The sequence below is a fragment of the Panicum virgatum genome, chromosome 1N (assembly GCF_016808335.1).
Source record: "Panicum virgatum strain AP13 chromosome 1N, P.virgatum_v5, whole genome shotgun sequence".
Taxonomy (NCBI): Eukaryota; Viridiplantae; Streptophyta; class Magnoliopsida; order Poales; family Poaceae; genus Panicum; species Panicum virgatum.
In genome coordinates this window covers 29,336,277-29,467,544 of record NC_053145.1, presented here as the reverse complement: position 1 = coordinate 29,467,544, position 131,268 = coordinate 29,336,277, and the positions used below count along the sequence as shown (strand labels likewise).

The following is a 131,268-nucleotide window of genomic DNA, read 5'->3' as shown; positions in this document are numbered from 1 at the left end:
CAGTTCTAAGATCAGTTTTAGTGGAAGTTTTATGGGACAATTACCCGGTAACTGTACCATATGGGTTTTATGATGATAAAAATCTCATCATATCTCATGAAATTTCATTTTTCTCTTTTTGTCATGTCAGCAAATTGATTATATTTAATGATATGAAATTCTCCATAAAATTCTTATTAAGACTAGACTAAAGAGTAATATTTATATGTTACGTACGTCGATTACCATCTATAGGATAAGAAAATAAACAATTAAGTTTTGAAAACTGACGAACAACACTTTTTTATCACGTTAACTTGTCTAGTGATCAAAATAAACACTTTTTTATCACCGTTAATTTCTATCGGAGTGCATGGAAGGATCACCGAGGCAGGGGATTAGCATTCCCGGGCACATCACACAGTCGACTGGCACCACCAATGCTGGCGCGGGTGCTGCTCGTGCACCTCCTCCTCTTTCTCCCCGCTGCGTCCACACAGTCGACCGGCACCACCATTGCAGGAGCAGGAGGGTGCTGCACGAGCCGTTATTCGCTCTGGAGAGCATGGCCGCGCCATTCTTGCCGGTCGCCGCAGCTCAGGACGATGCTACCTCTGCCGAGCCAGTTCCGGCAGACACAGATGAAATTGATGGAGGTGAAGAACACGGAAAAGAAGGGCAGTGAATACGGAGCATCAACTTTGGGATAGTTTAGTTCCCAAAAAAATTTGGGGGAAACTTTTTGGACAACATTTGACCACTAATTAGAAGTATTAAACATAGATAAATTATAAAATTAATTACATGAATGGACGGAAAATCACGAGACAAATCTATTAAGACTAATTAATATATTATTAGAGATTGGTTACTGTAGCACGACATTGTCCAATCATGGTCCAATAAGACTTAAAAGATTTGTCTCGCAATTTCACCCGGGGTTGTGGAATGAATTTTGTCAGTTATTCATATTTAATACTCCTAATTAGTGGTCAAACATTGTCAGTTGCTGTAGCACCCAAAAAATTTTGGAAACTAAACGGGCTCTTTTTATCAAGAAAAGAACGCTTACAGCTGAAGGAATCGGAACAAGCTAGCACGCGACTTGAGCACACACCGCATCAGTAGCCAAAGCACACGGCAGTCAGGCAAGCGCAACACGTCACACACAAGGCACGCGGCAGCAAGCGAAGCACACAACGTGTCAGACACACGGTCCCTCACCCATGGTGTCCAGCCGTCAACAACAAAAATCATCATTTGCAAGCCACCGGCAGATCAAAATCGTACGAACATCATATTTTCGGGCGACGTGGCCGGGGTGCGCGGGCGCCTCCCCCGCCCCGAATGTTATCGTAGACTATATTTTGCGCGCATAATCTCTGAATTTGGGAGGCTAAAAGAACATTTACTGGCAGCTGTAAATTTCTTCTTCAACATGCATGACCAGCACTTCAATCTGCTGAAATGCTCACATTTGCTGCTGCCCAAAAAAGAAGATGCACAACAGGTGGGAAACTACATGCCCATAAGTTTGTCGCATAGTGCTGCGAAACTCAATTCTAAGATGTTAGCAACAAGACTTTCCGCTGAACTGGATACTCTGATTTCAAGAGCACAGAGTGCCTTCATTAAGAGGAGCATACAGTACATGATTATTTTTTATACACACAGAACCTCAGCAGGATCCAACAAAAGTATAGGGGAAATCGCGAGGGAAAAAACCCAATCACGCATGGCAAGGGCAGGGATTTGCAGATGACGTGGCCGGGCTGCCCGGCGCCTCAGCCTGCCACGAATGTTGCGCGCGTAGTGGTTCCTGTTTTATACACAACTATCAGAACATGCATTTAGATAGCATTGAGCGAGCAACATAGAGGAGGATGACAAAGGTACCTCTTGAGTCTTCAGTGATTCTGTAGAACCTGTGAGAACAAAAGGAAGGACATACTCAAATTACTAATGCAGATAATGAACACTGACATACATATATATAAACATGTAATTCTCATTGAAGATGGTATGCGTAGAGGTGCAGGAAACTGTTTGATCTGTGCAGAGCAGGAAACATATAGGTACATTTAGACTTTTAACTCTGTGTGTGCTGGGACAGGGTCCAACAAGAGAATACCTTTAGATATTATTTCTTCTTGTATGGCTAATTAATAGATCAACTTTGATTGGAAAAACGCAAATCGTACATGCAAACAAATTGTGGATAGCTAGATGGAAGTAAGAAAGTAGATAGTTCTGGACTTTTAGTAGCAAAACAATTATTCTTTCTACAGTCAGGCTATTCAGATACCAGTCACTTAGGTTCACACAATCAGCATTCAACAAAGAAACATGAACTCAATAGTAGCAAAGAAACAGCCATTGCAAAAGATACTTTAGGCATCTTTCTATCAGGTGAAGAACAACCTGCAAGAAGGATATCAAGGTTAGCAGAATATATAGTAGTTGATGTAAATTTTGCAGATATCTGCATTGTCCAATATCTGGGCTTGTTTTAATATTCAGCAAACTGTCAATGCATCTATTGGAGAAGTAAGCCCGTGTAGTGCTAACTACCATGAAAAAGAGCAGCATGTAGGACGATTAATCATATTTCTTTCTCGATTCCATGATTTGTGAGGCAATACCAACGTAATACAGAGCATTGAACTCTGCATATTGGACTGGAGAGTTTTTTTAAAAATGTATCCATGATTCTGAATCTAGGTGATCAAACTGCAACTTACTTAGATGTGTTCAAATATCTATGTATGATGTTTTCAATGTGAATAGGAAGCATAACACCAAGAAATCAAGATTAACTGACCATGCACCATTGATGATTGATCGCCCCTGCGATAGTAGGTAAGCTGAAAACAGAAACTCAATGTATTCTGATTTCAGGAAGGTCCTCAATGGTGTCTTCAGCAACTCAGCATCGTGCGCAGCCAGATGCTACAACAGGAAGGCCAAGGGTGCTTGTAGATTGCTCTTCACGGGCAGCAACTGTTGCAGCTGATGAACGTGCACCCTGTCATGCAGTTTATCCCCAGACGGGAAATCCCTTTACATCAATTATTAAATATATCAATGCAAGTATACATATCCTTTCCGGTCTCATTGCAAGAAATCAAATTAAATTAGCCAAATACTTATTTACCTTAAGACTTCGATGTTGTTCCCCAACTCTAAATCATCAGCACCAATGTCGAGCAGGGAGTCCAGCTGATCCTTTCTGGACTCATTGATTGAAATCAAATCAAATTAGCCAAGGATAATTAATTGAATCTCAATAAGCAATGGACCGGTGAACCTGCCGGAATTCTTCTCAGGGAAACCGGCCACTAGGCCCAGGCCCCCACAGTACGCATTTGAATCAGCTTTCTTACCATCAAATTAAGCACTTCACTCATCGAATCGAACCACTCTCCATCAAAACGGACTACAGACTCACAGAATTGAACCGTACATCAACCAAATTTCCCATTATGAGGGAGATGGTAATTTCTCATTTTCAGGGAGCTGGGAGCCAGGGATCTATGAATGAATCCATCAAATGTGGCAACGGCGAAGTCACGAGGAGAAGGGAGAAAGATGTGACGGAGCGATGGGGCGAGGGTTGACGGCGAAGTCACAAGGAGAAGGGAGCAAGATGTGACGGAGCGGATGGGGCGAGGGCTTCCCATCGGCAGCACGCAGCGGCAGCGGCGGGGATGGTGGGACCGGATCACCGGACCGCGGCGGCTCGGATGGAGGGCCGGCCCGCGGTGGTGCGGCTGGCCGGGTTGCTAATGCGTGGAAGACCGGAACGGCCGGCGGCAGCGCTAGGCGGCAGCGGTGGGGCGGGACGGAGGGCCGCCGGCGGCGCGGAGGGAGGGCTGGGCTGCGGCGGTGTGACTGGCGGGGCATCTCCACGGCGGCGTCGTGACGCGGGGGAAGCGAGGAGGCTCGGAACGTTGGGCCACGCGCAGGCCTGGCCACACGGCATTCGGAAGGCGGCGCACGCGTCGGCGAGGGAAGCGAGCGGCCGCTGCAAAGAGGGACGCAGCGGCGGCGGCATAGCAGCGGCAAGGCATGGCACGGCACGCTGGGGACACGTCGGCGAAGAAGCCAGGCAGGCAGCTGCGTGGGCGGCGGGACGGCTTCAGCCGAGCGGCGGAAATCACAGTAGCCGCAGACCGCACGACGGACATCGTACGGCCCATCGATTTTGGGCCGACGTGGCCGGGCTGGCCCCGCGCCTCCCCCGGGCGGTTTGTTACCGTTGAAACGCAATTTTTTTTCGAAAGAATTTTGCTAATTTGAATTACTAAATGAAGTTTATTTATAAATTTTTTTTACAGATGGGTTGTAAATCGCGAAACGAATCTAATGATGCTAATTAATCCATAATTAGCGGATGATTACTGTAGTATCACTGTTGCAAATTATATATTAAGTAGGCTCATTAGATTCGTCTCGCGATTTACAGCTCATCCATTCAAAATGTTTTGTAAATAGACTTCATTTAATGCTCCATACATGTGTCGAAACATTCGATGTGATATTTTTTTTGTGTTTACGAAATTTATTGGGTGGGAACTAAAGGTCTTGGATACCGCCGGACGCCGGTCATGGCTTGGTAGTTGGTACTCATCTTCTTTGAAATGTTCTACCGCCAATTTGTTTTTTTCCTGTTGCTTGTATCCTTTCTTATCTGTCAATATCAGCAATTCTTTTATTTGTCGAGAAAAGTTTCTCTGACTTTTATTTCAAATACTAGTTAAACATAAATACTTTTATAAACTGATTTATCGGTACAGTGTGGCCATACGAGCCGGGCCTTTTCTCGCTACCTTTCTACACTTCTTTAAAAAATCTCAAATGTGATAAAATTTGTAGTGCTGAGTAAAGATTACTAGGTCACATGAAAATGGTTTAGTTTTCGGGTGCCTTTGGTAGCGCTCCAAACCAGTTCCAATCTTGCTCATATGTACTCCCGCTTTCGGTCGCTCTAACCCCCAAAAAATCCCGTTTGGTGAGATCCACATGCTCCAACTCAAGACGACAACAACGGAGCGGCATCGGCAGCATGTGCAGTGCTGCAAACCGACCTTTTGTGCGATAAATCGACCTCCTATAGCTATGAATCGATCTCCTAGGCCGCCAATCAACCACATATGGCTGTTAATCGAGCTTCGACGCCGCAAATCGAGCACGAGAAGAGGAGGGTTGCGGCGGGGATGAGCTCCTGTGGCCATAAATGGAGCAGGACAAGCGGAGGGCAGACCGGCAGCGTGGGGATAGGCTCCGACGGGCGCAAATGAAGAAGGACGAGTGGAAGGCAGACCTGCGGCATAAGGCCTCCTCCAACAAGGGGAGATGTCACCGGCTCAAATACTATTTTATTCGATGAACAGTGTGAATTTGTCGCCTATCTCATGTGCATTCCTCTCTCACATGCATGCTTCACGAAACTCTCCCCGCTAGTTCCTCACCCCTTCTCTCCATCCTCTATCCTCCACGTCCGCCAGCGAGTCGTCGCTCCTTTGGAGGAGGCCTAAGAATGAGCAGAGGCTGGACCTACAGCACGAGAATAAGGACCAGCAGCTGCAAATCGACCCACAGAACTTTGATGGCCAAGTTCCAACGGCGGACAAGCGGGAACGACTGTACGAGAGACAAGCAAGATGAGCGGGGATGAGCCGTGAGCAACAAAAGCGGAAGGGAATTGAGGGGAGCAAGTTTTCTCTGCTCCCCATTTTCCATGGAAGCGGGTGAAGCACTCGAGCTTGATTCCCAGAAGAATCGGGCGGCGAATTGGGTGTATGGTAGCGTTGGGCTGATTCTGGTGCCGAGCGGAGTGGCGGGAGCGCTACCAAACCACTACTACAAAAAAATTTAATTGTGACTTTTAAAAAGGCCCTCGGCGGTGGGCATGATTATGAACCGGCTCGGCTAATGCCCTGCGATTTACCGGGCAGTCATTTTTCATTAACCAAGGAGGTTGCACAAAATCGTCTCGCAAAATTAATTAATAAAGGCGGGCACCTTACAATATCCGCCTCGGTTAATATCTATTAACCAAGGCCGTTTTTCTAACGTAAGCGTCTTGGTTAATACATTAACAGAGGCAGACACACTATAAGGCCACACCTCGGAGCACAGACAGCCCATCTCGACCTGATATGTCGCTCGAAGTATATAAACAGGAGTTAGGGTGAGTATATAAGCAGGAGTTAGGGTTTCCCTCCCTCTCATAGCTGCACCTCTCTCTCTTTCCCTCATTCCTCCCTCTCCAAAGTAGTAGCAGCTCCTCGTGGCACGGCCCTCTCCTCTCCCGGCAGCATGTCTCCCTCCTCCCTCCCCTTCATCCGCGGCAGCGCGGGGAGTAGCAACGAAGGCGGCTCATGTGGGCTGCGGGGGCACGACACACGCGGTCTAGAGGCGAGCGGCCTCTCTCCCTCCGGCTGCGTGGCCCTCTCCTCTCTCGGCAGCGAGGCTCTCTCCCCTCCCTCCCCTCATCCGCAGCAGCGCGGGGAGCAACACCGGATCTGGCGCACAGGGGCTGGATCCGGCCTCCCCCGACGGCGCTCCAACTCCTCCACAGGCTCAGATCCAACGTGGGAAGTCGGATCGGTGAGCGGCGGCTGTGGCGGCGGCTGTGGATGGGCACGACGGGCCCGAGGATGGGCTTGTGTTGGCGGTCGATATCGATGATTTTCGCCGCCAACGCTCCGCCTGATTTCATGAAATATGGGCCATAACCATTATATCTAATGAGTTCCACAAGTTTTGGTGCATATTTGATCTCAGGAACAACATCTCCAAAATTGACCCAAAACGGACACTGTTTGGACCGGAAGGCCCGAATCCGGCCGACCGGCATACTTTTCTGTGGAATCTTGGCATTAGATTTTACCAATATCATCTAGAGGGAGAAATCAAGCCATTCCAGTGGGGTGAACCTCAAAATGTACAAGTTAGACCCGGCAGGCATGAACCCATATCCAAAATGAAGGCATCCTGGGCCATGATCAGAGCACAAATGTCCACCCCATCAAGGATGGATCTATGACCAGAGAGGATCATGTCAGTGTAACGGAGGGTCGAAAGGCTTCCAGAGCCAGGCCGCCCGGCCCAATAAATGTTGGTTGAGCAAACCGCCTTTTGCACCGATCTCCAAAGAGCATCAGGAGCATCCACTCGAAGGCGGTGGCCGAATGGCCGAGATCCTAGGATAGGTCAAAGAGCTTCCATCAGGAGCTTTCATTTCACGAGAATGGCTGAGATCCTAGGATAGGTCCACTGTATCACTTCAATACCAGGCATGCACCATGAAACCGTGAAATGGAAGCTTTTTCCATTCTCGTTGACTGGTCATGCCAAAGAATGGTATCACATGACTGTAGGAAGCGTAGTGGGTGATTGGAATATTTTGAAAGACAAGTTTTGTCTCCGCTACTTCCACGAAAAGAAGATTGTTTCCCTTCGTGTAGAAGTTCTAACTTTCGAGCAACGGGAGGAAGAATCTCTAGGAGCAGCATGGGCTCGTTATACCGAGCTGATCTCTTCAGGACCAGATTTGAGGATACCCGAGGCTATGCAATTACAGCACTTTTCCTATGGCCTTAGAACAAATACCGCGACCTATTTAGACAAGGCCTCCGAAGGGTCCTTCTTGCACAAAACCGTAAGTTAAGCCAAAGCCATCCTTAATAGGATCCTTCAAAATACCGAGTATACCGGAATATATGAAGACCCACCTGAAGAATCTTGAGAGCCCACTCGAAGAGCAGAACCTTCTACCCAATCTCCAACACCCTGCCCACAAAAGATTGCCGAGCCAAAACCTTCCACCTCATATCTTGAGCCCTTCAGCGAAAATCATCGACCTTTCTTCTTATCCATGTTTGACGACGATGAATCAACAATGTACGGTGATGTCTCATCATTACCAAAGGAAGAAAGTGATGCTGATGGAGAATCTAAGGTAGTAACTCCAGACCCTAAGTGAGAATCCTTGCCCAAAACTGATCAAGTAAAGGAGGATTCATCATTCCCTAACATGGAGTTTCAATTCTCGGAGGACGATTGTGAAATCTCTGATGAGGAGTTCGAAGCTTCTATCTCTCCAAGCTCCTCCGATCCCCAAGAATCATATCAATGCCTTGATCCATTTGGTGACTCCGAGGAAAAATCTTTTCTTCTTGACCCGAAGCAATCAAAGGATTTCCATATCAAAGGCATTGACTTTGAAACGCCTCATGAGTATTATAAGCTAGAGCATGATGTCGAAAATGTCTGCTCTATGGATACTCTTGAGGCAGTGGACTCTATGTCGGATTCGGAAGTCAATGATGAGCATGGAAGTTTCATCTTTGAAGGACCACAAGATACATACTCCTTTGATGAGACTCCATCTCCTCTCGCTATTAGCACACACACCGAGTCCAACCATCCCATGCCCCTGCATCAGAAAAATTTCGAAAGGGTGGTTGTGGATGAATTTGTCTATCATAAATATTACAAATCTCGTTGTGGTTTGTTGTGCACATTTTGCAGCTAGATATCATGAATTTAATCCGGATATTGGTGATGGAGGGAGCCACAACACCAAGCTAGTTGCAACATCATGAAGAGGCTCCCAAGGTCGAGCTTTTGACCATAAACAAGCACTGCCGGGAGGTAACCCATATTTTTTTTCCAGTCTTCTATTTTTTTCTCTTCTTTCTTTTTTTAAAAAAAATCTTTACTTTCCAATAAAATAAACTTGAATTGAGCTTCAAGACTTAATTCTAGGACTCCCTCCCTTCGGGTATTCTTGTCATGTATGTGGTTGGTGCACACTTGTGTGCCAACCACACCCCTGTTCTCACATTCTGCGAAGTACCTAGGGAATTACAGCACACATAACGAATGGAGAGCACCAGAAAAAATTGAGAGCAATTTGCCGCAGGAAAAGCCGGGAGGCCAAACCTAGGCCGACCGGCATACCAATTCTGCAGTCTCCAGCAACACCCAGCAGATTTGTGATACATGTAGCACAACAGACACAACGCAACAGGTCGTTTGCAAAATGGTGGAGGATCAGGCCGCCCGGCCCCACTATCAGAGAAACGCCGAGATCTTTCTCGTGCTGCAGGTTTGCAATCCCTATGGCTCACTTCTCTAAAAAATCAGTTCAAATTATGTTTGGTTTAATACAAACTAAAATTTTGAACATGAACTTAGAGAAAGATGAAATCATTTCATGAAAATCAACATGTGCCTAAGTCTTATTTCTAATGCAAGTATTTACATGCCTTTAGAACTTAACTTTGTTAGGATCATCAGATCTTTTGTTTATTGACCCTTATGATACTTTGATCCAAAGTCATGCTTGCTCTAATTTAAGGACTTGGAGGAATTTATTTTAAAATAAAATCATGGCAACTCACATGCTCAAAACATCACCAATGCTACATGCATATATGAGAAGTAGCTCTTATGATTCCACATAGCTATCTTGTACATTTTGAGCTAGTTCAAACATGTTGCCTCTCAAGTTATGCTATGCACACTCTTTACTTTGATCATACACGTACACGACATCAATCACAGTCAGTCAGTCATGAAGATCTTGCAAAAGCTCGTCATCCCCCTGAAAAGAAAAAGAAAACAAGAAAGTGAGTCATCATGCTCATGAATCCTTGTTCGAGTAAAAAAAAGAAAGGGGAAAGATGATTAGAGCAAAAGTATAAATGATGGACAAGTGTCATTGTTTACACATACACATGATCAAAGTATTTGAATTGCATGGCTACTTAGAGACACATTATTTGAACCTGCAAAATAAATGGAAAAGATGAGCACGTACCTTTGTTACCATATACACAAGAGAGAGGCTTCGCCTTAAGAGAATCGTACGCCATGAGTGCCCGAGTGAATTGAGCATTCAAGAGTTTGGCTTTGTTTTTAAAATCTAAAAACCCTCCAAGCTCCAAGAAGAAAGGCCTGCATTGATTCTTGGTGACAAATTCTGAGGATCAATAAAGGAAAGTGACGATGTTAGGAGCTCCTAGGATCTCGGCCATTCTCGTGAAATGGAAGCTCCTGATATAAAAATAACAAATTTCTAACAAATATCTGGACAATTTTCTGGCTTGAAATTGTTATTTTTATATCTCACAAACGAAGTCATTTGGACAAGATATTTTACAAGGTTGTGTATCATCATATCATCTACATGTGTGATTTTTTGGTGAATTTAGATAATTTTTTTGCCATGATTTACATGAGTTTTCACGAAGGTTGTGGTTTCCACTAGATATGTGTGATAATGATGATGTAGCATCTTTTGCGATGAAGTGGTTGTAAGGTATGTTTTGTTGCCCTAGCCTACTGGTCCGGCCTTATTGATATTTGATGATGTTGTTGCTCTTAGGATCTGTTTATTTGAGCTTCTACGCCTTCGGGTATCTGAATTTTTGACATCCAATAACGAGTAGTTCGAAAGCCCTAAAATCTCAAACTAACAGGATAGTCTCATTAGGCCGGTGTCAGTGTACTATTTCATTGCAATATTTCTAAGGCTGGAGATTTTGGTAACTGTGTCTGCTGGGTGTCATGGGATGAAACTTCTCACTTTCATTGATGAAATCATTCTATTCTCTTTTCTCAATATAATCTCGTCAAATTAGCAATTTTGCTGATGTAGCATGGAATTTAATACTCATGAAATTTTTCATTGAGACCGATAATAGCCAACTAGGTACTCAACTTCAGGTGTTGCTCTTTGTGGACTAAAAAATTGTGGCCTTATTTGGTTTATGTCATTCTAGTAAATAGTAACACTTTGACTGCTAATTACACTATCAAACAAAATCAGTTTACAAAACTAACTTTAGAACCCCCGCGCTAGGAACCCTGAAGATTCTGATGAGGTCTTTGACGCGTGATTTGAGAATGCTTACTGTAGCACCACTGTAGCTAATCGTCGATTAATTACCGTCATTAGATTCATCGTAAAAAGTTACACCCATTCCTAAAATTTTTTTGCAAATAGACTTTATTTAGTCCTTCATGCGGAGGCTAGAAGAGCCATTCTAGGATCCCTATAATGGGAACCAAACGAGGCCTGTGATGGCTTAGGCCCTGTTTGGTTCCCATAAGTCACCTGACTTATAAGTCAGGTGACTTAAAATCAGTGACTTATAAGTCATCTCTGTTTGGTTGTAAGTGACATATAAGTCATTCTCTTTTACCCGTCGCCCTCCCCCTCCCCCTTCTCTCTCCTCCCTTCTCCTCTCTCTGCGCCGCCGCGACCTCGGCGGGCGAGCTCCGCGCCACCGCAGCCCATGGGCGGGCGAGCTCCACGCCACCGCGGCCTGGGCTGGGGAGCTCCGCGCCATCTGGCCATGGCGCCCCTCCTCCCTATCCCTCACCGGCGCGGCGGCGAGGTCGATGACGGCGAACGCGCTCCGGTCCTCCACGGAGGCACACCACGAGCCCCGCCGCCCGCGCGCACCGCACGGCGGCGTGGTGCTCCTTGAGTGACGTCGGGGTAACAACGGCGGCGGCGGAGGGGCGGCGGAGGCCCGGTGGTCGGCGCGCGTGGCGGAGGTGTTTGGTGGCGAGGTGGCCCTCGGCGCTCCCCCGGCTCCGCCGTGCCCCACCTCCCTCCCTCGACCTCCGCCGGCGAGGTTCGGGTGCCAGGCGGCGCCTTGGCTCCTCCGCTACACGGATCCGAACTCGCGCGGCGCGCGGCAGCCAGATCCGGCGTGAGGAGCGGCCGGCGGCGCACCGAGCGGCAGCCAGTTCGGGAGGGCCAAGTGGCGGCGAGCACGTGTCGCGGCGGCAGGCCAGCAGGGCGACAGCGGGCACCCGTCGCGGCGGCCGGCAAGCAGGGCGGCGGCGTGTCACGGGCGCGGGGTGCGGGGCGGTGGGGATAGGGTTGGGCATGGACCCTATGCAGAAAAGGTGTGGGCCTCACGCGGAAAGAGGTGAGTTATAAGTTTTAAGTTGGGGTGGAGTTGCTTAAAACTTATAAGTTGGGGTTGTTTGGCAAAATAAGTCACTTTTTGTATTTTTTGACTTATAAGTCAGGTGACTTATGGAAACCAAACAGGGTCTTAACCCCCACCTTATTGACCTTTCTATCAGTGCTAGCGCTGTAGCGGTGATGGGAGAAGAACAGGGTGGTCGGAGCCTAACTCTGATAACGTCAATATAATCTTGGGATAAAAAATACATGAACAGAATCTTTTTGTTCATCTGACCCCTGCAGGTAACTTGTGTGTTTTAGGGTTTGAATCAAGAAAATCACCCCTCCTAAAAAGGAAAATAGAACGAAGCCAGGTCCATTACAAGTTCTGCTCCGACGAGCCCACGGACCAGGTGAAAGAAAGACCAAATTCGAGTAGCGGCGTGTGACGGCCGGCGGTCTGTCCATCTCCACGGCCCATCGGCCCAGGAACAGCAGGCAGTGCCGCAGTGGAGGAGCCGTTGTGCGGACGCGCGGTGCGGTCGCGGCCCTCACGCTACGGCACGTCATCGTGCGATGTCACGTGTCAGGAGTCAGGCGTCGGCTGCAACAGCGGCCTCCCTGCCGAAATGTGAGGCACTGCTGCCACGTGACTGCAGGATATCCTCGAGCGCCTGCCCGCGTGCACGCTCTGCCGTGCCGTCTCAACCTTGCGTGCCGCGCAGCGCAGCGAAGCGAAGCGATGCGATAATCATACCGCGAGCACTGAATTAGCGTGCCGAGTCGTCGCAGAACAGGCCGCCCTCCACCTGCACGGGCGCGTCCCGCACGTATGGAAGGAGAGAAAAGACTCACAGCTGTCAAGAATTGATAAAACGAACCCTACGAGCTATCTACACAAAATTGATAACTCGTAAAATTGATTATGTGACTAAATTTTGACTGCATCATTATATTTATTATGATGAGATTTTCAAAATAAAATTATCCATGATTGAATATTTCTTTAGTTCCAACAATTTGATGGTAAAGTGCAAACAATTTTATTCTATATGGAACAAACGTTACACAATTAGAATAGAAATTATTCTGAAATAAATAAAATATTCAGAAAAACAATACTCTAAAAGAAATAGAAAATATTTTAAGAGCAAAACAAAATGTCCTAAGAATGAGACAAAATGCTCACAGGAAGAAATTATTCTGTAACAAATATTTCAGCACAAATATTATTGACATAATAGAACTAGATTTAGTTTTGAAAGTTTTATTCTAGGGAATAGTGGTTCGATTCAAAAGAAGAAATTACTATTCTAGAAAACTAGGAACATCCTAGTGGGTCGTGCGGAGTAGGTATAGATGGCCAACCGGGCCGCCTGGACACGGCACGGCCCGAGCACGGCCGGCACTGGACGGGGAGACATGGCGGCGCCGCCGTGCCGTGCCGGCATCCCGGCCCGGGCACGGCCCTACAAGGGCGCCGACGTGCCCGGGCTGTGCCCCTGGGCACGCCAGCACAGCAGGCCAGAGTGGCGGCAGCCACGACGAGGCACGGTGGGGAAGACCGGCGCAGCCGCGTAGGCGACGGGTGGGGTGACGGGGGACACTGCCGCCGAGGTCGACGACTGCCGCGCACGCCGGCGGCGCCCCGGCCCTCGTGGCGGCCGCTGTGGCCAAGGCGAGGAGGCCGAGCAGAGCAGCAGCGCGAGGCTGCGGAGGGGGCGACGGCGGCGTCCGGGGGCGCGGCGGTGGACCAGCGGCGGAGGCGGTGGCCGGGGGAGCGGTGCGCGCGCGAGGGAGTCATGGAGAGGAGGGAGTGTAGAGAGAGGAAGGAGTGAGTGAGTTAGGGTTTCAGATGGGCTTTTGGCCTTTTGGGCTGTTAAACGGGCCACCTTCGTGTCGGCCCATTAACCGGGCCGTGCCCGTGCTAGTGCCGCGGGCCGGTTCCGCGGCCCAGGCACGGCCCGGGTTCAGGCACGGGCACGGCACTAGCCCGCATGGCCACGAGCCGGGCCGTGCTCGGGCTATGCTTTCTCAGGTCGTGCTAGTGGTGGCCCAGCAAGTCTGGCCCATCTGGCCAACTGTAGGAGTAGGACTGCTTGCTTGTGCGCGTGACGCATAGAATTTCTAGGCCTTCTCGGCCTCTTGGGTGCGTCTCCCCTGCAAAGCTTGCGCAAGAACACTTTTTTTTGAACGAACCACACAAGATAGTGCGCGTTTCATATAGCAGAAAAGTACAAGGCTACGGCCCTGAAAAGTCGTAGCCAGAAAAAAAGGAAAAGAAAATAGAAAACAAAAACTCTCCCGGTTGGATTGGGACGTCAACTCGGAAACTCAACAACTCAACTCGCCCCGTTGAATTAGGACATCAACATGGGAGACTCAACCGCTCAATGCGGAGGAACACGCGACACAGATAGAAGGAGACCAAGCCGTCGCGACCAACCACCTATCTACACATGTAGTTGCCTCTCCACACCCGGCGGTGGACACCTCCTCGCTCTCGTTGCCACGTCGAAGACACCGCCCGCACGTGGGGGCCTCGCCACTTCCGCCTCAGTACTCCGTGTCTCGGATTCGTATATAAAATCGCCATCAGGATGATGCAACGTGTTGCCCTGTTTCTAAAATCTCCATCAAACAGCTGCGCCGCGCCAAGGTTGCCCCACTCGCACGAGCAGCCTTCGTCGCCAAGCCAACAAGCCAGGTTGTTGCTTGCGCCATCTTCCGACGATGGACCGCACCGGAGTAGACACAGCGTAACTGGACCGCCCGCCACAATCCGCTGCAAGTCAAGTCGTCCCACCTTGTCGTTGCCGCAAGCGCCGCCCTCCGATGTTGTCCCACGCCGCACTGACAGCTGCAAAGCAGTGCCAACCGCTGCAGTCCGCTGCAAGCAGCCAACCCGACAAACATGAGGTAACCCCCGGTTGCCAGCACGACGTTGGTCGCCGCCGCATGAGCTCGACAACCCCCTTTAAGCTCGCCACTTGCACCAAGCCGCCCCGCCACACCAGTGGCAGTCCTTCCGCTGCCTGGTCGAGAAGTGTCTCCACCAACAATGCCTTCAACAAGGTAGCGACGCCAAAGACACCCGCAACAAGGAGAACGACGTCCTCAGACGCTGTTGTCATCACCACCAGCAGGAAGCCGGCAAGGCTTTCGCCCGAAGAATCCCGTCCTACTACACGTCCACGACCCGGCAAAGCAAGAAGTCCCCCACGGCCGGCGGCGCAGCCGTGCCACCACACGCCATGGTGAACTCGCACCTTCTCGCGCCGCACCATCCACAGTCGCGGTGCCGCTCATCGCTGCCAATCCACCTCACACCACCCCCACGGCCAGCACCACCCCACGGCCACTGCGCGCGGCCTCTCGCGTCGCCATGAAGTCCGGTGCCACCATCGGCCGCGGACCAAAACACATCCCCGCGACGAGGACCGCCCCACCTGCCGCCTCCACGACCACGGGCCGGACCCGTCGGGCCCGCCGTCGGCCGAAGCAGCGCGCACTAGCACCGGCGGGCTCCCCGCCGCCGGCCGCAGGGGAAGTCGTGCTACAAGCCGCCGAAAAGGAAGAACGCCGCCAATACCCATCGTAGGCCTTGGCACGCCGCCCAGAGCGAGGGCTCGGAGCATGAGATGCCGCCACGGCGCACTGCCCCAGCGCGAGGCTGCACGACGGCGACAACCGCAACGCCGACCAGCCACCACCCACGCCGCCGCGAAGCCGACAGACGCCTCCGCAAGAACGCGCACACGCTCGACCTGAACGGAGGCAAGCGCCTCCGGCGGCCGCTCCCATGCCGTAGAACTTGGTGCGCAGGACGGGGCTCTCCCCGGGCGGCGCAACGCCGGCGTCGGCATCGGTCCGCCCAGCTGCCACACGCCTCCGCGCGGCGCGTTCTTCCCGCTTGCGCAAGAACACGAGAGCACGGCCGCGCCCCCTGCTCTACTCAAGCACACCAAGAGCGTTGTGTCCTGAACCAGGTCACATTGCGCCTCTAAACACATTCGGATAAAACATTGACTCTAATTCTGTATTTAGATTTGAGACCTTTTGTCCTAAAAATAAAGGAAGAGTTTCAGGAATTGGGAGTTTGGAGACACTGTCAAAAAATCGAACGGCAGAACTTCTTGGTCTAGGCGAGTACAGGCAACAGAGGATAATAAATTGTTCCAACTTCTTTCCTTGTTCATCCAATTGTTAATTTTCTTTCCAAGTTCGTCCATCTATTGGGTGGTACAATAAACACCACTTTCAGAACTATCACAAGATCACGCATGCAGGAGGCAACACCAGATCTTAAATGAACCACGAAGATGGAAAACCAGAAGGTTTCATTCGTCTCGCAATATTCTATCCAATTTTAGAACTACCTAGATGGCATTTCACATTAACTCATCATATGTAGATCCCGATTCTGAACAACGCGCCTCTCATTCAGCAGCGACGCTGTGAACTTAGCTTTGAGCAAAGGACTCTGAATGCTCCAAGCAAACCACAAGCAATTGAGAAATAATCAGAGTCAGCAATTGCGGATGATAAATCACATGATTACTGATTTTACTAATGTCCATGCTTCATGACATGAGCGCTTCGGACCATGGTTATTTCACAATGAGAACGGCATTACAATTCGCATTTCAACTAAGGTTTCATTCATCACGCAATATTCAATCTATCCAAGTCATCTAACATGTATCATGAACCTCTCAACCCCTGTACGACTACCTGATCCTGATTCCCAGATCCCAACAACACACCTCACTGCAAACTTTAGCATCAAGGAAAGGATTCTGGAGATCCAAGCAAACCACAAGCAATTGAGGTATAATCATAATCAGCAAATGGCAAATGGTAAACCACACGCTGACTGATTTTACTGCTAAACACACTTCAGGATATGAGCACTTCACCATTCGAACTTGAGTGTTCCAAGAAAATCATGATAAAATTTAGATCACACATGCAATTCACAGTCATCAATGACGAGCGGATAAAAAATGAAAAGGCTAGAAGCACTAGACATGCAGAGATCACACATGCAACAATAGGACAGAGAACAGAGTAAACAGATGCAAAACAGTGCAGAACTGAACTTGGTAATTTCCCAAAGCAAAACATCACCACCACCAGAAGTTCCATCAAGGTTTCATTCACCATGAACAAGCGCCGAGTGCTGTACATTTCGTCATGCGACATGAACATCGCTCAATCCGACCACCAAAAAACCCATCTCTCATCTAACTACGAAACTGCAAGCTGAGAATCCTACTAGTTACCAGAAGTACGAGAAACTCAGAAGAAGAAAACGAACGGGCTCACGCATTACTACCCTTCGCCGTAGCCCTGAGCAGCCGGGATCATTGTGGAGGTCATCGTTGCGGAGGCGCAGTCGCCGACTCGCCGAAGGGTCCCCCGACGTCGCAGCTGCCGTTCATCTGGATGGCGGAGGCGAGGGCCACCGAGGCGGCGAGGTTGGCGAGGTGGAGGCGAGGGAACGGGACGTAGATGCCGTGCACGGCGACGCGCGAGTTGATCACCGCGTCAGGTTCCTTCACGGGCATGTAGTTGATCCGGACCTCGTCGGTGTCGGAGCCGGCGCCGCGGGTGATGACGAGCTTCTGGTCCTCGCCGGCCAGGGTGGGGAGGATGGCGCCGGGGTGGAGACGCAGGAGCTCGGCATGGGTGAGGCGGTGCCCGGGGACGATGTGGAAGCGCACCGCAGAGACGTAGCCGTGACCTCCGCCGGTGAAGATGGCCTGGTCGTCGAGCGCGAACACCGTCAGGTTCGCCAGCTTCTCCAGCTCAGCAAACTTGACGCGCATGGCCAGCGCCACGAAGCCGAAGCCGCTGTCGCGCAGGCGGGATATGGCGTCGCGGATCATGGTGCGCACGATGGAGGCAGCGATTGCGGCGGAGGCGGCAGCCGATCTGGCGCTGAGGTGATGCTGGCGGCGGCTGTGGTGGTGCACATCATGGACCTGATGGTGGTGGCGCGCGCCCTCGATGCAGGAGGCGTGGGTGAGCGGCGGGAGGATGCCGTGGAGGCCGTGCACGACGTAGCGGCCGTCGTCGTAGAGCTCGGGGTGCGAGATCTCGACGCCGTCGACGTATAGGCTGGCGTGGTGGACGGAGAAGGGCCCGTGCTCTGCGGCGACGTCGAGGCAGAAGCCGACTGAGGCCGACGGGAGCTTCACGGTGGGCGTGGCGGTGAGCTCGGCGTAGGGGAAGTAGCCCAGGGCCATGTGGTCGAGGAGGAGGTGGCGGCGCGAGCACCCGGCGCAGGCGGCCTGGAGGATGACGTCGGGGGCCGCGAAGACGGTGATCGCGCCGGGCCAGGTTGCGACGGACGGCGAGTCGGCGAGGAGCGTGGCCGCCGACGCCATCTCGTTGTACCCCAGCGACGCGAGCACCTTGGCGAGCTGCTGCAGGTCGAGGTCGTCGCCCGAGGACACCATCCCCGCCGCCGCGGAGTGGGCGGGAGGCGGTGGGCTCGCCGCCTCGCGGTACGGGCTGGGGAGCGGAAGGGTCGTCGTCGTGGTGGCCGTGGGCTCGTCGACGGGTGGAGGAGCGGAGGCGGCCTCAGGCGCGCACCACCTCGCGTCCTCCGCTTGCGGCGCGAGTGGGGGCAGATCCGCAGCGGCGACGAAGGAAGGAGGCGGCGAGGGCGGCTGGGGCAGGTCGATCGGCGCCGGTTCCGCGTCCGCCGCGGCCGCGCCCATCGCCGCCATGGCCTCCTCGCCGGAGGGCGCCAGGGCGGCCGCGGGGGTGAAGAAGGGGTCGAGGACGCGCAGCGACTGGCGGTTCTCCTCCGACTCGATGCGGTTCTGGTGCATGGACGGCGCGGTGTCGAAGCGGGCGGTGGCCGTCATCGTGGACGGGGAGCGGTGGTGGTGGGCATGGCCGTGGCCGTGGTGGTGGAGGAGGTGGGCGTGGGTCGCCGGCGCGCCGTGGGGGTTGTGGGAGGCGGCGGCTGCGGTGGAGAGGAGCAGAGAGGCGAGGAGGAGGACGGGGAGGGGGAGGAGGAGGTGGAGGTGGAACGCCGGAGCAGCCATGGCTCCAGGCGAGGCGTGGAGGAGCGGGCGGGTGGGTGGCAAAGGCTGCTGCGGAAACGGAGTGGGTGGTGGGGTGGTTATATGGCCGAAGCGCCGCTCCTGACGGTGCCGTGCCCGTACGTCCAAACGGGCCGAAATGCCTCCGGGGGTTCTTGGCCAGCAAGTAGATCGCTCAATAATGTGACGGGAATTTTTCAAAAAGAAAAATAATGTGACGGAAATACCCTCTGGTGCTCTTGTGTCTTCCGTTTTGGCGGGAGAATTGGCAGATTTTTTTGGTGATGCACTGTCCTTGCGCTTATCCCTGCTCCAGCTGGTGTACTTGGCTTTTGAGTCGGTTACAGCCATGTCTGTGTTGTGGAGCGTGCACTTGTTCTTCGTGGACCTAGCGCTGTAGAGAGTACAACGTAGAGTCGTGGTGTGGACACATCACACGGCTGTATGGCTGTTTGTTCCACCGAGCAATTAGCCACACAGCTTCATCAGAATATGATTCCAGATATTCTTTATTTTGAATGGACATATGCTTGAAAGTTTGGGTTTACCTTTTGAATTGCGGTCTCATTTTCTATGGTATTTCTGTTGTTGAAAGAAAAGCGTTATCAAAAACATATTTGGAATTGGCTGCTTTTGAGATCTTTTTTATTTGTTTTTATTTGGAAATATAAAGTGAGCCACACAAATAGATGTCAACAGTAAAAGAAGCACAAACCCACTTGTAAATCCGATGTAAATCCCTTCCATTCTAAGTATTGTGGAGTAATCCCTTGTAAATCCCATTCAGTTTTTTTCTTCTCTCTCACAATTTCTTCAAATCCATGGCATCCATAGCCCTTGCTCCTTCCTCAGGGGCCAGCCCCGGCCGACCAGCGGCCTTTAGGCTAGCCAGGGGACCGGGCGTGACCATAGCTAGTCAGGAGGTCGCGGACCAAAGGCCATGCCCCCCGGCGCGACCGGTTGGGGGCCTGGCTATTGCGGCTAGGGCAGTGGCGTAGGCAAAAAAAAGATTATTGCTCCCAAAGCCCCTCTTTCTTAGAGCTGAGTTAGGCAATCAACTGAACAAAGTAGAACAACTCTTTATATTTCGGAGTTGGTGGAGTGGAACCTAAAAATTTAAAGTTGGTGGAGTGGAGCTATTTTTTTTGAGTTCGAATGCTCCCAAACACGCCCTAAACGGGTTCAAAGGATGGGTCGGGGAGGTGTGATGGGCAGTGTGGCTCGGCAGCGGCGGCACAACGCGTGGCTACTGCTGCTGTCAGAGCTTGTGGAGGGAGGAAGAAGAAGATATGAAAGGATTGAGAAGTAAGGCTCCGTTTAGTTTTTAAAAAAATTCATATAGTACCCGTCACATTGAATCTTCGGACACATGCATGAAATATTAAATACAGTTAAAAAAATAATTAATTACACAGTCTAACTGATTAGCACGAGATGAATCTTTTAAGCTTATTTAGTCTATAATTAGATATTATTTGTCAAATAATAACGAAATATGCTACAGTATTAAAATCCAAACTTTTTCACCCACTAAACACAATCTAAGAAGAAAGAAAGGAGAAGATGACTACTGATGTTTTGGTCACTGCTAACAGGTAGCAATGAATGCGTGCTGTGCAGGGGCCCCACACCTCAACATAATAGTACAACCATCCTTAAAAATGTATTTACAACTTTACCTAAATCTGTGTGGAATTGTAAACTGCAAATTACATGTTTTGTCATTTGGCTCCTATTGTTCAAATGAGATTCAGAATGTCAGCAAAACAAAAGCAAGATATAAGTCAGTTAAGAAGGGCGTATATCTATACAATAATGATCGAAATTTTTTTGAAATATTTTTTCACTTATATCGGACCAGCCGTACCCCTCATGCAAAAACCACACATTAGGATCGATTTTTTTTGGAAAATGTTAGATAATATTTCTGGCTATAACGTAATATTTTTTTCATCGAACACAGTCATACCCGTCTGCCCCTCTTGACTACAGCGACCCTACCATGTGATTTCCTATGCTGATTGGAGCGGCGCGGAAGAACGCGAGCGAGACGGAGCTCGGCCCCGCGGAATCCAATGTAGGCGAGCTCACAACGACGCCACCTGGAGGGAAGAGGAAGGCGGACAACACCGATGAAGTGAAATGAACGCTTGCAATTGCCAATGTCAGTAGTGAGTGTTATCGTTTAGTTACCAAAATTATGAACTAAATAATCGAGTCGGATGAGTATTATGATGGTAACACTTTTCTCACATCTTATAATAATCCACATTTTCTCTTTTAACATATCAGCAGCGCTCATTATACTTCCGGAACACTTCTATTAAAATTGACTTTTAGTGAAAATTAACCTTAGCGGAATGAAGATGATCAGCTATTATGACATGATAGAAGCCTTGTGTCAAACTGTCAATGTTTATGAATCGCGTGCTCATAAATGCTCCAAGATCTGTCAGAGCTTAAGTGCCATTTCATACGTGTGGATACTAGTACATCATGTTTTCTTTCGACATGAAAAAAGAATTATCTATGAGCGTATTTGGAGAACTAGCTCTTGACTATTTTGGTTAGAGCTATTTAGCTTAAGTAAATAATTTTTCAATGAAATAGTCCTTCACATATTTGGATTTAAGAACTATTTGACCTTTAAATCACATTTTCCCAATCACTAGAGCCTGATTACCTCTCTTGCTGTGGTAGACCCTACTCGAAATAGCCTAAATAATCACTCCGTGGGTGTAATAGTTTTTTGGTAGGCTATTTGCAAATAATCAAGAACTAACCCCTATGTTTAAGAATTTCAAGTTATTTTAGGCTAAAAGGGTGGACTAGAAATAATTCTTAAATCCAAACGTAACGAATATTCAGTTTCGGGATTTTTATTTTCTTTTTTTCTTTCGAAATCAATTCGCTCGATTATCCTTGCTCCCGCTGCAGAGCCCGTACTCCCTCGACTCCACCTCCACCCCACTCCACTGCCACCATGCTGCTGCTCCACTGCTCCCCGCGCCTCCATCTCCACTGCCTCTACCCAACTCGCCGCCGCCCCCTCGCCTCTCCCTTCCCTCTTCCCGACCGTCGCCTCCGCCGCTCCACCGCCATCCACGCCGAGCCTGAAGCGCCGCCGCCGCCGCCTTCCTCCGCGGCGGAGCCAGAGCCGCCAGACGCCGGCGCCGTCGACGTCGAAGGCGAGGGCCCCGTAGAGCTCCGAGCCCCGACGCTCTTCTCCACCGACGACAATCCCACCCCGCTCCAGACCGCCACCAGCCTCCTCCTCACCGGCGCCATCTCCATCTTCCTCTTCCGCTCCCTCCGCCGCCGCGCCCGGCGCGCCAAGGAGCTGGTAATGCCTACACCGATTCCCTCATCCGGTCATCCCTCTCTGTCCTGCCTCACGCGCTCTCCAACAGAGAGCTGATGCGTTTCTTTGGCGTGGTTGATTCGTTGCCGCAGAGGGTGCGGTCGAGCGGGGTGAAGAAGAAGCCCAACAATCTCACCGAGGAGGCCCTGGAGGGGCTCAGGATGATAAGCGCCTCGCCAATCGAGACCGAGAAGCCGCCGTCGCCCATACAGGCTCTGCTCGGCGGGATAGCTGCAGGGGTCATCGCGCTCATCCTCTACAAGTTCAGCACCACCATAGAGGCCGCGCTCAACCGCCAGACCATCTCCGACAGCTTCTCGGTCAGCTCTTCACAATCTTTTTCTTGTCACTTCTTTGTTCGTTGAGTGCTTACAATGCCATAAATATTGGTGATTTTGATAACATTGGATTATGCTGTGCTTGTATAGTATGTTTTGTTAGAATTGAAAATTAAGTAGGGACGGCAGCAAAAATTTCGTGAGACAGACAATTTAATTAATTGTGATTTGTGAGAAAGGATGAGCACACTTTATTTTTTTTGTACCTGACTTTGGATGTTTGGGTGCTAATATTTTGAACATGCTCAATCACAATTCACAATAGCTCCTACTATATGTTTCCGTTACCATTCCTGCACACCAGTTATAAAATTTGACTGCTTGGTGCCACTGAAGCTGCGAAGAGCTGTGTCATGTCATGTTATGGCGTGTCAAATGACAAGCAACAATCTTGCAATTATACCATAGCCCAATATTGGGTGCTTCAATTTATCTGTCTGACTGAAAATCGGAGCTGATTCCACATGCCCGTAAAATTAAATAAGATGTTAAGCATCTGTTTGAAATGAGTTTGATAACTATGGGCCTTCCTTGATGAACATATATACATATCTAGGAACGGAATATTATGGAATCCCAATACTAGGCCTTCGTTTTGATGAGGTGCCCATTTACACCTGCTTGGCCTAAATTGGCCACATGTCAAGGTCTCCACTGTCAAGAAAGATGTTGGCTACGATACTTGTCATTTAACAGATATCCTAAATATTTTCTCAACAATAGAGAGAAGAAATTTTGCTAAATAATGGTGGTAAGTTAATCACATGAAAAATGACTGCATATATCCTAATGGAATAGTGGTTTATCTTTCTCCCTACTGATTAGGAGAAGAGCTGGCAAAGTTCAGCACTGCACCAGAACTCAGATGTTTAAAGCAAGAAAGCGAACGGAGGAAAGAAGGGATTTGATCTTTTTGGCCTGCATGTCTCCATATCCTTCTAGTGACACTGCAATTACTCTCTAGTAATTGTCAACAAAACATAATTAATCAGTAACCAAACTGAATATTCAGTCTTGCTTTGTACACCCCTTGGACTGATTCAAAAGAAGGTTAAAAAAATGATGGTTGGATTAGCTGCTCAATGTCAAGTTACATGTCACGTGATTTGGATTAGCTGCTCAATGTCAAGTTACATGTCACGTGATTTTAACTTAATAAAACACAGATATGCACATGTTTGAGCCAAGTCTTTGCATGCCATGAGTTTCTTGCTTTGATGTTTGACAAGAATGTTGACCTTACAAATTGCTATTCACCACATGCCTAGGAAATGTGGTAGAAAACCGTGCATGCTTTGCAGTTTTCCATATTGGATAAAATCAGCTCATCTCATGGGCCAAAAATACAACAGAATGCTATACCCAAATTTGAAGAAAGTTTTAGATCTTTTTGTGAAAATATGGGATCTAAGTTGAGGATTCAAAATTGATGGTTCTTTCTGCAAAGTGTATGTTGTCTTTTCTGTTGGTGAAAATGTATGGCTTGTTTCGCGCATAGAACAATCAGTTTTTTACTTTTTTTTTCCCTAGTTGCTGTCCAATAGGGGAAGTGTTGTTTCTAGTTTTATGGTTTGATGTGTTCGGCATCCACTGCTAAAACAATAAAAATCAATGAAACCTGGTGCTTGGAAAACTGTCTCATTGTAGGGTTGGGCACTGGTGAGGGCATTGTGATTGCCTGAACTGTGCTGCCGTTGACACCCAAATTTGGCACGATGAAGGTTTTCTGGGCAATCTGGACAGACCGGTCAGACCTCTCCTATAAACCGGTCAGACCGGTCTAGATAAGTTTGTCAAATTGCAAATTAGACTGCACCATTGCGTATATCTCGTCGAGATGACCGAAATCCATATATAGAACGTCCAATTTGGAGTCCGGATGAGGGAGTTATGCCTCCCGGAAGACCTGCACCCTGGTCTGACCGGTCAGACCGGTCCAGAGACTGGTCAGACCGGTCCGAAACGCCCAATCCGAGTTAGGAGTTGTATTTTGACACGGGATTTGATAGGGTTCCGACTCCTAACGGGTACAGACCTCCCCACCCTATATATATGAAGGGCCACGGCCGATTGAGGGTAATCCCAATCGATTCACACATTTATCTCTTTTTATCTCCAAACCCTAGTTTTTCCAACCCCATCTGTTGTTCTTCTCTCGTCTCTACGGCGTTCGGATGTTCTGAGTAGCCTGCTGACCTCAGAGCAACCCTAGATCCACGAGCTCCGATGGGGTCCCTCCCGAGCTCGAGGTCCTAGGTTTTTCGCTGTCTCCCTGGAACACCGGTCTGACCGGTCCGCATATCCGGTCTGACTGGTCTGTGCAGAGAGGCTGCTGGTGTTGATCGTTTTGACGATCTTGCTGCGCGTTCTAGCGCGTTCGAGTGTGTGACTAGATTTTGCGTCAACACACTTTTTGGCGACTCCACTGGGGAAGATTAATCTGGTTATTCAAAACCGATCTAATCTACTCCCTAGAAAAGATGGGCGTCATCACCGACCTCGACGAAGGCAACATCTCCACATCTATCGAGGAACTCAGCGAGGAGGAGCACCAAGATTACTTGGTGGTCAGGAAGCACTTCAAAGCGCAATTCTTGAAGGGATTCAAGAAAAATCAGCAAGGCCAGGTCACGAGGGTTCAAGACTTCGTGATGCCCTCCTTCACACTCAAGAATAAGCAAGTCGAGGTAATAAGCGATCTAATCACTTCATCTTCCGACTTGTTTAGCCAATTATCATCTATTATGGATCAGAAGATTGCCGATATATATAAGCCCATGAATGATTTAAAGGATCAATTAGACATCATGAAAAAAAGGCAAACCTTTAGATGATAATTGTGCTTTTTAAATCGTTAGTTCATCGGCTACGCCAGCATCTGCCCAAGAAGCATCGTATGCCATGCTGATCAACTACTACAAAGGGCAAACACTACCACCGCGAGCGTCACAGCCAAACATGGTTGGACCGGTCCAACAGATCGGTCAGACCGGCGCATCAGTGGTCAGCCCAGTAGCATCTACACCGAACACGTCTACTCCTTGCTCGGCAACCCTTAGCCAGACCAATGAGATGACAAATTGTGTGCAGTCTTCTCCTTCACAAGAATCTGGTTCTCCACATGAACCGATTTTTGTTAATGTACATGGAAATTCTGCGGGGCATGCACCGATAAGTTTGGTTCAGACGATGGCGCAAGATGATCCCATTACACATCGTCTTAATTTCACAGCACGAGTGTATACAAGTGGTGGATGCGAAACCGATCTTGCTAGGATAAAAGAGGATCCGGCTAGTGCGATAAAAACTAAATTCGGTGTGGATATAGGTAATTCTATATTATACCAAAAGCCATATCTTGCTGAATTCGATTTAGTTTCTTTTCCTGCTGGTTGGTGTGTTCCTGATTTTGTGAAATTTAGTGGTGATGATAATAGAGCACCTTGGGAGCACATTGACCAATATATCTTACAATTGGGAGAAGCTGGTTTCCATGAGGCTTTGCGCATTCGCTTATTTTCATTATCTTTGACGGGAACCGTTTTTTCTTGGTTTTCTTCATTGGCCCCGAATTCTATTCAATCTTGGAATCAGTTGGAACATAAGTTTCATGATCGTTTTTATAATGGGCACAATGAAACTAAATTGTCGGATTTGGCATTAGTTAGGCAAGACCAAGATGAGCCTGCTTCGGATTACTTCCGAAGGTTTAAAGATATAAAAAAACGATGTTTCAATTTAACAATTTCTGAAAAGGAATTGGCTGATTTGGCTTTTGATGGTTCGCGTTCTTATTTGAAAAAAGAACTCGAAGCCTTTGAGTACCACACTATTAATTATTTGCACATGAAAGTCTTGGGTTTAGAATTTAGACTCCAGAACGCAAAAGATGCCTGTAATACTCATCGGTCCATACATGTTGATTGTAAATCTGATTCGGACGATGAGAAAAAGGAAGTTGTTGAATTCATATGGCCATCAGAAGCTAAGCCATGTTTTTGTTCATCGCTTAAGCCGATTCCAAAGAATCGGCAAGAACAAACTCGTTTTACTTTTGATGTTTCTAAGTTTGATCGCATATTTGATGAATTACTTAGAAGCGGAAACATCAAGCTGTCTCATGCCATATCGTCGCTTGAGGAGCTAAAGCGGCATGCATATTACAAGTGGCATAATACTTTTTCTCATGCAACTAATGATTGCAATATCCTTCGTCGGAAAATCCAATCGGCCGTTAATGAAGGACAATTAGCAATGCATGAGGTAAAAGATGACAAGACGTCATTCTCTGTCCATACGATTGATTTGAATGATGTCAAGATACTCATTCGGCCGGAACAAGCCGAAGGAGCAAAAGGAAAAAAATGTTATCATTGGTGAGCCAAGGCCGAAAAATGTCAATGACAAGATTCAGGCTAGGAAAGTGACGATGGCGAAGACTCCTGATGGAAAAGAGTCAATGAAGATCACTGTCAAACCTTCAAGACCTTGAGGGCAAGAGAGTTCCTCACGAGACGTGAGTCGGCTTGCTGCCCAGGCACGACCGGTCAGACCGGTCGCTTCAACCGGTCAGACCGGTCAGACAAAAGGCCGGCCTAGAACTTTCATGCCTTAGCGCTCGGAAGGAAGTACTCAGAAGGTTAATATGTCAAATATGCAGGGGAGTTTTACAAAGCAGAAGCTCACCTTTGCTCAACTACTGAACAAGTACACAAAGGCCGTTCCAAAAGATCGGCCACTAAAAAAGGAATCAAGTTCACCTCTGCGTCAAGGCAAGCGTTCTTCTCCTAGGGGAGAATCTAGTAAGCATAGGTGTGATAGCACTACAGTGTTCCCTCTTCAGAAGGTGTATGCTACTACGTCATGGGCGTCACCGGCATCGTGTTTTTCTTGTCCTATATGGGGGCATGAAGGAATTTGGATGTATTGTTATCCGATGCTATACCCACCATATCACCACAGGGAGGAGGATCACAGAAGACCTGCGTTCGGCAAGGTTTCACGACCAGTGTGTCGTGGGCTTTTTAGGGTACCCACAGCCGGGTGGCGGAACGCACCCGCCTAATCCCATAAGGGGAACACTCGGGGAAGTGCTAAGCGATTAGGCCTATCTAGCTAGGGGGAAGAACACAAGAACACACGAGGATCTTAGAGTGGTTCGGGCCACCGGAGCGTAATACCCTACGTCCACTTGAGAGTAGTATTGCTCTAGTGTCGGTGGATGAGTCTATCCTCTGCCTTCCAGTCCTCTTTTTGGACCTGAGAGCTTCTCTAACGGGCGCTCCCCTTTTATAGAGCAAGGAGGACGCGTACATAGGTGTTGGATCCCGACAGGTGGGCCCAACAAGGATGTATACTATACTAAATAGACACTAATGGTGCTACAGTGATGGAGCATCTTTTGCCGGATATGCTTCATCGTCTTGTAGACTTCCTCACCGAGGGAGGTCTTCTCCTGTTCCATCGGCGAGGCGCCCGTTGAGGCAGTGTAGGTTGCGGCGTAGACTGTTGGGTCTACCGCATAGGCGTTATGATACTCCGTCGCCGAGTTGTCGTGTCTAACTGGCGTAGCAGGCTAACGCGCGTGGCGTAGCAGGCTAACGCGCGTGGCGTAGCAGGCTAACGCGCGTGGCGTGAGTGGTGCCAGCGGCTGTACTGTGCACCTTGGTAACACGCGACTAACAGCACAGCCTGACAAAAAGTCTCCTCGGGCTCTGCTGTGGCAGAGCGCACTTAACGCCTCCCGCATTGAATGCGGTAGGTGGGCAAGTCTTTCTGAGGGAGCTTGGTGGCCACACGTGTATCTGCGCCTGCGGTCACGTGGCGGCTTCGGACCCCCCAGGCGGGGTGTCTGTTCCCTCCCGGAGTGGGGTCTGGATAGTATATGGGGGTCCGGGACCCCGTGGGGGGTCCGGGGCCCCCGGCCGTTTTGGCCCTGAGCGCTTTCTTCTCCAGGACACGTGGTGACACCGGACCTGTCCCGAGCGGGAAGCGGGTCCGGGGCTATTGGTCCGGTGAGATGGAGCCGGACCCCAGAGATCCGGCTGCTCAGCTCCTTAGGGCGTAGTTACGAATAACTATACGAGTCTTGACATAGCAAGAGGGGGTACCCCAGTCCTGAGGTACCGACACAGTGCATGACCGATTGGGACCTCACCGATCAGGTTAGAGGCGGCAGCCTGCACCGGTCAGACCGGTCTCATCAGAGGCCAGGCAAAGCTCATTCTCCAACACAGGTTTACCGTGTCAATGAGAAGAAAGAAGAGGTACAACCCACTATTGATCCAGAGAAAGCTAAAGCCGATGATGTTGTGCAAATCGGCAATATCTAAGTGGTTGTCAATGATGCGGGTACAAGACCGATGGTTTTTGATAAATCGGTCAATCCTTCTATTCAAAAGCCGATCATGGATAATGATCATGAGGCTAGCAGCAGTAGCTCGACATCAAAGTACTTTCAACCAAGATGGTGTCCTCCAGGGTTGACTCATACTCAAAGAAGGAAGTTGCAGCGTCTACGTGCTCAGGAGAAGGAGGAGGAGTTAAAGAGGCCGAGGGACAAACAATTCAACCATTGCAGACCTATGGTCCCTCAGGGCAAAGTATTGAGGGTCAAAGCAGTTGACCAGCCAGCACGACCGGTCGAACCGCCTCAGGCGACCGGTCTGACCGGTACAAGCGACCGGTCTGACCGGCCAGAGCAACCGGTCAGACCGGTTGAGGTTTTAGCAGAGCAGAAAGTCGAATTGGCAACGCCCGTTTCGGCTCCTTGCGATGGAAAAACACCGCTAGCATTCTCGGTACAAGGCAATGAGGAGCTAGTGGAACATGAGACTACACCAAAAGCACAACGATATGGAGTTCAACGGCATTTAAGTGCTCGGGGGGGGCAAAATATTGGCAAATGATAATTTACCTCATGAAGTTTTTATACAACAGATCAGTTTGCAAGGGGCTCTCAAGACTTTGATTATGTATTTGAGGTCTTGAGTTAGTTGAAAATTGCAACATCAGCAGATAAAAGCCGAATTAGAAAATTTTCAATTCAAGCTAGAAAATTGACAAACTGTTTGTAATGAGGCATATTGATGCTCTTACTTCTATTCTTCGGTTAAAGAACAAAACCGAATTTACTTAGGGGACAGAACAACAAGAGGTCTTTGAAAAGATCAATGTTTATTTGTCTTCAACACCTGTGCTCAAGGCGTCTAGGAGAGGGGTCCCTTTCAGGCTTTATGTGGCTGCTGAAGATAAGGTCATAGAGGCTATTTTGACTCAAGAACCGAAGACAAGGAGTATGTCATCACTTATATAAGCCGACGATTTATTGATGCGGAGACAAGGTATACTTTTACTGAGAAGTTATGTTTGTCTCCTATTATGCTTGTACCAAATTGAGGCATTATCTACTATCTAGTATTTGCATGGTAGTGTGTCAAACCGATGTGCTCGAGCATATATTGAGTATGATTTGGCTTGTGAATCCTTGAAATCTATGAGAGGTCAAATTGTAGTGGATTTCATTATTGAGCATCGGATTAATGATGAGCATGATTTGGAAGTTGGCTATATTACTTGCACACCATGGAAGTTATATTTTGATATATCAGTTTATGATAATGGTTAAAGAATCGGTGCTGCTCTTATTTTTCTGAATGGTGCTATTTTTGAGTTCTCAAACCGATCAAAAGAGGATTGCACAAATAATCAAGTTGAGTATGAAGCGCTTTTATTTGGCTTGAAATTTCTGCAATCTATGGGCGTGAAACATGTTGAAAGTCTTTGGTGATTCACTTCTGGTGGTGCAGCAAGTATTCAAGGTACGCTAATGATACAATGAATATTTAAATGCATATTTTGACAAGTGCCTCGATATTATTTCTTTCTTTGATGAATTTGTTATAAGATATATACCAAGTGAAGAGAATGGATAGGTTATTGCTCTGGCTAAGCAAGCATCTGGCTAAGCAATTATGACGAAATATTTTCATATTCAAAAGCCGATGCAAGCAAAAGCCGAGTTGCAGGTTCTGAACGAACCGGTCCGATCGGTCGATTCAACCGGTTTGACCGTCCAGACCGGTCTGACCGGTCATGAGACCGATCTGACCGCCCAGACTACTGGAGACACCAATTCGGCTATGAAAGGTGATTCATCACTAAAGCTGAAGATCAGGACTGGAGGGTTCCTGTAATCTCCTATCTAAAGATCTTGGTCGCGGTGCAGAAAGGGATATTCGGCGGATAACACTAAAAAATGTTTTAGTCGACGCTAAGCTCTATCGTTGAATAGCCGAATATTTATTTCTTAAATGTTCGAGCTCAGACCAGGCCAAAGTTGTCATGAGGAATGTTCATAAAGACATTTGTGGTACACATCAATCGGCTCCCAAGATGAAGTAGTTGTTTAAAAGAGCCGATTTGTACTAGCTTGCCATGATGTCTGATTCTTTCAAACAGTGTAAGGGGTGTGAAGAATGTCAGCGGGTTGCTCGCTGTGTTGATACATCCTATTATCAAATCATGGCCGTTCCGAGGTTGAGGATTGGATTTCATTGTTTAAATTAATCCTCCATCTTCAAAGAGACATTGCTTCGTGTTAGTTGCTACATATTATTTTACTAGATGGACCGAAGTAGTTCTTTTGAAGGACATGATTCACAGCCGAGGTTGTATATACTCAGACTTGTCTCACTTACACAAGATGACATGGCCGATATGTGATATCGTCCTTGAGAGCAATACGTTATTGGTGCATAGGTGCTTTTTGTTGTTTAAGTGTATTTTTGGGCATGGAGAAATGTTTCTTGGTACGCAAGCTTTACCAAAAAACAGGGGGGTATATGTTGACACCCAAATTTGGCACGATGAAGGTTTTCTGGGCAATCTGGACAGACCGGTCAGACCTCCTATAAACCGGTCAGACCGGTCTAGACAAGTTTGTCAAATTGCAAATTGGACTGCACCATTGCGTAGATCTCGTCGAGACGACCGAAATCCATATATAAAACGTCTAATTTGGAGTCCGAATGAGGGAGTTATGCCTCCCGGAAGACCTGCACCCCGGTCTGACCGGTCCAGAGCGGCCAGACCGGTCCAGAGACCGGTCAGACCGGTCAGAAACGCCCAATCCGAGTTAGGAGTTGTATTTTGACACGGGATTTGATAGGGTTCCGACTCCTAACGGGTACAGACCTCCCCACCCTATATATACGAAGGGCCACGGCCGATTGAGGGTAATCCCAATCGATTCACACATTTATCCCTTACTTTTTATCTCCAAATCCTAGCTTTTCCAACCCCATCTGTTGTTTTTCGCTCGTCTCTACGGCGTTCGAGGATGTTCTAAGTAGCCTGCTGACCTCAGAGCAACCCTAGATCCACGAGCTCCGACGGGGTCCATCTCGAGCTCGAGGTCCTAGGTTTTTCGCCGTCTCCCTGGAGCACCGGTCTGACCGGTTCGCATATCTGGTCTGACCGGTCTGCGCAGAGAGGCTGCTGGTGTTGATCGTTTGGACGGTTTTGCTGCGCGTTCTAGCGCGTTCGAGTGTGTGACCAGATTTTGCGTCAACAGCTGCCCTGTTAATATGTTATATATTATTACCGGATGACTGAAGTATTATGTATTCAGATGCCATCTATCTAGCATTAGGGCCTGTTTGACAGAGCTCCCAGAGTGATTCCAGGGGCAGCTCTGCCACAGCAGTTTGAGTTTTTCTGTGGGAGTGACTCCCTAAAATGAACTAAAACACCAGGTGCCAAAAAAATTAGCATCTCGATATTTATTTCCTTCATAGAGTTTATCAAAGTGGTTACTTTCAGCCATAGACTCACTTCCAACTGAGAATCACTTCAGCCTTCCAGGTGAAGCTCTACAAAACAAACCCTTAAACACACGTTTCAGTTACTTCTCTTGATGTGTTATATGTTAGTAGGTGGTCTCTGAAGCTAAATATTGTATGTGGCTATCATCTAACATTAGACATGTATCAGTTTAATTGAGGTTTTTGTCTTCTAAAACGAGTACTGCCCTTTCTTTCTTACAATCATGTACATTGTACAGGGTACAGTACAGTGTATTTTGTTTGTATGCTATTGTTTTCAGTATGCTTATAGCATAACTCAGGTGTAGGGTTTGTTATAGCTTGCACATTATCTAATAGAATCCAATTTTTCTTTTTTCAGGTTCGTCAGATAACAATCACAATAAGGTGCAAATCCATCTGTTTTGTTATTTGTTCTCAGTTGGCTTTCCACTTCTTACCTAAAAATGCTGTTACTTTTTCAGAACAATTATCACTGGGCTGTGCTACCTAGCAACTTCTGTCTTTGGAATCAATGCAGTGGGGTTAATTTTGTATTCCCTCCAACTCACTTTTCAATCTATCATGGACGATGACTCAAGCAGCTCCTCCACAGGGAAGATTAGCGAACAATCAAATACAATGGTATCATCCGATAGCTCCACAAGTAATAGGGAATCAGCCAGTAGTGACTTGCAGCAGATATCTGACAAGAGTAAGAACTCATCAGAGTAGCAGAGTTGCCATGCAATACAGTAGCAACACCTGAGGGTACATATAATTGGATAATCAATGTAAGCATTTCTATTTCTCATCTCGGGTTTTCTCTAAATTTTTTTTTTCTCATCTTGGGCTGAAACTATAATTGCAATCTCAACAAAATGATCACAATTGCTAGTAATAAGATATTAACATGAAACTATAACATTTTATCTGAAATTGCAAAGTAGTATCCGGTACACTCTTTGCAAGATTTCTGTTTTCCACTGGCCTTCATTATTGCTGGGGTTAGAATTTGTTGATTTTACGAACTGTCGCTAACAAGTCAATATTTATCACATTTCCTTGTTGCTAGAATCTGCCATTAAACAAAATATGTCAAAACTTACGGTGCTGTCATCAAACATAATCTCCTGTGATCCTTTAAAAAAAAATCTGTCATTAAACTTATGGTGTCTTGCAAATATTCAGAGGTGGATAACAGGAGCTGTCAAGCAAAAGCTGGTGTTGTGAAGTGCTCCATTCTGGTGTGCCCCACAAGGGTTCTAGAGCTATGAGGCAACTGGGCTTAGTTTCTAGTATTTTCGTGTTAGTAAGGAGCTAGCAGCAGCAACAACAACAACAAAGCCTTTTGTCCCAAGCGAGTTGGGGTAGGCTAGAGATGAAACCCAAAAGACACAAAGGTCATGGTTGAGGCACGTTGATAGCTAGTCTCCAAGCGCTTCTATCCAAAGCTAGCTCTTCAGAGATATCCCAATCTTTAAGGTCTCTCTTAACCGACTCGTCCCAAGTCAGCTTAGGTCTACCTCTACACCTCTTTACCTTATCAACACGCTTTAGCACCCCACTACGCACCGGCGCTTCCGGAGGCCTCCGTTGGATATATCCAAACCATCTCAACCGATGTTGGATAAGTTTCTCCTCAATTGGTGCCACCCCTACCCTTTCCCAAGTAAGGAGCTAGCAGCTAGAGTTTTAAAAAAACTTCATCCATCTGCGGTTGCTCTTTGCATCACATGGTGCCTCAATTAAAAAAACTTCAAATAGAGTAGTCATTTGTTTAACATTTGTAAATCTTCTTCAGTATATTTGCACATGTATTCTCACTATGAACACATACACTAGTGATCTTTGGATTTTCAAGCAATTCAGTAGAACAGTAAAGGTTTGAATGTGTATGTTCCCTCTTCCAATGGCCAAATCCTAGAAAAAATATTAACTATTCAAGAAAACAATTCTATTCTTTTTGTCACATGTGAGATGAGGATGGTTGTGTTGAACTGCATACTGAAGACAAGGGATTGTTCTAATAATTGCGTAACATGATAGAAAGTTGACTAGCTCGGTTGAGTGTGGGCAAATTTCGGGGCCTATTTCCTTCTCTGTTCATCTGATTCCTCCTACTCTGGTCTAGTTTTGTTTTGTTTTTTTAATTGCGTATAATTATCAGATAGCATCGCATGCCCAAATTTTATCTTTGATGCATATACTGTATAGCCTACACGATTCGTGTGCAGCCATTAGAGCGACTCCTTGAATTTTGGAACTCCAGGAACAACAGAAACAAAATGGATTTCCAGGATACACCATCAATCAGGCATGGGCCAGCACATGTATCATCTTGGAGACGTTATTCAGCAAACAACGCATGGTCCATACTTGTAAGCAATTTCTGGTGTTCAACTAGTCTTTTTTTTTGACAATGCAAGAAATGGACAGATAGCATTTCAGCACCTAGAGTTTGGCAAAAAACAGATGTCCTACTTGGTTGCAACACGACTAGCAGGTTATGCTGAAACCTGTAGCGGACTCCTAAAAAGACCTTGCCAAAATGCTACAAAATGAAGAAACCATTGTTGATCGCCGGCTCGTGTGGAGCGGCGGGCTGCGGTGCGCAGAACAACGTCGATGTGGATCACTGGGCGCCACGGCGGCGCTTGCCTGCCCCGGCACCCTTGCCACCTTCAGCCTTGATCACCTGCGTCCCTAGCTGCCGCTCGTACGCCAATGCCTGCCGTGCCTCGGCGAGTTCCCTCGCCTTTGCCTTGCCCAGCTCCTCCTCCAGCTTACTGATCTTGCCCTTGGCCTGCGCGAGAGCCCTCTCCTTCGCCTGAAGCTCTGAACGAAGAGCCTCTCCGCTAGGTCCACCACCACCAGCAACAGACGGCGCCGAGGCCACCGCTTTCTTCTTCTTGGCCGGGGGCGATGGCTGGACACGGGAAGCCTCCGTCCCTGCATGGTGCGCGTATAAAACAATCAACCATTTCAAGATTTGTAATGCAAAATTTCTGTTCCCGGAATGTGCCTGTACATGGACGGGGTACATACCAGAGCACGCTGGCACGCGGCTTATCTTGGCGGCTACGAGGTTGCTCTCGGACAGGTACGTCTTGAGGTCGACGACGCCGTGGCCCTGCGCCAGGCGGCGCGCCACGGCCGCCTCCCCCTCGGTGAGCACCGGGTCGGTGGTGGCCTCCTTGGACGGTTCGCCCCAGCGCACGGGGCAGCGCCACGGCGCGCCGGGCAGCGGCGACACCAGCAGGAACTCCTCCTTCCACGTCTTGGTGGAGTTGGGGAGCCCCGTAAAGAGCGCGGGCACGCTCTCCCTGCCGCGGAAGGAGTACCAGCCCTTGGCCTTGGGCAGCGGCGTCAGGGCGAAGAAGTGGCGGAAGACGGGCAGCGACGGCGCCCCCGCGCCGCGGAAGTGGCAGACCACGGCGAATGCGACGAGGACGCGCCAGCCGTTGGGCGCCAGCTGCGATGGCGCGATGCCGTAGTGCGCGAGGGCGCCGGCGACGAACGGGTGCAGCGGCAGGCGCATCCCCGCCGCGAACGCCTGCGCGTACACGCAGATCGGCACCGCCGACGCGGCCGACCCGCCGCGGCCCCTGGGCGGCGGCGGCGGGTCGCAGGCGGCCTGGGAGGCGCCCGCGGGGATCAGGCCGAACCCCTCGGGGACGCCGTACCTGGCGCGGAGGCCGGCGAGGGACTCCTGCGTGCGCAACGTGGAGCGGAACTGCTCCACCGCGGGCCAGGAGAGCACGGTCCCATCGTCTCCGTCGTGGACGCGGCGACCTCCTGCTCCTCCTCCCGCCGGAGCCCGGGGCTGCTTCGCAGGCCTCGCCGGCTTGACGTCCTCGTCCACCGCGCCGGGAAAACCGTAGGCCGCCTGGTCGCGGCGCCAGTGCTCCACCACGGCCGGCTTGACGTCGCCGCCGTCGTCGTCGAAGTAGGGGTCGTGGCGGCCGTAGGCGGAGGACGCGGACGAGGTGGAGTAGTACTGGTGCCACGACGACATGGCGGCGATGAGTTCCTCCTGCTCCTGCGGAAGAGAGGAGACTTGGGAGATCGGGAGTGGAGGCGAGGCGAGAGATTGGTGGGGAGGTTAACGTTGGTGCGGGGCGGTTTTCGTTTTGGGAAATTGGGACACGGGCTCCTTCCGGTGGAAGATTGGTGCCTTCGGAAACCCATCGGCCGTACGGATTGGCTTCCAGGGGAAGGCTGACGGCCTGACGCCTTTTGACGTACATATCCCTCTTTTGCCCCCAGAGGAATTTGCGGCTCAAAGATAAGATATATTCTTGTTTGAAATTTGAATTTTGGAATTGCGTAGTATAAGATCATCGACCAATTAAACAGGAAATGTATTGTGTTTCCATCTCAAGAGAGGTTGGGTTACGCACTGGAGAAATTTTTGTATAAAAATGACTTGTTGGGGATCGCCCCCTCGCGAAGGTGGGATCACCCGAAGGTGTGACGAAGGTCCACCAAACTGACGAAGCATCGGAGAGCTCGCCTAGACCCGGCGCCGAAGATGATGCCTTGACCTTTGGGTTGCCTCGGGCACCGCGAAGGTCCACCGAAGATTAGCGAAAATGACGAAGGTCGCCACTGAAGGACGCCCGGCACTACGGAGTCCGAAGGTTCCGGCGATCGCTCGGAGTCATGCGCAAAGATCATGACGGGAACCTTCGGGCATGGACTACAACTCAAAAGTGGCAAATCATGAAGGCAACTCCATACGAAGCCTGTCCAAGGCTGCCACCGAAGGTACTCGAAGGGCAAGAAGCACGTGATCCGAGTAGGAGTATTCAAGTCGGACTGTCCAACCTAGGGAAATTACCAAATACCCCTATTGTAATCTCTAAACCTTCGTGGGGACTAGAGGGGCATTTTTGGAATGATGTAATAAGGTTGGGGGTATAAATACCCCCCTACCCAACGTTGTACGGATGGGATGATATATTGCATGACCGTTAATGCAATGACTATTGCGTTATATCCCTCCGCCTGTTCTTACCTTCGCCTGTAATTTGTTTCCTCTGTTGGGGATCGAACCTAAGACCCCAACAGAGGCGCCCACCGTGTTCTTAGCTCGAAAATCACCTTACGATGGCTCCACAAAGAAAGAAAACCACCAACCTGGGCGCTCATGACGCCGAAGGTTCAAACCTTCACGAGGTCCCCGTAGGACAATCTCCTCCAATCGAATCAACTCCAGCACAGCTGGCTAAGAAAGAAAAGCGCACTCAAGCCGAACGTGCTATCCAGGCCAAAAAGGCTGCAGCAGCAGCAACAACTACAACCGAAGATGAAACATTAAACAACTTCACCCAACCTGAAGATGACCAGCTCGAGCAAAACATGCACAACGAGCTCAACCTTCAGCTTCGCGCCCTAGAAATGAAAAAAGCTCACCTGGCCAACCAACTAGCGTCCAGAAAGAGGGCAGCCGAGCAAGCTCAGAGGCTGGCCGAAGCAAAACGCAAAGTTGCAGAAATGCAAGCAAAAATCTAGAAAATGAAGGAAGAAGTTGGACAACCACAGGAGCCCTCGAACACCCACACAGTTGCTGGACATTCCAGACAACACAAAGGTCAAGACCTTCGCCAGACAACCCACATATATCAAGATCAACACTTCCAACCAAGCCCTCCACTCGACTCAACATCACCGCTGTCAATCGCCTTGCAGCGAACATCCTGGCCATATGGCTATAAGCCAGTCCAACTTCCAAAATACGACGGGTCAGTTGACCCTGCTCAATTCATAATGACTTATGAAGCTACAATCGCTTCAGCTGGCGGAGATGATCCAAGCATGGCAAAGTCCTTCGTCATGGCATGCGAAGGTCCAGTTGCAAATTGGTATTCTTACATTCAGCCTCTCTCGATACAAAGTTGGGTACAACTCAAGGAAAAACTCAAGCAAGACTTCCAAGTATTCAAAAGATTGTCCATCAACACCTTGCAACAATTCAGCTGCATACAGATGGACAGAGAGCCATTGCCCGAGTACCTTCGGAGATTTGTGCAGAAAAAAGCACAAACTCCAAACTTCTCTGAGAAAGATGCAATAGCCAAATTCATCGAAGGTCTCCTCCCAAGCCAGCTGGCATCACACCTTGACAGAGAGCCACCAAGAAGTCTATCAGAGTTGTATGCGGAGGTGGAAAAATACGCCAAGTCCGAAGCAGACCACAAGCGAAGGGTCGAGCAAAGAAAGTTAATGAGGCAACAGCTGAGCTGGCAGCAAAACAACCAAACAAACACCAGTCAACAAAACCAGTACATACTCCCTGTTGATTCTTCGCAAAATACGGATCAAACAGAAGAATTTGATCCCTACATAGTCCCACCACCCACACAAACTCCGAAGGAGCAAAACAACAACAACCCAAAAGAACATCATCAAAGAGGCAGGTCCAACAGGGCCGAGGAAGAGGAAGAGGCCGAGGCTGCGGACCTTCGCAGGGCCCGCAGAAATTATTCTGTCACTTTCATGGGGAAGATGCTGGTCACAGAACAAATCAGTGTCCCGAAAAGAAAAGGACACTTGAAAGAATGGAAGCTGAAAAAATGCCAAACTCGTGGCACACACCAGCTGGCCTGCCCAGCAAACTCTACAATTCCAACCTCCGCAATCAACTTTTAACCCTCCCTTCCAAACTGCGCCAACCTTCGGCTATAATCCATATCCCATAAACTGGCAACCCCCGCAGCAAAACCAACAAAGGCTGCCCCCCGCCCACAGCTCAAGCAACTCAAGAAGAGCTGCCCCCACCTCCGCCAGGCCCTCCACTCAAGCAAGAAAATCAAGCAAACCAAAATGCCCAGCCTACAGCACTACCAACCTTCGGAAGGATAATGCCAATATCCGGAGGATCTTCACTGGAATTCGAAAACAAAAAGCAAAGAAGAAACTACTTCCGACAAGTTCATTCAATCATGGTGGATGGACCCATCCAGAAAACGCAATGGTCTCACATGCCCATAGTGTTTTCTGAAGAAGATGTAAACCTGCTCAGCTTTCCCCACACTGATGCATTAGTCATCGAAGCTAATATACAAGGCTGGACCATCGGAAAAATTCTGGTTGACACCGGAAGCTCCGCGGATATCATTTTCTCAAGCACCTTCGACCGAATGAACATTGATCGTAACCTTCTGCAACCAGCGGATATCCCGCTCATTGGTTTCGGGGGCAAACGTGTGAATGCACTCGGAAAGATAACCCTCCCGGTATCCTTCGGGGATCTATCAAACCCAAGGACCGAGTCCATTACCTTCGATGTCGTCGAAATGAACTACCCATACAACGCAATCTTCGGCCGTGGCATCATCAACAAATTTGAGGCAATCGTCCATCAGCTTTATCTGTGTATGAAAATGCCTGCAATCAAAGGGGTAATCACAGTCCGAGGCAACCAACAACTGGCCAGAGACATTGAGCGGGGTGTCGCTCCCGGACAAAGAAACGTCCACTTGGTTGAAGCTGACAAAAAACCCCCGACGTTCAAAGAGCCAAAAAGGGACAAAGAAGAAACATTCCAACAAGAATGCAAAGTAAAAAAAGTACCACTTGACAAGCTTGTGCCAGATCGGCAAGTAACAATCAGCGCGGCCCTTGAGCCAGAAGAAGAATGCGAACTCCTGGAGTTCCTAAACAAAAACAAAGATGTCTTTGCATGGTCAGCAAACGACCTTCGCGGCGTCAGTCGAGACATCATAGAACACAAACTAGACATCGATCCAAAGATAAAGCCCAAAAAGCAAAAGCTACGCAAGATGTCTGACGACAAAGTCGCAACAGTGAAGGCAGAAGTCCAAAGGCTTCTTGATGCGAAGGTTATAAGAGAAGTAAAATATCCCACCTGGCTGGCAAACACTGTGCCAGTAAAGAAGAAAAACGGCAAATGGAGAATGTGTATAGACTTCACTGATTTAAACAAAGCTTGTCCAAAAGACGATTTCCCCTTACCAAGGATAGACAAAGTTGTTGACGATGCATCAAACAGCCAGCTAATGTCACTCTTAGATTGTTTCTCTGGGTATCATCAAATATGGATGAACAGAGAAGACGAAGAAAAAACTAGTTTCACAACCCCCTTCGGAACTTATTGTTTCGTCAGAATGCCCGAAGGTTTAAAAAATGCTGGACAATCATTCTCACGAATGTCCTCCAAAGTTCTGGGCCATCAACTTAGAAAAAATGTTCTGACCTATGTCGACGACATAGTGGTCACTAGTACAGAAAGAAAAAAACACGTGGCAGACTTGGCAGAAACCTTCGCAAGCCTTCGGAGGGCAAACTTAAGTTTGAATCCTGAAAAATGCGTCTTTGGAATAGACAAAGGCAAAGTCCTTGGGTGCCTTGTTTCAACAAAAGGCATAGAGGCAAATCCTGACAAAGTCAAAGCAGTCCAGAGCATGGAAGAACCACAATCAGTGAGAGACGTGCAGAAGCTGACTGGCAGAATCGCAGCATTAAACAGATTTATCCCTCGATCAGCAGACCGAAGCTCTCCATTCTTCAAAACTCTCCGAAGCTCCAGCAAGTTTGAGTGGGGGGAAGAACAGAAGAAAACATTTAGAGAATTAAAAAATTACTTAGAAAATTTGACCAAGATGACCTCACCCAATCCAGAAGAAACTCTTCTGCTATACACATCTGCTTCACAAACAGCAGTCAGCGCAGCCCTTGTGGTGGAAAGAACAGTCGAAGGTCGACAAAAATAGTTACCCGTATACTTCGCCTCAGAGGCACTCTCAGGGTCAAAACTATTCTATTCTGAGCTAGAGAAAATAGCCTATGCTGTTGTCATGGCATCAAGAAAATTGAGACATTACTTCGAAGGTCATAAAATAGTAGCAATTACTGACCAACCGCTACATGATCTCTTCAACAACAGGGAAGCTTCGGCAAGAATAAGCAAGTGGGCTTCAGAACTTTCGGAGCACTACATCGACTTCGAGAAAAGAACAGCCATTAAATCTCAGGTCTTGGCAGATTTCGTGGTGGACTGGACCTCGCCAACCTTCAAGAAAGAGGCCCCAATCGAGCCATGGATAGTACATTGTGATGGTGCATGGTGCAACGATGGAGTCGGCGTCGCAGCAATCATTCAGTCACCTTCGGGTGCGAAGCTAAGATATGCCGCGCGACTCGGATTTAGCGATCCAGACCCCGGCACAAACAACACCATAGAGTACGAAGCATTGCTGCTAGGCCTCAGGAAAATGAAGGCCTTGGGTCATCCAAACTTCGTCATCAAATCTGACTCAAAGGTCATCACCGACCACGTGGAGAAAGAATCAGAAGCAAAGAAGCCAGAAATGAAAATGTACCTAGATACAGTAAGAGCAATGGAAAAATATTTCAAAGGATTCACTGCAATCCACATTCCAAGAAGCCAGAACGACGAAGCTGACAAACTAGCAAAGGCCGCCGCTCGCAAAGAACCACTACCTCCGGATGTTTTCTACGAGAAAATCACTAAACCCTCCACAAAACAGGAAAAAGCAAAACAAGTCAACGTCATATCAAGCGAAGATTGGCGATCACCAATCATGGCATACCTCAGGGGACACTTCGAGCCTGCGGATGAAAAGGATGGAAAAAGAATGTTTCAAAGGGCAAGAAGCTACACCTTATCCGAAGGTGAACTCTACAAGTCTGGAGTGGTTGCCCCCTGGCTCAAGTGCATAACAACAGCCGAAGGTCAGGAACTACTGAAGGAAATACATGCTGGACTTTGTGGATCACACATTGGCATAAGACCTCTGGTTGCCAAAGCCTTCAGGCAAGGTTTCTTTTGGCCATCAGCATTGAAAGATGTTGAGCAGATAGTTAAAACCTGCGAGGGATGCCAAATGATGGCACCTAAATCAAACAGACCTTCGCAGCCAATACAACTCATACCTCCGGCGTGGCCACTACAAAGATGGGGCATGGACTTGGTCGGCCCCCTACCAACAGCTCAAGGCAACTACAAATATGCTGTAGTAGCAGTAGAATACTTCACAAAATGGATAGAAGCAAAACCTTTAGTAAACATCACTTCCGAAGCAGTCAGAAAATTCTTCTGGCAAAGCATAATCTGCAGGTTCGGAGTGCCAAAAGAGCTAACCGTTGACAACGGAAAGCAATTCGATTCTCAACTGTTCCGAGAATTCTGCCACTCAGTAGGAACGAAGGTCATGTTCGCATCAGTTTATCACCCTCAGTCCAATGGTGCTGTGGAAAGAGCCAACGGCTTAATCTTCGGCGCAATCAAAAAATGCATATTCGGACTAAAAAAGGGCAAATGGGCAGATGAACTACCGAAGGTCGTCTGGTCCCACAACACAACTGAATGCAGATCAACAAAGTTTACACCATTCAAATTGCTGTACGGAGCCGAGGCCATGAACCCAGAGGAGCTCAAACACAAAAGTGCCAGAGTACTAAACAATATCGAACCTTCGATAGAAGCAGACCTCACAGAACTCGATATCTTACAAGCTTCGGAAAATTTAGAAGCATACCAAGAAGAAACAAGAAAATGGCGAAACAAAAAAGTAGCAAACAGAGAAATCGCCGAAGGAGATTGGGTTTTGAGAAGGAAGCCAAACGCCGAAACCATCGGCAAACTTCAATCCAAGTGGGACGGACCTTACATTGTATTATACTCAAACATGCCAGGATCTTACCACTTGGCGGACATCGAAGGAAACGAACTACAGCATTCCTGGAATGCAGACAGTCTCAAAAAGTATCATGTCTAGAGTAAAAATTGTAAAAGGATGAGCGACAAATAAGTACGCTCATACCTTCGTGTCATTCTTTATCCTCTTTTGAGTCTAGGACCGTACTCTTTTCCTCACAGAAGGGAACTCCAATTTGGAGGTGAGGTTTTTAACGAGGCGGTTCCTATGTAAATTCCCCAAAATATATGAATATTTCCCTTCAAGAAAATGTCTCATGTCGAAGCAACCACAGGGTCGCAAACATCGACCTTCGCATTTGCCTCAAGGCTAAAAATTAAGTCAGTACAACTCGTAACCGTAACAAGCTGTACATACTTATCTAAAAGTGTATACTATACGCAGCAAAAGCCAAGGGGCTTCCGACTCCAAACACGAGTCGAAGCCAAGAAACCTTCGGACCAAAAAAAGAAGTGTATACTATACAATCAAAAGCCAAGGGGCTTCCGACTCCAAACACGAGTCGAAGCCAAGAAACCTTCGGCCAAAAAAAAAGTATACTATACACTCAAAAGCCAAGGGGCTTCTGACTCCAAACACGAGTCGAAGCCAAGAAACCTTCGGCAAAAAAAAAGTGTATACTATACACTCAAAAGCCAAGGGGCTTCCGACTCCAAACACGAGTCGAAGCTAAGAAACCTTCGGCCAAAAAAAAGTGTATACTATACACTCAAAAGCCAAGGGGCTTTCGACTCCAAACACGAGTCGAAGCCAAGAAACCTTCGGCCAAAAAAAAGTGTATACTATACACTCAAAAGCCAAGGGGCTTCCGACTCCAAACACGAGTCGAAGCCAAGAAACCTTCGGCCAAAAAAAAGTGTATACTATACACTCAAAAGCCAAGGGGCTTCCGACTCCAAACACGAGTCGAAGCTAAGAAACCTTCGGCAAAAAAAAAGTGTATACTATACACTCAAAAGCCAAGGGGCTTTCGACTCCAAACACGAGTCGAAACCAAGAAACCTTCGGCCAAAAAAAAAGTGTATACTATACACTCAAAAGCCAAGGGGCTTCCGACTCCAAACACGAGTGAAGCCAAGAAACCTTCGGCCAAAAAAAAGTGTATACTATACACTCAAAAGCCAAGGGGCTTCCGACTCCAAACACGAATCGAAGCCAAGAAACCTTCGGTTAAAAATCAAGGAGATGATGAGTAAAACAAAATACATATTACCCAAGTCTTGTGAGCAAGACTGCAAGGGAGGGGGGAGACGCTTTTGCACAATATTGCAGTCTTCCTCCCACAAGACTTGTCTGGGAGGGGGAGACGCAATCCAAAAAAAAACCCCCGAAGATCAAACAAGCCATCACGAAGGATGGAACACATTCGAAGTCAAACCATCACGAAGGATGGAACACATTCGAAATCAAGCCATCGCGAAGATGAGATAAATATGCTGTATCGAAGAACAAATCCCATCACCTGCTGAGTCATCACAAAGGATGAGGCAAGCAGAAAAAAGTCTTTACAAGAACCAGCTGACAATCGCTTAATTACAAACTTCGGCCATGCGATTGCAAAAACTCCACAACACTGGCACCAGGGTTAGCAAAACTAAACTGCTCCCAGTCCCAACCACTCGCAACAATATCACCGTCATGAATTCGCAGAGGACAGACAACCAAGGCAGGTCCGACAGAAACAATAGCCTAAACAAAGTAGCAGCAGCTTGTCACTTCCAAAAGTTTTTAGAAACATACTCTCTACCCCTTGGGACCCAATCTACACCTGAGTTTCTCCGTCGACGGAGTCCTTCGGTGGACTGGCTCCAGAACATCCGCCGACATCCTCAGGATGCAACCCCTCCTCCACGATGTCCTTAGCCGCTTCCCGAGCCCGCTTCGCCTACAAAAATCGCAAAAACAATCATTAACATATCCCTATACAAGGAGTCTATACTGCAAAAAAAAAACACTGACAGCTTCTAGCCTCTGCTGAGCGGCTTCACGAACAATCTCCCGACCAGAAACCTTCCAAAATTTGCGAAGGAAAGACTTCTTTACAGCCTGGATCTTCGCGATCTCTTCGACAAGATCCGAAGGTTCAGGGAAGACATAGTCCTGAGCACCAATCCTCTCAAGCTCCGCGCAACCTTCATGGGCAAGAATGGCCAAAACACTCTCGCAGGCAACGACTACGGTGTTGTCCGACACACTCGTCAAGATTTGGCCAAGATCTTCAAATTCACTCTATAGCCAGTCAAGAAGCCCTGACGCGCCACCTTCGGAGTCTTCCAGGAAAGGCGAGGGCTCAGCACCAAAAGATGCCAAAGCCCTGCGGTATTCTTCGCGGATGGCCGTGCTCTTGCTCAAGATGTCTTGCGAAGCCGACTCCCACAGCGCGCGGTCCTCCTCAACCTCTTGCTCAAGATCAGAAATCTTGTCATTCTTCTTCTCGACATCGGCCTTGAGCTGGCGAACCTCTGTTTGAAGGTGAGTAACCTTCGCAGCATCCCTTTCTACCACACCTCGAAGGTTCTCAAGAACACCTTCGTCAAGGCTTATCCTCTCTTGCATCTTCGAAATGATCTCTTCCTGTTCTAGTACCTTTCCATTCAGAAGCTCATTCTCAGACTTCAAAGTAAACCGAAGGTTTTCCGAAGTTTCTCTTTCAGACTTCAGAATGCGAATCTCTTCCATCAAGCGAGCCCTCTCAGTAGAATGGGACAAGAAATCGTGCTCGTCCTTCCTTGCGCTGCCAGCAATGGCGCAGCTAGCAAGCAGAGCCTGAAACAAAATCCAGCCTCAAAACCAAGTTCACAAAATAAAAAACAATTCAATGTCAAACAGCACAAACCTTCGCGCACAACGACGCCGTGATACGACAAAGGCTGCTGGTCCCGTAAACTCCCAAACTCTTCATAAATCCTGCACTCACCAAAGCACTTGACAAAACCACACAACACGCAGGAGCAAAAAGGAAACAAGGCTAGAGTGACGTACCCCCAGCATCAAAATTCTCGACGTCCTCGGGAAGAGCGGGCTGGCTCACAGACGCGACTCCAGCAGTCTCAGCCTCCGAAGGTCCTAGCCCCAGCAAATCCCCGAGCTCCTTCATCACGCTCGCAACATCTACTTCAAGTGGATACCGAAGATAAGGGTCAGAATCAGGCCTTTGGAAAGCAAGGCGTTTAGAGATCGAGAAGGTACCTAGATCAGAAAAACGATCTCTCACTTCAACCACATGGTCGTCACCCCCAGCCGTCCTTTGAACCTCACCAACTTTGCCGGTCAGCAAACCAACCGGATCGCTAGGGGCTACCACGGAATCATTCCTCCCATCAGCACCATCGGCTACTCCAGTAGGAACCTCTTCCCCTCCCTGCCCTTCACCACCCTTCTCCGGGGATGAAGCCTTTTCAAGCAAACGCTGAGAGGGGTGCTCCACTCTTCTATGGGGCGGAACATCCACCAGAACCGAAGGTGCGTCATCATCGCTATCCTCGTCCAGAAGGTTCACAACCCGAAGAGAAGGTTTGACCACCTTCTGCACCGCCGTCAAAACAGCACCTACAGTATCTGGCTCTGCACGGAACGAACCAAATTGATCAAGATAAAGGTGAACCCTCTCACCAGTGCGCGAGCGCCAGGGAACGTTACTCTCTGTAGCGCGAAGCTCCCGCATAAAAGCTTCGCTACCCAAATTCTCTTTATCAATATGAAAAGAGTAACCGCAAGGAAAGATACCTTTCCCTCTAGACTCTCTCACCGTGCCCGCCGCAGGCTTGTTTGTGGAGACACGCGAAGGTCTCTCAGAAGCCACCTTTGGTGCCTTCGAAGACTGAGCAGCAACGGGCTCGCCCTTCTTGGCCTTCTTGGCGATTGGACCTTCGGACGGCCTGGTAGAGGGAGAAGAGGTGCCGGCCCCTCTCTTCCTCTCACGAGGAGCTTCGCGGGGACCATACACAACACCCATCTTCAGAAAACTTCGGTTCACCCTAATCCTCTCGGAGCAAACAACTTCAAATGAATCACGCTCCTTCGCCAAATAAGGTCCGGCAATAACAACTGCCTCTTGCTCGGCCTCCTCGACGATCATATCGTCAGAAACACCTTCGGGCTTCCGCAAGGGAAAATCTGGGAAAGAAAGTTGGTCACTAAGACCAGCAACCCGAATCTTCGAAAAAGTCCCCGGTAACCAATCCCTTGTCAACGGCCAAACCATCGCGGCAAGATATTCTTCAATTAGGTCGCGACCGCTCACGACGCGCGCTGCAGAAGTAAATGCAGAGCAACACTCCTTGTAGCCAGCAGCCGTCCTCCAGAAGTCTGCCTTCGTAATGTTCCTGAACTCAGCAACCTTCGCGGCAAGGGGATAGGATACCCTCTCTGAAGGATCGGCACCAGGAAAACCAATCTTGGCATAAAACCAGTATTGCTCCCAATCATCTTCCCATTTGTTTCTCTGGCAAAAAGACAGCTCTACCCTTTCAATCCCTTGGGTCCTGTTAGTTCTTCGTGGATGGAACGAACAACACCCACTCTGAGCAGAAAACACCTACGGATCCTCTTCAAAAGAAACCTTCCGCGTCTGAGGATGCATCTCATAGAGCCTACAAAAAGCATCCACGCTAACTGGCCCCTCGAAGGTTTTAACTGCCCAGAAAAACTTCGATAACTGCACGATAGCGTTGGGGGTAAGGTGGTGCATCCGAAGGCCAAACCGGGCCAAGATCTTCGGAAAAATGGGGTCCAGCGGAAAACGAAGACCAGCAGCAAAGAAATCCCTAAACACCACGCACTCTCCTTCGCGAGGGTCCGGTGTAACCTCTTCTCCAGGAGCACGACAAACTCCGGGGCCAAAATAACCCTTCTGCTCATAACTCTCGACCAACTCCTGGGTCGCCCAAGACTGACCAAAAATAAGAGTAGGAGGGGGCTTCTCCCGTGATCCCATCAAATCCGAAGGATCAGCCTCTACGTTGGCCAAATCCTCCTCCCCCTCCGATAGCTGCCTTCTCTCTTCCTCCGAAGGTTCTATATCCTCGGATCCAATGGGCCTGGCAGTAAGCTTCAACCGAGCCATTCCTAAACAAACTAAATACTCAGTATCGCAACAAGCAGAATCTCGAAGGTCCCAGCAAAAGGCGGAAACGACAACTTACAAAGGCTTAGCAGCAAACTCCTTCTCTTTCCACAAACACTGCGAAGAATGGGTCGCAATGGGTCGCTTTCACGGCCCGAAGGATGGGGGCCAATCAAAAAGCGCCGTGTGTCAAAGTCGACAGGCGAGCGAAAGTTTGTAAAAAACTAAAGCGTGAAAGCGACACCTCCCCCCCGGCCCCTTTTATAGGGGGTAACTTCGCACTGTTCATTCAGCGGTAAAATCGAGAAGAAGTCAGAACGACCGCAAATCATAACGCGACACGTGTAACATAACACCTTCGGGTATCGCCCACCTCCGGCCTTCGGGGGAGACGCTTTCGTATTGATGTCTTAACCGATCTTTGTCTTTTTCGAGGGTTCGGCCGGCCGGAGTCGGACCTCGCCCGCGAGGGGCTACTGTTGGGGATCGCCCCCCCTCGCGAAGGTGGGATCACCCGAAGGTTTGACGAAGGTCCACCAAACTGACGAAACATTGGAGAGCTCGCCTAGACCCGGCGCCGAAGATGATGCCTTGACCTTCGGGTTGCCTCGGGCACCGCGAAGGTCCACCGAAGATTAGCGAAAATGACGAAGGTCACCACTGAAGGACGCCCCGCACTACGGAGTCCGAAGGTTCCGGCGATCGCTCGGAGTCATGCGCAAAGATCATGACGGGAACCTTCGGGCATGGACTACAACTCAAAAGTGGCAAATCATGAAGGCAACTCCATACGAAGCCTATCCAAGGCTGCCACCGAAGGTACTCGAAGGGCAAGAAGCACGTGATCCGAGTAGGAGTATTCAAATCGGACTGTCCAACCTAGGGAAATTACCAAATACCCCTATTGTAATCTCTAAACCTTCGTGGGGACTAGAGGGACATTTCTAGAATGATGTAATAAGGTTGGGGGGGTATAAATACCCCCCTACCCAACGTTGTACGGATGGGATGATATATTGCATGACCGTTAATGCAATGACTATTGCGTTATATCCCTCCGCCTGTTCTTACCTTCGCCTGTAATTTGTTTCCTCTGTTGGGGATCGAACTTAAGACCCCAACATGACTGTTAATATAAAATCTGTCAATAAAAAAGATGCAGATCTTGTCGAAAACTGCTATTTTTATATCGCTATTTCCATCATCTGAGGTTTGCATAATTTTTTTCTGTAACTAACGGCAGGAGGTTTGCATAAATATTTCACTTTCCGCATAAATTGCAAGCAGAGGGCCACATTCGTAGACATGATGAACTTAAAAATATAATACGTAGCAATTTAGTTACTATCATGGGAGATGATCGTGTGTAAATATCATCAATTTTTAAACACATTTCATATAGAGTATGTTCATCATTCTTTCTAGCCATGAGTTGTGTTGGAAATATGTGTTTAAAGATACCAGATTTCAATTTGAGACAAAATATAAATAGCAACACTACTGCTAACTTAAACAGATTTGAAAACTGAACGAGCAAATCGAGCTGAAACATACTCATGTTAAATTTGATTACTCTTACCAAGCAGCGCTTCGTCCTCGTGAAGAGACGATGCAGTGCAGAAACGTAGTCAATCGGCCTCGAGCGGTCGCATAGTTGTGCTGCCCAGAAACCTTAGTGTCGTCCCTCTTGCAGGCTTCACGACGACAAGGGTTCGGAGATACCGCTTACCCTTCTCCTCAGTGCACGCCAAGGAAAGGGTCGGCGAGATCTAGCAGCTCGACGACAGCACAGCAGGAAGTGGAAAATGGCAGGGAAAATTGAGAGAGAATGACCTGAATGTTTCCAGTCCTCTCATATAGGCACAGCTGCCCTCAAGGAGCCGTTATCTCTTTGATGACGCCCATAAACAACATTAAAACACATTCAGGATGATCATAACAATTTACTAGGAATTATGGCATTAACATGGAATTGATTAGCACCTAATTAGTGCACAACGGTTCAAATATGAGAGACACAAGTGGTAAAATATTGGCTGAACTACAGCCACACAATCGCAAGTCCCAAGTCACAAGTCACGTGGATATAGGCCTTATTTAGATCCCAAAACGCAAAATGTAAAATTTTTGTAAATCGCTTGCATGGTGTACTAAATATAGTCAAAAAATAAATTGCATTACACAAATAGACTGTAAATCGCGAGATGAATATAATGAGTCTAATTATGACGTGATTAGACACTAAATTGCTACAATAATGCTAAAGTAAATATGCTCTAATGATGGATTAATTAGGTTCATTAGATTCGTCTTGTAGTTTACAGACGAGATCTGTAATTAGTTTTTCGATTAGTCTACATTTAATACTTTAAATATTGAAAATTCCCTTCCAAAAACGCAAAAATGCAAAATGCAAAGTGATCTAAACACACCCATACACGCGAAAATACGCGGATACACACGCACGCGGGCGTTGGTGTGTGTTTAGCAAAGCCTTACACACCCTATCTCTTGGCTGCTCCATTCAATGCATGGAAAGTGCTCCAATATTTAAGTTGGTGTCCACTTGCTTGTATTAGCAGTATGAGACTATACCAATCAGCCACATGTTGCTTTGGAATTCTCCTGAATGGGCCATAAATGGACCAAATTCTAACAAGTTGCACATATTATTGTTATTATTATTCAATATTTATTTATTAGTTGTGAACTACGAGAAAATAAGCTGATATTGATACATTACAAATAAAAAGTACTTGTGCTCCGAATTGGACCTCAAGATGACTAAAAAAAGTTGTGAGCTATAAAGTTTATGAATCTCGCCAAGAGCAATATTTTCACTTAATTTTTTTCTCCATCTGACCTCATATAAAAAATAGTTATGAATTTTGAGAATAAGATGCAAATTCATATCAAATACATTATTAGTGATGACGATTCTTCACAATTGGTGACGGTGAATCTATAGAATCAGCTGTGATAATTCTGTTTAAATAGTGAGTTCTGTATTGAAATGATGTGCACACAATCATTTTGTATAATTAGGAATCGGCTGTTCAAATTCTTTCAATTACCGGTTTTGAAGTCCTCATATTGTAGTGAGAGTTTCATCACACTGCTACAAAAACGGTGAATAAGAGCGTGCCTTTTTCTCTAGGGATGGCCGAAAATGCGACCCGATAGGAGGTTGACTCATAATCCAAATATTGAAAACATTTGGCAGAAGTCTAGATCACCCCCAACTTTGAGTGGTGGATTATATAATCCCCTCAACTATAAAATCGGGTATTCTATCCCCTGAACTTTTCAAAACCGGTCAAATTACCCCTGGGGCGGTTTTGAACAGTGGTTTTGCTACAATAACGCGGTTTTGACTTTTTTTATTTCGGTTGAATCTTTGAAAAATCATAGTAAACCACAAAAAAATTATAAAATGAAAAATCCAATTTTGTTCGACTCCACATGAGTAGATCTATACATTAAACACATAATATGCTATGCTTTAGTACAAAATTTTTTCTTTAAATTTAGATCTATTTTTTCTATAATTAAATGGAATAATTCATAGCCGCAGTTTCTATGGCTGAATTGAGGTGAAATTTTTATGATGGCCTTACTATTGTATGCTTGAACTGTAGTAAAAATTTCATACTCATTAGATCATGTATAACTTAGTTATAGATTTATTTAATCTAAGCATAAACGTAAATAAATCTATAACTAAGTTATATATGATCTAATGAGTATGAAATTTTTACTATAGTTCAAGCATACAATAGTAAGGCCATTATAATACTATAGTTCAAGCATACAATAGTAAGGCCATTATAAAAATTTCACCTCAATTCAGCCATAGAAACTGCGGCTATGAATTATTCCATTTAATTATAGAAAAAAATAGATCTAAATTTAAAGAAAAAACTTTATACTAAAGCATAGCATATTATATGTTCAATGTATAGATCTACTCATGTGGAGTCTAACAAAATTGGATTTTTCATTTTATTAATTTTCTGTGATTTACTATGATTTTTCAAAGATTCAACCGAAATAAATAAAAAAAATGACAAAACCGTGTTACTGTAGCAAACCACTGTCAAAACCGCCACATGGGGTAATTTGACCGGTTTTGAAAAGTTCAGGGAGTAGAATACCCGATTTTATAGTTAAGAGGATTATGTTGTCCACCCCTCATAGTTGGGGGGTGATCTAGACTTCTATCAAAACATTTGCTTTGTCAAAATAGGGACAGGAAATTTGCATTGAATATGCACGATTCAATTGCACCAAACATAAATACTACTAGCAGTGCAATTTGCAAAAAGACATGGGTAGTACTGTAGTAGGCTGTAGGCCACAAACCTTCTGTGCCACGGATGGTAATTTCCTCACCACTGGAGTTGGCCTGATAATTGCCATGTCGGGCATGGCCTCCTCTACTCCCGTGGACATTGGACAACATGACCTTCGCGGCTATGACCGGTTCGCCCCGTCATCCATGGAGATTTAGACAACCAGGACATGGAATGGTTATAAAAAATATAATTTTGATAAATGATCATCTGTAACATTAGTAACTACACATGGTGAAAGGATAAAAACCGGATAAATATATGCTATGCTTGGTTCATGTTGGAGCCGGATAAAAGCCGTCAATTTGCACACACGCTTGCAGCGATACATTCCAAACACAGAATATTCATACAAAATCAGATGAAGAAAAACGTGATTCCGAATAGTTCTGTCAAAAGTTTCGGCGGATAATAACAAAGGCAAAAATGTTGCACTCCGAATAGTTCATGAGCGCGGTAGTAGCTTCCATCTCTGCGATCCTTCGTGAATCGAACGGCATTTGCACACTACTATTGCCAGCACCCCAGTAACCAACCCGTGCTGACAGAAAACGCATACAGCACGCCGCACGCGCGCAAAACCACCGCGTCCGCCCGGCCGCCGGCCTCAACCGTCGCGTCCTGTCCTGTCGCGCGCACGCGTAACAATCCAATCGCCGCGCCCCTTCGCCCAGTACTTAAGGCCACACCTCTCGCCGCGAGACGCCGCCGCCGCTGCCCAAGCAACTGCGTCGCTTCTCCCAGTACGTCCTCGTAAACTCTGCGTCCACACACTCCCGACAGTTACCGCCGCTGCCATGGCCGACGAGTCGTACGACATCGACGGCGATGTCAGCCGCTTCCTGCAGACACCGCCGCCGGAGTCTCACCCGCTCGCGGTCGCAGCGCCTGACGACGATGAGCCCGTGGCACCGCATGTCGGGGCGCCACAGGACGCCCCGGCCGTTGTTCAGGTGGGCGTGGCCCTACAGACGCCGCCGCTGAACCCGGACCCGGCGCCGGCCAACGTCGAGAACCGCCAGGCGCCGACGATGGACGTGGGGCCGCCGCCGCCTTGCGACCTGGCGCCCGCGGCACTGGCCCCGACTGACCCCGCGTCCTCGTTCGAGGCTTTGTTCGCCGACATCGTCCTTCCGGACCTAGGAACCATGTCTCTGTACGATGAGTTCATGGATGACGAGGACAACGACGAGGTTGATCAAGCCCTCATCAGGAGCATCGAGGACGCCGGCAACGCTGACATCAGCAGTGCCCTCGCTGAGCACACTGCCGTGCCGCCCGCCGAGGAGGACCTGGACTTCGTGCCCTTCGTTCGCGGCCAACTAGACTGCTCCAACTGCCGATCGATCCGGGAGGTCCTCCATGAAAGTGGTAAGCGCATAACACGTACACAACTTGCTCATTATCTGCAAAATTCAGTCTACTGCTCGCTACTAGATACAAAGTTACCTTGAATAATTCTTGTGCAGCGAACCGCAAGTTACATTTTACTGTGCATGTCGCGGACCCTGGAACATTCCAACACGCGGTTTTTGATCGCACCTACATTGATGCATACGGACAAATCATACTGAATGAGATGTGCTATCTGGAGTAAGTTACTTAACAAATTATTAGCCACGGAACAATGTGCAAGTCAACGGCAATGCTAACCTCGATCTCATGAGTTTATTTTTACAGTCTGCGCCAGCGCATGCACGAGTGGGTGCAGGAGTTCATCGCCAACACCGTGGAGATGCTGAAGGAGGACACCAGTGGGCAGCCCAAGGACTCTTGTTCTACGAAGGATGCCAGCACGCCCGCAGATTATGACGCACACAGAGAGCTCGAACTTGATATGCTGAAACACATATTCTCCTCGCCTACTGATGCTCCTAGTAAGGAAGTTTCATACAATTACTCATCTTTAACTTTTTATTAAGATAATGCGCATCATTTTGCATGTTCATATGTTCATGAAATTCCGAACTTTTGATGACATCGTTATTGCATGAGCAGCTGAAGCAGTAGCGCCTCAATTCACTCCTGAAGCTCCTCAACCAGCAACGCGGGCAGAAGAAAACATCATCAATCCTGATGGCATTTTGTTTGGCACGGCTAATCAGCGTGAGCCTGGGCTTAGTCGTCCTGCAATACTGGAGTCTTTTCAAGTTGCTGCTCAAGATGGAGCGTCCGGTACCAGTGCTAGTCATCTACCAGCAAAGCAACGCAAAAAAATGTCCGGGTTCCCCATGGAAGATGTACTAGACCGCATGCACATGAGCAAGAAAGATGCGGCCAAAGAACTGAACATCTCAGCAACATCTCTCAAGCGCCTCTGCCGTAAGAACAACACGAACCGATGGCCAGGTCGCAAGGTACGTTACATATATATTCGATAAGTGTGTGTGTGTGTGTGTGTGTGTGTGTGTGTGTGTGTGTGTGTGTGTGTGTGTGTTCATATTTAGTTACATATGTAATTGTGTGTGTGTGTTCATCAAGCGCCACTCATTCGGTTGCTGCTCCAATCCGTCCAGATCATGTCGATCAACAATAAGATCAAGAAGCTCGAGGAAGCTGCGCACAAACATGTCGGCATGATAGGACTGCTGGCTTTCAAGGAAAAGTTGGACAAGCTGAAGCTTGAGAGGGCACAGCTTTACTCCTCCTTCGTGAGAGATATGCAGGAAAATGAGAAGCATAACGGCGGCTGGGGTGCTGGTTCGTCAGGAAGCAAGTAGCCGATGTCTACCAAGAACATATATGCAGACATCGTAGAACATGTGGTGCATAACTAGTAGTTTATCTGCAGGATGTTCTGTGGGTCTGTGTAACAATTTGTGGTCAGAAAATAAACTCAGCAATGTACGTCTAGCCCTTTATTTCGGTGTTGCTAAAATCGGAATTTCGGAGCATTGCATTCTGGCAAAGTTCAACGTCATATATATCGATCTTAAATTTGTTTACTCACGCGTACAATCTCTTTTTTTTTCTTACCTTTACTGTTCTACAGATAGTAAAATGGTTCGTCCATTTCTTGGCAAATGAGACAACATCAGAAGCTAGCATCTTTAATAGAGCGGAGTCCCCATTAGAAATGTAGCATCGGAATTCTTCACCAAGAGTTGCTCACTTCATCATTTCCCCCTATTCTCATTTTGGTGTAAATTGTAAAACATAGTTGATTTTGTAATTGTAATCTATTCTCATATCTACATGCATGCCCCTCCATTAAATAAGCAACACTAGAAACTTGACACAGCCGTTGCCGCCCTTTCTGAGCTCACCTTTGCATATTCTTTAGTCTTGGCTCCTAACAGAGGTGCTAGTGGTTCGATAAGGTATACTAGGTAAATTACGAGCTGCGCCATGCCCTGTTCCAAATATGGAGTATATGGGCCGCAGGTTTTGTTTGTTTAGGTTGTAGCATTGTCTTGGGCTGTTACAGTGCTTGTGGGCTGGATGGTTGCAGGCTGGATGGTTGCCTGCGGGCGCGGCAAATCCATGGCCCGCGTCGAGCATCTCTCTCCAAGGTTGGTCTCAGCTTTTTCCAAAGCAGACACGTGTCGCTCTGTGAGCAGCCGGATGCCCCCGGCCCTCCCTCTCCACGGTGTATAGGAGTAAGAGTATTGTTATCCTCTCCTTGTAGAGTGAAAGAGATTTCTCTATTCTTTGCTTCATATAAATATCAAATGCTTTATTTCTTTTTGGTTCATCCAGAGATTATATTTCAAAATTAATCAGCGTCATCTAGTGGAACCGTCCCTACTAGTTATTTCAAAGTTTTACATATATAGTTCTGGCTACATAAATAACATAATAAATAGATCGACAATGCAGGGACTTGGTGTCGTAATGGAGTGCTCAGAGTTGATGATCACAGACTATGTAATCTCAAGTATCCTTTAAAAAACAAGGCAACAGTAACATGGCAAGCCATAATTTAGAAAGCAAAGATTATTAGCAGTTGGACCTTGCATATATGTGCAAAGATGGAAGAAGATGAAAATGGTACGTCAACAGAGAGACAACATGTAGTTAGCAAGTCAGAGATTACCCAAACGCTGAACTACACGTTTTAGCAAGGTATAAGGCCTACTGGCCTACCATACTTGTCAATCTGCTCATGTTCATATACTTTGTGTTATGTACTCCCTCCGTCATGTAAAGAATGTTTGTTTAGCTTTCAAATTTTGTCCCACAAAGACTGCTTGTTTAGATTGTAGTAAACTCCATCTAATTAAAGCACTCTCAAATACCAAGAAAGAATTGCATTGAGAACACTACTACATAAATGCTTTGTAAGGGCGGGTAAAACTATATTTGTAGGAATGGGCGCAGTACCCGTTCCTACCTCTCGCAACTAAAAATGATGTCTGTAGGGTAAGACGTCCGTCCCTACAAATGAATTTCCAGAGACGGGTCACAACATCACCCGCCCCCTACTAACCGATTTAAAAAATAAGCCGCGCCGGCCGGCCGGCGCCAGTTCGCCGCCACTCATCCGGTCTTGCGTCCCGCTGCTGCATCCCGCCACCTTGTCTAGGTCGCCGCAGCTCGGTCGCCGCGCCAGGCCACCACCCGCTATGCGGTGCCAGGCCGCCGCTCGTCCATGCCAGGCTGCCGCTCGACGGGGCCGCAGGGGAAATCCACGCGCCAGGCTGCCGCTCGTCCAAGCTGCCGCCGTTCGCGCCAGGCCGCCGCTCGACGGGGCTGCAGGGGGACGCCGCGTGCCAGGCCGCCGCTCATCGATGCCGCTGCCGCTCATCCAGGTCGCCGCCGCTCATGCTAGGCCGCCGCTCGTCCATGCCAGGCCGCCGCTCGACGGGGCCGCCGGGGGAGGCCGCGCGCCCGCCGTCACCGCTCGTCCAGGTTGCCACCGCCCGGCCGCCACGCTAGGCCACAACTCCCGCCCGTCCGCGGCGCTCGACGGGGCCGTAGGGGGAGGCCGCCCGCCCGCCGTGCTCGCTGGCCGTAGGGGACGGCTGCGTGCCCACCGCGCTCGCCGACCGCGGTGCCCTCCGCGCTCGAAGAAGCAGTAGGGGAGGGGGAGGAGGAGGAGGAGAGAGGGGAGAAGGAGAGAGAGGATAAGGGAGGAGGAGGTGTGGCTGCAGTGGGAGACGAGATGGAGATGGAGAGGTAAGGATGAGGGACGAGAGAGAGGATAAGGGAGGAGAAAGATGTGGCTCTCCGCATGCCTCGTGCTTGCTACTGCAGTAAGCGAATATTTTTAAGCCCGCACATCTGGTTCAAATTTTGTAGAGACGGTTGAATTGTGACCCGCCTCTACAAATGACATTTGTAGGGGCGGGTCATCTCATTGCCCGCCATTAAAAATGATGTTTATTTTTAGGGGGTGACCCCAGTACCCGTCCCTACAGATCGATTTTTAGGGGTGGGTTAGCTGCTACAGTAGTCTCGGTTTATTTGTAGGAACATACTGTTTTTTGATCCTCCCCTAAAAAATATATGGAGTGTTTCTACAAATCGTTTTTGTAGTAGTGGAAGAGCATGGAGCCAATCAAATATTTAAGTAGATGTTATTTTTCGGGTTCCAATGTGTTTGAATTTATTGATGATCCAGGGAACTAAATAAACAGCGCAGTCGTCGATCACATATGCTTTTCGGGACGGAGGGAGTATGGAAACTTTCCGCTGCAAAACTCTAAGACTTGATGAATATGAACTCTATGTATGTATATGCTTATGTGTGATGACATTTAACCTGTTGTGCTTGTGGAGTGTATTTAAATCATTGGCATTGCTCGTAACATATTCCAAGAACTACCGGGATTGATCTTTTTAATTGAGTTGATCAATGGATGATGACTCGATTAAATTGAATCAATTTGGACTGGTGCAACCCTTGTTTGGGATTTAAAAACTATAATTTACAATTTTTCGATCCATCACCGGATTTGATCTCTATTTGTATGTACAGATTACTAGTTCAATGACTAATTTTTAGGACAGTCACTAGAAACGAACAATAATTACCTTGAGTGTGACTTCAAGTCGAGCGGTAGCTGTAGCTTTTATTTTGAGATTGCCTTATTATACACGTAACAGGTAGGACCAACAAGTCAATATTGTCATTGAATGGATAAATTCATCTTATCCTATGCATATATGATTCTGAATAAAGTGTACATAGGATTCTTATACAATATCTTATGAATTACTGATTCTTCTTATCAGTGTTGCCTTCGAAAAGAGATGTCTCATTTGCCCACGCATCTTATTAATGGCCTCGATTGCGTATGTGCAAGGATACAAGTTGCTGTATTATTATTGGACTGCATATGTTGTGTCGTCACACTCAGCTTCCATCGAAATAAATCCTTCGTTTGATTTATTTGTTTCACTTGACCTAGGGCATTTCTGAAATATCCAGATGACCTAGTGGACGCGAAAATTCTCCAAGTCCACTTATCATTTATTCCGGCCGTCATGAAAAATTCATTTTTTCCTTGCAAATGAGTGCGATCGGCCACATTTAATGAGCGAATGAATGGTACCTACCAGCCCATAGCACAGGTCATCTATATTTGCCATATATGTACAATTGTACATGAACTTCTTTAAAAATACGCTACAGAAACTAATATCCAAGGATCGCTGTAAAAACAATTACTGTTCAACCGCGTACATGTCGGGAATTGAGAGCCTAAACTCCAAACATGAAAAGAAACGGCAACAAGTTATACTGTTGGACATAGCTGCAACATATGAATTTCAATGGATCACAGAAATCGCTGTCCCCCGGAGGGATTATAAAGGAGAACATATCCAGTGCAAACCATAATTTTATGAAAACCCGTGCAAATTATGACAAAAAAGTAGTCTAAATTCACCAAAAAAATCACACATATAGATGATATGATGATAAACAACCTTACAAAATATCTTGTCCAAACTCGACTTCGTCTGTGAGATATAAAAAGAACAAATTTCAAGTCAGGAAGTTGTCCAGATGATTTGTTAGATATTTGTTATTTTTATATCTCACAAACAAAGTGGAGTTTGGACAAGATATTTTGCAAGGTTGTTTATCATCATATCATCTGTATGTGTGATTTTTTTGGTGAATTTAGACGATTTTTTTGACATGGTTTGTACGGGTTTTCACGAAGTTTTGGTTTTCACTAATATATTCCCATTATAAAGACCCCCCTACCCCCCTTGAAAAAGCAAAGGGGCTATGCGTAAATTTCGCAAGAGGTGAAAGGCTTTTATAATAATATATTTCTTTTTCCTGTGCGTATAGAAGCCACAAATCTTGCTTCATGGTCGGCTTGTTAGCTTGTTCCTCTCCCTCTAGCAGGCCTCACGGAAGAGGACGATGCCCAAGGCGCTGCTCCTCCTGGCCGTGCTGCTGCTCGCGGCTCGTCTCGGTCGCACACAGCAGCCAAGTACGTCTCTATTTCTCTCTTTCGGTGTGTGTTTTTGTATGCTCATGGTTGCTCTTGAATCTGAATTTAGGATACGGACCCTCTCGCTCTGTAGAGTCATTCGCACGGTGATTTGTATACATAGTATCCTGGCTTACTGTTCTTTGCAGTATAGCACTAGAGCCCTTCTAATTTAGAAAATATATACTCTTTCTATTCTAAATTATAGACCTTTTGACTTTTTTGACTCCCAATTTGACCACTAATCTTATTCAGAAATTTATGTAAAATATCACTTCTTTGTTGTGGCTTACTTTATAGGTAGACAAGACCATAAGTATATAAATAACGTTGAACAAATTGACACGTGTATGTGTATATTCAAATTTAAAAATTATTTAATTAATCCTTTATATTTTTAAGAATAGGTGAAAATACATACACTGAAGAAATATTTCCGAGAAAAAAAGAAAGAACTGAAAAAAAGAAAAGACACATTCGCTGACCCAACTATAATTCTACAAAGGCACGGCACAAAGCAGCAGCAATACTTAGCATGGGCCATAAATCGCTAGTGGGCCAGCCAAAAGCGCTCCCGGCGCCCCTGCCCTGAATACGTCATTTCTCGATCGGTTTATACGGTCTCGGTTGGTATACAATTTTTCGGCTCGTACTTTCATCCCTACCTGATTTTTGAACCCACGTTCTACCTCCCAAGGGAACTTCTCTGAGGCAACACGGCCATTGGCATCATGCCAGAAAACTCAACGGTCAAGGATGAAAATAATTTTACAAGTCTGGTACCTCCCAAAGCCATGTCACACCCATGGCCGCTGGCAAAGATCGCCGCCGATGTGAGATCGCTAAGGATTTTTGGTACATGTTCACGTTACCGGCTAAAGGCTTTTAGGCCCAGTGGCCAGTGCACACGCTGCAGCTACAGCCCAAAGGACTTATCTGTCATTACAGAGTAAAACTCAAACATGCTACTACAATTGTTTCCCACCTTCGAACATGTCTTTCCGGAAAGGTAATGACTGTTACGACTGGCTGCAATTATCCACATGTAGGTACCTTTTCTATGGATCATGTTGATTAGTGTATGCTCATCTAACCCATCAACTATACCAAACCAAACCACTTGAAATCCTAGATCAATGACAGCCACTCAAATAGAGTGGCATATGCAAGCAATTTCAAAACTTAAAAAGGTATAGTTCTTAAATCATCTACCAATTTCAAATTTCGATTGCACAACTACATCTCTTTCAAAGAACATTCAAAACAAGACCTCACTCGCATATATATTTCGACAATATTTCCAAAGACACATAAATTGCTTTATGTGTAATGGAAAAATATCAATATAAATTAGTTAAAATGGTCAACTGATCTGCTATAGTTGCCTACTATTGATCGTGTAATAAATATTCATATACTCTAACAAAATTGTTTACCATCATCCAATAATCACACCAAACAATCTATCTTCATAGTATGAACACCAATATTCAGTTAATTGAATTCGGGTGTGTGAAGCAACATTTTGTGGAGCCATAAGATTTTTTTGAAAAAATTGTAAGCAAATTAGAATACACTAAAAAAATTTCTCTTAAAAAATATATCATTGAAACATAGTGGCGTAAGACCATATTTTTAAGCTATTATTAAAACACACACAACGGTGTAACTAGATTTTGATTTGATGTTCGATTTTAAAACTAAAATATTTTTTATTTTGAAATTATATGCACACATATGCATGCATGCTCTTAGGTCATTGCTCTTTTTCTTTAAGAACTGTTGCTCCACTACTACAAAAATGGTTTTTAGGGGTCGGTAAAAATAAATACAACAAATACTATTTTCAAGAGCGGGTAACATGGCTGCCCCTAAAAACCCCTAGAGCGAGTCATGTCGTGATCCACCACCCACCCGTATAGATTGAACAAAAAATAAAACAAATTGCCTACAAGAGCGGTTTGCTGCTCCCTGTGTTGTGCCTACGCGCCACCGTGCTAGCGTCGCCCCTCGCCGCTATGCCATGCCTGTGCCGCCGCCGGTGCTCGGCCAGCCCATGCAAAGAAGGGTTGGCGCGGGTTAGCTCCGTCTACACTGCCTGCTCCGAGCCGCCGCTACCCAGCAGCCACGAGCTGCTGCAGCCCCGCATGGCGGCTGCTCCATGCCTTGTGTCGTGGCCCCGCGGCCACGATCCGCTGTAGCCTCGCGCTACGGCTGCTCCGTGCCACCGCCGCGGCCCCACGTAGTGGCCCCATGCTGTGGCCCTGCACGGGAAGGGAGGGTGAGGGGTGGGGAGGTGGCGGCGCTGCAGAGGCCGGGGACGAGAGGTGGCGCGTGGGAGAGCAAGAGATGGTGGAGAAGACTAAAGAGATAAGGAAGAGAGAGAGTGTGGGTGTTGTGTATGTGTTGCTGCTATTTGTGCAGAGATGAAGGGAGAGACATGCATGTGCATTTGGTATTGCCCCTCGCACCACTGCATTCCTAAAGAAGCGTTTTTTAGGGGCGCCACCTCTAAAAATGCTTTTTCCGGGATGGGTGAGATGCTACAATAGTTTTGCTCTATTTTTTAGAAACGAGTTACATTTTGACTCGCTCATAAAAAAATAGAATGTTGCTATAAATCGTTTTTGTAGTAATGCCCCTTACATGCATGCAGCATGCAAACACCCTGGTTTATTGCTGAGCAAAGTTTTTTCCTGTCAAAAAAGTGGAGGCCGTGTCGATGGTTTATGATACAGCAGGCCATAAATTAGCTGCGTACTTCTTCACTTTGTCGCTAGCTGTGACATGTCCCCCTGCTGAAGAACTTACTAGAAGTCGATTGAGGAAGATTGGTTCATTTCACTTTTACGTGTTGTACTGCCACATTAGCTAGCTTTATTGATAACCTGCCTTCCAAAATAGTTTCTGTAGTTGTTGGCAACACCACCAGATTGTTGACCTTGGGCAATTCAGTACAAAAAAAATAGGTCTGTAGTCAGGAAATATGGAATACATTGTGTATGGATATGTCTTTAGGAAGCTTGAGTCTGTATGCTACTGACCCCATACGTTCTCCTACGGGGCCTCTCTTTGCCTGGGGTCCTCCATCAGCCAGCTCTCTTTGAGCCAGACCCCTTTAACCGATACGTTGATGTTCACTCATTCTCGCTCGAATAGGAACAAGTGAAATATAAACACCAGGCTTCTATGACAAAGGAGGGGAAAAGTTGAGGGTTAAGTAGCATCACACCAATTTTAACATTTAGCATAGTAGAGAATTAGAGACAGGGTGGTACTCATGGAAGGTGGTGGGTTCCATTGTCAAAGTACCTATCCTATTGCCCAACATCGTCCTTCAGGGGCTAGATCCATCAGAAATCGACAACACTTGTAAAGCTCGCCCAGTTCAAGTTGACGAACAACTATATGTGTAGAACATAAGTTTTTTTTTCGAGACCGTGCCTGAGCACGTTTTTCATTAAGAAGTGTGTAGAACATAAGTAAAAAGAATGATCAACATCTTGTATATGAATAGTCTATAAACTTTGTTGAAGTTAAAGAAGTTTGACTTAGGATAAAGCTAAAACAACTAACAATTTGAAACAGATGAAGAACATGCCCTCTACTCTTGAGCAATTTATGCAGTAAAACTTACGCACGATAGATGTCTAACTTTTTTCTTTATCTGGTATCCAAACTCTTTTTTTTTTCTCGAGGTCAGAAAATTTTCTATAAAACAATATGGTTCATATAGCTCATCCTTGATCTACCCATACCTGATTCTTGTTTCTTTCATAATGTCTAACATTATCATTTTCAAATATCTTGTTCCAGATGACTCGCTCACCACAGGCCAACCATTGCTTGATGGGCAAACACTGATTTCAGCACAAGGTACTTTTACGCTGGGTTTCTTTCCAAATGGAGACAACACATATCTAGGAATATGGTTCAATAACATGAAACCTCGGACTGTCATCTGGGTGGCAAACCGTGATGCTCCAATCAAGGGAGGTAATGGAAGTCTTACCCTCAGCACAAATTCTTTGGACCTGCTGGATAGAAGAGGAAACAGTGTTTGGTCAAGTAGCAGCTTCAGCACCAACAGTCCACAAGCCTTCCTTCTCGACTCCGGAAACCTTGTCATCAACGACTCTATGTTATCAGAGGCTCCAAATCCACTATGGCAAAGTTTTGCTGAGCCCTGTGACACATTGTTGTCTGGTATGACAATTGGGTATGACAAATCCCCTACTATCCAATACATGCAACTCAAATCTTGGAAGAGCGTTTCGGACCCGTCTACTGGGAGCTACAGCATCACGCTCGACCCTAGACGACGTCCTCCTGAGCTCCTCTTATTCAACGACACTACTTTGTTGTACAGGACTGGTCCATGGAATGGTCAGGGGTTCAGTGGTCAACCTTATCTGAAGACAACAAATAAGTTGGCCTTTAACATGAGTGTTCATGATGATAGTGCGTATTACTCGTTCACATCTTTGGACAGCTCAGTCCAGTGGCGATTTGTCATGAGTTCAGACGGCCTTGCACATCGCTGGTACAGCAATCCGAGCAACGATGCTTGGGTTGAATACTGGCACTGGCCCCAGAATCAGTGTGATTCATATGCCCTCTGTGGTCCAAACGCCGCTTGCTACAACGATGTCTGTCGTTGTCTGCAGGAATTTGTCCCCAAGTCACCAAACGACTGGAACCAGAGGAACTTCACGGGTGGTTGTGTGAGGAATGCATTGCTTTCGTGCTCGTCGGCTAATGGATTTGACCGGTTGCAACATGTCAAGGTGCCTGATACATTGAATGCCATCATGGTGGGAGGCAAAAGCTTGGATGACTGCAAGGAGTTATGCTTAAAGAACTGCTCCTGCAGTGCTTATGCTCTGCTTGGAGGGAGTAACTGCATTGTTTGGTCAGGCGATCTGGTAGATGTTGTTTTGTTTGTTGATGGAATCAACGATTTGTACACTCGAGTCTCCCATAACAATCCCTCTCATCCAGGTACATTTCGACTATCCTTAACAACCCAAGTGGAAATGCAAATATTTTTTTTGAGCGGAGAAATGCAACTATATCATTGAGCTATGCTTCATTTTTTTGGGTTCCATGCTTTTACTGACCTGCTCATCGTAGTATTGGTAAATGCTAAAAATATTTCGGTCCAAGCGTTGTTTTCTGTTATCTTCTTGATACATTCAATTAAAAAGTCAGTGTTTTTTTACTAAATATTGTTGTTCTATATTTTGTACAGGTCCAAGCGTTGCTACCATTGTCTCTGTTTCTATAGTGGGAGTGTTGCTGGCAATTTCTGCAATACTAGGCTTCTGTTATCATCGAAGTCGACAAAAGCATTTACCACTAGCCCTTGGTAAAACTTTGCATTCATTGCATATTCTTCTTTAGTACATTATTTCTTATTCGTTATTTTCATACATTTTTATCGGCAATTGTAAACGTTTGGAACAGAACAAGACCATGCTCCAGGATCTAAGCCTGCTGCCAAGAATTTAGACCTTGATGGTATTAGAGTGGCCACCAACAATTTTGCAAACCAAAATTGTATTTTTTCTACCCGATCTAGAACCATCTTCAAGGTAAGTTGTCCTTTTCGTTAAATGAACCTACTAAATTCATATGAAGAATCTGTCATCTTTGACTTTGCTTAGGGAACGCTACCAAATTTTGGGGATTTGGCAGTCAAAAGACTAAATACAGAAGTAGGACATGAGGAGCTAAAAAATGAGGTGAAAATGCTCGCAAGGCTTGAGCATCCGAACATCATAAGGATGCTGGGATCTTGCATAGGGAATAACGAGAACGTGATATGCTATGAATACATGCCTGGTGGTAGCCTTGATGCAGTCTTTTTTGGTATGTATTTCTTGTAAATGGCTACAGACTGTTTCACGGTTTTTATATGATTATGATTATAATTGTAAGAGTTTGGAACAACACATGGTGATCTTATCACCTTAAATCTACGGTGTGCAGCTGAAGATGAAAAGAGTGCAGTCCCCGACTGGCCTTCACGTCTTCACATCATGCAGGGGATTTGTGAAGGATTGTTATATCTGCATGAACATTTCAGAATCATTCACCGTGATATAGACCCTAGCAATATCCTACTTACTGAGTGCATGATCCCTAAAATTTCAGATTTTGGTCTTGCAACTAAGCTTGATCAAGGCCAATCTGAAGGGAATGATGAGAAATTTAGGGGAACACGGTGAGTGTATTCTTCAGCCATACTTATTATTTTCCGGTGGAGTGTGACGAGCAGAGTTGACCACAAAAGAATTCTTACTAACTAATGAATGTTACCCAGTAGATACAGCGCTCCAGAGCTGTTTTATGGCAAGTCATACTCAATGAAGTCCGATGTGTACAGCTTTGGCATAGTACTTCTGGAGATTGTCACAGGCTGCAAAGCTGCATCATTTTGTAGAGAAGATACTGATGACCTCCCTACATATGTAAGTGAAAGGTTTTACTCCACATTGTCCACATAATGCTAGCCTGCCGCAGGCTGCAGGTATCAATCTAATCATGAAGAATATGTATGGTAGTAGACTCAACAAGAACTACATGTTGAAGATTTAGATCAAATTCAAGTTACATTGCTACATGAGTGTGGTTACTCTACCTCCTCATTGCGACTTATATTGATTAGAGCAATGAACTAGGCGAGCACTAAAACTGTGACAGAACCGCCAAATTAAAACTCAAATTAAGCTAAATGGCCATCATTTGAACACATCAGGCACATTTGGCTTAACGGTTTAATTTGACAGTCCTTTCGAAACCGACATTCCGATCGAAACAAACACCAGTAGTCCCACACGAAGGTGAGCGCAGGCAGTACAACATGACGAGTACAATGAATACGATTACAATACTGAGTAGTGTACATTAAGTTCTACAAACCTAGTTTGAATACATAAATAATATACAAGAGCCACTTTATTTTAAAACAAAGTACGATCTAGAAAACCTGGCGTCTATGATACATGAAACGCCGTATGGAATCACACACTAAGCCCACGGGTGTGTGATTTTGTAACTAGCAAGGACTAAACATCTGGTCCGGCCACCTCCCAACCATCCGCGCCAAACTGTATAAACTTAGCACAACAAGGGCATAAATCGATCCCATCCTGACCTGAAATAGTTTGAGCCACAACCCTGAGTATACTAATACTCCGCAAGGCTTACCCGACCAGTGGGTATAACTTAGCCCACATAACTAGACATGCAAGGCTTTTGGCTGTTGGTTACTTTTGCAGAAAAAGCTCTAGAAATGAGTCCTTATTTTCCCTCTTTTAGCTCCAAATTCTATATCCATAAATCATTAACTATTATTTGCACCTGCTAAGCAATCATAACAACATGGAGTAATAATTCCTGGTAGACTCTACTAATCATCACTTAACATCCATATAGCATCACTACGATGTGGTGCCGTGATCAAGGTGCACATATCCGAGATGCGACGTACGGCGGATCGATCCGATTTAACCTTGCAAGGTGAACCTAACCAACACGGCACGTATTGGCCCCGTCGGACCATACAAACCAACCATTCCCCTCCCCGTCTCGAACTACAGGACCGCCCCACCATCATATGGTCAGCCGAGCTCAACGTGAGACCACCAAAAATAAACATATGCAACCCCATTTCTCCGCGACTACTCGACTACCCCAGGAGGTGAGTTGGAGTCCTGTACTTTCGAAACAAGGCAGTACTCGGCTTACCGGTTTCGACTACCTCCTACTCCCGGCATGCGGTTAGTACAATTCAAACTCGATCACAGGGCCAGGCAACGAACGGTCCTTAACCGACACAGGCGGGGCTAACCTTTCCCCGCCCGGTCTCCATTTTCTTTTCCTTATCCAACCTATTCCAATATTCCATATACTCAAAATAACGAGATAACCTATATCTCGCGAGTGACCCGAAATCACTCGTCTTCTACCGAGTTCTATTAAGCATAGCATTTCTATCGTCCTCTATATACTAGTATAACTCGAGGAGACCTAGGGATCATGCAACTAGGGTTTCAAATAATTCCTGAACCTAATGCACAAGTAATAGAAACATAATATAGGTGTCATAGTTTGAAATAAACGGATGTGCACCGGGGCTTGCCTGTGGGCTGCTGCTCAGAGCTAGTGTCCACTGGGCCTTGGGCCGGGTCGTCACGAAACGCCTGCGGGGCTGGTTCCGTCTGCTCCTGCGGCTCCGCGATCACCTCGTATACGACTTCCTCGGTCGCGGATTCTATATGTATGCATATGAAATAATGAGTAAATGTTATGCATATGAGACAACGAATAAATACTAACACGACTTTGCCACTAGAGGATAAACATTAAACAATTGACAATTTACATAAAAGGATGCAAATATGGTGATAATTAACTTTAATCCTAATGCTAGAAACAATTAGAGGCCAAATTATTAATTAGAGCATGATTTACTATAAAATAAAATACGACTAGCAAAGACATTATTATTTGCCTCTTATAATTTGTATAAAAATCTACATGTAAAACAAATATTATTATACCTATACAAATAATTAAGTTTGGTTACATATTATATTCATATACTAAACTAGGTCCTATGAGTATGAAAATTTTATGGTGGATCACTCATGTTTAAAGTAAGCTACTACAAAAATTTCATAATTTTTCGATTAATAGATCTATAGAAATTAATTAAGCAAGACTAAACACAATCTAAATTATTGCAGGGGTAAAAATGTCATTTTGCCACTGTGGATATTTTTCCTCCATAGATCTTACTCTAACAAATCCAACAAAATTTATTTCATATTTTCACATTTTTCCTTGAATTTATATGGAATTTACAATCTACAGCCGAAATAAATCACAAAATAAATAAATCCCTTTAACCCCTGACCCGTGGGCCCCTTTTGCCAGTGACCCAAAACAGAGAGAGGGGGGGCAACGCGACCAGGCGCGCGGCTCGCGGCGGCGCTGGGGCGAGGCCGCGGCGGCGGCGCCGGCCGACGGCGAGCAGGGCGGCGGCGGGGCCCTTGGCTCGCGCGCCCAGTCCCGCGGTGGCGGTGCGGCGCGGGGGCGTTGCAGAGGCGGTGGCGGCGGCGCGCAGTCGCGCCAGCGGCTGCGCTAGGGCAGGGGAGGCGGCGGCACGCTTGCGCCGGCGGCGGCGGGGTCAGGCGGCGGCGGTGCGACGCGGGTTGAGCAGCAGAGGGCTCAGGCGGGCCTGGTGTGCGCGCAAACTGGGCGGGAGGCGGCGCGAGCGGGGCGCTCAGCGTGCGGCGGCGGCGACGCAGTTCGGCCGACGGCGGCGTGGTCGAGAACGAGCGTGGAAACCTTGCGAACGCGGAGGAACGTGGAGAGCATGAGCACCAGTGGCTCACCTAGGGTCGATTTGAGCCGTCAAGCAACGAAAACGATGGTCGGATGAGGGAGTTCGACGGCGACCAGAGCTCCGAGCGGCTTTAATGGCTGGCGGCCGGGAAACCTCCGATTTCCGATGAAGCAGGGGTCGTGGCTAGGATTGAAGGGGTTGGGAAGGTCGCTAGAGAGGTGGAGGAGCTTTGGGTGAAGTGGATTTGGAATTCGTGGAGCGGAGCTCGCGAATCGGTCCGACGAATGCGAGGAGCTTCAAGAGCCGTTCATGGCGAACGCAGGGAGGAGAAAGAGAGGAACGGGAGCGTGAACGAGAGTGAAGGCAGGTGGCGAGCTCGGGAGACGTCGTGGGCGACTTGGCGGCGTCACCGACGGCCGGGAAACCGGGATCGGGCTCCACGACGACACGCACGGCGGGGAGCTTCGGGAGACCGCCATTACTGCGACGTGCAGCACAGGAAGAAGTATGGGAGAGGGGAGGGAGAGACTGACATGTGGGGGCCACGTGTAAGATTTGATTTTTATTAAATCTCTAATTTTTGGATTGTTACAATCCTTCCCCCTAAAAGAAATCTCGTCCCGAGATTTAGGAGAAAAGTGCCGAATTGAAAGGAAGTCGGAAAATCATATACCTTGATATAATTGGAGCAACTCAGGACATTTGGATAGAACAAATTCCTCTGTTTCCCAGGTAGCTTCTCGCTCTGAGTGATTACTCCACTGTACCTTATAGAAATTGCTGGTTTGATTTCGAGTGACCCGAGTCTTGTGATCAACAATTTTCACTGGATGCTCTGGATAGACAAGATCGGGCTCCACTTGTAACTTTTCTATGTCCATTATCTTGTCTGGAACACGGAGGCATTTCCTGAGCTGGGAGACATGGAATATATTATGAACTGCGGACAATTGGGTAGGAAGTTCCAGGCGATATGCTACCGGCCCACATTGTTCAATGATAGGAAAAGGCCCAACAAAGCGAGGGGCGAGCTTTCCCTTCACACCGAACCGTTGGACTCCTCTCATTGGAGATACCCGTAAATAAACATGATCTCCCACTTGGAACGAGATCGATTGACGTTTCTTGTCCGCATAGCTTTTCTGCCGGGATTGGGCTATTTTCAAGTTCTCCTGTACAACCCGGACTTGTTCTTCCGCCTCACTGACCATATCAGGGCCGAATACATTTCTTTCACCGGCTTCTGACCAATTCAATGGAGTTCTACACCTTCGTCCATATAATGCCTCAAAAGGAGCCATTTTGATGCTTTCCTGATAGCTGTTATTATAGGAGAATTCAGCTAAAGGTAGACACTCATCCCATTTATGACTATAGGTGAGTGCACATGCTCTAAGCATATCTTCAAGAATCTGATTTATTCTCTCCGTCTGACCATCGGTCTGAGGATGATAAGCCAAACTGTGAATGAGTTGAGTACCAAGGGCTGCATGGAAGTGCTCCCAAAAACGTGCAACGAATTGGGTACCACGGTCAGAAATGATAGTCTTGGGTACTCCATGCAAACTCAGGATACGACTGAGATACAGCTCCGCATAATGTTGTGCCCTATAGATGGTTTTCACGGGAAGGAAATGAGCTGACTTAGTCAGACGGTCCACAATAACCCAAATAGAATCATATCCTTTAGAAGTCTTGGGAAGTCCAACAATGAAATCCATACTAATATCTTCCCATTTTCCTGATGGAATAGTCAGCGGTTGAAGAAGACCAGCTGATCTCAAGTGGCTTGCTTTAACTCTTTTACAAATGTCACACTCAGACACATATTTGGCAATTTCCCGCTTCATTCTTGTCCACCAAAATCGCTGCTTCAAATCTTGATACATTTTATTGCTGCCCGGGTGGATAGAATACCTAGAGAGATGAGCTTCATCAAGGATTTGTTTTCGGAGCTCTAAATCTTTAGGTACCACCAACCGATCCTTGAACCATAGAATTCCAGCCTCATCTAAATAAAAACACTTCACCCCCGGGTCATTTTCCGCAAGTCTTTGGCGAATCTTTTCCATCCCGACATTATGTTGTTGGGCAGAAATAATCCGATCTCGAAGAGTAGATGAAAAGACCAAATTATCAAGACTGCCATGTGTGATGATCCCCAAGTTTAATTTTTCCAGTTCATAACAAAGGGTCTCATTGAAAGGCACAATAGACAGGCAGTTGCACTGAGCCTTACGGCTTAAAGCATCTGCTACCACATTGGCCTTACCCGGGTGATAGTGAATCTCCAAATCATAATCCTTAATCAATTCCAACCATCGCCTTTGGCGTAGATTTAGCTCATTCTGGGTGAAAATATACTTGAGACTTTTATGGTCCGTATATATGTGAACAGGATTGCCCAGAAGATAATGACGCCAGATCTTCAAAGCATGAACCACTGCTGCTAGTTCTAAATCATGAGTGGCATAATTTTCCTCATGTCGCCGGAGTGCTCGTGAAGCATAAGCAATTACTCGACGGTCTTGCATGAGGACACAACCTAAACCCGTACCTGATGCATCACAATATACATCAAAGGGTCGAGTAATATCAGGTTGGGCTAAAACAGGGGCAGATGTCAATAGTTTCCTCAAGGTCAGAAAAGCCTGATCACATTTATCGTTCCAATTAAATTTCACCCCTTTCTTGAGCAACTCAGTCATGGGCTTAGCAATTTTTGAAAAATCCGGAACAAACCGCCGGTAATATCCTGCTAGCCCAAGAAAACTCCGAATTTCTGGAACAGATGTAGGTGCTTCCCAATTCAAAACATCTTGGATTTTACTAGGGTCAACAGAGATTCCATCTTCTGATATAACATGACCCAGGAATGGAACCTCCTTTAGCCAAAACTCACACTTGGTGAATTTGGCATACAACTTGTGTTCCCGAAGACGCTGGAGAACAATGCGAAGATGCTCAGCATGTTCTTCTTCATTTTTGGAATATATAAGAATGTCGTCGATGAAAACCACGACAAACTTATCCAACTCAGGCATAAACACCGAGTTCATGAGATACATGAAATGAGCCGGGGCATTCGTCAATCCAAATGACATAACGAGATATTCATAAAGCCCATATCGTGTGGAGAAAGCCGTCTTTGGAATATCTTCGAGCCTAATTTTAATTTGATGATAGCCCGATCGAAGATCAATTTTGGAGAATACCTTGGTCCCGACTAACTGATCAAACAAAATATCAATTCGGGGGAGTGGATATTTGTTTTTGATAGTGACAGCATTCAAAGGCCGATAGTCCACGCACAACCTGAGGCTTTGATCTTTCTTCTTAACAAAGAGCGCTGGACAGCCCCAAGGTGAAGTGCTAGGACGGATATAACCCTTATCAAGCAACTCCTGCAATTGCTTCTTTAGTTCTGCTAACTCATTGGGTGGCATACGATAAGGTCTTCTAGCAATTGGTGCCGTTCCCGGTTGCAATTCAATGGCAAACTCTATCTTACGGTCAGGTGGCATGCCTGGTAAGTCATCCGGAAAAACATCCGGGTATTCACACACCACTGGTATTTCAGCCAGACTTTTGGCCTCAACCTGATTCACTGTGGATGTCGAAGGTATATGGTCCACCAGATTCAAAGTCATAGAACCATACAGAGGGGAATCAATATGCACATATTGTGAAGTAGTGTCTAAAAGAACCCCGTGATCTCCCATCCAGTTCATACCCAATATAATATCAACTTTTTGGGTTGGGAGAACTATAAGAGACGTGGTAAAATATTTTCCTTGCAGCTGTAGAGGCACTCGTCTGGCAACTTGATTGGTAATTATTTGCCCCCCAGGTGATTGAATATTGTATGATATTGCCATGCTTTCTATCTCCAACCCAAGTTTCATAGCACACTCTTTACTAATAAATGTGTGTGATGCACCCGAATCAAATAATATGGTAACAGGGTGATTATGAACTGAAAACGTACCCGCCATCACTTGAGCTCCCTCAGAAACATCCTCTAGTGTGGTATTGTGCACGCGTCCTGGCTTGAAATGAGCCACTTTCGGCTTCTGATTGTGCTGATTAGAACCCTGAACTTGTTTAGGTGGCATAGGGCATTCGCGTGCAAAATGACCAACTTGACCACAGTTGAAGCAGGGAGGGAAATTAGGGCGTACACCATGTGGCTGCACCCATGTCTTCTGCACATTCTGCTGAGGCACCGGAGATCTAGTTACCCCCTGAGGCTGTGGGTACTGAGGTGGTCTATATCCCTGCTGGTACTGTGTTGGCCTATAACCTGACTGCTGTTGCGGAGGCCGATATGTGGTCTGATACTGCACTGGTCGGTACACCGGCCGATGCTGATAAGGTGCACGAGGGGGTCCGGCCTGAATCAGACGAAACCTCTGATTAGCCTGACTGGAAGACCCACCCATTGGTGCCTTCCTCTTTTTCTCTGCCTGGTGAGCTATACGGGCGTCCTCTTGAGTGATAGCCCCATTGACCAGCTCACTAAAGGTGTTGAATTTGAACATAATCAAGCGTTCCTGGAGCTTGCTGCTAAGCCCCTGCCTGAAGCACGCTTGTTTCTTTTCATCTGTTTCCACATGATACCCAGCATATTGAGACAAGGTGTTAAAAGCTTGAGCATATTGTGTCACATTATTATTGCCTTGTTTCAGAGCTAAGAACTCATTGAGCTTCCTGCGTATCACCCCTGCAGGGATATGATGTGCCCTGAAAGCTTCCTTGAACTCATCCCAAGAAAACCGAGTGCCAGCAGGGAACATAGCTACGTGATTATCCCACCACGTACGTGCAGGACCTCTGAGTTGTTGAGCTGCAAATGATGCCTTGTCATTATACTGGTATAGAGTGAACTTGGACTCAATGGTCCGGAGCCAACTGTCAGCTTCCAGTGGCTCATCCGCCTTATGGAAAAGCGGTGGCTGAGTACCCAAGAACTCCTGATACCCAGGGACAGGCGGCTGGTGATGATTATGATTTCCATGCCGCGGTGCAGCACCTTGATGAACGAGCTGACGGAGCAGTTCCGTCTGTTCATCGCGCCCAGTCAACATGGCCGCGATTGCCTCAACCAAATTGGGAGGCGGTGGCAGCGCATTAGCACCATTGGGCGCAGAGGAGTCATTATCGGTGTTTGGCATTCTGCAATTAATCATGAATTGATTAGTCCCAATATCTGATTAAATTAAATAATCATGATAGCAACTAATATTCAATTCATGAAAAATGCTGAATTTAGAACACTGATTAAATAACTCAATAATTGTATCACCACTTTTATGCCCCATAATTGCAACAAGAATGACTGGATCATGTATGAGGGAGGTACAACCGTTTTTGCATCAACTAGTGAATACAAAATAGGCCCCAACTAAATCTCAATATCACCAATCTTCGCGGTATAGATTTGACAGTACCTCCCAAACTATACGTCCAAAAATTCATAACTTTTGCTAGTGAGTGGTTATCGAAATACTCTACAACTGTTGTATAACGCGCGTTTGCCGCATGGACTGTCTTCACGAATTGTTACGTACTAAACTTCGATGCTACGAAAACTTTTACCGCATAGATCATACTTCACGAATTTTTACGTACTAAACCTCGGAATTACCATAAGTCGAACACTAAGATGATATTTTACAAAGGGGATTACACACCTACAAACTCAGTCCAAACATATACAAACCACAGTCCTTATCTTACATCAGAGTTATTCTAGTCATACTACCAAATCTAGTTGTCTCTCATACATTTACCAAACTACAACACTATGTTAACCCTAACTACATCCAAAGTCCAACTACTCAACGCGGCGGCTGGTACTCGAAGACACGCTCAACCTCGATCCCACGCGCGCGTAGCTCCTCCTGCAGGCGTCCCACGTTCTGCTCGTTCACTAAGATGGCTGTGGACCCTGCCTGAGGTGGAACGTCGTTCTGACCGACGGAACTCGCTGCATCAGACATCTCCTGAGGCCCAACTCCTGACTCAACACCTGACACCTGAGGTGGTGGCTCAGGTGGGGCTGCGGCCTGCTGCTGCTGAAGCTGCAACTGGTGCACGTTCCCTAGTGCAACCTGAAGCGCGTCCTGCAAGTGGTCAGCTAGAGCCTCCTGGTCGTCCACCTGCTCAGTCAATTCCTCAATCTGCTGAGCCTGCTCCGCTAGCTGCTCTGTCTGCTCCGCTAGCTGCTGTGACTGCTCCTCTAGCTGCTGTGACTGCTCCAAAATCTGCTGAGCCTGCTCAACTATCCTCTGCTCCTGCTCCCAGAACTGCTGTGCCAACCCCACTACCTGCTGACTCTGCTCTGCGAGCTGCTGGCTCTGTCCTAAGATCTGCTGAGTCTGCTCCTGTGCTGTAGCGTGGGCTGTCCGGAGTCCCTGCCGGTAGAGTGTGTTCTCACTCCTAAACTGGTCGCACACACCCAACATACCGGCGGCGTAGCGGGCGATCCTAGCCAAAGCTGGGACGTGGCCTGGAAGAGTAGAGTCCAACAGAAGAGAAAACCGCTGCCTCGAGTACTCCGAAGTCACTCTGACAGGAAAACCAACCGTCGAAGCAGAGTAACTCGCAAAAATGGGCTCCTGCTCACAAAACTGGGTAATAGCCATCGCAGCTGCACGATCCCAGACGCTCAAAATCTCAGCACCCTCAGTGTGCACCTCCCAAGGGTCTGACAGAAAGAGACCGAGGCGTGCCGGAACTCGCAGGCGAGCCTCCCAACCAGAGATGGCCCCCTCGGAAGACACACGACCGTAGTACTGGGGAGGCTCGGTGTGGCCAAACTCCTGGAGCACCTCCCACAGCAACACGGGAAGGCCCTCACGGTGAAGACAAGTGGAACGCACCCACCCGTCCTCGTCAAAGTGGAAGTCCGACAAGGCTGCCATCTGCGAAAAATGCCGACAGCGGTAAGGAACATTCCCAAAAGAAAATACGAACTCATAACTTATAAAACGGTAAATACTTACAACACTCTGGAAAAACAAAACTCTTTTAATTTCAAACTTCCAACAAAAGTTCACAACCCAAATCACTCGCTAACCCACTATTATAATGCAATGAATGGTATTATGCATGATCGTCCTACGTCACCCTTCCAACAAAATTTGCCGACAATAATAGGGCAATATACGTGGTCTTTTGGTGGCAACATATGCTCTCAATCATATAATCGATTTCTACACGCCTTAACTTACGCGTTCGTTTGTTAGTGTACCTGCAGAAACCACATGATATACAGATATATGCACATATCCACGACTGGACCCTTCGTGCCAGCACACACGAACGGCCCCCATGTGTCCTACGCCACATGGGTAACGCATATGCAGTTGCCCACATATTCACACATACATCACCATCCACTATAGAGATGGCGCCCATGCGTTTAACACTGCATGGACAGCGTTGCATACGTTACCGAGGCAACGTATTCACTTCCCGTACAAATCGCCTTACGGGACACCCAAGGGTAAACGTGTCCCAAGGTACACGGTCAAGACCAATCGCCTGACAGATTTACATCTCATAACATTGCCTTACGAGATGGCCGTGCTCACAATCACACGGTGGGAAGTCCGCGCTCCATATCAGGCGGCAGATAGCGACAGGCTCATTTGAATGGAGCCTTATCACCTCCTCGTATGCTCATCATACGGGACCCGCGCACGTATGAAACACGTGGGCTATTCTAAGGACTACCAAGAATGCTCACCTTGCTTACCTCAGCGTAGGTGCGTCGTTACAATATTAAGTAAGGGTTGTGCAAGAAATTAAGGTTTAACAGAAAGAATGTGCTGGAAGTTAGTGAATATAAATATTGCCACCAATTTATAAATAACCAAGTACTATATAGGGCGTAATACGGATTTAATCGTAAAACGCGACTGAACGATTTTCCTTATACCCCAGAAATTTGTTTTTAATTTTGAAAGTCTAGAAAATAGTCACATTCGTACCACCCCTGGTGTATTTCGGCTCTGATACCAGCTGTGACAGAACCGCCAAATTAAAACTCAAATTAAGCTAAATGGCCATCATTTGAACACATCAGGCACATTTGGCTTAACGGTTTAATTTGACAGTCCTTTCGAAACCGACATTCCGATCGAAACAAACACCAGTAGTCCCACACGAAGGTGAGCGCAGGCAGTACAACATGACGAGTACAATGAATACGATTACAATACTGAGTAGTGTACATTAAGTTCTACAAACCTAGTTTGAATACATAAATAATATACAAGAGCCACTTTATTTTAAAACAAAGTACGATCTAGAAAACCTGGCGTCTATGATACATGAAACGCCGTATGGAATCACACACTAAGCCCACGGGTGTGTGATTTTGTAACTAGCAAGGACTAAACATCTGGTCCGGCCACCTCCCAACCATCCGCGCCAAACTGTATAAACTTAGCACAACAAGGGCAGAAATCGATCCCATCCTGACCTGAAATAGTTTGAGCCACAACCCTGAGTATACTAATACTCCGCAAGGCTTACCCGACCAGTGGGTATAACTTAGCCCACATAACTAGACATGCAAGGCTTTTGGCTGTTGGTTACTTTTGCAGAAAAAGCTCTAGAAATGAGTCCTTATTTTCCCTCTTTTAGCTCCAAATTCTATATCCATAAATCATTAACTATTATTTGCACCTGCTAAGCAATCATAACAACATGGAGTAATAATTCCTGGTAGACTCTACTAATCATCACTTAACATCCATATAGCATCACTACGATGTGGTGCCGTGATCAAGGTGCTCATATCCGAGATGCGACGTACGGCGGATCGATCCGATTTAACCTTGCAAGGTGAACCTAACCAACACGGCACGTATTGGCCCCGTCGGACCATACAAACCAACCATTCCCCTCCCCGTCTCGAACTACAGGACCGCCCCACCATCATATGGTCAGCCGAGCTCAACGTGAGACCACCAAAAATAAACATATGCAACCCCATTTCTCCGCGACTACTCGACTACCCCAGGAGGTGAGTTGGAGTCCTGTACTTTCGAAACAAGGCAGTACTCGGCTTACCGGTTTCGACTACCTCCTACTCCCGGCATGCGGTTAGTACAATTCAAACTCGATCACAGGGCCAGGCAACGAACGGTCCTTAACCGACACAGGCGGGGCTAACCTTTCCCCGCCCGGTCTCCATTTTCTTTTCCTTATCCAACCTATTCCAATATTCCATATACTCAAAATAACGAGATAACCTATATCTCGCGAGTGACCCGAAATCACTCGTCTTCTACCGAGTTCTATTAAGCATAGCATTTCTATCGTCCTCTATATACTAGTATAACTCGAGGAGACCTAGGGATCATGCAACTAGGGTTTCAAATAATTCCTGAACCTAATGCACAAGTAATAGAAACATAATATAGGTGTCATAGTTTGAAATAAACGGATGTGCACCGGGGCTTGCCTGTGGGCTGCTGCTCAGAGCTAGTGTCCACTGGGCCTTGGGCCGGGTCGTCACGAAACGCCTGCGGGGCTGGCTCCGTCTGCTCCTGCGGCTCCGCGATCACCTCGTATACGACTTCCTCGGTCGCGGATTCTATATGTATGCATATGAAATAATGAGTAAATGTTATGCATATGAGACAACGAATAAATACTAACACGACTTTGCCACTAGAGGATAAACATTAAACAATTGACAATTTACATAAAAGGATGCAAATATGGTGATAATTAACTTTAATCCTAATGCTAGAAACAATTAGAGGCCAAATTATTAATTAGAGCATGATTTACTATAAAATAAAATACGACTAGCAAAGACATTATTATTTGCCTCTTATAATTTGTATAAAAATCTACATGTAAAACAAATATTATTATACCTATACAAATAATTAAGTTTGGTTACATATTATATTCATATACTAAACTAGGTCCTATGAGTATGAAAATTTTATGGTGGATCACTCATGTTTAAAGTAAGCTACTGCAAAAATTTCATAATTTTTCGATTAATAGATCTATAGAAATTAATTAAGCAAGACTAAACACAATCTAAATTATTGCAGGGGTAAAAATGTCATTTTGCCACTTTGGATATTTTTCCTCCATAGATCTTACTCTAACAAATCCAACAAAATTTATTTCATATTTTTCACATTTTTCCTTGAATTTATATGGAATTTACAATCTACAGCCGAAATAAATCACAAAATAAATAAATCCCTTTAACCCCTGACCCGTGGGCCCCTTTTGCCAGTGACCCAAAACAGAGAGAGGGGGGGGGGGGGGCAACGCGACCAGGCGCGCGGCTCGCGGCGGCGCTGGGGCGAGGCCGCGGCGGCGGCGCCGGCCGACGGCGAGCAGGGCGGCGGCGGGGCCCTTGGCTCGCGCGCCCAGTCCCGCGGTGGCGGTGCGGCGCGGGGGCGGCGCAGAGGCGGTGGCGGCGGCGCGCAGTCGCGCCAGCGGCGGCGCTAGGGCAGGGGAGGCGGCGGCGCGCTTGCGCCGGCGGCGACGGGGTCAGGCGGCGGCGGTGCGACGCGGGTTGAGCAGCAGAGGGCTCAGGCGGGCCTGGTGCGCGCGCAAACTAGGCGGGAGGCGGCGCGAGCGGGGCGCTCAGCGTGCGGCGGCGGCGACGCAGTTCGGCCGACGGCGGCGTGGTCGAGAACGAGCGTGGAAACCTTGCGAACGCGGAGGAACGTGGAGAGCATGAGCACCAGTGGCTCACCTAGGGTCGATTTGAGCCATCAAGCAACGAAAACGATGGTCGGATGAGGGAGTTCGACGGCGACCAGAGCTCCGAGCGGCTTTAATGGCTGGCGGCCGGGAAACCTCCGATTTCCGATGAAGCAGGGGTCGTGGCTAGGATTGAAGGGGTTGGGAAGGTCGCTAGAGAGGTGGAGGAGCTTTGGGTGAAGTGGATTTGGAATTCGTGGAGCGGAGCTCGCGAATCGGTCCGACGAATGCGAGGAGCTTCAAGAGCCATTCATGGCGAACGCAGGGAGGAGAAAGAGAGGAACGGGAGCGTGAACGAGAGTGAAGGCAGGTGGCGAGCTCGGGAGACGTCGTGGGCGACTTGGCGGCGTCACCGACGGCCGGGAAACCGGGATCGGGCTCCACGACGACACGCACGGCGGGGAGCTTCGGGAGACCGCCATTACTGCGACGTGCAGCACAGGAAGAAGTATGGGAGAGGGGAGGGAGAGACTGACATGTGGGGGCCACGTGTAAGATTTGATTTTTATTAAATCTCTAATTTTTGGATTGTTACAAAAACCGCCATGCCGGGTCCATGTTCGAAGCATTAATTGTATATGTTGGGCTTCTCCCATGATTGAGTTTTTTTTTCTTCAAATGATTATGGTTCTTTTCCTTTCGAAAAGTAACCTTAAGTTATTTCTTATGTTTGGTGCAGGTTCGTCAACATTGGACTCACGGGACGGCATACCAGTTGAAGGATCCAAGAATGGGGGATGATGCTCCTAGAGGGGAGATAGAAAGATGCATCCATATAGGCGTCCGTTGTGTGCAGGATGATCCGACCCTAAGGCCTCTCATGTCGTACATTAGGAACACATTAGCTGCAACTCGTCCTTAGTTTGTCATCGAATCACTCGTTCACTAGTAATAATCTAAGTATATACGGCCGAACTTACAGGGCTATGTTTGCATTGTTATAATCCTAGCTCCACATGTCGAATCCAATGCCAAAATATCTATCAATTGCTGTTTTGCCATGAGGATAATTTCTACCCAAGAAATTAAAGTGATGCTATTTTGTTACCTCGGTTTGCTACTGTTTGGCCAAGCTAAGAGTAAGCTTAGAATAATGATTATTTTGCTGCCAATGGAAACTTCCTCGGATTGAAGACAACAACACCGTCCAACTGTCCAGGCAACAGTAAAGATGAATAATTGAAGATGCCGGGTGTCCAGACGCTTCCTTAAGCAGAAGGATATATATATCAAACCCTACTTTTGCTATTTATACTTGTTGTGCATAAGCTTATTATTATTTTGACATGTGCATGAGTAGAACCTACTAGCATATGCCTTCTTGGATTGTTATCCTTACCTTGAAGTATGCTTGATCAAGTGAGTCACTTATGTCGCTTATCAAGACTCATGACCTATACGACATGTTCGAGTAGTTTGACTATATGATCATATTAAGCCAATGTGGTTGTGCTGCTGAGGTGGACTCGGGTGAGTGAGGTAAACTCACCTAGGTCAATTAAGGATCGTTACATTGATGATTTGGTGCCGAGCATTTTTTTTGTAGGAACCACATACCTGAATATGGTAACAACAAGCCTATTGTGGTTTGTGATGAGCTGTGCACCTGTCCATCTCGACCTCTTATTCAAAAGAGGATGGATGTGTTAAAGGTTGATATGTGGATCATTTGTAATGGGCCAATAGACTTACTTTTGGTATGAAACCAACTTTTGGTATGTGTTTGATTTAAACATACCAAAAGAAGGTTTCATACAAAGTTGTCACAATTAGATAAAAAGTTGGGTCACAATATATCACAATTAGATAAAAAAGGTTATGTTACACTATAAACAATTTAGGGAGAATAAAGATAAGCAATTTTAGTTAATTATGTGTCGCAAATTTATCTACAAATTTCTAACACATGATTCTTAAAATAAAAGAGCTCTGTACAAGAGGGTGGATGATACTGGACTAGTTAACTCATAGTTATCGAGATAATATTGCTAATTATGCTATGGGATGACTGGTTCATATATATTAAGGATTTAATTCCTTTCATCTTGAATGAATTCTTTTAAATTGTATAATACTTCCTAATTATTCAACCAAAACAAATTCTTCTATATCATTAAATCTAACATACGACACCAATAAAATACAGAACACTACGTACATTATTTCGTGTAAACAATGTTCACATCAAACAATTTGATACGGCACGGTAATTTGCCATCCGGATTTGACTGGCCCGAAGACACCAGTAAAAACTGATAGCGGCTTGATTGCTGCCGTACGTCTCCCTCCGCTAACATCCTACATCGAACCGTTTGATACGGCACGTGCCTCTGTGCTTATTCACACACACAGCAAGCCGAGAGGCAACTATATAAGCCCATCCAGGTACTGCTAACCTCAAACAATCAAACCAAGCAACCAAAAGGAAATCGAGAAAAGATATTGAGAGAGGATTTAATTTGACTGCTTGAGGCAAAGGCAATGGCCGCTGCATCAGCATTTGGCGTCATGGCGATCGTCCTCCTTGTTGCCCTGTCGACCTCACCGGTCGTGTCGTCCCTTCGACCAGGCCTCGGCGTCTGCCGCGCCAGCGGCTACCTCCCTGGCCGATCCGGCAACTGTGTGAAGAGCAACGACCCCGACTGCTGCGAGGACGGCAAGAGGTACCCGCAGTATCGGTGCTCGCCGCCGGTCACCTCGAGCACGCCGGCCACGCTGACGCTCAACAGTTTCGAGAAAGGCAAGGACGGCGGCGGCCCGTCGGAGTGTGACAACTCGTACCACAGCGACGAGGAGATGGTCGTCGCGCTCTCCACCGGCTGGTTCAGCAACATGGCGCGTTGCGGCCACCGCATCAAGATCACCGCCAACGGCAACTCCGTGTACGCCAAGGTGGTCGACGAGTGCGACTCCGTGCACGGCTGCGACGACGAGCACAACTTCGAGGCTCCCTGCGACAACAACATCGTCGACGCCTCGCCCGCGGTGTGGAACGCCCTGGGGCTCGACCAGAACACCGGCGAGCAGGACATCACATGGTCCGACGGCGACGAGTGATCATCCGTATATGTGTATATATATAGCTACAACATCCGGTCTGGCTCGTTTGTGTTCGATTTGTATATTTCTTGTCCATTGGCTGGCTGTCTCCGGATACGTAGCATGAATTCGTATGGACTAGTTATTCATGTATAAGCTCACGCCATTTTCACGATTGTTGCCTTGTAGATATCGATATCCAATATTAAATAGAAGTGATAATACGTGCTAGCACTCATTATTAATCTTTTTTATCATTATTAATCATACAGTGTTTAATATTAGGGTCCAAATTTGCCAATTTTCAGTCCTACGACAGGCTTTAAATCTTGGCCTAGTTTCAATGTTTCTTCTGGCCCACCAGAGTCTATGTGGCCTATATACACTCCGTTTGGATGGGCTGAAAGCCAGCCGGTTGACTTTTTCTTTTTAGATAAAGGAATATTGAATAATATCCCAACCTCTATATCAAAAGATATATCCGGCCCTTATTACAAACTTTGAGAGACAAACAAGAAACAAATTACAAGCCACAAAGCCTATTACTAAACTGTCACCCGTTCAGCGCAAAGATGTCCATCGCCGTCACTTCCACGGCGCGACATGCATCTGCAATCACGCCTCTATCCTCCTCCTTTTGCAAAATCGCCCATGTCCTGGTAAGAAAAGTGGCCCTGAAAAGGATCTGGAGAATAGTTTGTTTTTGAGTATTATGAAAAACTATATCATTTCTGGATAACCAGATTGACCAGAGAAGCGCACATAAACCCATGAACATAACTTTTTTCTTTTCCCACATAAAACCCTGCAGCCAAGACCCGAATAAATGCACAATATTATTAGGTTTTGTAAGACCGCAGGTAATGAAAATTATCCTCCAAAGTAACCTAGCCATATCACACCCGAAGAAGAGATGTGCTATTGTTTCGTCATCCATGCAAAAACAACATTGTTTCCTCCCCTTCCAATTGTGCTTGGCTAAATTATCCTTTGTTAGGATAACCCCACGGTGGAGTAGCCAAATAAATATTTTAACTTTCAAAGGAATTTTTAATTTCCATACAAACTTGTTTATGGGTAGAACTCGAACATCTAATAGAGCTAAGTACATAGAAGGAACTGAAAATTGACTAATTTTGTGAAGTTGCTAGATTCCAATATCCTCATTATCTCCCAGCTGGATGTTAGCAACGCGATGTACCAAATCTATCCAGTCTCTCAGTTTAATTCCCGTAAGGTGTCTCCTAAACGAGACATTCAAAGAATCTCCATTAAGCACAGTATCAACTGTAGCATGTTTTCGATGAACTAGATTGAACAAATTCGGATATTGATCTTTAAGGGCCGAGTTTCCCAACCACTTGTCTTCCCAAAATCTAGTTTGTTTCCCATTATGTACCTTAAACGTCATCCATTTAAGAAAATCTTGTTTTACTGACATAAGCCCTAACCAAAACTGTGAATCACTAGATTTTTTCTCAACCTGGGTGAGAGTTTTGGATTTAAAGTATTTATTCCTGAGTATCTTTTGCCAAATGCCATCTTCATTAGTAAGTTTAAATAACCATTTACTTAAAAGGCATTCATTTTGTACTTTTAAATCCATAATTCTCAGTCCGTCTTGTTCTTTTGATCTACATAGTATATCCCATTTGAATAATCTATATTTTCTTTTATGACCATCCCCTTGCCAGAAGAATCTAGATCTATAAAAATTAAGTTTTTTTTAGGACTTCTTTAGGAATTTCAAAGAAAGAAAGCATATAGATAGATAGGTTGCTTAAAACTGAGTTTATGAGAGTAAGCCTGCCACCATAGGAGAGCAACTTGCCTTTCCATGTACTCAATTTATGTTCAAACCTGTCTTCTATGATCTTCCGGTCTTTATTACTTATTCTCTTATAGTGTAACGGTATTCCCAAATAAGTGTGAGGAGTTTCCACTACCTGACATCCAAAAATGTTCATGTAGTCAGATTCGACCTCCTTCGCTTCACCAAAACAGAAGAGTTCACTCTTATAGTAATTTATTTTGAGGCCAGATATGTGACACTTCAGGTGTCAGTACATTTAAATACAATCAATGTACCTTAGTTAAACTAAAAAGAAAAATTTGGGAAATTAATTCAAAGAGAAAGGGGCAAATAAAAGACAAATCATACAAAAGAAACTAAAGGAGAAAGAAAAAGGAGTGAAAAGCTACTCAAAATTTAATTTAAAAATGTGCACAAAATTTTAGTTGGCTCATGAGAGGTAATTCAATTGACATGTGCTCAATTGAACTTCAGCCAAAATCAAGTCAAAAACTGAATAAAACCAAAGTCCTTTTGTGCAAATTTGCAAATGTACAAATAGTTCAAAATGTGAGTTTCAAATCAAAATTTGCATAACACGAAAGTTGTAGATCTTAAAAAGTTATGAAAAAGTGGTATTCAACACTTTTTCATTTGAGCCCTCTAAATAGGAGGTATTTTTAGATTACCGAGAGATCCCTGGAATTTTCAGAAATCGCAAAAGAGCCCCTATCTCCATATCTCTCTCCCGGCTGGCTCTGTTTCGCCCGCCGCCCGCCATACGCCGCCGGTGGACTTCGTCCACCGCGCGCCCGCGGCCAAATGGACCCGGGGAGTCCCCCAGCGCCACCTGGCCCGCCTCTTGGCACCTCCTCACGCGCACACGCGTCCCAGACGCCTCCCCGAGCCGCCACGACACCCCCGCCAGGCGCAGCGCCGCTGCTTCCTCCGCCCGCTCGCCGTCGAGTCGCCCAGGGCCAAATCGACTGCCCCCAGTCGCTACATCCCTCGCACAGGAGCTCCTTGGCCTATAAGAACCCCCAGAGCTCCACCGTCGCGCACCTTCTCCTCCTTCTTCCTCCTCCCGCCACTCCGCCATGGCCGCCGAGATCCAGCTCGTGCGGACCGGCTAACCCAGCCCTACATTGTCCCATCCGACCACCGCAGCAGCTTTGCCACCTCCTAGTTAAGCTACACGCGCGCGAAATCGAACCCAAACCTCCTCCCGACGCCGTTCCTCTTCTGCGCCGTCGCCGACGAGCTCAAGCTCACCGCGGACCGGCCAGCCCAGAAGAAGTCCGAGCACTACAGCTTCCCTAGGCGCATCCTCCAGCTCACGCGGTGCTCGTGTGCGCCCTGTTCCCCTACCCCGAGCCCTCCTTCACCTCCAGCGCCGGCGAACCGAACAACCGTCCCGCCATTGACGCCGACGAGCTCGAATCCGTGCACCAAACACTCGAACGTCGACCAGGGTAGGTGTTCCTCGATCCCTACTCTCCCACGCGCCTCCCCGTTGCAGCCCCGGTAAGCCCTACCTAGCAGAACACCACCGGGCGAGCTGCGGCGGCGGAGAAGGCCGGCGAAGGACCCGGTTGTAAATTCTTTTTTTCGTTCTGGGGTGTGTTTGCAAGAATTCCAGGGATTAGCAGTGAAATTCTAAAATGCAGAATAAATCACAGAAAAATCATAAAAATGTAAACTTAACTGATCTGGAATCCTTGTAACAAAATCTACAAATTTTGTAATAGTCACATCTGCAGAAACTCAACCGAATTTAATCTGACAAAAAGAATAAGAAAACCACCTTATGCATGTTCATGAAGTTCTACTCAGAAAATGACCTTGATTTTTAGATATGTTATCACTAATGGAATATTAAGATCACAGTAAAAAGATGACACCCAACCAAAACAGTTATCATATTGGAACAATCAAGATTCTCTAATCTGTTGCTAGCTTTCTCGATTTAATACTGGAAAATATGCCCATGAACTTGCTCTGGAATTTTTACTACAAACATGTATCACTGAATTCTTATAACACCATAAATTGCAGATTTATTAGAGTTCATTTGCTATATACCATGATTTATGCTTGTTTAATCAACTTAATTCTTCATATATAGTTCTTATGCTCAGAAAAATCTATATTTATTTCTGAAGTCTCTTTTTAGCTCTTTGTTCTTGTCTAAAAATTTTGAGCTGCAGTGACTGAGTTTTGCTTTGGTGAATAATCATGCTTAGTATCTTAGGGCTAGTTTTACTATTTTTGTTTTGTGTAATCTACAATGTTTCTGATCATATTTTTTGGGCATGATCTTGTTTAGAGTATGTTCTATCTGTAATAAAAAGTTCATATGCAATACTGGTCAAATGCACCTTGAGAAATTTATGCTAATTCATGTTAAGTTAAATGCATAACTAATTTATCTTCTGGTTATAAAACTCGATAATTTTTCTGTTGTATGTTTAGATCATGAATAGGCTCTGGTAAAAATTTGAGAACCATATCCTTAGTAAAACTTTCTGTAGATTTAATCTTTGTAAATGGCTTGCTGTTTTTGTTCTTTTTGTCACCCCTGTTGTATAAGTGTATAAAATCTGGGAAAATTTCAGTTTTGAGTATATTCTATGAAGTGGCTCTCGTAAAATTTGTAGCACCAGAACCCATGTTAAACGTTCTGTACAAAAAGATGAAGCAACTAGAGTAATCCACTTGCATGAATAGTTATGGTTTTTGCTTTATGGTTAGATGCTGAAATTTATACCATGAATGTTTAAGTTTGGATCTGAGATACTTTAGTTTTTCATCAATAGCTCATTAGTCGTTTTGTTGTTATGAAATAATGAGAGCATGCTATGTTCTAATGTTGGAAATGCAAACCAAACCCCCACTCATTCATGAAGAAACGTAGTTAGGTTTACTACTCTATAAATGACTGCCCATGAAACGAAATGTTGAAATCATCATTAAAGTAACTTTTGTTGAACTACAACTTTATCGTGAAGGAAAGAAATCGTTATCCATGAATAACTCATAATCTGGCATTACATATAGAAGCGGTCAATCTCGCGGACGGTGACTACGAGTTGGTGCCCGCGGACTCTCGTGTGGATCAGGAGGTCTCTTTGAATTGTGCTAACATGTCTCAAGACCTGGGCCAAGCCCCAGAGGCTTTTCTGCCTGACAGTGCATAAGAAGGCAAGCCCCGGAGCATAATCCCACTATTTTTCCGAATTATCTTTCAGCTATCTTTTTATTAATGTATTGTAATATTTTTTTTTCTGCTTTTAAGTTTTCTAGGCATTGATCGAAAACCCTAGATGCATGATCCCTAGGAACCTATGTTTGATACCGGATCTTTTATCGACTAGTTGCCATGCTAAATAGGTACGGTAGAAGTCGAGTGGTTCCCTGCCTCTCGCGAGCAAATAGGAATTGTACTGACTTTAATTCCTGCTGAAATATAAGGACAACGGGCGGGGTTGTGTAGTTGTGATACCCCGCTGGTATAGTCAAAAATGGCTAAGGTCGTGGTGTGTGGCTCATTTCTTAAGCGTTTGAAAGTACTAGCCACATACCGAGAAATATGGTAATCGGAAAGCTTAAGTACCAGATTGGACCGGCGAGTGGAACGTTCTCGCACCCTCCTGGTAGAAGTAGGGTTTATATTTTGTCGCGACGTACGGGTGCAGAGTGGTCGGACTCTGTAGTCGGCGAGGGTGCCCCGGATCCACGGACTGGAAAGAAAGGGGAACTGTAGCGTGGGCGGGAGCGAAGTCAATCCCCATGCGTGTGGTCTAGGTTCCCCTGGCCAGGTTGAAATTCGATTCGGAATCGTCCGCCTCTCACGGCATGAGATTGCTTAATATTTTCGGTCACACAGAGTAACAAGTGGAACATGATGATGATAATACTGCTGGTTGATTAAATGGTTGCTCTACCATGTTTGTGTAGAGTTAGTTGCAAATTTAGAATGGTTAATCCAACTAGAATATGGCTAAGTAAAACATGAAAATAAGGATCAACATTTAGTGGCGTTTTTGGCAAAATAAACCCCAACAACCAAAAAGCCTTGCATGTCTAGTTATCGTACTATGTTATATCCGGAGACGGGTCAGTCTTGCTGAGTATTAGTATACTCAGCCTTGCTTGTGGCTCTATTTTTTAGGTACTAACTTTGAGGATCTGTTTGCAGGTCTTAATTGGCCGTGTACCTTGCCTCCGGGTTGGTCTGTTGAGTGGGATGGTCCTTCAGCGGGTGCTGATCGCCCTCCCGCTGAGTGACGCTTTCGTACGGGCTTCTCGATGCGTCACATTTTTACGCTAGTTATCTTTTAATGCTTCCGTTGAACAATGAGACTCGAATAATTTGAGTAGATGGAACTCTGTAGTACTTTACTATTCTGAACTTGGTTTGTAATAAATTTCTTTCCGCTGCAATCACTCTGAGATGTATGAAATGTTCTGTCTTGTAATCTCTGGGCTCACCTTCGTGTGAGTGTTGTCTGCTGATCCTGGAATAGCGTGGCTTTAATTGAGACTTCACTCGAGGAACTACCGGTGAGTGCAAATTTGGGTCAGAGTTGCTTAGTAACAAAGATCAGTGCACCCGGGCCCAGTAATTTGGGTGGTTCCGCCACAACTGGCATCAGAGCTCGCAGACAGCCTACCAGAGATGACGGCCTCGGTTTTCGAAACAACAAATTAAAACTTGACTTCGAAACTACTAAAGTTTTCTTTGAAAGAGTTTAGGATCTCCAAGGACAAGTCTATAACGTAAAGCCCTAGGGGATCTTATGGGTACAATTAGGTGGCTTATATTGCATGGCTAACTTCCAGTACATTACTTTTCAGTATTTAAATTCTGTAATTTAAATTCTGCAACTACATTGTCGCCGCGGAGGTATGCTAACTCAGTCAGCTGAGGGAGTCTGACCTTCCCGTCGGTGATGCGAGCCGAATGCTGGAGCTCAAGCAGTGGCCTACTTGAGCTGCTGCCCATATACCAACTTCGGTTGAATATATGTGGAGTAATGGTTCGAAATTGGAATTCAATTCCCCGTCAAAGACGGTACTCAGTCAATACGTTGTTTCGATGACGTATGCTTAACGTTGTCCATACGGCGGTAATTGTATGGATGCCGGTTCTATAGTGATCGGTAATGTATGGGAACGCTTTCGTGAGTGCTGGCACGGAAGGTTTAACCTATATATTGTCAAATTTTCTGCAGGTACGCTAACTCGAAATCGAATTATAGGCTATCTAGCTATATCGAGTAGCTATATAGTGAGAGACGTAATATGTATGCCACCAAGTCATTTGCGTGAGACCAAGGTTACTTGGCAATTCTTTTCCTTGGTGAGGATGGATATGTTCTGCATTCATTCCCAAAAAGGGTAACGAAGAAATCTTTGGAAGAAATCGCACTCAAATCAGCTAAAACCCTATCTTAAAGAGTATCTAGATAGTCTGCAAATTGGTTTCCATGAATTTTAACCCTCTGTTAAATTATTTAAATCAACTTGGGGTATTAAGACGAAATGATGTTTCCTAAGTTATCAAACTGCTGTAAAAGTTTGAAAATTTTTGAAGCCTCCTAGCTTGGTATTTATGATTTTCGATCAACCCTGTGTAAAACTGTTAACTCAGCACAGTCTGTACGATTGAAATGTTTCGACCTTCATAAGTTGTTCAAACAAAAATCGTTCAACATGAAAGTTGTAGAAAACTAAGTGATGAACTTACCATAAAAATTTGAATAATTTTTGACAACTGGTTTGAGAGTTATGGTCAAAATACACCCTCTCTGGACACCCAGTTTTTCCGGTTGACGTCACTCTGCAAACCTGAGCATATCACCCCCTCAGAGTCCGATTTGATCTTAGTGTCAACTAGATGAATTGTTCCTGGTTACCCTAGGGAGCTTGTGTAATTTTTGGAGAATTTTTGGAGCAAAATATCTATCTTTTTGGCCATTTATTTCACTGTCCAGAGTCAGCTATTCCTTGTTACCATCGGCTGATCCATCGGTCTTGTTTGGGACAGATGGAGGAGCTGCTGGTTGTTGACGCGCAGGGGCACGTGCACTCCGCTTGCTTGCACTGGGATGGTTTTCCTCGCCGTCTTTGGGAGCTTTTGAGTGCAGCCGGTTACCTCCAGCCACCGATTTACGATGGCCACGAGTTTGTGGAGGACGGAGTTCGTCGCTGCAGTGTGACGATGGTGATCCCGCAGCACCCGCTCAATGGGTGGGAGCCGATCGTGACTCAGGTGGTCGGTCACTACCTGCTGGACACTTGGGAGCTTACCACCATGAGGGCGATGACCACTTTTTGCTCTTCGCACCCTCTGGAGGTGGTTCTGACCGCGTTCGGGTTGTTCCCTGCACCTGACCCGGCAGACCCGCTTTGGCTCGACCGGATGGCACACGTGGACGTGGTCGCTACCCTTGACCCGGTCGGGGCACTTCGGACGACAGCGATGTGCTTGGACGGTCTTTACAGACTTCACACTTACCAGAGTTACGCCGTCGCTTAGTTGGTGGACCACACTCAGGCCTTGCACCTGGCGGTCCAGCTGAGAGATGGGCAGTTTCAGGAGGCTAGTACCGAGCTCGAGAGCAGGGCTACTCTTATCGCCTAGCTCCACGGCCAGGTTCACGAGCTTCAGGACACGGTGATGGATCGTGACGCTACGATCAACTTTTTGGAGGATCAGTTCCACGACCTGCAGCTTGAGTTGGACGAGGCCCAGGGGCAGCTCCACGCGATACAGCACGCGCAGGATGCCCTTCACGCACCCCCCGACGAGATGCAGGTGGACGATGAGGACGAGCCCCAGGAGATCGAGGGCATTTCAGAGATGGACTCCGAGAACCAGGCGCCGCAGCCCGCACCGGTTGAGGTTCACACTCCCGCGGCAAGTGAGGCATCGGTCAACATGTAGACCGAGGCGCGGTTTTCTAGCTTTTGTAGACTCCTCTTAGTGTAGCCTACTTTTGGATCATGGCTACTAGGCTAACTTAGAGTTGAGTAACCCCCTTAGTATTGATGTTAGAAGTAACCAAGTAGGAATGGGAGGATGATGTATGTAATGAACCTCAAATGCTACTAATGTGAAATATCGGTGATCTGTGAAAAGCTGAATGCAGCAGCTAGTTCGAATTTTTATCCTCCTTTCCTCTCTGATTTAGCTCCTGAGTTGAATACCAAAGTTGTTCCAAATTTCATCTTGAAAATACTCGCAAAATTTCACCTCAAACGGATCAGTATCGCAGGAGATAATCACAAAATACAGAAGCTCTGTTTTCTGTAAAACAGAAAAGCCAGAGAAGGAGTAAATGAATTTTTCTACTAAACTACTTTTGGAATCTGACTTTGTGATGACTACCAAAGTTGTAGCTCATGAAATTATATATCTCCTGTAAAAGTTTCAAGTTTATATAATGTACAGAACTCCAGTTATGAGCATTTTCGTATCACTGGTTTTGCTGCACAACATGATTAAAGCGATTTCCATTACTTCCATGTCATTTTGAGTTGTAAATTCCATTTGAAATGATGATAATGTTGAGCCTAATGCAAAAGTACTCACATTTCAGATGGTTGGATCAACTCGAGGCACCCCTAGTGGTTTTGGAGCCGGGGGGAATGGCGATCCACCTCCACCTCCTCCACCAGTAGGCATCGCTGAGGTCCTTGCCGCCCAGACGGAAATTTTGCGGCAGTTGGTTCAAGCTTAGCAACACCCGCGGGGTGGGCATCATGCTCATCAAGCACAAGAAGGGAGCTACCAAGATTTCCTCAGCACTCAGCCTCCACTGTTCAATAAAGCGGATGAGCCTCTGGACGCGGACGCTTGGATTCGCACAATCGAGTCCAAGTTTTTCTCTATTGACTACTCCTTGTTCCGAAGCGAACAAGACTCGCTACGCCGCGTAGCAGCTTCGCAGATCAGCTCGTATGTGGTGGGATCATTACCACGTGATGCTACCGGCTGATCATGTGGTGAATTGGAATGAGTTAAATTGGCTTTTCGAGATCATCATATTCCAGCTGGACTTCTTGACCGTAAGCTCAATGAGTTCTTGGCTTTAACTCAGGGCACTCGTACCGTGGTGCAGTATGCCCAAGTATTCCATCAATTGTGTCAGTATGCTGGACATCACGCAGATACCGACGCTAAGAAGCGTGAATGCTTCCGTCGAGGCCTTAGCACCAAGTTACAAGAAAGGCTATCTCTCAGGAGGATCTTATTTCTGCACACCGCGCTGAAAAGAAGCGCAAGGCACCTGCTGGACCCTCGAGTGCCTCTGCACCGAGGTATCGTATTGTGCAGAATAACCCACCCGCACCCTCTCTGAAGGCCCCTTAGCCAGGGCGTTGGATTATTCGGCCTCCTCAACAGCATCAGCAGACTCAATTCGGGCTTCCTCAGCAAACTCGATTTGCACCTCAGCAGCAGCAGAACGGCTCTAGGCCGAATACTCAGCCAGCCGTTCGCCCTGATAATAATAACCGCTGTTTCAGATGCGGGAGTCCGGATCACTTTGCCAAGATGTGCCCCCAGGCGGGACAACCTCAAGGGCAGGCTTCTCACAGAAATGATCAGAACAAGGGCAAGAGGCAAACCATTCAAGTCAGGCAGGGCCGACTTAACTTCACCAACCTTGCTGACCTTCCTGAGGTTGCACCAATCATGTCGGGTACATTCTCTATAAACCAACACCCCACCGTTATCTTATTCGATTCTGGTGCATCTCATAGCTTCATTAGTTCTAAATTTGGAGCAAGGGTTGGGTTAGATTTTCGTCACACGAAAGGGTCATTTATGATATCTACTCCGGGTGGTAAAGTTGCATCAAATCAAATCGTTCGTAATGCACCACTTAGTCTGGGTAGTAAAACTGTTCCTACCACTTTAATCTTGTTGCCACTAGAAGGTATGGACATTATTCTGGGAATGGATTGGATGAAAAGACATGGGGTAATGTTAGATATCTCTTCCCGAGCTGTTGAAATAAATTCTCCAACTCATGGTCATTCGGTTCTATATTTACCTCATCACCAATGCAACAACTCTTGTGCCTATGCAATGAAAGATATTCATCTCGAAGATATTCCGGTAGTCCGTGAATATACAGATGTGTTTCCGGACGATTTACCTGGTATGCCGCCAGACCGGGATATCGAATTTGTCATTGAACTTCAGCCTGGTACAGCACCTATTTCAAAAAGGCCGTACCGAATGCCGCCTAAAGAATTAGCCGAATTAAAGATCCAGCTGCAAGAACTTCTAGACAAGGGTTATATTCGCCCAAGTGCTTCACCTTGGGGTTGTCCAGCATTGTTCGTAAAGAAGAAGGATGACAGTCTGAGGTTGTGTGTTGACTACCGGCCTCTCAATGTGATGACCATCAAAAATAAATACCCACTTCCCCGTATTGATGTACTGTTTGATCAGTTGGCTGGAGCAAAGATCTTCTCCAGGATTGATCTTCGTTCGGGTTATCATCAAATTAAAATCTGGCCTTGTGATATTCCCAAGACCGCTTTCTCAACCAGATATGGTCTCTATGAGTACTTGGTTATGTCTTTCGGTCTCACCAATGCGCCAGCTTATTTCATGTATCTTATGAACTCGATATTCATGCCAGAACTTGACAAGTTTGTCGTGGTTTTTATCGATGACATTCTGATCTATTCCAAGAATGAGGCAGAACATGAGCAACATCTGCGCATCGTTCTTCAACGTCTCAGAAATCATAAGCTGTATGCAAAATTCTCCAAGTGTGAATTCTGGCTGGACACAGTCAAGTTTCTGGGTCACACTATTTCTAGTGAAGGCATCTCAGTTGATCCCAGCAAAGTGCAAGAAGTGATGGACTGGAAACCTCCTACTTCAGTTCATCAGATTCGCAGTTTTCTTGGCTTGGCGGGGTATTACCGCAGATTTATTCCGGACTTCTCCAGAATTGCTAAGCCCATGACAGAACTACTAAGGAAGGATGTCAATTTTAAATGGAATGCAAAGTGCGATGAAGCATTCCATACATTGAGAGCACATATAACCACTGCACCAGTCTTGGCTCAACCTGACAACAATAAACCCTACGACGTTTATTGTGATGCTTCAGGTACTGGTCTTGGTTGTGTTCTAATGCAAGACAATCGGGTTATAGCATATGCTTCCCGAGCTCTTTGGCCACACAAGCTAAATTATCCCACTCATGATCTTGAGCTAGCCGCAGTTATTCATGCTCTCAAGCTTTGGAGACATTATCTTATGGGCACTCATTGCAATATCTATACCGACCATAAGAGTCTCAAATACATTTTCACTCAAAGTGAGCTGAATATGAGGCAACGAAAATGGCTGGAATTAATCAAAGATTATGACCTGGAAGTTCATTATCATCCGGGCAAGGCTAATGTTGTAGCCGATGCGCTCAGTCGCAAGGTTCACTGCAATTGCCTTTTTGTGGAGTCGTATAATGACACATTATGTGCTGAAATGCAAAAACTGAAATTGGAAATCATCCCTCAGGGCTCGTTGAATCATATTTTGGTGGAACCGACACTCTATGACAAGGTCATCATGGCCCAATTACACGACAAAAGTGTTGGTATCATCAAGCAGAAAGTATTAGAAGGTGAAAATAAATACAAGTGTTTTCGAGTGGATCATAAAGGAATTTTGTGGTTCAAGGATCGCCTAGTAGTTCCCAAGAATCATGAGCTGCGGAAACAAATCCTGGACGAAGCACATCTCTCTAAATTCTCTATTCATCTGGGTAGCACCAAGATGTACCAAGATCTAAAACAAAATTTTTGGTGGACTCGCATGAAGAGAGAGATTGCCAAATATGTCGCAGAGTGTGACACCTGTCAGAGAGTGAAAGCTAGTCACTTGAAGGTTGCTGGAACTCTCCAACCGCTGCCAATTCCGTCTTGAAAATGGGAAGATATCAGCATGGACTTTCATAGTGGGCTTACCAAATACTTCTCAGCATCATGATTCCATTTGGGTCATTGTTGATAGGCTCACAAAGACCGCTCATTTTATTCCAGTGCATACTGAATATCGAGCCAAAAAATATGCTGAAATCTATATCGATCGGATAGTCTGTCTACACGGTATACCCAAGACAATTATCTCGGATCGTGGTCCTCAGTTTGTGGCAAGGTTTTGGGAGCAACTCCAAGAAGCTCTCGGAACCAAATTAATTCGAAGCTCAGCTTACCATCCACAGACGGACGGACAGACCAAAAGGGTGAATCAAATTCTTGAGGATATGCTTCGAGCATGTGTCATCCACTATGACAAGAACTGGGACAAATGTTTATCCTTGGCTGAGTTTTCTTATAACAACAGCTACCAGGCCAGTCTGAAGATGTGTAACACCCTAATTTAAATTTCAGCATTTATTAATAAATTAAATTGGCTTTATTTAATTTTCTAAGGTTTATTGTGGTTAGTTGGCATTTAATCTAATTTTTGTTCCTTAAGTAATTAAAATTTATCATAGGTTTAAATTTTGTTGTTGCATTCATGCTGGTGCATACTTTTAATTGATTGAGTGTGGTTTGAATTCAAATTGGTATTTGAATTCAACCTTTGTTTGAATTAGAATTGAAAGGAGAGAGTGACAAGAAATAGAAACCCAGCCCAAACCCAAAACAAGAAACCCAAAACCCCTTCCCGGCCCGACCTCAGGCAGCCCAGCCCGCACACACTCTCTCTCGCGGCCCGAACTCCTTTCTCTCCCCAGGCTCACTCCGGCCCATGTCGTGCGCACCGGCCCACTCTCTCTCACCCCTGCCCCGCGCCACGCGGCCCGGCCTGCCCCGCGCTCCCGCTCCGCTCACGGTTCCGCGTCGCCCGCGCCCCACTGACCGCCCGGGCCCGCGCGTCAGAGCCTTCTCCCTCCTCTCGCAACCGCACGCCGCGATCCCCGCCGAGATGCTCGCCGGCCTTTCCCTGGGCGCGCCTCCCCAAGATCTCCGCCCGGCCCTTAAATTGACCCCGCGGAGCCCCTGCGCCCCTCCCATTCCGCAGCACAAACCCTAGCCGCCGCCTCCCTTTGCTCCACCGCGCAGAGCACCTGCGCCACCGTGGCCACGCCGCGCCGCCGTGCCCCAGCCCCTGCAGATCCCCGCTACGGCTTCACCACGAGACCGAGCAACTCACCAAGGCATCCACCCGCAACCCCAGGACCGGTGCGCACGGGAATTTCACCGAGAACCGCCGCCGGTGAGTGACTGCACCACCATGATTTCACGCCGTCGGCGACTCCCGTACCCCGCTGACCCCTCCACCGACCTCGCAGGATCTCCACGCACCGATCCGCGCCGCCCAGACGCCCGGAGGCCCCTTCCTCGACTTTCCTCCGCGAGCTCCACTCCCTTCCACCGCCGGACTTCGCCGGCGATCTCACTACGCCGCAACTCCGGCCACACAACCCCTCGGTGAGCACCGCGTGGACCCCCTCTCCCTTTTAGCACTAGATGTTGTAGACCTTAGCGCCCATTAGGTGCTCACGCACACGCTCGCCGGTGCGGACCCGCCGCTCGCCGTCGCGCACCCACGCTGGTCCTCAACCCACCTCGCAGAGCCCGCCATCGAGTTCCTGGCCTCGCGCACTGCCTCCCTGTGCAAGTCACGCGCTGAATCGAGCCCGGGAACGCGTTTACGCGTTTCTCCGGCGAGTCACCGCCACGGCAACGCAGCGCCGCCGCTCGCCGACGCGTTCCGCCGCCGCTGCCGCCGCGAAGCAAGCCCCACCGCCCGATCCGAAATAGACGGCCGCGATTAGAATCTGTTTTGATCAGATCTGGACCGCTAGATCTAGATCCAGCGGTCGTAATCCAGAGATAATGGTTCGGCCTGTTAACTTTGCATAAGAGCCCCTGAGTTTGTCCTAAATAAACCCGCAGTCCTAGCGCGTTGAAAAATAATTAGGTTTAGGTCCAGGTTTTAACAAATAGCCCCCTGAGTTTCTTTAAAATAGGACCCGCCGTCCAGGTTAGTTCTCTTACGCGTTAGACCCTAGGGTTATTCTTTAATTGCGTTTAGGCCCTCGGTTTTAGCAGAAAACCCCCTGGAACTTCAGTTTTCTTACAAATGAGCCCCTAGAACTTGTTTTTGGCCTAGAAAATGCGTTTTAGCTCCGTTTTTAGCGTTCTTTATATCCACGCGATCGTTGTAATGTGTAGAATAGTTTTAGCTTAGTTTTTCTTGCTGTTTTTATGTATTGATGTACTGTTCTTTAGCTTTTTGTTAGAGTTTGCTTGTATGCTTATTGTTGTGCATTGTTTTGGCCATGTGTTCGTGAGTAGACGCTGATCCAGTTGAGGAGCCCCAGTACCAGTACCCGGAGCAGCCGTCTTCCGAGCACTTTGAGCAGCAGCCAGAGCAGTACGAGGAAGGCAAGTGTAACATGAACAACCCATCACTTTTAAATACATTTTCATACTGCATTTTAATACTGTATGCCTTTAAGGATTTCCTAGCCAGTTTATATCCTTTATATATACCTTTGGGTTGCATTTTGGTTAGTTGTGCTAGGTTGCTGCGCTATAACACACTTTGGTCCTTTTTAATTAAATTGATTAATGGTTTACTTGAATTTAATTCTGAGAGTGGCACTCTGTGTGGCTTGAGTGGCTCACGTCTCGTTAAAATTGGCTTTTGTTAGAAACATGGTTTAGGGGGCCAGCACGGTGCTTAGTGCTTGGTTGGCCACTCTCCATAAGGACCGGTTCATAGAGCGACAACCTGGGACAACAGCGCTACCACAAGGCTAGAATGGGATAGACTTGGCGTAATAATTAGATCTTTTTGGTTTGGAGTAACTTACCTGCGGGGCAAGAGTAGTAAGCTTCAATGGTCCCTGCTCCTCCGGCTTGGTCTGTGCTTGGATTGCGCTCCTATGCTTGTACCCCCGGAGGTGGGCCCCATCGTCGCCGACCTAACTCTCGCGGTTACGCCTTACCAACGAGATTCTTTTTAAAGGCCTCGTAGTGAGTCGCTGGCCATCTCACCTAAGGAAGTGTGATGAACAACTGGCGTAGCTCACGACTTGTGGGTAAAGATGTGCAACCTCTGCAGAGTGTAAAACTGGTATACTAGCCGTGCTCACGGTTATGAGCGGCCCAGATCCTCCTTTTGATTAGTGAAGTTATCTCCTTCCGACGAGGGAGGTGCTTCTCGGGGTTTACCTTGGTGGCTTGGTTTCGGTTTGGTTCTCAGTAGTTTCTTAATTAATTCTGATTAATTACTATGTAACTGGGTTAATGGTAATTCATCAACTCATAGTAAATAGCTTTAATAAAATTTTGCCAACACTTAAAAGCTAATGCAGTTGAGTCAGCCAGCCTAGAGCCTCATAGTTTGTGTTATACTTGTTGAGTACAAGTTGTGTACTCACCCTTGCCTCTTCTCTACTTTTTCCTCTTGGCTACGCTACTGCTGCTCAGTTCCCGCCGACACGAGGGAGTTCGTCCAGCGCTACCAGGACTACGAGGACTTCTAGGTGCTTCGTCTCCCAGTCGACGTCCCTGTGGCGCCCTGCTTCAGCTTCGGAGAGCTTTATTCGTATTTTGTACTTCGCTTCCGCTGTATCAGACATTTTTGTCATTATTGTAATAAATAATATTCGTATTCGCTTTATTATATCTTTTTACGTGATATGTGCTATGATATACTGTTCATTCTGTTGTATATACGTGTGACTTGATCCTGGCACGTATATGATTGCTCGGTTTATGTTCTTTTATAAACCGGGTGTTACAGAGTGGTATCAGAGCCATATCGACTGTAGGACGAAGCCTAGATAGAACTGGTCGAGTTTTAGGACTTCTTCTCACCAATCCTTGTCTGCTGAAACTATTTTACTATTATACCCCTTGACTTCTTTGACTTTTTACCCTTCTTGCCTTGATTTCTCTCTCTGAAGAATAGTTTCGTAGATTTTGGCCTGAATCAGTCATCTGACCACCATGAGTATTAGCTAGGTGACCCTTTTATAATAATACGATAGCACGTTCTGCGACGCGTTGTGTTAGTCGAGTCTATTGCTAAACTCGGCTAAGTTGTTAAAATTGTCTGCTTGTTATTATGCTACATGTTTGATTTGGATTTTTTGACTGATTGCATAGCTTAGTAGTTTAAATTTGTTTAAAGAAAATCACTCAGATGTTAAAGTTAACTAATTAATAAAATGAGTTAGATCGTTGGGGGTAAAACAGTCAACTCTATCCTGTCTACTTTATCATGGCTGAGTCTTTTTCCGCAAAGAGTTATCATATCCATCTGAGTTTATTCCTGCAATATCCTTACTCGTGAAATCTTTTGTTCAAATCAGATGGTGAACACCAGGAGCACCGGTTCCGGTTCTGGCCAGCAGCAGGGTCAGAACAACCAGGGTACTGGGATCCCGATGCCGCCGCCTTTGACTCCGGAGCAGTACTTCCAGCTCCAGATGCAGATGATGGCTACCCTGAACAACACTGTTCAGGCTCTTCAGCACGCTCACACTCAGCCTCCGCCTCCTCCACCGCCGCAGCCTCGCGACAGGCGTGCTGAGTTCCTGAGGGGTCACCCGCCGACGTTTTCTCACACGTCCGACCCCCTTCAGGCTGACGACTGGCTCCGTGCAGTGGAGCGTCAGCTGGACATCGCCCAGTGCGATGATCGTGAGCGCGTCTTGTACGTAGCAGGACAGCTGCGAGGGGCAGCTTTGGACTGGTGGGAGTCTCACCCAGTTCACGACCGCGAGTCTCTCACTTGGCTCCAGTTCAGGAAGCGTTTCCGTAGCCACAACGTCCCCGCGGGCGTTATGAAGATGAAGCAGAAGGAGTTCCTTGCACTGAAGCAGGTAATCTTAAGTATAATCATTCAGCGTTTTCTTTTGAGCTAATGCCCCCTCGTTCTATCCTTATGAATCTTGAGTTAATCCTCCGATATCTATCTGTCTTTGTGAATTCAGGGGACTATGTCGGTCACGGAGTATCGTGATCGCTTTCTTCAGCTGGCTCGCTACGCCCCTGCCGAGGTTGCGGATGACCGCAAGAAGCAGGAACACTTCATGGAGGGTCTTGAGGACTACCTCCAGTACGCGCTGCTCAACCTCCGCTTCGACGACTTCAACCATCTGGTTGACAGCGCGCTCAACACCGAGCGCAAGCACCTGGAGATGGAGGACAAGAAGAGGAAGGTTGTCCCCGTTGCTTCCGGCAGCAACACTCGTCCACGACTCCAGCAGCCTCAGCCGTACCAGCAGCAGTACCGGCCTCCTCAGCAGTACCAGCAGAGGCCACCGCAGCAGTACCCGCCTCGACAGCAGCAGGCAGGTCAGGGCCCGAGGTTACCGGCACCTCCGGCTCGTGCTCCACCAGCTCCACCGGCACCGCAGGCTCCACGTCCGGCAGCTCCTTCCGGACAGCAGGCTCAGGGACCTCCTCGCACCTGCTTTCACTGCGGCCAGCCGGGGCACTACGCCAACGCTTGCCCCCGGAAGGCGCAGGCGGGACAGCAGGGGCGCCCAGCTCAGCCCAGGGCGCCAGCACAGGGCAGGGTGAACCACGTGACGGCCGAGTCAGCGGCCCAGGCTCCCAACGTTGTTATTGGTACGTTCATGGTTAATTCATATCCAGCTACAGTGCTTTTTGATACTGGTGCTACGCATTCCTTCATTACTCAGTCTTTTGTCGAGCATCATGGTATTCATACTAGCACATTAAAGAGGTGCCTGTTAGTATCTTCACCGGGAGGACAGTTGAGGTCTCACACTTACTGCCCGAGAGTCAGTGTTTCTTTGAGGGGAGTAGAGTTCTGTACTGATCTGATGGTGCTAGACACCAAGGGCATTGATGTCATTCTGGGAATGGAGACTCTGGCCAAATGGGGAGTTCGGATAGATTGTGCTCAGAGGACAGTCTTGTTATCAGCTTCCAGTGGCCAAGAGGTTGTTATCAGTGCAGTAGAGCCTTCGGGATTTCTTCATCAGATGGAGGCTAGACCCACGGACGGTATTCGCGTGGTGTCTGAATTCCCGGATGTCTTTCCGGATGATCTGCCAGGTATGCCGCCTGAACGCGCCATTGAGTTTTGTATTGATCTCTTGCCTGGCACAGCTCCTATTGCAAAGCGGCCCTACCGTATGGCACGTATAGAGCATGAAGAAGTCAAGAAGACTATTGATGAGTTGCTAGCCAAGGGCTATATCCGTCGCAGCTTCTCTCCTTGGGCTTTTCCGTTGCTGCTAGTAGATAAGAAGGATGGCTCGAAGAGGATGTGTGTGGATTATCGTGAGCTGAATGCAGTTACTATCAAGAACAAGCATCCACTGCCCCGTATTGAGGATCTCTTCGATTTGCTTCGAGGTGCTCGTATATTCTCGAAGATTGATCTTCGTTCGGGTTATTTTCAGCTGAGGATCCGTCCTGGGGATATTCCGAAGACGGCATTCACCTGCAAGTACGGGCTATATGAGTATACAGTCATGTCCTTCGGCTTGACTAATGCCCCGGCTTTCTTCATGCATCTGATGAACATGGTCTTCATGGATTATCTGGATGTCTTCGTGGTGATTTTCATTGATGATATTCTGATCTTCTCCAAGACAGAAGAAGAGCATGAGGAGCATCTGAGACTTGTATTGCAGAGATTGAGAGAGCATCAGCTATATGCCAAGTTCAGCAAGTGCGAGTTCTGGATTGACGAGGTTCCATTCCTCGGTCATGTTATCTCTCAGGGAGGCATTGCTGTTGATCCGAGCAAGGTGAAGGATGTGCTCGAGTGGGAGACACCGCAGACAGTGAAGGAAGTCAGGTCTTTCTTGGGCTTAGCAGGATATTATCGGAGGTTCATTGAGAATTTCTCCAAGATCGCGAAGCCTTTGACTTCTTTGCTAGAGAAGAATGTGGCTTTTGTATGGACTGATGAGCGTCAGATGGCCTTTGATGAGCTAAAGAAAAGGTTGACTACGGCGCCAGTCCTGACTCTGCCAGACCAGACGAAGAGGTTCACGGTATATTGTGATGCTTCGAAGGATGGTCTTGGGTGTGTTCTGATGCAGGAGGGCAGAGTGATAGCTTATGCTTCACGGCAGTTACGTCGGCATGAGCTGAATTATCCTACTCATGATCTTGAGTTAGCCACAGTTGTGCATGCTCTGAAGATTTGGAGGCACTACTTGTATGGGCAGCGTTGTGATATCTACACTGATCACAAGAGCCTCAAGTACATTTTCACGCAGAATGAGCTGAACATGCGGCAGAGAAGATGGCTAGAGTTAGTCAAGGACTATGATCTGGAGATTCACTATCATCCGGGCAAGGCCAATGTTGTAGTAGATGCTCTGAGCAGAAGAAGTTATGTCAACATGGCCGTGGCTTTCCAGATGCCTCCAGAGTTATGCGAGGAGTTCGAGCAGTTGAGTCTGGGCTTCTTGCATCATACTTCCAGTGCAGCATTTGAGGCAGTACCGACTCTAGAGTCAGAGATCAGGCAGCATCAGAAAGATGATGAGAAGCTACAGGAGATCCGTGAGTTGCTCAAGAAGGGCAAGGCTCCTCATTTCAGAGAGGATGATCAGGGTACTTTGTGGTACAAGAACCGGATCTGCGTGCCTGATGTGCATGATCTCCGGAAGTTGATTCTGAGTGAGGCCCATGATACAGCTTATTCTATTCATCCGGGCAGCACGAAGATGTACTATGATCTGAAGGAACGTTTCTGGTGGTATGGGATGAAGCGTTCAGTGGCAGAGTACGTGGCTATTTGTGACACCTGTCAGCGTGTCAAGGCTGAGCATCAGAGGCCAGCAGGTCTATTACAGCCTTTGAAGATTCCAGAGTGGAAATGGGAGGAAATCACTATGGACTTCATTGTTGGATTGCCTCGTACTCAGAAAGGGTACAACTCCATTTGGGTAGTGGTGGATCGTCTGACGAAGGTTGCTCACTTCATACCAGTGAACACTACTTACTCCGGTGCTAGACTTGCAGAGTTGTACATCTCTCGGATTGTCTGCTTGCATGGTGTGCCCAAGAAGATCATATCTGACAGAGGGTCTCAGTTCACTTCTCGGTTCTGGGAGCAGCTCCATGATTCGTTGGATACGAAGCTGCGTTTCAGTACGGCTTATCACCCTCAGACAGATGGGCAGACAGAGAGAACCAACCAAGTGTTGGAGGATATGCTGAGAGCTTGTGCCATTCAGTACGGTACTAGTTGGGATAAGTGCCTTTCATATGCTGAGTTCTCATATAACAACAGCTATCAGGCCAGTCTGAAGAAGTCCCCCTTTGAGGCATTGTATGGCAGGAAGTGCAGGACTCCTCTCTATTGGGATCAGATTGGCGAGAAGCAGCTCTTTGGCCCTGAGATCATTGATGATGCAGAGCAGATGGTCCAGGCTGTGCGAGAAAATCTGAGAATTGCACAGAGCAGACAGAAGAGCTATGCTGATGGCAAACGGAGAGATCTGACTTTCAGTGTTGGTGATTATGTGTATCTGAAGGTATCTCCGATGAGAGGAATCCGCAGATTCAATGTCAAAGGGAAGTTAGCACCTCGGTATGTGGGGCCATTCAATGTGCTAGAGCGGAAAGGCGAAGTTGCTTATCGCCTGGAGTTACCTCTCAGCCTCTCAGGAGTTCATGATGTTTTCCATATATCTCAGCTGAAGAGATGTCTGCGAGTACCCGAGGAGCAGGCACCTCTGGATGGAGTCGATGTCCAGGAAGATCTGACTTATACTGAGCATCCGGTGAAGATTCTGGAGACATCAGAGAGGGTCACTCGGAACAAGCGCATCAAGATGTGCAGAGTTCAGTGGAGTCACCACAGTGAAGCTGAGGCTACATGGGAGCGAGAAGATGAGTTGAAGAAGACATATCCAGATCTCTTTGTTAGCCAGCCCAGCTAAATCTCGGGGACGAGATTTCTTTAAGGGGGTAGGGTCTGTAACACCCTAAATTAAATTTCAGCATTTATTAATAAATTAAATTGGCTTTATTTAATTTTCTAAGGTTTATTGTGGTTAGTTGGCATTTAATCTAATTTTTGTTCCTTAAGTAATTAAAATTTATCATAGGTTTAAATTTTGTTGTTGCATTCATGCTGGTGCATACTTTTAATTGATTGAGTGTGGTTTGAATTCAAATTGGTATTTGAATTCAACCTTTGTTTGAATTAGAATTGAAAGGAGAGAGTGACAAGAAATAGAAACCCAGCCCAAACCCAAAACAAGAAACCCAAAACCCCTTCCCGGCCCGACCTCAGGCAGCCCAGCCCGCACACACTCTCTCTCGCGGCCCGAACTCCTTTCTCTCCCCAGGCTCACTCCGGCCCATGTCGTGCGCACCGGCCCACTCTCTCTCACCCCTGCCCCGCGCCACGCGGCCCGGCCTGCCCCGCGCTCCCGCTCCGCTCACGGTTCCGCGTCGCCCGCGCCCCACTGACCGCCCGGGCCCGCGCGTCAGAGCCTTCTCCCTCCTCTCGCAACCGCACGCCGCGATCCCCGCCGAGATGCTCGCCGGCCTTTCCCTGGGCGCGCCTCCCCAAGATCTCCGCCCGGCCCTTAAATTGACCCCGCGGAGCCCCTGCGCCCCTCCCATTCCGCAGCACAAACCCTAGCCGCCGCCTCCCTTTGCTCCACCGCGCAGAGCACCTGCGCCACCGTGGCCACGCCGCGCCGCCGTGCCCCAGCCCCTGCAGATCCCCGCTACGGCTTCACCACGAGACCGAGCAACTCACCAAGGCATCCACCCGCAACCCCAGGACCGGTGCGCACGGGAATTTCACCGAGAACCGCCGCCGGTGAGTGACTGCACCACCATGATTTCACGCCGTCGGCGACTCCCGTACCCCGCTGACCCCTCCACCGACCTCGCAGGATCTCCACGCACCGATCCGCGCCGCCCAGACGCCCGGAGGCCCCTTCCTCGACTTTCCTCCGCGAGCTCCACTCCCTTCCACCGCCGGACTTCGCCGGCGATCTCACTACGCCGCAACTCCGGCCACACAACCCCTCGGTGAGCACCGCGTGGACCCCCTCTCCCTTTTAGCACTAGATGTTGTAGACCTTAGCGCCCATTAGGTGCTCACGCACACGCTCGCCGGTGCGGACCCGCCGCTCGCCGTCGCGCACCCACGCTGGTCCTCAACCCACCTCGCAGAGCCCGCCATCGAGTTCCTGGCCTTGCGCACTGCCTCCCTGTGCAAGTCACGCGCTGAATCGAGCCCGGGAACGTGTTTACGCGTTTCTCCGGCGAGTCACCGCCACGGCAACGCAGCGCCGCCGCTCGCCGCCGCGTTCCGCCGCCGCTGCCGCCGCGAAGCAAGCCCCACCGCCCGATCCAAAATAGACGGCCGCGATTAGAATCTGTTTTGATCAGATCTGGACCGCTAGATCTAGATCCAGCGGTCGTAATCCAGAGATAACGGTTCGGCCTGTTAACTTTGCATAAGAGCCCCTGAGTTTGTCCTAAATAAACCCGCAGTCCTAGCGCGTTGAAAAATAATTAGGTTTAGATCCAGGTTTTAACAAATAGCCCCCTGAGTTTCTTTAAAATAGGACCCGCCGTCCAGGTTAGTTCTCTTACGCGTTAGACCCTAGGGTTATTCTTTAATTGCGTTTAGGCCCTCGGTTTTAGCAGAAAACCCCCTGGAACTTCAGTTTTCTTACAAATGAGCCCCTAGAACTTGTTTTTGGCCTAGAAAATGCGTTTTAGCTCCGTTTTTAGCGTTCTTTATATCCACGCGATCGTTGTAACGCGTAGAATAGTTTTAGCTTAGTTTTTCTTGCTATTTTTATGTATTGATGTACTGTTCTTTAGCTTTTTGTTAGAGTTTGCTTGTATGCTTATTGTTTTGGCCATGTGTTCGTGAGTAGACGCTGATCCAGTTGAGGAGCCCCAGTACCAGTACCCGGAGCAGCCGTCTTCCGAGCACTTTGAGCAGCAGCCAGAGCAGTACGAGGAAGGCAAGTGTAACATGAACAACCCATCACTTTTAAATACATTTTCATACTGCATTTTAATACTGTATGCCTTTAAGGATTTCCTAGCCAGTTTATATCCTTTATATATACCTTTGGGTTGCATTTTGGTTAGTTGTGCTAGGTTGCTGCGCTATAACACACTTTGGTCCTTTTTAATTAAATTGATTAATGGTTTACTTGAATTTAATTCTGAGAGTGGCACTCTGTGTGGCTTGAGTGGCTCACGTCTCGTTAAAATTGGCTTTTGTTAGAAACATGGTTTAGGGGGCCAGCACGGTGCTTAGTGCTTGGTTGGCCACTCTCCATAAGGACCGGTTCATAGAGCGACAACCTGGGACAACAGCGCTACCACAAGGCTAGAATGGGATAGACTTGGCGTAATAATTAGATCTTTTTGGTTTGGAGTAACTTACCTGCGGGGCAAGAGTAGTAAGCTTCAATGGTCCCTGCTCCTCCGGCTTGGTCTGTGCTTGGATTGCGCTCCTGTGCTTGTACCCCCGGAGGTGGGCCCCATCGTTGCCGACCTAACTCTCGCGGTTACGCCTTACCAACGAGATTCTTTTTAAAGGCCTCGTAGTGAGTCGCTGGCCATCTCACCTAAGGAAGTGTGATGAACAACTGGCGTAGCTCACGACTTGTGGGTAAAGATGTGCAACCTCTGCAGAGTGTAAAACTGGTATACTAGCCGTGCTCACGGTTATGAGCGGCCCAGATCCTCCCTTTTGATTAGTGAAGTTATCTCCTTCCGACGAGGGAGGTGCTTCTCGGGGTTTACCTTGGTGGCTTGGTTTCGGTTTGGTTCTCAGTAGTTTCTTAATTAATTCTGATTAATTACTATGTAACTGGGTTAATGGTAATTCATCAACTCATAGTAAATAGCTTTAATAAAATTTTGCCAACACTTAAAAGCTAATGCAGTTGAGTCAGCCAGCCTAGAGCCTCATAGTTTGTGTTATACTTGTTGAGTACAAGTTGTGTACTCACCCTTGCCTCTTCTCTACTTTTTCCTCTTGGCTACGCTACTGCTGCTCAGTTCCCGCCGACACGAGGGAGTTCGTCCAGCGCTACCAGGACTACGAGGACTTCTAGGTGCTTCGTCTCCCAGTCGACGTCCCTGTGGCGCCCTGCTTCAGCTTCGGAGAGCTTTATTCGTATTTTGTACTTCGCTTCCGCTGTATCAGACATTTTTGTCATTATTGTAATAAATAATATTCGTATTCACTTTATTATATCTTTTTACGTGATATGTGCTATGATATACTGTTCATTCTGTTGTATATACGTGTGACTTGATCCTGGCACGTATATGATTGCTCGGTTTATGTTCTTTTATAAACCGGGTGTTACAAGATGGCACCATTCGAGGTCTTGTATGGTCGACGGTGTCGAACTCCTTTGAGTTGGTCCCAGACCGGGGAACATCCAATATTTGGACCCGAATTAGTGGTCGAGGCTGAGGAGAAAGTAAAAATAGTACAAGCAAATCTCCGTGCAGCCCAGTCTCGGCAAAAGAGTTATTTTGATAAAAGAAGGGATCCTTTGAAGTTCATGGTTGGCGACCACGTCTATTTACGAGTGTCCCCAATTCGAGGCGTTCAACGTTTCGGAGTCAAGGGTAAGCTAGCACCTCGCTATGTCAGGCCATATGAAATCATTGAAGAATGTGGACCCGTGGCTTATCGTTTGCGACTTCCTTCACGGCTCGCCGCCGTCCATAATGTTTTCCACATATCCCAACTCAAGAAATGTGTTCGAGTTCCTACGGAAATCATTGATCAAAAAGAAATTTTAGTGGAGCCCGATCTCTCATATACCGAATATCCACTCAGAATTCTGGATCAAAAAGAGAGAGGTACTCGTCGAAAGGCGGTAAAAATGTATAAAATTCAGTGGTCTCATCACACTGAAGAAGAAGCCACCTGGGAGACGGAAGATTATCTTAATCGACATTATCCGGGTTTTCTTAGCTCCACCTCAGGTATATCATTTTCCCTACCTCCATTCAATCATCCAATCTCGGGACGAGATTCTTTTTAAGGGGGGTAGGCTGTGACACTTCAGGTGTCAGTACATTTAAATACAATCAATGTACCTTAGTTAAACTAAAAAGAAAAATTTGGGGAATTAATTCAAAGAGAAAGGGGCAAATAAAAGACAAATCATACAAAAGAAACTAAAGGAGAAAGAAAAAGGAGTGAAAAGCTACTCAAAATTTAATTCAAAAATGTGCACAAAATTTTAGTTGGCTCATGAGAGGTACTTCAATTGACATGTGCTCAATTGAACTTCAGCCAAAATCAAGTCAAAAACTGAATAAAACCAAAGTCCTTTTGTGCAAATTTGCAAATGGACAAATAGTTCAAAATGTGAGTTTCAACTGAAAATTTGCATAGCACGAAAGTTGTAGATCTTGAAAAGTTATGCAAAAGTATAAATAGGAGATATTTTTAGATTACCGAGAGGTCCCTGGAATTTCCAAAAATCGCAAAAGAGCCCCTATCTCCATCTCTCTCTCCCGGCTGGCTCTGTTTCGCCCGCCGCCCGCCATACGCCGCCGGTGGACTTCGTCCACCGCGCGCCCACGGCCAAATGGACTCGGGGAGTCCCCCAGCGCCACCTGGCCCGCCTCTTGGCACCTCCTCACGTGCACACGCGTCCCAGACGCCTCCCCGAGCCGCCACGACACCCCCGCCAGCTCGCCGTCGAGTCGCCCAGGGCAAATCGACCGCCCCCAGTCGCTACATCGATCGCACAGGAGCTCCTTGGCCTACAAGAACCCCCAGAGCTCCACCGTCGCGCACCTTCTCCTCCTTCTTCCTCCTCCCGCCGCTCCGCCATGGCCGCCGAGATCCAGCTCGCGCGGACCGGTTAACCCAGCCCTACATTGTCCCATCCGACCACCGCAGTAGCTTCGCCACCTCCTAGTTAAGCTACACGCGCGCGGAATCGAACCCAAACCTCCTCCCGATGCCGTTCCTCTTCTGCGCCGCCGCCGGCGAGCTCAAGCTCACCGCGGACCGGCCAGCCTAGAAGAAGTCCGAGCACTACAGCTTCCCCAGGCGCATCCTCCAGCTCACGCGGTGCTCGTGCGCGCCCTGTTCCCCTACCCCGAGCCCTCCTTCACCTCCAGCGCCGGCGAACCGAACAACCGTCCCGCCATTGACGCCAACGAGCTCGAATCCGTGCACCAAACACTCGAACGTCGACCAGGGTAGGTGTTCCTCGATCCCTACTCTCCCACGCGCCTCCCCGTTGCAGCCCTGGTAAGCCCTGCCTAGCAGAACACCACCGGACGAGCTGCGGCGGCGGAGAAGGCCGGTGAAGGACCCGGTTGTAAATTCTTTTTTTCGTTCAGGGGTGTGTTTGCAAGAATTCTAGGGATTAGCAGTGAACTTCTAAAATGCAGAATAAATCACAGAAAAATAGTAAAAATTTAAACTCAACTGATCTGGAATCCTTGTAACAAAATCTACAAATTTTGTAACAGTCACATCTGCAGAAACTCAACCGAATTTAATCTGAGAAAAAGAATAAGAAAACCACCTTATGCATGTTTATGAAGTTCTACTTAGCAAATGACCTTGATTTTTGGATATATTATCACTAATGGAATATTAAGATTACAGTAAAAATATGACACCCAACCAAAATAGTTATCATATTGGAACAATCAAGATTCTCTAATCTGTTGCTAGCTTTCTCGATTTAATACTGGAAAATATGCACATGAACTTGCTCTGGAATTTTTACTGCATACATGTATAACTGAAATCTTGTTACTCCATAAATTTCAGATTTATTAGAGTTCATTTGCTATATACCATGATTTATGCTTGTTTAATCAACTTAATTATTCATATATAGTTATTATACTCATAAAAATCTATATTTATTTCTGAAGTCTCTTTTTAGCTCTGTGTTCCTGTATAAAAATTTTGAGCAGCAGTTACTGAGTTTTGCTTTGGTGAATAATCATGCTTAGTATCTTAGGGCCAGTTTTACTATTTTTGTTCTGAGTAATCTACAATGTTTCTGATCATGATTTTTGGGCATGATCTTGTTTAGAGTATGTTATATCTTCAATAAAAATTTCATATGCAATACTGGTCAAATGCACCTTGATAAATGTATGCTAATTCATCTTAATTTAAATGCATAACTAATTTATCTGATAGTTATAAAACTTGATAATTTTTCTGGTGTAGTTTTAGCTCATGAATAGGCTCTGGTTAAAATTTGAGAACCATATCCCTAGTAAAACTTTCTGTAGATTTAATCTTTGTAAATGGCTTGCTGTTTTTGTTCTTTTTGTCACCCCTGTTGTATATGTGTATAAAATCTGGAAAAATTTCAGTGTTGAGTATATGCTATGAAGTTGCTCTCATAAAATTTGCAGCACCAGAACCCATATTAAATGTTCTGTAAAAAAAGATGAAGCAACTAGAGTAATCCACTTGCATGAATAGTTATGGTTTTTGCTTTATGGTTAGATGCTGAAATTTATACCATGAATGTTTAAGTTTGGATCTGAGATACTTTAGTTTTTCATCAATAGCTCATTAGTAGTTTTGTTGTTATGAAATAATGAAAGCATGCTATGTTCTAATGTTGGAAATGCAAACCAAACCCCCACTCATTCATGAAGAAACGTAGTTAGGTTTACTACTCTATAAATGACTACCCATGAAAGGAAATGTTGAAATCATGATTAAAGTAACTTTTGTTGAACTACAACTTTATCGTGAAGGAAAGAAATCGTTATCTATGAATAACTCATAATCTGGCATTGCATATAGAAGCGGTCAATCTCGCGGACGGTGACTACGAGTTGGTGCCCGCGGACTCTCGTGTGGATCAGGAGGTCTCTTTGAATTGTGCTAACTTGTCTCAAGACCTGGGCCAAGACCCAGAGGCTTTTCTGCCTAACAGTGCCCAAGAAGGCAAGTCCCGGAGCATAATCCCACTATTTTTCCCAATTATCTTTCAGCTATCTTTTTATTAATGTATTGTAATATTTTGTTTTCTGCATTTAAGTTTTCTAGGCGTTGATCGAAAACCCTAGATGCATGGTCCCAAGGAACCTATGTTTGATACCGGATCTTTTATCGACTAGTTGCCATGCTAAATAGGTACGGTAGAAATTCGATTCGGAATCGTCCGCCTCTCACGGCATGAGATTACTTAATGTTTTCGGTCACACAGAGTAACAAGTGGAACATGATGATGATAATACTGCTGGTTGATTAAATGGTTGCTCTACCATGTTTGTGTAGAGTTAGTTGCAAATTTAGAATGGTTAATCCAACTAGAATATGGCTAAGTAAAACCTGAAAATAAGGATCAACATTTAGTGGCGTTTTTGGCAAAATAAACCCCAACAACCAAAAAGCCTTGCATGTCTAGTTATCGGACTATGTTATATCCGGAGACGGGTCAGTCTTGCTGAGTATTAGTATACTCAGCATTGCTTGTGGCACTATTTTTCAGGTACTAACTTTGAGGATCTGTTTGCAAGTCTTACTTGGCCGTGTACCTTGCCTCCGGGTTGGTCTGTTGAGTGGGATGGTCCTTCAGCGGGTGCTGATCGCCCTCCCGCTGAGTGACGCTTTCGTACGGGCTTCTCGATGCGTCACATTTTTACGCTAGTTATCTTTTAATGCTTCCGCTGAACAATGAGACTCGAATAATTTGAGTAGATGGAACTCTGTAGTACTTTACTATTCTGAACCTGGTTTGTAATAAATTTCTTTCCGCTGCAATCACTCTGACATGTATGAAATGTTCTGTCTTGTAATCTCTGGGCTCACCTTCGTGTTAGTGTTGTCTGCTGATCCTGGAATAGCGTGGCTTTAATCGAGGCTTCACTCGAGGAACTACCGGTGAGTGCCAATTTGGGTCAGAGTTGCTTAGCAACAAAGATCAGTGCACCCGGGCCCAGTAGTTTGCGTGGTTCCGCCACAAGATAACTGCTCAAAGATAGTCAAAATAAGTTTCATGTTTCTGGCTTCATCAAAATTATGATCCATGAATATAATAGTATCATCTTCATATTGTAGAATTTAAATACCATCATCTACAAGATGGGGCAAAAGACATGAGATTTGTCCATCCTGCTTTGCTCTAGCAATCATAACTGCTAACATATCTGCAACAAGATTAAAGAGTAAAGGAGACAGCGGATCACCATGTCTAAGTCCCTTTTTAGTCTGGAAAAAATTTCCTATGTCGTCATTGACCTTGACCCCAACGCTTCCTTTAGACCCAAAGGATTCAATCCATGAGCACCACTTCTCGGGAAATCCTTTCATCCTCAGCGTTTTTTTGGAGAAAAGACCATTTAACCTTATCATAAGCTTTTTCGAAATCCAGTTTTAAGATTACTACATTCATCTTATATTTATGAAATTCGTGTAATGTTTCATGAAGAATTACAACCCCTTCCAAGATGTATCTCCCTGGCATGAAAGCAGATTGTGTTGGTCGGATGATCTTATCTGCCACTTGTGTCATTTTTTTCACCACCACTTTTGTGAAAATTTTGAAACTCACATTAAGGAGACAAATAGGACGGTACTGTTGGATTTGTACTGCATTATCCTTCTTTGGAAGAAGGGTTAAGATGCCAAAATTGAGACTATAGAGAGGAAGGATCCCATTGTGAAAATCAACAAACATAGCCATTAAGTCGTCCTTGATTAGATCCCAAAAAGCTTGATAAAACTCAGTTGGGAAACCTTCCGGACCGGGTGACTTGTTGTGTTCCATTTGGAATATTGTCTCTCGAATCTCATTGTAGGAGAAATTCGCTATTAAAATTTCTTTCTCATCATCTGACACTTGCGGTATATCTTCTCTTCTACTCTCATCCATCGTCAAAGGGGAGAAGTCAGAAGGGCCAAATAATCCACGATACTAATCAGTGATGTATTTCTTAAGCTGTTCATCCCCCTTAATGATTTTCCCACCATCTTCCAGCTGGAAAATCCTCATTTTCCTATGTTTGCCATTTGCAACGAGCTGGAAATATTTGGTGTTCATATCACCATAAAGTAACTTTGTAGTTTTCCCTCTTTGGTACCATTTAATCTCTTCTTCCCGAAGGAGCTGGATTAGTCTCGTTTTGAGGGTTTGTTTTAAATCTACCTCCCATTGGTTGAGAGTTTGGAATTCTGCTTTTTTGTCCAATGTATCTAATTTAGATATGAGTTCTTTTTTCTCTTTTTTGTAGTGCCCACTTTTATTTTTGGCCCAACCTCTTAAGAACTGTCATAGCCTTCTTATTTTGTTTTGCCATATATCAAGGGATGTGTTTCCTTCGCAATCGGACGTCCACGATATTTGTACTGCTTCCCGGAAATCATCTCGAGTTAACCAACCTAATTCAAATATGAAAATTGGTTGGCTTGCATCTCGTGTGTCTCCGAAAGAAAGAAGAAGTGGCGTATGACCCGATGTAATTTCACGTGGTAAAGCTTGAACTGTTGCCTTTGGAAATTTTAACTCCCATTCTGTGGAAACTAAGACTCTGTCTAGCCTTTCAAAAGTAGGCTCGGGCAGAGAATTAGCCCAAGTGAATTTGCGGCCTGACAATTCAATTTCTCTTAGATCAAGGCTATTAATGACCGCATTGAACAAAAATGGCCATCTATCATCATACTGATCATTATTTTTCTCATTTGGGCTTCTAATTAAATTACAGTCACCACCCATAAGAAGAGGTATAGTCTCATTCTGACAGCATTGGACTATCTCAGTCAAAAAGATTTTTTATGCTCAGCTTGAGCTGCTCCATAAACTGCGATAAGATTCCATTGGAAACCATCAACTTTATTCCTCATTCGAATTTTAATATGGTAATCACCTTGTGAAATGAAACCAATATAAAAAATAGATGGATTTATTCCTAACAAGATTCCACCAAAACGACCCTTGGGATCAATCCAACTCCACAGAAAATTTTTACCACCACATATATTATTTAATTCTGTATCTGTAAAATTCTTTCTACCGGTTTCCAAAAGAGCAATGAAATCAAGGTTTTTCTCCTTAGAAAGATCAGACAAAAATCTAAATTTAGCCAAGTCCCGAAGACCTCTGCTATTCCAAAAAATACCTTTCATTTAGACTCTTTGTGTTTATTTTTCATTATTTTTGTCCCTTTCTTATGAATTGGGACCTTCACTTTTTTTCCTTTGCTGGTTTTGGATTTTTATATCAACTTCGAGAGGCAAATATCATCTAAGTGACTATTGCTCTCTGTTGAACCATCCAACAGTTTATCACTATTAAATTCCTCCAATCCGACATGGTCAAGACCATCATCTTCTGGTGTATCTAATGCATCAAGATCTTTTGTAAGATCTCGTTTAACTTTGCTATTAGATATTGGAGAGTTGACTATCCTACCGTGTTCGAACTCTCTAATTTCCCTAGTTACATTTTTTACTACCAAATCATTATTACCCATAAAAACGCCTAGGTTGGTAACATTATTAATAATATGATTATCAGAAAGACTTGAGAAAGAGCCCGAGCAAGTACCTTGTGGATCAAGGTTGCGTTTCGCAGTAAGACGTTGTGCCCTCACCAACGAGTGCTCGTCAAGAGATCCCACCCTTTTCGCGCTAGAGCGGCGACTAGGTTCCTGTGCTTGCTCAAAAACCAACTTCACCGGCGTCACCAAACCTTCCTCGTGACAGTCCATCCCAACGGCACCAAGTATATTAGTCCCAGCACCAGCCATCGTAGGAGTGAAGCCCTCCTGGTCAGCCCCACACACCTTGTGTGTATCAGCCCCATCCATAGCCATATCACTCACCACGGCCATGCTCTCAACAGCAGCATCTGATTGCTGTGGAGTTGGTATAAATGCTGCTGAAGCTTCATCTCTGACGTCAACTAGCTCACCAACAGCACCCACACATGTGGTTGCAGCCCTGCTGCACACCAACTTATCAGCAACACCCAAAGACTCCATCATCAACTCATCTTCCACCATCGAGCCTTCAATGCCATCATTTTCAGCCAGAACCCTATCCGCTATCTCCTCAAATAAATCACCTGTAACCTTGTCTAAAATCTCATGAGCCATTGCCTCAAAAGTTTTAGGTTGGTTACCAGTAGCTTGTTTACCTGACTGCATTGCATCCTTAGATGTGTCCATATCAACATCAGAATTAAATTTAGAGCCCGATCTTGCATTATGCTGCCCGCTATTGGTAAAACCCCCACCCATCAGATCATCATCTCCCATTAAATCATCATTCTCATCTTCATTGTTGTCATCCTTGTCTCCCTGATCAGTAGATATCTCGACATATGATTCAACCCCGTGAATAATATTGTTGACCTCGATCGGGAACTCAAACCAGCGGTCTTTAATGACAACACCCAGCGGACCCGGTATCGCTTTCGAATCTAACACAGTAACCAACACTCTGCCAAAATCGGAATTTTTCGAGGTTACCATGTTAACCATTTGTGTGGCTCCCACCATCGAACCTAAAGCCCACAAAACAGGGGGTTCCCGCAACCTGCTAGGCACCCTGAGAATATGAATCCAAACTTTTGGAAGTAGAAGCCCTTGTTGGAGTAATGGGCTTGGCCCATTACTTCTAAAGAATTAAAAGAATTTAAAGCCCACTATTAATGCTAGGGAATCAATGCTTAATTCCATACCGGGAATTGAGGAGGATCTCAACTGACTTAAAAGGTGGACTTCGTGTACACCACTTGTGAGGCCGGCCGGACGGGCGGTGCGGTGCGCGTGCGCGTGCGCATGCGCGTGCGCGGCCGGACGTGACGTGCAGGTGCCGGTGCGGTGCGGTGCGGTGCGACGTGATGTGCTGAGATGAGAAGGATGTTTTGCAGTAAAGAGTATTAAAATAGAGGGTTAATGTCGTCACTAATGACCGGACATTGAAGGCTCTTTACGACGTCCAGGTTCGTTGAAACTGAGGCACATTAACTGCCGCTCATCAAAGCCATTCATGACGTCCAGGTTCGTTGAACCTGAGGCATATCGTGCCTATATAAACCAGCACCCTCTCCTCTCATCCTCACTCATCTCAAGCACTCATCCAGGTACTCCTCTTCAGGAGACCTCTCCCTTCTCCCTCAGCTGCTTTCTGTCTTCCCCACCGCTAGCACTGCGCGCACAGGTCTAGCGAGAGCAGGGCCTCCGGAACCTCTGCTCGCTGAAGGTCCTGCACGGGACGCGGGCAATTTGGTTTTTGGGGAGCGTCTTGACGCGACTGCTCGCTCCCTAAACGACTCCTTCGTCTACTTCCCGGCGTAACCGCTCGTGCGAACGACTACTTCGTCTACTTCCCGGCGTAACCGTTCGTGGGACTGCACTGCGAACATCTTCCTGCATCGACATAGTTCGGCTACTTCGAGCAAGACCAGTCGAATAGCATGTCTATTCCAGCCGGTAACGGCGCAACCGGTGCGTCCGGCACTGGTCCCGCCTTGGGGTACTTACTAAACCTACTCTGGTTTAATTCTTTGTTCATGCTTATTAGTGAGAATAACATGAACACATGCACATATCTTGTACACACATTATCACTCATCTATATCATGAAATTGATATTAATATTTGGAATTAAAATATACCGAAAATTGCCTAGATATCTAACAATCTAAAAACCTAATTGTGTTAATAGGCTTTCGGTATCTAGCTTTGCTGCATCAATCAAACCACCACCTTTTGATGGTTCAAATTACAAACGTTGGCAAGAGCGGCTTATACTGTGGTTAACACTATCGAGAGTGATCCATGTGAAAGAGGGTAAGCCTGAACAATTCTCTCCAGAGGAAGGGAGTGCGTTCGATGAGGCTGATATCCTCTTTCGAGGCTTGATCATTAGTGTTCTCGGTGATAACCTGGTGGATTCTTATATCCGGCTGCCAACTGGCAAAGCATTGTGGGATGCTCTTGAGGCTCAATATGGAGTATCTGACGCCGGGAGTGAGTTGTATATCATGGAGCAGTTCCTTGAGTACAGGATGGTCGAAGACCATTCTGTAGTGGAACGGGCTCATGAAATACATACTCTGGCAAAAGATCTCAAAAATTGCAGCAAAGAGTCCCCATGTGTGTTACCCAATAAGTTTGTGGCCGGAGGTATAATCTCTAAGCTGCCACCTTCTTGGAGGGACTTTGCTACTTCTCTAAAACACAAGAGACAGGAGTTCACAATAGATGGACTCATAGGGACTCTTGATGTTGAGGAGAAGGCGAGAGCAAAGGACATACGTGGGAAAGGAGTTGTTGGTGCTTCAAGTGCCAATCTTGTTCAGAAGAACAACTCCCACAAGAACAAGAAAAAGCCACCGCAGAACCAACCAAAGACTAAGAAGACAACCACTTTTAAGAAGAAGAAGAAGAAGACGGGAGCTTGCTATGTGTGCGCTAGTACGGATCACTTTGCTGCAAAGTGTCCGAACCGCAAAGGCAACGACTCCGCCAACATGGTTATTAGCGAGCCTGGAGGAACTTCGGGGTACGGTAATTTATTACCTACTGTTCTTTCAGTCTTTGGTTCACCCGAGTGGTGGGTTGACACTGGTGCTAATATTCATGTTTGTGCTGATGCTTCTTTGTTCTCTTCTTACCAGACCGGCGGGACTTCCTCCTTGCTGATGGGGAACGGATCACATGCGCGTGTTCTTGGTGTTGGTACGGTAAATCTGAAGTTTACTTCGGGGAAGACCATGCAGCTGAAGAACGTGCAGCATGTCCCCACCATCAAGAAGAATTTAGTCAGCGGCTCTCTACTGTGTAGAGATGGTTTCAAATTAGTCTTTGAGTCCAATAAATGTATCTTGTCTAAGTTTGGTACTTTTGTTGGAAAAGGTTATGAAAGCGGAGGCTTGTTCCGTCTTTCTTTGTCAGATGTTTGTAATAAAATTGCATACAATGTTATTAACGTTGATGAAACAAATGTTTGGCATTCGAGGCTTTGTCACGTTAATTTTGGTTGTATGATGCGCTTAGCTAATTTGAGCTTAATTCCAAAGTTCACTTTTGTCAAAAATTCTAAGTGTCATGTATGTGTTGAATCAAAACAAACTCGTAAGCCTCATAAGACCGCGGAGGCAAGGAGCTTGGCACCCTTAGAATTAATTCATTCCGATTTGTGCGAAATGAATGGAGTGTTGGCAAAAGGTGGTAAAAAATATTTCATGACTTTGATTGATGATAGTACTAGATTTTGTTACATCTATTTGTTGAAGTCAAAAGATGAAGCTTTACACTACTTTAAAATCTATAAAGCTGAAGTAGAAAACCAACTTGAGAGAAAGATCAAAAGAGTTAGGTCAGATCGTGGTGGCGAGTATTTCTCAAATTTATTTACTTTATTCTGCGAGGAACATGGTATTATTCATGAAAGGACGCCTCCCTATGGGGTTGCCGAAAGAAAGAACCGCACTCTAACGGATTTGGTTAACGCCATGTTAGATACAGCGGGACTTTCCAAGGAATGGTGGGGTGAGGCTATATTGATTGCATGTCATGTCCTAAACCGTGTTCCTACAAAGAATAAAGAGATAACTCCATTCGAGGAATGGGAGAAGAAAAGGCCAACACTGTCATACTTACGTACATGGGGTTGTTTGGCAAAAGTGAGTGCCAATAACCAAGAAACGTAAGCTTGGACCTAAAACTGTGGATTGTATCTTTCTAGGTTATGCTATTCACAGCGTTGGATATAGATTTTTAATAGTGAAATCTGGAGTACCTGACATGCATGTTGGTACTATAATGGAGTCCAGAGATGCTACATTTTTTGAAAACATTTTTCCCATGAGAGATGAAACAAGTTCATCTAGGCAAGAGTTCATCGAGAATGATGGCTCTGCTGAGCCGATAGAACACAATGAACATACACTTGTAGAAAATCCTGAGGAGGATAACAATGATGCTCCGAGAAAGAGCAAGAGACAAAGGACAGTAAAGTCTTTTGGTGATGATTTCATTGTATACCTCATAGATGATACACCCAGAACCATTGAAGAGGCATATTCATCTCCTGATGCTGACTATAGGAAGGAAGCAGTAAGGAGTGAGATGGATTCTATTATGTCTAATGGAACCTGGGAGGTCGTTGAACGTCCTTATGGATGTAAACCGGTTGGATGCAAGTGGGTGTTCAAGAAAAAGCTTAGGCCAGATGGTACTATTGAAAAGTACAAGGCTAGGCTTGTGGCCAAGGGTTATACCCAAAAAGAAGGAGAAGATTTCTTTGACACTTATTCACCAGTTGCCCGATTGACCACAATTCGAGTGTTACTTTCCCTGGCAGCCTCTTATGGTCTTCTCGTTCATCAGATGGACGTTAAGACGGCTTTCCTCAATGGAGAGTTAGAAGAGGAGATCTATATGGATCAGCCGGATGGGTTTGTATCAAAGGGTCAAGAAGGAATGGTTTGTAAGTTGTTAAAATCTTTATATGGTCTCAAGAAAGCGCATAAGCAGTGGCATGAAAAGTTTGATAGAACTTTGACCTCTGCCGGCTTTGTTGTGAACGAAGCTGACAGATGTGTGTACTATCGCTATGGTGGGGCTGAAGGAGTGATTTTGTGCTTGTATGTGGATGACATACTGATCTTTGGCACTAGCCTTAATGTGATTAAGGAAGTCAAAGAGTTTTTATCTCAAAATTTTGAGATGAAGGATCTGGGAGAAGCTGATGTTATCCTTAATATAAAACTAGTAAAAGAGATCAATGGTGGGGTGATTCTTACACAGTCTCACTATGTGGAGAAGGTGTTAAGTCGCTTTGGTTATAGCGACTATAAACCTGTCTCAACACCATATGATGCCAGTTTAATTCTTAGAAAGAACAAAAGGATAATGCGAGATCAGCTGAGATATTCTCAGATCATTGGTTCATTAATGTATTTAGCGAGCGCTACAAGACCTGACATCTCGTTTGCTATAAGCAAACTGAGCCGGTTTGTTTCAAACCCGGGAGATGATCATTGGAAGGCTCTTGAAAGAGTAATGCGCTATCTGAAGGGGACAATGAACTATGGAATTCACTACACCGGGTACCCAAGGGTACTAGAAGGGTATAGTGATTCAAATTGGATTTCTGATGCTGATGAGATAAAGGCCACAAGTGGATATGTGTTTACACTTGGTGGTGGAGCTGTTTCCTGGAAGTCTTGCAAGCAGACCATCTTAACGAGGTCAACTATGGAAGCAGAACTCACAGCATTAGATACCGCCACTGTTGAGGCTGTGTGGCTTCGTGAGCTCCTTATGGACTTGCCGATAGTTGAAAAACTGTTACCGGCAATCCTAATGAACTGTGACAATCAAACGGTAATTGTCAAGGTGAATAGTTCAAAGGATAACATGAAGTCATCTAGACATGTGAAACGGCGGTTGAAATCTGTCAGAAAATTGAGAAACTCCGGAGTTATAGCCCTGGACTATGTTCAGACGGCTAAAAATCTGGCAGATCAGTTTACAAAGGGTCTTTCACGAAATGTGATAGACAATGCATCTATGGAATTGGGCTTGAGACCCACGTGAGTCATTCTATAGTGGAAACCTGTCCTATGTGATCGGAGATCCCGTGAATTAGGATGGTGAAACAAACTAAAGTCTGACTGTGAGAAGAGAACCTTTGTGAAAAGGGCTCATTCCGTGTATAAGGTGCATTTCTCTTCTAATCTGTATGGCAGGTTGGTCTATACCTTAATGTGTGCCAGGTGGTTTCTTTTAAACAAATGAGTTGTTTTCTTGAAACAAAGATGTTGTCCTACAGAACATCTGAAAGGAACACACCTATATGAGTTTGACCACTGGTCATGGTCTATGAGAATTGGGTATTCTCTAGAAACTCATGAAGGGCCTGGAGTATGACTTATAAGCTCCAAACCGCGGGGATGCTTTTGCAGCCTAGTACCAGTGTAGGGCTCTGGTCAAACTTGTTTGCACAAAACTGGCAATTCAAGGCATAGTCCATTGCACAGTTGTGAATAAGTGTAGCCTTTGTCCTAGATGGAAGTTCAACTTAACAGTCTCTGTCGAATACTGGTATATCAATGAGGGAATGAGGGTATTTCTAGTGTGGCTTGAATTTCTTGGTGGGGATTGTTGGAGTAATGGGCTTGGCCCATTACTTCTAAAGCATTAAAAGAATTTAAAGCCCACTATTAATGCTAGGGAATCAATGCTTAATTCCGTACCGGGAATTGAGAAGGATCTCAACCGACTTAAAAGGTGGACTTCGTGTACACCACTTGTGAGGCCGGCCGGACGGGCGGTGCGGTGCGCGTGCGCGTGCGCATGCGCATGCGCGGCCGGACGTGACGTGCAGGTGCCGGTGCGGTGCGGTGCGACGTGATGTGCTGAGATGAGAAGGATGTTTTGCAGTAAAGAGTATTAAAATAGAGGGTTAATGTCGTCACTAATGACCGGACATTGAAGGCTCTTTACGACATCCAGGTTCGTTGAACCTAAGGCACATTAACTGCCGCTCATCAAAGCCATTCATGACGTCCAGGTTCGTTGAACCTGAGGCATATCGTGCCTATATAAACCAGCACCCTCTCCTCTCATCCTCACTCATCTCAAGCACTCATCCAGGTACTCCTCTTCAGGAGACCTCTCCCTTCTCCCTCAGCTGCTTTCTGTCTTCCCCACCGCTAGCACTGCGCGCACAGGTCTAGCGAGAGCAGGGCCTCCGGAACCTCTGCTCGCTGAAGGTCCTGCACGGGACGCGGGCAATTATGTTTTTGGGGAGCGTCTTGACGCGACTGCTCGCTCCCTGAACGACTCCTTCGTCTACTTCCCGGCGTAACCGCTCGTGCGAACGACTACTTCGTCTACTTCCCGGCGTAACCGTTCGTGGGACTGCACTGCGAACATCTTCCTGCATCGACATAGTTCGGCTACTTCGAGCATGACCAGTCGAATAGCATGTCTATTCCAGCCGGTAACGGCGCAACCGGTGCCTCCGGCACTGGTCCCGCCTTGGGGTACTTACTAAACCTACTCTGGTTTAATTCTTTGTTCATGCTTATTAGTGAGAATAACATGAACACATGCACATATCTTGTGCACACATTATCACTCATCTATATCATGAAATTGATATTTATATTTGGAATTAAAATATACCGAAAATTGCCTAGATATCTAACAATCCAAAAACCTAATTGTGTTAATAGGCTTTCGGTATCTAGCTTTGCTGCATCAATCAAACCACCACCTTTTGATGGTTCAAATTACAAACGTTGGCAAGAGCGGCTTATACTGTGGTTAACACTATCGAGAGTGATCCATGTGAAAGAGGGTAAGCCTGAACAATTCTCTCCAGAGGAAGGGAGTGCGTTCGATGAGGCTGATATCCTCTTTCGAGGCTTGATCATTAGTGTTCTCGGTGATAACCTGGTGGATTCTTATATCCGGCTGCCAACTGGCAAAGCATTGTGGGATGCTCTTGAGGCTCAATATGGAGTATCTGACGCCGGGAGTGAGTTGTATATCATGGAGCAGTTCCTTGAGTACAGGATGGTCGAAGACCGTTTTGTAGTGGAACGGGCTCATGAAATACATACTCTGGCAAAGGATCTCAAAAATTGCAGCAAAGAGTCCCCATGTGTGTTACCCAATAAGTTTGTGGCCGGAGGTATAATCTCTAAGCTGCCACCTTCTTGGAGGGACTTTGCTACTTCTCTAAAACACAAGAGACTGGAGTTCACAATAGATGGACTCATAGGGACTCTTGATGTTGAGGAGAAGGCGAGAGCAAAGGACATACGTGGGAAAGGAGTTGTTGGTGCTTCAAGTGCCAATCTTGTTCAGAAGAACAACTCCCACAAGAACAAGAAAAAGCCACTGCAGAACCAACCAAAGACTAAGAAGACAACCACTTTTAAGAAGAAGAAGAAGAAGACGGGAGCTTGCTATGTGTGCGCTAGTACGGATCACTTTGCTGCAAAGTGTCCGAACCGCAAAGGCAACGACTCCGCCAACATGGTTATTAGCGAGCCTGGAGGAACTTCGGGGTACGGTAATTTATTACCTATTGTTCTTTCAGTCTTTGGTTCACCCGAGTGGTGGGTCGACACTGGTGCTAATATTCATGTTTGTGCTGATGCTTCTTTGTTCTCTTCTTACTAGACCGGCGGGACTTCCTCCTTGCTGATGGGGAACGGATCACATGCGCGTGTTCTTGGTGTTGGTACGGTGCATTGAATGTACTATGTTCCAGACAGCTTTTTTGAGTTGATCAGTGAACCTCTTCAGCACCGGTTGAACCGATGCCTCTACGGAGCATGCACCGGTGCAATGACGCAAGCCTGGATACTGTGTCAGAAACCCCAACGGCTACTAATTGGACACAGAGAGACTGGTTGAACCGACGCCTCAAATCTGTAACCCGTCGGTTCTTCCGGTGCTCACGATTTTTCTGCAGTGAACTTCCAACGGCTTTGTGACCTCCTCCACTCTATATAAAGGCACCCCCTGGCTCATTTCAGTTGCCTTTGACACCTTGAATAGCTGAGGCCACCCTTGAGAAGAAGAGAAAGTGCTTTGAGCAAAAGAGAGAAGATCTAGTGCTTTGTTTGTGCTTCAACCTTGAAGAATTCATCCTTTGCAAGTGTAGCAAGTGTGCTTGAGCTAGGGCCAACTGAGTGTAGGTCAAGTGAAGGCTTAGGACCTTGTTACTCTTGATGATTAGCAGCACCTAGACGATCTTGGTGATTGAAGTTGTTTTCTTCCGGAGCTTGCCAAGGATTGTGGGAGCCCGAAGAAGTTTGTACGTGGCTTGAGGTCCACCACTCCGGGATGGTGAACGGAGACTCTTAGTGAGCGCCCAAGTCTCGGTGACATGGGAGGTGACAAGACTCTTAGTGTGTGTCACAACGTGGATTAGGGGTGTGTGCCAACACATCGACACCACGGGAAAAAATCCGGTTGTCTCTTGCCCACTCTTTCATTTCAAGCACTTACTTTCTTGCAATCATTCATGTGCTTGACCTTAGAGATCATAACTTAGCTCTACCTTGCTTAGTTTCTTATCTTTGTTAGCTTGTGTAGTTTGCTTAGTTAGCCGGTTGGTGAATTGAGCCTTACTAGCATTGCATAGGTTAAGGTTGCTTTAATTGTTTTAGAAATTTGAAAAAGGCCCAATTCACCCCCCTCTTGGTCCATCGATCCTTACAATTGGTATCAGAGCCTTATTGCTCATTTGGATCATTAGGCTTCACCGCCTAGAGCTATGGCCAAGATGGGAGGTTCACCGCCTCACTTCGAAGACAAGAACTTTGCCTATTGGAAAATTTGTATGGCCGCATACCTTGATGCGATTGCCCCCGAAGTGTGGTTGGCAACAAAGACCGGGTTCACCGGAACTCCCACCTCGGAGCAATTAAAATGGAATGCTAAGGCTAGAAATGCAATTTTCGAAGCCATTAGTGAGGAAGTCTTTGCTAGAATAAATGGCATGGACTTAGCAAGTGATATATGGAAAGAGCTAATTGAAATTCATGAAGGCTCCACAAAAGTCTGTGAACAAAAATATCACTTATTTAGAGCTAAGTATGATTCCTTTAAGATGCTAGCTCACGAAAATTGCAATGATATGTATTCTCGCTTGAATGTCATTGTCAAGGACATTAATGCTCTTGAAGTTTCTAAAATTGACAGTGGCTCCATCAACCGCAGGATTCTCATGCTCATTCCGAAGCCCAAGTATAACATCATCAATGCTATGCTTCAAAAGGAGAATCTTGATACAATGGAAGTGGGAGAGCTTGTGGGCGAAATTTGCGCTCATGAAATGGGTATCCTTGGTATGTCCGAAGAGCCAACTACAAGCAAGTCAATCGCTCTCAAAACCAAGGCAAACAAGCCCCGCAAGCTCAAGATGATCAAGCAAGAATCAAGCTCAAGTAATGAAGAAGAAGATCATCATGAAAGCTCATCCGATGATGAAGAAGATGGAGAATTTGCTCTCATAATGAGAAAGTTTACACGCTTGAGAGACAAGATCAACAAGAAGGGTTACAACTTTGACCCTAAAAGAAGAATGTTCTGGCCAAGGGAAGATATCAAGAACAAAACTTGCTACAATTGTGGAGAAAAAGGTCACATCTCTCCAAATTGCCCCAAGCCAGATAAGAGAAAGAAGGACAACAAGAGCAAGTATCGCCATGATTCAAGCGATGATGATGATGAAGATGAAAAGAAGAACAAAAACAAGAAACTTGGGAAGAAGAAGAGCCATGACAAGAAGACCAAGCTCTTCCCAAAGAAAAAGGGCAACACCAAGAGGAGCTTCTTGGTAGAAAAACAAGAGTGGGTGACCGATGTCTCATCAAGCGAAGAGTCAATTGATGAGGAAGAAGATATCATCACCATCGCCCTCACCAATGAAGAATCATCGCTACCTCCACCTCCCATGTGCCTCATGGCAAAAGGTAAAACAAAGGTATGTGAGGAGGATAGTGATAGTGATAGTGATAATAATAGTGATGATGAGCTTGACCCTTTTGAGTTTACTATCCTCATTAATGAGTATACATCCGTTATCAAGAGGGAAAAGGGCAAAGTCAAGATTCTTGAGAGCACTCATGCCAAGTTAGAGCTTGCCCACTCCGACTTGCTTGGCAAGTACAATGACTTGCTCAAAAAGCACAATGAGTCACTTGTACTTGCTAAGCAAGTTGAAGAGAGCCACAAAAAGCTTAAACACGAGCATAGGGAGTTGGCTCACAAATATCAAGAACTTGAATTTGCCTATGAAGCAATTGACCCAAGTCTTGAGAACTTTGTCAATGAAACTATTGAAAAGGTTAATGCTTCTACTTCATGTGATGACCTACTCATTAATGCAAATGCCACTAATATTGTGCCCGAACTTGCTCCTTCTAGGGAAAAGGAATTGATGGATCAAGTGGCAAGCCTCAAGAGTAGTGTGGAGAAGCTCTCAAGAGGAGAATACATCCACAAGGAAATTCTCTTCAACAATGCTCGTGACTATGGCAAGAGAGGTCTTGGTTCATTTCCGGAGCCAAATCAAGGTACTACTCCTTCTCCGGAGATCTAGACTAGCTTCATCAAGGAAGTTGGTTCATATTGCCAATATTGCCAAGTCACCGGGCACCACACTAGGGAGTGCACCTTACCATCACGTCCTTTCCCTACTTTACCTAAGAATTACTCATCAATGTTTCAAAATAACCATTTTCTTTTGAGTAAAGTGAAGGGCAAGGTGAAAGCCAAATTCATTGGCAAAATCGCTAAGGAGTCAAAGAAGAAGCTCCCCAAGCAACTTTGGGTCCCAAAAGCTCTTGTCATACATGTGCAAAGCCCAAAGCTTATTTGGGTTCCAAAAACTCAAAAGTGAATTCTCATGTGTGTAGGTGAACTACAAAGCCGGTGGAAAACATTGGGTACTTGATAGCGGTTGCTCTCAACACATGACCGGCAATGATAGCATGTTCACCTCTCTTGAAGACCCCGGCGATCATGAACATGTCACCGATGGTGATAACTCAAGGGGGAAAGTCTTAGGTTTGGGTAGAATAGCAATTTCAAAAGAGTTATCTATTTCTAATGTCTTGTTTGTAGAAGCACTCAGTTTTAATCTTATTTTTATTGTTCAATTATGTGATCTTGGACTAACGTGTACCTTTGACAAGAATGGTGTTGTAGTAACTCTTGAAGAAGACAAGAGAGGGATGATCACCGGCTTGAAGGACGTCACATTTGACAAGAACAAATTATGTAAAGCATGCCAAGCCGGGAAGCAAGTTGCAACACATCATCCTATCAAGACGATGTTGTCTATCTCCAAGCCGCTCGAGCTACTACACATGGATCTCTTTGGTCCAACTACATACAAGAGCATTGGTGGTAACCTCTATTGCCTAGTAATTGTTGATGATTTTTCACGTTATACTTGGGTCATGTTTCTAGGCGATAAGGGTGAAACTCCGGAAGTCTTCAAGACATTTGCAAGAAGAGCTCAAAGGGAGTAGAACTCCCCAATTGTGAAGATCCGGAGTGACAACGGCGCCGAGTTCAAAAATATGAAGATTGAAGAATAGTACGATGAAGAGGGCATCAAGCATGAGTTCTCTGCCACCTACACGCCTCAACAAAATGGAGTGGTGGAAAGAAAGAACAAGACACTAATCACTCTAGCAAGAGCAATGATGGATGATTATGGCACGTCCGAGAAGTTTTGGGCGGAAGCAATCTATACGACGTGTCATGCATCCAACCGAGTGTATCCCCATCGACTCCTCAAGAAAACTCCATATGAGTTCATCACCGGGAAGAAACCAAATATATCCTACTTTCGAGTCTTTGGTTGCAAATGCTTCATCTATAAGAAGAAAAGGCTCAGTATGTTTGAAAGTAGATGTGATGAGGGTTTCTTTCTTGGTTATGCATCAAACTCCAAAGCATATAGAGTATTCAATCAAACCTCCGGGTTAGTTGAAGAAACATGTGATGTGGAGTTTGATGAATCTAATGGCTCCCAAGAGGAGGTTGTTGGCTATGACAATGTAGGTGATGAGGAGATTGATGAAGCTTTGAAGAAAATGTCCATTGGGGATATCAAGCCAGAAGAGGTGCATGAAGGCAATGATCAAGGGGGAGGACATTCCTCATCTACACCAAGCACCTCCACGGCACCCCAAGTGGATGAAGATCAAGAAAAAGATGATCCACAACCTCAAGAAAATATGCCAACGCCAACACCCCAAGTCCAAGAACAAGAAGAGCAAATTGTTCCACCACAAGCACAAGTCTCCCATGATTCACCCCAACAAGGATCCACGCAAGTACCGCTAGTGAAGCATGGTCGCATCACCAAGGATCATCCAATTGACCAAATCATTGGTAGTCCTTCCAAGGGAGTAAGAACTCGCTCTAAGCATGCTTCATTTTGCGAACATTACTCGTTTGTTTCTTGTATTGAACCCACTAGCATAGAGGAAGCACTTGAGGACTCGGATTGGGTGATGGCCATGCAAGAAGAATTGAACAACTTCACCCGCAATGAAGTTTGGGTCCTCGAAGCTCCTCCGAAAGACAAGAACATCATCGGCACAAAGTGGGTCTTCCGAAACAAGCAAGATGAACATGGGGTGGTGATACGCAACAAAGCAAGACTTGTGGCAAAAGGGTTTTCTCAAGTCGAAGGTTTGGATTTTGGTGAAACTTTTGCTCCGGTCGCAAGACTTGAAGCTATCCGCATCCTTCTTGCTTACTCTTCACATCACAATATTAAATTATATCAAATGGATGTGAAAAGTGCTTTCTTAAATGACGTTATTAACGAACTTTTTTATGTTGAGCAACCTCCCGGGTTTGAAGATCCGAGGAATCCTAACCATGTTTATCGGTTGCACAAGGCACTCTATGGGCTCAAACAAGCTCCAAGGGCTTGGTATGAGAGGCTTCATGACTTCCTAATCATGCAAGGCTTCAAGATCGGAAGGGTGGACACCACATTGTTCACAAAAGACATCAACGGGGATCTTTTCATTTGTCAAATTTATGTTGACGATATTATCTTTGGCTCAACTAATGATTCACTAAGCCATGAGTTTGCTACCATGATGTCTAGGGAATTCGAGATGTCCATGATCGGCGAATTGACCTTCTTCCTTGGTTTTCAAGTCAAACAATTGAAGGAAGGGACATTCATCCATCAAGAAAAGTACACGAAAGATATCTTGAAGAAGTTCAAGATGGATGAATGCAAGCCGATCAAGACACCCATGGCAACCAATGGGCATCTCGACTTGGATGTGGACGGTAAACCGATTGATCAATCCCTCTATCGTTCTATGATAGGGTCTTTGCTTTATCTTACTGCATCTAGGCCCGATATAATGTTTAGTGTGTGCTTGTGTGCCCGCTTTCAAGCAAACCCAAAGGAATCACACCTCTCGGCTGTGAATAGGATCCTTCGGTATCTCAAGCACACCCCTAGCATAGGCTTGTGGTATCCCAAAGGTGCTAGCTTAGATCTCTTGGGATACTCGGATTCGGATTTTGCCGGAAGCCGTGTGGATCGCAAGAGTACCTCCGGGGGTTGCCACTTGCTTGGGCGTTCTCTAGTTTCTTGGTCAAGTAAGAAGCAAAATTCCGTGGCTTTGTCCACCGCGGAAGCGGAATATATAACGGCCGGTGCATGTTGTGCCCAAATCCTATATATGAAGCAAACCCTTTTGGACTTTGGTGTGAAACTAGATAGGATACCACTCCTTTGTGACAATGAAAGTGCCATAAAAATTGCCAAAAATCCGGTTCAACACTCTCGTACAAAGCACATTGATATTCGCCATCACTTCTTGCATGATCACGAAGCTAAAGGAGACATATCTCTTCAAGGTGTGAGATCCGAGGAGCAATTGGCGGATATTTTCACAAAATCATTAGACAAGAGTACTTTTGTTAGGCTAAGGAATGAGCTTAATGTATTAGATGCTGCAAACGTCATGTAAGTTGCCATGTCATATAGAAAAATGCATACATATAGGACACTTGTCTAACCTTGTCAAGATAGTGATGAACATGGGTCTTGCATGAGCCGGTGGTCTTTGTTTCGCTCATGGCATGAAGAATGGTTCATCATGAAGAAGCTTGCCAAGGGTTCAAACTTGATAAGATAGATTTAAATTTGTGCAATGCATGTGCTTGTCATATAGAATGCATCCATGTTTAATTTCTAGCTTTGCATTGGCATTGCATCACGTTAGTAGCATCACAAGGGAGCAAAATCACACTTCGAGAAAAATATTCATGCTAAATATGATATATCATCTCTACAAGGGTGATAGGATCAATGTTGCGCTTTCATGCCTATTGAGTCACGTCCTATCGAACTTAAAGTTTCAATCTCTAAGTTCATAGGCAAAGTGGCTCATACATTTGGTTTTAGTGTTTAAACCTCGCTTGGATCTTATTTTGCCTATGTTAATATAAAAGCTTGCGAGCACTATAAGTATGAGTGTTTGAGGGGTGAGGTTGTCTCTCGAAAATGGTCCAAATTGAGTGTTTACGGCTTTGGTTTTGGAAAATTTGGATCAGGAGTAGAGTTTGTAGTTCAGCAGAAAATTTCCTTAACCACCGGTTAAACCGACGCCTTGTTTTTCACTGCATCGGTTCAACCGGTGCTTAAGTCTTCGTGGCTCGCTTTCTGCATCGTCTCTAGAACAACCTCCGACCGTTACACCGATGGCCACCGGTGCATCCGATGGTTGGCGGATGAACCGACGCCTTTACATCGGTTCAACCGGTGCTACTACGTGGAGTTTTGGCCCGTGCAGTGTCT

At 46.4% G+C, this 131,268-nt stretch overlaps 4 protein-coding genes, 1 long non-coding RNA gene and 1 pseudogene across 11 annotated transcripts; 3 read left to right on the top strand and 3 right to left on the bottom strand.

Moving 5' to 3' along the window:
* Window positions 1-1,488: 1,488 nt before the first annotated feature.
* On the bottom strand, window positions 1,489-4,217 carry LOC120655595. 2 transcript variants are annotated; one of them, XR_005667609.1, is made up of 3 exons: window positions 3,134-4,217; window positions 1,876-3,037; window positions 1,489-1,798 (listed from the first exon to the last, which is right to left on the bottom strand). It is a non-coding gene; the product is annotated as an uncharacterized LOC120655595 (long non-coding RNA). The 2 variants fall into 2 exon arrangements; XR_005667608.1 differs by having other exon boundaries at window positions 1,876-3,004; window positions 3,134-4,216.
* Window positions 4,218-17,005: 12,788 nt separating this feature from the next.
* On the bottom strand, window positions 17,006-19,011 carry LOC120655594 (annotated as a pseudogene).
* A 2,887-nt stretch (window positions 19,012-21,898) lies between these two features.
* Window positions 21,899-34,930, top strand: LOC120655593. Of its 4 annotated transcripts, none has more exons than XR_005667606.1 (5): window positions 21,913-22,318; window positions 22,429-22,656; window positions 32,860-32,885; window positions 32,963-33,271; window positions 34,750-34,930. XR_005667606.1 is itself a non-coding variant. In XM_039933491.1 (4 exons), the coding sequence occupies exons 1-4, from the start codon at window positions 21,959-21,961 to the stop codon at window positions 33,210-33,212; spliced, it is 864 nt and encodes a 287-aa protein (XP_039789425.1). In that variant the 5' UTR covers window positions 21,899-21,958; the 3' UTR covers window positions 33,213-33,416. The 4 variants fall into 4 exon arrangements, 1 of the variants encoding a protein (XP_039789425.1); XR_005667607.1 differs by having other exon boundaries at window positions 34,715-34,930; XR_005667605.1 differs by lacking the exon at window positions 34,750-34,930 and adding an exon at window positions 33,669-33,862.
* Window positions 34,831-36,677, bottom strand: LOC120655592. The gene is made up of 2 exons (XM_039933490.1): window positions 35,526-36,677; window positions 34,831-35,429 (listed from the first exon to the last, which is right to left on the bottom strand). The coding sequence occupies exons 1-2, from the start codon at window positions 36,493-36,495 to the stop codon at window positions 35,113-35,115; spliced, it is 1,287 nt and encodes a 428-aa protein (XP_039789424.1). The 5' UTR covers window positions 36,496-36,677; the 3' UTR covers window positions 34,831-35,112.
* Window positions 36,678-59,824: 23,147 nt separating this feature from the next.
* LOC120655590 (receptor-like serine/threonine-protein kinase SD1-8) lies at window positions 59,825-81,145 on the top strand. Of its 3 annotated transcripts, XM_039933489.1 has the most exons (9): window positions 59,825-59,991; window positions 63,808-64,210; window positions 64,361-64,992; window positions 65,243-65,359; window positions 65,458-65,585; window positions 65,658-65,862; window positions 65,983-66,217; window positions 66,317-66,464; window positions 80,778-81,145. In XM_039933489.1, the coding sequence occupies exons 1-9, from the start codon at window positions 59,922-59,924 to the stop codon at window positions 80,958-80,960; spliced, it is 2,121 nt and encodes a 706-aa protein (XP_039789423.1). In that variant the 5' UTR covers window positions 59,825-59,921; the 3' UTR covers window positions 80,961-81,145. The 3 variants fall into 3 exon arrangements, with proteins under 3 accessions (XP_039789423.1, XP_039789422.1, XP_039789421.1); XM_039933488.1 differs by having other exon boundaries at window positions 63,808-64,992; window positions 66,320-66,464; XM_039933487.1 differs by having other exon boundaries at window positions 63,808-64,992.
* A 1,358-nt stretch (window positions 81,146-82,503) lies between these two features.
* Window positions 82,504-83,312, top strand: LOC120654036 (putative ripening-related protein 5). The gene has a single exon (XM_039931644.1). The coding sequence runs from the start codon at window positions 82,580-82,582 to the stop codon at window positions 83,153-83,155; it is 576 nt and encodes a 191-aa protein (XP_039787578.1). The 5' UTR covers window positions 82,504-82,579; the 3' UTR covers window positions 83,156-83,312.
* The last annotated feature ends 47,956 nt before the right edge of the window (window positions 83,313-131,268 follow it).

What these genes read in the sequence shown, in the direction of transcription:
- LOC120655593 (XM_039933491.1), top strand. Translation starts at nt 21,959, where the DNA reads ATGCTGCTGCTCCACTGCTCCCCGCGCCTCCATCTCCACTGCCTCTAC. An exon ending in CCCGGCGCGCCAAGGAGCTG is followed by an intron (nt 22,319 to 22,428) that starts GTAATGCCTACA and finishes TCGTTGCCGCAG; the next exon opens with AGGGTGCGGTCGAGCGGGGT. An exon ending in CAGATAACAATCACAATAAG is followed by an intron (nt 32,886 to 32,962) that starts GTGCAAATCCAT and finishes TTACTTTTTCAG; the next exon opens with AACAATTATCACTGGGCTGT.
- LOC120655592 (XM_039933490.1), bottom strand. Translation starts at nt 36,495, where the DNA reads ATGTCGTCGTGGCACCAGTACTACTCCACCTCGTCCGCGTCCTCCGCC. An exon ending in CCGCGTGCCAGCGTGCTCTG is followed by an intron (nt 35,430 to 35,525) that starts GTATGTACCCCG and finishes CGCACCATGCAG; the next exon opens with GGACGGAGGCTTCCCGTGTC.
- LOC120655590 (XM_039933487.1), top strand. Translation starts at nt 59,922, where the DNA reads ATGCCCAAGGCGCTGCTCCTCCTGGCCGTGCTGCTGCTCGCGGCTCGT. An exon ending in GAGAAATTTAGGGGAACACG is followed by an intron (nt 66,218 to 66,316) that starts GTGAGTGTATTC and finishes AATGTTACCCAG; the next exon opens with TAGATACAGCGCTCCAGAGC. An exon ending in CTGATGACCTCCCTACATAT is followed by an intron (nt 66,465 to 80,777) that starts GTAAGTGAAAGG and finishes TGTTTGGTGCAG; the next exon opens with GTTCGTCAACATTGGACTCA.
- LOC120654036 (XM_039931644.1), top strand. Translation starts at nt 82,580, where the DNA reads ATGGCCGCTGCATCAGCATTTGGCGTCATGGCGATCGTCCTCCTTGTT.